At 34.8% G+C, this 121,896-nt stretch overlaps 8 protein-coding genes across 17 annotated transcripts; 4 read left to right on the top strand and 4 right to left on the bottom strand.

The window, feature by feature from the left end:
• The first annotated feature begins 979 nt into the window (after nucleotides 1–979).
• Nucleotides 980–23,374, top strand: LOC120637925 (potassium voltage-gated channel unc-103-like). Its single transcript, XM_039909992.1, has 18 exons — nucleotides 980–1,219; nucleotides 4,958–5,044; nucleotides 6,343–6,490; nucleotides 6,891–7,072; nucleotides 7,892–7,912; nucleotides 12,261–12,415; nucleotides 12,486–12,599; nucleotides 13,291–13,412; nucleotides 13,579–13,697; nucleotides 14,294–14,484; nucleotides 15,681–15,823; nucleotides 16,496–16,689; nucleotides 17,418–17,546; nucleotides 18,481–18,625; nucleotides 20,258–20,335; nucleotides 20,647–21,035; nucleotides 21,927–22,175; nucleotides 23,216–23,374. The coding sequence occupies exons 1-18, from the start codon at nucleotides 980–982 to the stop codon at nucleotides 23,372–23,374; spliced, it is 2,865 nt and encodes a 954-aa protein (XP_039765926.1).
• A 14,067-nt stretch (nucleotides 23,375–37,441) lies between these two features.
• Nucleotides 37,442–42,057, top strand: LOC120623383 (bystin). Its single transcript, XM_039889385.1, has 8 exons — nucleotides 37,442–37,651; nucleotides 38,050–38,173; nucleotides 38,552–38,792; nucleotides 39,292–39,448; nucleotides 39,548–39,739; nucleotides 39,903–40,111; nucleotides 40,815–40,965; nucleotides 41,948–42,057. The coding sequence occupies exons 1-8, from the start codon at nucleotides 37,517–37,519 to the stop codon at nucleotides 42,026–42,028; spliced, it is 1,290 nt and encodes a 429-aa protein (XP_039745319.1). The 5' UTR covers nucleotides 37,442–37,516; the 3' UTR covers nucleotides 42,029–42,057.
• Nucleotides 42,058–45,165: 3,108 nt separating this feature from the next.
• LOC120623517 lies at nucleotides 45,166–53,563 on the bottom strand. The gene is made up of 5 exons (XM_039889568.1): nucleotides 53,478–53,563; nucleotides 52,525–52,660; nucleotides 51,676–51,828; nucleotides 47,212–47,363; nucleotides 45,166–45,824 (listed from the first exon to the last, which is right to left on the bottom strand). Exons 1-5 carry the CDS (start codon nucleotides 53,561–53,563, stop codon nucleotides 45,626–45,628), a joined length of 726 nt encoding a protein of 241 aa, XP_039745502.1. The 3' UTR covers nucleotides 45,166–45,625.
• A 917-nt stretch (nucleotides 53,564–54,480) lies between these two features.
• LOC120623443 (very-long-chain (3R)-3-hydroxyacyl-CoA dehydratase hpo-8) lies at nucleotides 54,481–63,853 on the bottom strand. Its single transcript, XM_039889473.1, has 4 exons — nucleotides 63,641–63,853; nucleotides 58,439–58,556; nucleotides 56,010–56,239; nucleotides 54,481–55,055 (listed from the first exon to the last, which is right to left on the bottom strand). The coding sequence occupies exons 1-4, from the start codon at nucleotides 63,733–63,735 to the stop codon at nucleotides 54,800–54,802; spliced, it is 699 nt and encodes a 232-aa protein (XP_039745407.1). The 5' UTR covers nucleotides 63,736–63,853; the 3' UTR covers nucleotides 54,481–54,799.
• Nucleotides 63,854–66,763: 2,910 nt separating this feature from the next.
• On the top strand, nucleotides 66,764–68,565 carry LOC120623444 (60S ribosomal protein L30). The gene is made up of 4 exons (XM_039889474.1): nucleotides 66,764–66,844; nucleotides 66,931–66,985; nucleotides 67,612–67,757; nucleotides 68,366–68,565. The coding sequence occupies exons 2-4, from the start codon at nucleotides 66,965–66,967 to the stop codon at nucleotides 68,538–68,540; spliced, it is 342 nt and encodes a 113-aa protein (XP_039745408.1). The 5' UTR covers nucleotides 66,764–66,844; nucleotides 66,931–66,964; the 3' UTR covers nucleotides 68,541–68,565.
• A 909-nt stretch (nucleotides 68,566–69,474) lies between these two features.
• LOC120623515 (p53 and DNA damage-regulated protein 1) lies at nucleotides 69,475–69,962 on the bottom strand. The gene is made up of 2 exons (XM_039889566.1): nucleotides 69,599–69,962; nucleotides 69,475–69,530 (listed from the first exon to the last, which is right to left on the bottom strand). Exons 1-2 carry the CDS (start codon nucleotides 69,960–69,962, stop codon nucleotides 69,475–69,477), a joined length of 420 nt encoding a protein of 139 aa, XP_039745500.1.
• Nucleotides 69,963–70,827: 865 nt separating this feature from the next.
• LOC120623442 (collagen alpha-1(III) chain-like) lies at nucleotides 70,828–82,191 on the top strand. 3 transcript variants are annotated; one of them, XR_005658707.1, is made up of 10 exons: nucleotides 70,829–71,094; nucleotides 71,252–71,454; nucleotides 71,650–71,769; nucleotides 72,639–72,843; nucleotides 73,017–73,103; nucleotides 73,457–73,525; nucleotides 74,183–74,305; nucleotides 74,803–74,930; nucleotides 80,399–80,511; nucleotides 82,067–82,191. XR_005658707.1 is itself a non-coding variant. In XM_039889472.1 (9 exons), exons 1-9 carry the CDS (start codon nucleotides 71,015–71,017, stop codon nucleotides 77,263–77,265), a joined length of 1,014 nt encoding a protein of 337 aa, XP_039745406.1. In that variant the 5' UTR covers nucleotides 70,828–71,014; the 3' UTR covers nucleotides 77,266–77,670. The 3 variants fall into 3 exon arrangements, 2 of the variants coding, with proteins under 2 accessions (XP_039745406.1, XP_039745405.1); XM_039889472.1 differs by lacking the exons at nucleotides 80,399–80,511; nucleotides 82,067–82,191 and adding an exon at nucleotides 77,255–77,670 and having other exon boundaries at nucleotides 70,828–71,094; nucleotides 71,252–71,442; XM_039889471.1 differs by lacking the exons at nucleotides 80,399–80,511; nucleotides 82,067–82,191 and adding an exon at nucleotides 77,255–77,670.
• Nucleotides 82,192–84,346: 2,155 nt separating this feature from the next.
• On the bottom strand, nucleotides 84,347–110,389 carry LOC120623370 (serine/threonine-protein kinase mig-15). Of its 8 annotated transcripts, none has more exons than XM_039889353.1 (22): nucleotides 110,102–110,389; nucleotides 109,857–109,922; nucleotides 109,003–109,210; nucleotides 107,484–107,660; nucleotides 105,169–105,400; nucleotides 104,476–104,604; nucleotides 103,629–103,859; nucleotides 102,548–102,621; nucleotides 101,949–102,033; nucleotides 101,533–101,641; nucleotides 100,171–100,191; nucleotides 99,451–99,547; nucleotides 98,193–98,322; nucleotides 96,521–96,653; nucleotides 94,206–95,093; nucleotides 92,000–92,122; nucleotides 87,825–88,236; nucleotides 87,138–87,358; nucleotides 86,245–86,435; nucleotides 85,824–85,950; nucleotides 85,544–85,693; nucleotides 84,347–85,266 (listed from the first exon to the last, which is right to left on the bottom strand). In XM_039889353.1, the coding sequence occupies exons 1-22, from the start codon at nucleotides 110,165–110,167 to the stop codon at nucleotides 85,018–85,020; spliced, it is 4,119 nt and encodes a 1,372-aa protein (XP_039745287.1). In that variant the 5' UTR covers nucleotides 110,168–110,389; the 3' UTR covers nucleotides 84,347–85,017. The 8 variants fall into 8 exon arrangements, with proteins under 8 accessions (XP_039745287.1, XP_039745289.1, XP_039745292.1 ...); XM_039889355.1 differs by having other exon boundaries at nucleotides 85,544–85,678; XM_039889358.1 differs by having other exon boundaries at nucleotides 87,825–88,041.
• Nucleotides 110,390–121,896: the final 11,507 nt, after the last annotated feature.

Here is a 121,896-nt window from a genome sequence, read left to right as displayed (position 1 = left end):
GGTTGCGTGTAATGGATGCTCCAAACAAAAATCATTTATCATAATCATCATCATTCCATTGACATTTTCATGGTGTGATTAGAGGGGTGAAATAATGTAGTTAAACATTTAAGAAAGTAATATGACCAATTTAAATTTAACGGTATTACATTACGTATAAATTGCATCTTGTAATTTGAACGCTGATAACTGTGACAAGGTAGACCATATATTATAAACATTAACATAATAAATTATTGATTTGATAATCTTTTAAAATATAACTTATGCTAAATATATAAACCCGTGCCTTTCTCAATACATAATAACCACTTCCTAAATGTTTTTTTTATATCAATACAAGTTAGCCCTTGACTGCATTCTCACCTGCTAGATGATGCAGTCTAAGATGGTAACGTGCTAACCTGTTTGGGGGTATGGCAGTTATATGTATAACCCTAAAAGGTTTCTAAGATCAGTTATTTTTGAGATTAGCCAGATCGAAAGCTAAGACAACAGTTTATTTATTATTTTATCATTCTGTGCAAAATAGAGTTCTCTCTTTGACAATAAATAAATATTCTATAACTACGAAATATAATCGCACTCACTCGTATGCAATTTTACAAATTGTCTACTGCACGTGCGCAGTTTAATGTTCAGCGCCCACTTTACGAGAGCCATCTATACTCACCACTTTTCTATTTGAACACCTACTTGCAAATAACATTAATTTCTAAAACCATACCATAGTAAACATAATATCGATAATATTTCGTTTATGAAATTTTTTGTGTATTAATTTAAAGTTAAGTTACCTGACGTAACCGTACGTATCGATATCAGAGGAGAGAGTGGAGATAAGCGCGCATCTATGCAAAATACGGCAATCGCTCTGCTGGAGACGGCGTCGGCCTTTGAAAGAGCCGTGCTGGAATGTGAGCACCTGGAGGCATCGGAGCACGGTGGGTTCCGGTGAGAACGTTGGCACGGCAGCGGCATGGAGGAGCGCGGCCCACCTGACGTGCCGCTGATCGTGACGCCACCAGGCGTAGGTGCGGCGATAACCAGCTCTCGGCGTGCTGCCTCCACGCGCGCCTCCCGTGATGACCCGCCGCCATCCACATGGCGTTCCTCGGTGCGTGTACGCGACACCAGTTTCCGTGGCTCCCGAAAAAGCGTCGTACGACTCGAACCACCCTGTAATGGCCTCAACGGGTTGCCCGCCATCGGCAAGGAGGTAATTCACGTGGCTGATTAAACGATTGGAATTAATGTACTGATCAACCATCCGATCATAAGTAATTCTTTTGAAAACAATAACGTCCATTTGTGTACTCACAGAGCTTCAGCCTAAGTTATTGTGTCGATGTACTTACTTTATGTTGCCGCAAATATGTGATCGATTATATTATTATTACTATATACATATATTTGAGTAGAATTGAGGGAGAAATGTAAGCCTAAGTACCAACACTATATTTTTTTATTTCCACACATCCAATTTGAGTAACACAAATTGTATTAACTGAACAAAGAAATTAAACGATGTTTTTATTGTAAAATTAAAAAAAGGGACTGTTAATATATATAAATGATTTTAAAGTTTTTTTTTATTAAATTGTTAATGTAATATATTATATAGGGAGTCAATTATAAAACACCGAGGTAAGTTTCCCGCTAAACTAAAGTAACGTCCGAGCTGTGCTTTAGCGCCTGTATTCTTTATGCGTTCTCATAGCTTTTAAATGTTATTTATAGGAAAGACTCGTAAGCTTATGCTGACCGTACAGTGTACAATGTGTTCATTAAAATATGGTTTTAAACTGTTGTCTGTTGTACCGTGCTAGCTGTACGCGCTATGTATACAATTATATCTTCGGAACCCAGTTGACAATTTTTTTCCGATTCAGTTGCTTATTTTTTCAATAAATAATAACTGTCTACACTGACTGTAATAACTGACTGTAATAACTGTCTACAGTTGCTATAGTAAAATAGTAATTAGAAAAAATAAAGGATATTAATTTCAAATTACTTCATTTCATTGTTTTAAATTATTGCAGTCGAAAATTCAATTGTCATTTGGGTACATTTTTATTCTAGCCTCACGTAAGCAATTTTCATTTCAAAGTTCACTCCAATATCATTCATTTACCGCAATGCATTTTTGGAAGATTTATATTATATTGCCGGTTAGGTACTCGGAACAGTCCAAGTCAATAAGAACAATGTGACATGCGAACTGAAGTATTGCCAGATTCAAGTACAAATTTTTTGCCAATTCGCATGGCCTTCCCACTTCCACTTTAACTCAATTTTTCTTGAGAATCATTAAAAAATACAGACCTCTGACATTTCGGCAGTATAGTGTGAATCAACTTTTTTGTGTCAGCAATTAATATAGATAATAAATTAAAGAAAAATTACTCGCGAGACTTGTAATAATGGTCATAAAAAAGCAACAATTTTATGCCATCAATTTAACTATCCCGACTACGCAAAATGCTAAGGAGGGTAATGATCTACTGGTAAGTCTGTTACAGTATCATTTTTATTCAATTTAATATCGTCTTGACTAAAATTTTTATTGATAAAATAAGATTTTTATCAGCTGTATTCGAATATTTTTAGGTTCACCAATTTTTCGTTTCAGCATCTGACTAATTATTAGATATATTTATCTATTAATTGGTAGTCAGACACAGCGCCAGCGTAAAAAATATATCAATATAAATATTCTTCAATAATCAGGTTAAAAAAGTGTATATCCAACGCAAAAAATGTTTTTATAAACCGACCAGATACTCTTAGTCCCTTATAATATAAGAGTATTTAAACATTCATAATCTTCCAATGACTTCTGCTATGTTAAATGGGAATTACTTAGAATGGGAATTTATTAAGGTATAAACTTTTCTTCTGCATCTTTTTACTATAAAGGTCCTCATTTTTTATTAAACAAAACCACAACATATTACTTCGAATTTGTTAGGTCTACATATTTAGCCTCGTTATAGGCCAATCTTCCTCTAAAGAAGTTCGGCCATCATTCTGACAACCTGAACTTTGGTCTTGACTTTTCAAGGAGATCTGATACTGACCGGATGCTTTTATTAAACCATTGATTAAGATTTATCAGCCAGAACCTTTAATTCTCTTTTGATTCGTATCTTGCCATGGATAATAAATTAAAGAAGTAGTAGGTACTTTGAACCATGAAGACGCAGATACCTACTCTATCTTTCTTTTGTTTACAGTAAAAAAGAACCATCCGTTTTTTTCCAACAAGCCTCAATACTGTTTAATTTCTAACTTTGTCACTACAGCATATCCTGAAAAAAAAATTATAAGCCCACATCTTTTATGTAGGCCAATATAAATGGTATTATTAATCGAGAGCGCTATGCGCATTTCTAGGCCGATGATCGATGGCGTTAGCGTCACCAGAGCTTTCAATATAACTTCTCTCTTTTGCTATGGAAAGCATTTATCCGAACACCTATGTACTAAAACTTTATTAAGGAAATAAAATTGATTTTGATTTTAAATTTCTAACTCTAAAGCGCTTACCACGGGAGTTTATACTTCACAAATAGGTTGGAGATTTCGAAGAGAGTACTAGTTCTCATATTTAAAAGACTCTATTTTAATCATAATGCTAATGAAAACATGGCTGTGCTAACAAATATGAACGTTCTAAGTTATGTGATGAACTGTTATCGTATATCCTGACTTTTGGCCTGCAAATATTTATTTAATTAGTTAGTTGTAGAATATTTTTAGGGGTAGATGGATATTTCATTAGAAGTTGTGTGTTGTTTTTTTATACTTAGTATTTTCTTTTTTCATTAGTTACACAAACGCCTCCTTTCAAAATTACGGTTGTTATTCGAAATATATGTTGAATTTTTTTCCAAATTCTAAGTGCATCTTCCTACGTTTGCGGGACTTTCTTCGCTGTCTCAGCGTCTCATAGAGGATCTAGGCCTATGACTCCATAAGCTACTCACTACTTGTATTGTTCCATTATGCGCCAATCATCTTGTTTTAGGGCTCGTAAGTATTTTTAAACTTCTGAAATCGATCGCTAGGTTCCTTTAGTACAACGTTGAACAGGGCTTTTTCAGTACAATCGAATTTGTGTGACCAGATCAGTCCTCCATATGTGCCATAGTTTTTGTATCTCCAGGTTGTGCGTCAGTAAACACGCAACTATGCAACTTTTCTTTTTTGGAAATAGTAACAATTACAAATACACGATAACTTTGCTCTTATTTGAGTTAGTTAATGTTTAATCTATAAATGATCTTTCAGAAAACCAAACGATGAATAAAATTAACCATCGTTGTCTATACTACTAATGTTTCCTGAGAAGTTACGTGTTTCCTGATATTTATAATTTAGATATCTTCCGAATCAAAAGCTGCATTGTGAGAATATTATGACGCGTTTGTATAATTGCGTATTCTGTCTTTAACAACTTCATTATATCAATGTATGACAATGTATCATAACCTTATGGTTGTGTTTCACGTATATATATTTTGCTCGAAAAAATAATTTTAAAAGTTTGTAAAATAGCGTGGCGTATAAATATTAAATCTTTAGTTTCAATTACGAGTACAATTATTATTTTGACTCTTTTTCTGTAACATGAAGATTATAGCTTGTTATAACTCACTTACATAGTGAAGGTGTGAAAAGAAGAAAATGTAGCTCAATAAAGAATATAAAAAATGCAATTTGTTTTATACTGCATTGAAAAGACGATTCAAAGTGGCGAAGAAGAGACAAACTGAATGTGATACCGAGTATGCTGGACCGCCATGCCTAAGTAGGTATCTACTCGGAAATTATGAAGAAAAGAAAACCATTGAGGTAGATAGCATGGCAACTTCAATCAACTTTAAACCTCTGGTAATTGCGGTGGAATAAGTTTGGAACATTTATGTAGCACGGTCTCCTTTGTCCGCAGGTCCTTTCACTGGGCGCGACGGGCGGGCATAAGGGAACGACGCAACCATCCCACCCCTGCACTATCCTTCACCATTCTCCTTATAAGGTAAGTTTGTAGCGGCGAACTTGTATAACCACTCATTAGATTTACTTACAATCTTACATAATTTTTGTCATTTTTAAGGGAAAAATTAGACGAGTTTGGTCGATCGAGCAAATATTAAATGAAAGGAAAAAAGCCGATTTTTTGTGCAAAACTGGAAAAATGCTCTAAAATATTTTTATAAAACCTAGTCCACTTAACTGGCCTAGATTATAGCCTTTTGACGGATACACGCATTTTTGCATTTAAGAAATAGTTCTTACTGTATATTGAACCTACAAAATAAACGTCCGAGTCGCAACAACGTTCATTCCCAGCAAGACATTGCAGTGGCCAATTACGCTTGTTTCTAAACTGTATGCACGCTAAGCTGTGGTTGTAGCAGTACTTTAGGGAATTCAGTTTATAGTTTGCGCTGGTGAATAAAAAATGTTTGTCGCATCGACCTCGCTCGTTACCAGCACGCAAAAGCGCAACCTACGCTTACACGCTACCTATTATAAATATTTCCAGGCAAATTAGAAATACAGGGCTGAAACTTCGAATCCACAGTTGATTATTACCCTAATAGTTAACATTCTTTATATACCAAAAATATTGTGACTTCATTTTGAACTTTTAAGTGCAATTATAACGAAAAACAGGCCGCAGTTTCCTCTTTGCTGTGCTACTATGTACTGCGACCTGTCTGTCAGCATTTCCGTAATCATATTTAAAAACTTGGTTGAAGTTAATCGGCATCCCTGCAATGACACTAATATAGCCCAAATTTTATTGAATCCAAGCTTTTATATATCTTGTTCACAAACACTACGCGATGACTGGTCATAGGTAATGACACCGGTGTTTTGTAACACAGTAAGCGTTTTAATGTTTGCAATTGCAATAAAACTGAAAACCTATACAATAAAAGCACAATAATAAATACAACTATGTGCGTGAAAGCTTAACTAAATGGAAATAAATAAAAACAAAATTCGAGTTTGTCGATTTCTATTTGTTGTTTTTTTATGTGTTTTTATTAACTGGTATAAAGTTTTCAAATAAGCGGGCACCTGCGTATAGTTAGGATTTTCCATCCAAGTGTTTATGAAATTGTAACAAACTTTCTGACACGATTAAGATATGTTTATTTAATAATTAAGATTAATGTATATTTATTTAGTACCTAAAGAAGTGACATAATCACAAAAAATATATAGACAAGAAAAAACTAGGGTTTGGGATTTGGTTTGATTCCCAGTAAGAGCGTAATACTTTATTGTGTTAATATAGTACAAATATTATGATTTTTGTTTCAGGCCGCTTGGGATTGGTTGATCCTCATACTAGTTATCTACACCGCAATATTCACCCCTTACGTAGCCGCATTTCAACTAAATGAACCAGATTTCGACAAACGCTCGCGCGGGTTCGGCCAGGACCCTATTGTTGTTATTGATATGATAGGTAATATATCGCTGAAAACTAGTGGGAATTTAGTGGAGTTACTTAATAAAAGCGTATGTTATATCATTAAGAAAACTTTGTCATACTATGAACTTACTAACTTTGGTGTATTAACACAATGTAAGCAATGCTTTCGTAGAAGAATCATATGACAAAATTTGAGCTTTTATCAAGTACTTCAAAAAATTTCACTAATCTATAACCATCATCTTTCTTAAGCTTTCTATCTATCCTAAACAGCAATAACTGTAAAAAGATAGGTATTACTATTTTATAGATATAGATTTCTATATTACATAAAACAAAAATACATGCCCATATTGAGTGTGTATTGTAGTTCAAACGTGGGGCATTATTTATTATTAGGACAATATGCTCAAGTATTTTTCATTGTTCGCAGTTGACGTGACCTTCATAATAGATATCCTAATAAATTTCCGGACAACATACGTGAATGCTGCGGATGAGGTTGAATCGGATCCAGCGAAGATAGCACTACATTACCTTCGTGGATGGTTCGTCATCGACCTCGTTGCTGCCATCCCCTTCGACCTTCTTCTCTTCGGCACCGACACCGATGAAGTGAGCCGCCTTTTCCTCGCACGCATTCACCAAACCATATCACATAAACACACGACTAAAAATAGTAATAGTTTCTAAATGAATGCCTAAACTAGAGGGTAATAGTAACCAGATGGTCAATTGTCCGAAATCAGACAATAACAAAACTATACCCCTAACCATACCAATTTCATAACAGTCAACACAATCGGTAGAACGGAAAAGTAATTAAAATTGTTAGGCACGATATTAAATATATACCTACCTCTTATGTAAGATTAAAATCGCGGAACACGATTCGAGAATGATAAAATGGGTCGTTAGAAAAGTAGGTCGAGTTGTATTTTCACGAAGATTACTTAAAGGGGAAGAAAAACAGAATAGTATTTAAATAAACGGAGGCCAGTGTTAGTTTCGGACAAATGAAGCTCTGGATAAAAATATTAGTAAATCACTTACAGTAGTGGAATGCAGTTAACGCAGCTGTCACATGAATATTATGACACTATTCTACTACGATATGCCGATCACAAAGCCCCACATATTTGACAAATTGGCTGGTTATAGATATACGTTTATTTTCTTCCTCCATCATATTATTACAATGTCGCTCTGTATTATTTTTAAACCGATGTTTATTATTTCGAAATTATTTTATTTTGTGTATTTTTGTTATTTAAGATATACCTAATACATATTATGAACAATAATTAAGTATTAGGCGTTTTTTTGGTATGTTTTCAAAATATAATATGATTTGTTTAGTGTTGTTATAAAGTCGGTATGGAGAGAGCCCAAGGTGGGTGCGTACTGAATTTGTAATACCGTTTCTTGTTACAGCAGGGGCTGGAAAGTGATGAGGTATACCATCTTTGTGAACTATTTTTATGTTGCTGCCACTATTTTATTACATTTTAGTTTTTATACTTTGAAATTAATTTCCACTAGCCATTTATATCCACTAAGCGAATGCGTTAATGGAAGATGAGGACGCTTCCCATGAGCAAATTTGTTTTTGAATTTTACACAGCGCCAATTATAAGAAGTGCCCACTCGCCTTATCACGCGCTTCGCCACCTGTTTCCAACAATATAACGAGGCGAGAATATTTTACTATCGAAAAATATGAGTCCTGCATTGATATTTGAATGTAGTCACGGCTTTGCTCTACCTTTATAGTCGTAAAAATGTAATAGGCCCGTTTTGACATTTGTCATCGCGACGTAACTAGTTATGGAACCATAAGACTCTGTACTCGATACTCACGATAAATCAATTCAAGTTTGTATCAGTACTTGATTGATATTATTATGTATTGTAAAGTGTTCGTTCGTTCAAAGTATTCCTTTAACTTCACAACCAATACGCGTGACTGGCTGTTGATTATACGTCCACTTTTCAACATGTTGAAACAGAGTTAGTACTATATAACAACAAACACAAAAATCGAGTCAAATCACTATGTTTAATTTAATGTCCAAAATAGAAGAGCCAAAGTTAACGTAATAGTAAACAATTTATATCAAACTTAAACGAGCGCACAGTCAACTTTACAAGATGAGGAACGAAAAACTGCGCAGTGCGCGCGGGGACGCTTAAGTCATGTGCCGCTTGGTCAGATACATCATCTCAGACTCATTATTTAGAACCCATTTTGAGAACCAAGCTTATTCTTTGCAGTAAAGATAACTACACAATATTTAATTTCGATATTCAGTAAAAAAATGGTTACAGCTCTAGTATAAAAAAAAAAAAGACTGAGAACGTAACTGTTTTCGGAACGTTTCGCAACAATTATAAATTGCATGCTACTATGAAGTAAGCGCAAAAAGAATACTCGCGATATATTCTTTCATATTATTTAACGTCCCAAAAAAATTTACGTATTTTTTAAAACACTGTATGTAATTGATTTTTATTTTTTTGTTTCTTTCAGTTTCGTTCCAAGTTACATTCTATGGTCTTGCACAAATGTCAAAACGGGCCTATTACATTTTTCCGACTATAGTGCATAAATGCAGTATAGACTTTGGAAATTACATCTCAGGTTTTGTTTTTATGCAAGGTAGCTTGATATTATATTAATTACATAGTATTGACAATTCATATATTTTGTTTCCTGCAGAGGCGTAGAACGCAACTAGAGGCAAGGTAATGGCGGCCTTCATCCTTTTAGCATGACGTAAACAGAAATGTGAAAAAGTACTCGATTAATTATCTGAATTGATAAAAAGGTTCTACAAAAATATATTAATGATTTTGGAATTTCGGACAGTAAAATTTTCAGAAAAGTATGTATGTTAATCTAGAATCTTGCGACCCTTATCTTGTGTAGTTTTCCTATGCTAAGCTAAAAGAACCTGTATCCACTCATTAGTGTGCTGAGGATTTGGGTAGTTGACATTTGAATAGCACTCAAAGCCCGATTGGTGAACTGGGCACACTAAATGTCATTGACGCCCGAGATGGAGACATGAAGCTATATTACACAAAGCTCGGTGGAAGCTGTGATGCAAAAAAGTAAAGTATTTCTCTAGACGTGTAAACACGCAGTACCTACGTGACGCCTTATGTTAACTGTTATAAAATGTTACTGTTACTGTGGCGAAATGGTATATTATTGCATTCCATTAGGTTTATAGGTATATATGTTTTAGGTACGAGTATGTGGGTTCCCTTTTTCCTTCGAGAGAGATGATGATGAGATTAAGATGTCATCTATCATTCATAGGCTGAGGTTGATGTACGTGTAAACATTATATCGTATCCTTATAATTATTCTTAAACTACCTTGATAATCGTGTTACAGATTAATACTACTTTCGGGGTAAATTATCTAGAGAGATACTAGGTACCTAGATACAATGTACCTAATAAGAAACTATTACAGAGAAAGCATAAGAAGCATTAAAACTTCTATGCCGAACCGATCAATACGATATTTAATAAAAAATATTTCCAATCACTACTAATAGAAATCCATTAAATCAGTTTAATATAAAATTCTCCTAAAGGGCTTAATATAGCCTGTGTCTGTATATAAGTGGTAGGTTATCACACTACATCATTGTATGTATACTTACCATTTTAGGGTAAAGAAATAGAATTTTTGTTAAGTGCGTACGTACGTACGTAAAGAGCCACTGCCGTTTTGCATTATATATGCGTTTGGTTTGCTAATCTAATACAGAAATAAACAAGGAAGGTCGTAACTAAAAAGCTTCTATATTGCATTAGGTAAAATAATCATTGCATTATGTATAATTATTACCATCATTTTTATTTCAATTAGGCAAAACATAATATTTAAAATATATGTTTTATCATAAGCTTAGTTCATAGAAGTGCAAGGCACGAGGTGCACAGAGCTTGGTAGTAAATACGCTCACACTTCCCAGACGAATATTTCTGTAAAAAATTGCATTATCACAACATAACAAAGCACTAAACTACTATATGTATCGAAAACATATTGCATTCTTGTGGCACCCACCTTACATAAAACCATAAAACTGATATATAATTAAGAAATGTGAATATTTCTTAGTTAACAATTATCATTATTTCAACCCTTTGAGATTTCTTGTTTTGTTTGTGTGTGTTTTTTTTGTTTTACTTATCTTAATAAGAAGTAAATTATTAAGTTATTATGTTAATTTTTCAAATTACCATTCTAGTCATTTGATTGACCTATTTTGTCACGAAATTCATTAAATAGAGAAATCTTCGATAAAATCGTTGAATTATTATTTAATGCATTGTATAAAGTAAATCAAATATACTAACTTAACTAGAATATTTTAAGGAAATTAGAAGTTGTTGGTAATTTATAGACGTTACCTCAACTTATAGGTATCTACCTACAAGTACTAGTAGGTAGTTGAGCCTTCATGCGCTTAAACTACATTCGTCATATTGCACCTGTAACAAAACACTCTCATAATATTGTAATATTTGTATGCATAGTCATAATAGTAAAAGATCTCGCTTAACATCGACCTTCCTACATCTGCATTGGTAATAGGAAGTATCTTTTAAAGGAAATAATCTGAAGTTAAACAAGATTTCCATGGGTCGCCTAGTCATATTAAAATCATTAAATATTGTGTAAAACTGAAAAACTATTCCTCTGTATTAAAGATATGATTATTTAACTGTCATGAATCATAAAATCAATATTCTTAACTGGTATTTATAAATAACTATGTACCTAAATACACGTGCAAGAAAAACTTAATACAACTATGTTAGAATTGTTTATTTGAATGTCCCTTGGAATATAATCGCTTATTATCGCTGAATTCCGCATTGGCATTTTCAGAACTTAAAAGTTGATAATAGAGACACAATATACATTCAATATGTACATACACGGAAAAAGATATGCAACTTAAATTTTTCTTTTTTAAAATACATCGTGTACCGTTGATTGAGATTTATTTTTCTTTAAATACAAATAAGTTTTTTAAAAACATATTAACAGAACAAGCTACTAATAATATGATACATCTAAGATATTCTTATATTAGATAACTTTATAAATTAAATAATAATATGTTAATTTCAAATAAAAACTAGGATATAAAACTAGATATTAATTTAAAAGATTCTGGACCGCATTTGCTTAGGAAACATAATATGTGGAACTTGTTTAATTTAAATATTATTGTCTTAAAAACTACCTCGAATTACTTTAAAAATGCGGGAAGGTCAATGTAAGACGAGATCTTAGACCAAAAGAAAACTATATGAACGCAGTCATGAGTGATAAGGCTACGTAATTTAGGTAGGTAGCTCTAGTAAAATGTCCTCAATTCAAACTAGGTTAGCTTTAAGTCGATAAGAGTTCTTAGCGTTTTGCCTTGATAATTTTTAGTTTAGTCAATACAAAAGCAATATCGACAATATACTTATGTTGAATGTAATAAATAGAATTATACAATTTTATGCACCTATTAAGAAGCCAGCTAATTTAATAGTTTTAAACAACGCTTGTAATTGCAAAACCTGTATGGCTGAAGTCGGAAGACGCATCGTATATCCATAGACAAACTTCTGCTTGGTTGAAGTGAACATCGCTGCGAAGCCTCATTAATGCTACTTAGTAATACGCGAACGTTCATGAAATGCTTGGGTTCGGTATGCGGCTAAAGAGATTGCTTTTTGTGTTTGTTGTTCAGCTTTTTCAGTGTGCTTTCTGTGTTTGCAGACGACTACTCTCATCGGTCTGTTGAAAACAGCGCGGCTGTTACGCCTGGTCCGTGTGGCGCGTAAAATTGACCGATACTCCGAATATGGCACCGCTGTCCTCCTACTTCTTATGGCTACCTTTGTTCTTATTGCGCACTGGCTAGCTTGTATATGGTAAGCACAAACCTGTTTTAGCACACTATTTTGAATTTGAATCGGATGAAAAATTATGTTACTGTTTAAGGTATGCGATTGGGAGCTGGGAGAGACCTCAACTGCCTGCCCCTATTGGTTGGCTTGACGCTCTCGCTAACGATGTACAGGCTACTTACGATAACTCAACCGGACCGTCTCTGAGGTACCTACTAACTGATTATTCATCAAGCTAACAAATAGGTAAAAAATAATTACCGACACGTATTTTGAATGCGAAAGTTTGGATGGATATTTGGTACCCGATCACGTCAGAACCGATGAAAAGGTCTGAATGAAATTTAGCGCAGAGGTACGTTACAGTCTGGTTAAGCACATAGGCTACTTTTTACCCCGAAAAATTTAAGGTTCCCGTGGGATAGATTTTTTATTTTCCATAGTGGTAGTTCAGGTATCAGAGAAAAACAGCTATACAAATCCAAACTTCCACACGCACGAAGTCGCAACAATTATTATATCAGTTACTTGATATAACTTAAAATTTATCCATAACTAAGTACTTGTCAGTAATCCCAGCACATTAATTTTAGCACTAAACAACTAAATAAAAATCAGCCAGCCACCAGAGCAGGCAACTTAAACTAACACTTATGTTGAACCTAGATCAACCCAAAACATGCTTACTGGTAACAGTCTAACCTACACTAGCAGTTGTATAAATTTATAAAATTTTAAAAGTAGTGTTGGATTTTGTTAGAGGTGTGTATATACTCGCTCACACACCGTCGTATTAAACCGTTAAAACTTGATTAACTATAAACAAGGGGCAGATTTTGGACTAATCAAAACCAAATTACGATTAAATTGTTTTAATGAAAATTTTATCTTTAATTTAGATCTCGGTACATCACAGCTTTATACTTCACCTGCACTTCGTTGACGAGCGTCGGCTTCGGGAATGTAGCACCTAATACTGATTTGGAAAAGGGATTTACGATATTTGTCATGCTTGTAGGATGTACGTATACTCTATACATATTATATTTTAGATGTAACTAAACACATTTTAACGTATAGGTTACTAATAAGGATCTAACCTAAATTAGAGGCTTAGTGCACTTTTTGCTAAATATTTTTCTCTAATGAACTTTACATTTGAATTAATAAATTAATTAATATTGCAGCACTAATGTACGCTAGCATATTTGGTAACGTATCCGCAATAATTCAAAGACTGTATTCGGGGACCGCACGGTACCATACGCAAATATTGAGAGTCCGAGAATTCATCAGATTCCATCAGGTAAATAATAAAAATATTATATTTGTGAGCATATAAAGGTCATATGTGAAATATAATAGATGTTTGTGAATATATAAAACTAGTGTGTCCAAAGTTTATCACAAAATATTCTTTTCACGCATTCAGATAATTTTAAACTGAATGAAACAACAGACCTAATTGCACTAATAGAATGAGATCAAACAAAAAATAATAATATAAATAAAAATAAATAGATTTTTTTATAATATATATATATATATATATATATATATATATATATATATATATATATATATGTGTATATGTGTAGTCCTCGATTAGAATCGTGGTTCTGGCAAGTAATTGTTAGGTATGGAGTTTTAAGTACCAGACCGGAGTAAGGAAAGTGGGGCTATCTATCCCCATGCCTTTGAGAGCACGGTACGTCATCAGTCCTGGTTATTATATAATAATCGTTAAAACCTACCAACAGAGTTCGGTATGTAGTCTTATGTCTTCTCTCCTATTAGGAATACGCCTGTGCCCATCACTGTGACACGTACAGGATGTGGATGATGATAATAAACTAAAAGTTTAACTTTAATAAATAACATTATTAATTTCCCTTCTTTCAGATTACAAATCCCTTACGGCAAAGACTAGAAGAATATTTTCAACATGCGTGGAGCTATACGAATGGAATTGACACGTCCAGCGTTTTAAAGGGATTTCCTGAATGTCTTCAAGCCGATATTTGCCTTCATTTAAATCGTAATTTGCTTGCAAGCTGTGCCGCCTTTGATGGTGCTAGTCCTGGTTGTTTAAGGTAAATTAGTGGTAGGCCATTAGTAGAAGTAGAGCTTTTTGTGTCCGGGTACGTACAACCGTCTTGCTGATTTGTGACGTCATTGCTGTGTTCTAGTTTGAAGTGCGTGCCGGTGTTATTACAGTCACATAAGGCTTAACAACTACACCTCAGGCTGATGGACAGAGGGCAACACTTTTTTAGGACGCGTTTCTTGCATGCTCTTTGAAGTATTGCTCTGTTGCTCTGTTAGAAGGCAATAGTTTTCCACTTACCACCAAGTGAGACATGTAAACAACACTATTTTGCAATGTTCTTCTGGTCCTACATTTTTAAACATATTCAAGGTTAGCTGGAAGCTAGGACACCGCCTTTTGTTTTATCTGTAATTTAATAACTTCCTATTTAACTTAATTTATGGAAATTATTGTTTAGTTATATTATATAGTGACTAGAAATCAATTTCACAAGTGTGAGTGCGTATAAACGTTTGATTATTGTTTTGGTAATATCTAGAAAAACATCATTTCTGTTGCCTTATTAATCAGTGACCCTATTTGACCCGATATGAGAACACATACACATCTGATATAGTCCGCGGTATTACAATTTTTTGGAGTGTCTTTATGTTTCTATCTATTTGTATGCTCACTGTTTTGGTAAATTATAAAGAAGACATATAGTAGTTCAACGTATTTGATCTTATCGTAAATGCCGACAACCTCTAGACTGCGTCGCGAAAGTATGTGGTGGCTATGTAAGCTTTGTATTACTGAGGTCAGCAAAGGTCATGCCTAAACAACCCGCACATAATGCATGATTAATATGTCTGGACTGCTTCGTCGGATCACTGTGCGATTTTTACTCTTTACGATTAAACAGGGAACAAACAATAATAAATATATTATAGTTTAAAAAAAAAATGTAAAATAGACTTAAACTAAGTAAAAAAATAGCTAATAATCCTCGAGAGGCTATACAGATCCATTAAATAAAATCGCTAAGAACCTTGGTGATTAAATTCTATTTAAAACCACAAAACTATACGTTCTCTCGGGAAATAGATTGAACACAAATTTTAACAGCCCCTTGATAAATAAAGTTTTTAATGTTATGTTTTGTATTACTTACCCTCACTATTACAAGATAAGTTTTCTATGTATAACACTTATTATTTAATATGAGTACCAAAATTAAGGATAAACTTTGCATTTCAGAGCACTCTCCCTAAGATTTAAAACAACGCACGCGCCTCCCGGAGAAACTTTGGTTCATCGGGGCGATGTACTTACGTCTTTATTCTTCATATCTAGAGGTTCCATAGAAATTCTGAAGGACGATATTGTTATGGCTATTTTAGGTAACTTTTTTATTCGCCACTCTGTAAGATTAATTCAAATGACTTGTATAATTCATCTGGGCCTTTCTTTACTAGCAATTATCTTGGCTAAATAATAAGTATGACCATTAAAAAGAGGCATTGATGTCATCATTTTGGGGACTATCCCCGTTGCGATGGTGTCGCAAACGTTTTAGCTTTAATTAAGTTTTATTTTATTGCACATAGTTTATTTTTATTGTAGTATAGAAACATTTGTTCATAAAAAGTCTTTTTAAATTATTTATTTCTATTTATAAAGTTAAACGACGTGTTTTCCGCAGCACTAATTAAAATGTAGGTTATTTACATTATTTACGCATTGTTCATTCATGAGCAGTAAGAATTAGTTTTTGTTTAGTTTAATATGAGTAGTAATCATGAGCAACATAATTTAAGTTGTAGCGGAACTACTCTGTGCGACAAATATGTTTTTTAAAGACTAAAGGCCAAAGGGCTAATTCAGTGAGCCTTAGTATATTTTCTTCCAGTGAAATTCCGGATTATAATAGTAGTAATCAATAATATATAATGATAATAATAAAATATAATGTTTATTTTCAATGTTTTGTTTTCCATATCTAAAGTTATTTTACGGCTAAAATAGCTTGGAAGTATCTAATATAATATAAACATTCTATTCTATTATTTAAGGCAAAGATGACATCTTCGGTGAAAACCCCTGTATACACGGGACAGTGGGTCGTAGCAATTGCCGAGTACGTGCTCTCACATATTGCGACCTTCATCGTGTGCACCGAGACGATCTCCTTGATGTCCTCGACTTCTATCCCGAATTCCGCGCATCCTTCGTCAACAGTCTGGAAATCACCTATAATATGCGAGACGTTAGTATGAATTCAAACGGTTCACAGATTCTTTGAATGATTGAAAGAAAATCACCCGGGCTTACCATCATCTACTGCCTCGTAGCTCGGCACAGGTCTTTTCTCTTAACGAGAGATGTTTATGAAGCTCAAATTGACAAGGAAATAAAAAAGAAACCGAATTTCGCCGGACAGTCTTACAGCTTTCAGCAATTAACCCCTAAAATTTATGAAAGTCAAACATGATAACCGTAAAATATTATTTACTTAAGGTAATAAAAAAAGCTACTGTTTGTTTGTTTCAGCAAGAATACCTTGTCGAAATCGCTTTTAAGCGACGAAACCTATTGCAATTTATATTTTTAATTGTTGTGTTGTCTTTGTTGTTTAATTAAGTGTTTTTAATTACTTTGTCGCAACAGTTTTTCTCAGTAGTTTGCGCTTAACGCCAGTGGGGAAGTCTAGGGTGGGAGGTGCATGCCTAGGATTTGCCTATTCATTCTTCCCTTCAACTCTTCCCTTGATACTAAAGTTAAAAAAGTACGAGACAGGAAACAGAAAAGGCGTTACGGCATGCGCGAATCGTATTGGAAACTTGAAGTGTGCGAGTTAATTGGATATCAACAAGATATTTTTGCCACCGCTCACGGCATCTCGCTGTGTGTGAATGGCAACGTAGGAATAATACTGCTAAGAGCACATTTACACGTACGTGTATGTGAATAATGACTTATATATATTGACCTTAGGATGAACTGGGCGGCATCGAACCTCGGCGGAGGATGCGCTACGAAAACCCATGCGACGCAAGACTACTGCGTGAGGCATATGCGCGTACAACGAGACGGCCTCACACCGAGACCTTTGCTGACAAGGTGGTGCGTGCTTCAAGCTTTTATGTGCACCATATATGTTAAAAAAATTGAAACACATTGCTGATATTTTGATATGTATTTTTAGCTAGCGTTTGTCCGGATCTTAGGCAGCGGAACTGATTATTGTCCCGTTCTGAAAAGTCTGTCTCCAGGTTGCGATCTATCTCTACGCAAAATTTGGTCAACATCGGTTGTACTGAGCCGTACCTATAGATACCTGTGCACCAAATTATATTTTTGAATTGCCTTAGCCCCCAGGCTAATAATAATAAATCTTTATAGTGTACATAAATTCAGTTTTATAGTATTTATAATTTATGTATATCTACCTTTGCTCTTAAATCCAGTGTTATATACAAATAATAACAATGAAACCTAAATACATTAGTAACTGAGATGGTTAAAAGAACTCTTCCCAGGATCCAAGCTTTAACTTTACCAAAAATAAAGATCGGTGCAGTGGTTTGGAATACAAATCAAAATACAACAATGTAAACTATTGTTAAATGCACCACTATTTTGACATGTATGAGAACTATGTTCACAAAATTTTACTTCACATTGAAAATGACTGTTGATTGTCCTTTCAGTAAAACATAATGGGTAATTATTGTTTAATGGGATACTAATAAATAATATCTATGTTGCACATGTAGAGACTTCAACAAACGAGAGAAAAATTTAATTGTGATTGGCTACTATAATTATTATTTATTATGGGTATATAAATGCAAAGACAACAAATGCAAACTTAAAAACGAGATATATCACATCGGTGTACCAACTTTTTTTCTTATAATAAAAAAAAAAACGGCAAAACTCGATATCAAAACCTTAAAAAAATTAAGTTTGTTGAAGTCAAATTAAACGCACTGAAGATCAACTAAAAGGCGATGAGGCCATCTTTTAATTTTATTTTGGAAACATTATTTTTCAGGATTCTCAGTGTAGCGATGAAGATACAGAATCACCACCTAGTCGAGGTATCCTAGAATTTTCTGCTGACAAAGCGGGTCAGGATGTCACACCTCTTAATTTTAATTTTAGTAAACAACGCTCCACAACGCTTAATTCAATTACAGGTAATTACTCTAAATTAATATTGGAATGTAGTGTTAAGTATGATATTTCATTATTATAGGTATATTAAGCGAGACATAACATGAAGAAGTACATATTGGATAAATGGTGTGCAATTAGTAAAGGAAGATAAAAACGTTTCACTTAAGTAATTATTAACGTTTCACTTAAGTATTAATATACCAAAAGTACAAGAAAATAACAACACATACCTACAGGTATAACATATTTGGATGCAAAAATTTTGAGCTAGAGTTAAAATTTACGACGCATGCGACAACCTTACAAGAATAGTTTTTTTGCATATGTTTTACTCACTTAAAACAAGTACGCAAACTTGCTCATTATTATATGTGCCTGCCTGCTCTCATTGCACACCATGGAGATTCGCTAATTGTTATGTCCCGCTCCTTGTAAATTTATAAAATATTATAGAGTAGATGCACACACATAGAAAATATGGAACGATGTGCAAGCCCCTTTTTTAACTAAAGCCCTTTGCGAACCTAAGTACATTAATAACTTTTTTTTATTTAAAATCATCCTTTTAATGACATGGCGTAGCGCCATAGACCAGGGACGCATACATGCTAGGGTGTGCCGAAAAAGTTTACTTCAGTAACCGACTGAAGTTCCAATTTAGGGTTCAGGCACTTTAGGTAATAGCTGTATTCGACCCAGCTTACTATTAATTTACTTCGATTTACATATTTTTTTAATCTTTAGTATAGACAAACGTACAATAATCTAGGCACGTTACAGTTTCAGTAACAATCGTGAAAAATGTTTATAAGAAACAACAATAGCGGAAAACGTGAATATAAACATTGTTTCTTTTCTGAATATTAACGTGTGCCATGCATTCATTGATTAAGCTTTCATTGTTTGTTTACTACGGAAACGTCTCAGCGCCATTCAAAACAAGACTACAAGAAAGTCTTTTCTCTAGAGCCTTTGATACGTATATTATTTGCAATATTCAAGAAAATAATGTGATTTGCTTTTTTAAACGGCCTTTATACCCAGTGTGTCCTGTGTCCCTGATTTTGTTTACTGTCTAACTTCAAAGGTAAACCTGGTACCAGGTACCCTATGGAATCTTTCATAGGAATTATGCTACACTACTCTCATTCTGAAATTTTTGCAACTATTTAATGTTCATATTATTGATAACTTTCAGTTACGTCATGTCGCTAAAAGTATAGTAGGTACTCGTTAATTACAAAAAATCTTTTTTCTTCTTAGGTAGACTGATACTTACTTACCTTTCAATAGACTTTATACATTTCAATTGAGGAACAAAAGAAATGTTGAGGTTTATCAGCATCTCTAACTCCTCCTATATTATTATCATATAAATCATTATTTCTTTATTTTCTAATTAAAATATAATGTGGAATAAATAATGAAAAATAACAATTTGATTTTATTTGAGGCAGCATGAAGTGATACGCTTTTTGATCCCACATTTCTCCTACCGGATCGATAGGGTGGTGTGTGGAACGTGGAACAAGTGATTGGTCAAGTTAGACATTGAAATAGCGAAAATAATTTGAGTTTTATGACTTGTTTTACATTTTGCCTAATGTCCACGTTCCTCCGCCACCCGCTCTGAGCGCGGCCCTTGTGTGCAGGCATGCTAGCGCAACTAAAACGGAGCTTCCCAGACCTCTACCACCATAAAACTCACCAGCCGCTGCACAACAAATACTGTAAGTATGCATTATGAAGTCTTTAGTTGCATGTTTCCGTAAAAACAACCTACCTACCCTCTATGACCAAACCCGTCTTCTTTGGTTCTTATCAAAACATAGGTACACATTTTGAAAGGTAGCTATATCTGAACTACCTTATTAGGCATCGTGAATCGTCGATCATTCAATAGGTATTATTTATTCAACTTGAACGTCATAATCAAAATTTTGGGTTATTTATTCTATTGACATAAATAAATGTTTGTGTTTCTAGCGGATATAGTGTTTATATTCTGATTGCACAATACACATGATTTTATGAATTCCAGCTCAATCAACGCCGCAAACGTACAGAGGAAGGTCAGGCGTCCGCCGGCAATCTTCCGTGGGTCCTCTGAACGACACTTCTCCGTTAACGGGCGGTCCGGCTGCGGGGGAAGCAGCCGTGAGCACGCCCGCACACAGCGCCACGCTGCCCGTCTCTAGCCTCAGCACCAACCCCAGCTCGTATTACACCAATGCTTCCCCCAGTCCGCCCGTGCCTGCTCAAGCTCCCGCGCCGGTACACGTCTCCTGCGACGACATCCTCGCTCCACACGCGCCGTACTCCGCCGGCCGCGCCTCACGCTCCGCTCCGCACTCAGCCGTCAATTTACATCAAACAGGGCGACCGACTGCTCTCGCTTTCACCTCTGAAAGAATGCAAAACGCCACACAGGTAATAAATATATCATCACCATCAACCTCAACATTGCAGGGCACAGGCTTCCTCTGCTTCAATGGCAGTTGGAGCGCCGAACATGTAACCTACTTACTACCGGACCGATAACTTATGGTGCTTTTGGGGCACAGAGGTAGTCAAGGCCAATTTCCTAGGTATAAGCTACTTTAACAGAAAAATTACCAATATATTTCTGGCTAACACATGAATAAAACCCAGATCCATAATTCGTTATCCAGAGTCGATTATACTAAATACTTTTCATTAAATACATGAGCTAAACGATAACACAAGCTATACGATGTCATTTTTCATAAAAATTATCACCAAAGTTATATATATATATATATATATATATATATATATAATATCATGAAGGAAAAATTCAAACTACAGCCAACACTCTAAAATAAGTTCCACGTGGAATGGTTAATCTATAATTTTGTAAAATATTCACGGTACATATTTAGACCAAGCTCGATGATTTGTGATTTTTTATATGAGAATATTTGGCATTAATATTCGAAGGAAAATCCCAATATGGGCAACGCTACAATTGATTTTTGTCGGGTTTATAAACGACTGTCCAAAATGGATTGTAATATTTCCTGGACTGATTTATTTGCTAAAAGTTTCTTTATAAAATATTTAAATTTAAAAAAAAAATTGGGGTGTGTAGCGCACTTTTGGAATGAGAAAATGTGTCCAGTTTTCGGCAGTTGTGTTTTTAATTACTTATGTCACTACTGTTGTTTGTGTAGGTACTGTTTGTATGAAACAATGACTAATTATTTTTTCGCATTCCTCAATCATAAAAAACGAATGAAATTCCTAGATTTTAATTCTACATTCCAAGGTTCACCTATTCGTACCCTTCAATTGTTTCAGGATGTTTTGTCACCGCAATACCAGAACGTAGGTGCGGCAGCGACGGCGGCGTCGGTAGCCACGATATTGTCACGGTTAGAAGAGCTGAGCAGACGGGTTGCCGTGCTGGAGACCGGGCTGACTGCAGACGTACGACGCATCCTGCAGCTGCTGCAAGCTCGCGAGGCGCCGCTGCATAACGCACAACCAGCGCACACTCCCTCTCAACCCTTGTCGAAGCCTTCGTTATCCGTTCCTCACACTAACGAGGTAAAGTCATCATCATATAGGTATACAGGAATGAATACACTTTTATTGCACACGAAACAATACTACAGAAAAATATATTACGTCCGTTTATGTACATAGACATAAAAATTTTATTATAGTAATATTGTACCTAATTTACGGCCAACCCTTTGAAGGTAGTTTAATTTTCAGGATCATTGGCTATTATTTGCCGAGTGTCCATTAATTGAGTTAAAGTTTAAGCTCAGTTTGTTAAGTTTAACATTGAATCGAAGACCATCGGTGGATTGAGACCATCTCGTGCGACGCACTACACCACCGGTAACGGGAGCATTCGCGGGAGCCCGTAGCCCCTGTTGCTCCAAGCTAGCCGATGTTGAATGGTCGTCGTCCTTTTTATATTGATGTCGTCGCGTGGTGCCGCCCCTGCATGTCCTTCGTACTGGAGGAGGCGTCACATCCCCCGCAGATGTTGGTGGGGTTTTAAATTCATCCAACGACGACGACGACGACGACGACGATGACTCATGTTTGGATCTCGGTTGTGCGCATCTCGTTCTGCCACCACCGCGTCTCATTTTTTACCTAATTTTATTATTATGTACATTAAAAATTTAAAATAGCCCCTTAGAATACTTTCATAATAGCGTACATTGTTCTACTAACCAAGCCCTCAAAGGCTTGGTTAGTAGGTAGGTTGATCGATCACAAATTTTTCTCAACTCCCTCAACACATTGAGGGAACATATTGAAAATAACAGACAAGTAATTTACTATCTTATCACCGTTCTTAAGAAAATCGTATTTATTTGGCATCTGAAAATGTTAAAAGTACTAAGGGGTTCATAGATTATATTCTATAAAGGAAGAAAGTGCTAGTTAACGAAGTTGAAAGTATACTAATTTTTAGTAAAGGCAAGACAAAAACATGGCGTCAAACCAGCACGCGTTAAAATTTTTGTCCTATGTCTATCCAATTGCAAGGGTCGTGATTGAAAGAACGGCCTTCGCATAACTTATATCACGAATAATTCACATGATTTATGGTTCTCCTTCAACAGAATCAATGGGAGTGGAACTGGAATGGTGAACGTGGCGGTCGCAGCGGACGCGAGCGCACGGAGCGCACGCCAGGCGTCCAGCGGTCGGCGTCGGAGCCGCACGCGCCAGTGCCGCCGGCCCTCCCGCCCCCGCCGCACTCCCACTCGTTCTACAGGTAGTGTGAGGCAGGCGAGACGAGCGCTCCCTGCTCTCGGCCATCGACGCGCTCGCTCGCAGAGTCCGCCTCGTGTGGCTCGCTGGCGGGCGGCTCGCCGGCCGCGTCCGAGCCGCCCGCGTCCACGCTCGCGCCCGCAGTCACGCGTCCGCCCGCGCGCGCGCGTTTTCACTTCTGCCGTCGAATTACGCGCACCCGTTGCGACGACGCAAGAACCTTTCTCTGACGCGCACGACCTCACGCGTGGACCAATTTTGTACTTTCGTCGGTACACGACACCGACATGTCCTCTCGAACTATCGGGCGGACCGCCGAAGATGTCCGCTCACAGCGAGTCCATTTGTATTTAAATTGCACAGATTGTTGCCGTAGTAAGTAACTGAATACTGAAGTGTCCAAGTTTGGGTCGAATAAAAATTGGCCTCGATTTTGAAAAATTTATTCGCAATATTAAATAACAAGTTGCAACGTTTGTATCGTAAGTACGAGTAAGTATGTGAGTGTTTCGGCACACAACATTGAATGGACGCATCGGGTGCTTTAATATTTTATTTCATCGACAAACGTTATACATTATAACAGTAAGAATTAATTATTTATAATAATGATATCAAAAATAATTGATCTCGTCTTTAGTTGTTATATCAAAATAAGCGTTCACATAACCCGGGTGAACGGTTTCGTTGATCTAAGTGAGAACCTCAGTTTAGATCTCAGCCGCACAGTATAAAGTTATAAGACTGAGACACGATGTAACACCGTGAACTGTTTTTTCCAAAAGAGAGTAAACGATAAACGCTTTCTACCCGTCCTTGCTCCTTGCCTTTACATTGTAGCTAGGTAATATCTAACACTACTTTGATCAAACATTTTGGAATGCTCCTTGTAGAAGTGCGTTTATGAAAGTTTGCTTGTCATTATAATTATTATAGATGTACGTAAATACCACGTTAACTGCAGTGTTGCATACCCATATTAATATTTAAACCAAACTATTGTTAATTTATTTACCCAAACTTCGACTGACTAACGTCTAATTTTAAATAAAACAATTTTCTGGTTAATAAATATAATTAATGTACAAGTACCTACTAAGGCACAGTTATTCAACTTTATTTATTATATATTTACGTAATAATTTTATATAATTGACTTGCGTTCAATTTATTATATATTGCCCTTTGCATTATGTATAGGTACTAAATTGTTAAAGTTTATACTACTTGATTTCTAAATATAATCGAATGTATATAAACGTACATAATGCAAAAGTTTAATATTGTTTTAGAGGACCGATAAAGTTGTTGACTTTAAGCGCTACCTTTGTGAAATTTATTTTATATCTAAGAATTATTATCGCTAAATTATGGCTCAATGATTAAAATATGATTATCTTTATATTGTGTCAGTAGATAATAGTTACGGGTAAGACATCTCGCCAATATATCATATAAGCAATAATAAAAATACACTAATATAAGAGCAAACAGACTTCATGACTTCATATATTTGATGCTTAACGTGTAAAGCAGCAGTTGCAGTTGCATCAAATATACCTACACTAATTCTTAATATATATACTTATGATACGATAGTGTTAATTATTTTTATGCTTAGGTACTGGAAAATTTTATAATTTGTTATTAAAATAATAATAATCATGCAATATTCAGATCTCTATTCTCTATAAATTATAGATATTACTTAACTTATATATCTTTATTGTATGATAAAACCTACGATATAATACAAGTTGGCGAATTTTAGCGCAAAGTGTTAGTAGGCTATCTGCAACAGTTACAAATGGCGCCAAAAATTAATTGTAATCAATGCACCCATGTATCGTTAGACATTTTTAATTATTTTTTTAGTATTATGCTTGATAGGTACTAAGGAATTCCTAGGCACGTTTGATCACCAGCGTCACAGTTCAGAAATACTTAGAATGTCTAGAAAAAGGCAGTATCTACAACAAAAAATACCGAGATGGTACATATTACAAAATTAAAGTCACTGTTTTTCAAAAGCGATTCCTATCAACGTTAGTCAGCTTATTTTAATTCATTGCTAACATTTTGCGAAAAAATCGCATCAACGAAGAAATATTTTGTACAGGATCAACGAGGTAGCATTATGCATGGAGACTGGAGTAACATATAGGTTGCTTTACACAACTCTTCAATAATCCATAAAGCTGATACGCTTAATAAATACCGAATGCAAAGGTATCTTACAGAAGGTGGCTGCCTCCAAACACCTGTTCTACTTTTAACCGCTATCATAATCGTCGATCGAAACCCTAAAACTAAATATTCAACATTTTAAACAAATCGCGTATTTTATATGAACGAACAGTTGAAGCCAGAGAAGTGGGCTATGGTTGTGAACTATCCGCAAGTGGTGTAGGTATGGGAGTAAGAAACACATTACACAGCTAAATATCAACGCTAGCGTGCGTGTAGCACGTAGCAAGAATATGCTGTCATCTTCCTCGCACTGCTACCTCTACTAAATCGTATTGTCATGGTACATTTTAAACACACATTCCGTATAAGTATACGTCGTTTTGCAATCTATCGCATATAAGTAAGTCGCATAAAGGTACCTAAATCGACGGCAATTTTGGAGATTGCATGCAATCTAGTCTGCTAGTACACTCTCGCAAGGCTACCCACATGGTCAATATTATTGAAAATACTTTTTACCAATACTTAAATGCTTCAATATGCCCCGCCCTGTACGCATGAAATACTACTGATAATAATAGGGAATTGAACTACTTTTCAGTTTGTGTTTTAAACTAATAATAGTGCTTAAATATGATTATAAAAAACAGCTTTTTAAAATCTTCTAAATAATGGAAGTGGATAAAAAATCATATCGATGATGTAGTACAAATACTTCTCTTACTCGAAATAAAATATTATTTAAAGATTCTTAAAATAAGAAAAAAATGGGTGTACTTGGCAAAACGAAATAGCAAATCTGCAAATTCTCCGATTTACTTTTGTGAGGATAATTTTGTTTTTAAAACTACCTTACGTTTCAATTCTTTTCTAATTTTATTTATATAAAATAAAGTAATTATGGAAAGAATGCTGCGTCAGTAATTTACACACAGATGAGATACTTACACGCAGATGACGTCACGCGCCCGTAATCGTGTTCCGTTGGGAGTGAGCCAACGAAAAACAAAGTGGCTTAAAAATGCGATGATTTTACTTGTGGTTTTTAAATTATAAATAATTATCATTTCGAAAAATATTAAGTACACAGTCATTTCATGCTTTTTTTAAATTACTGTCCGATCGCCTATTATGCAGAATATTTTCAATAATATTGACGTGTGTGCGGAGAGCCTAAGTCATGCAAACTTCGCTAAACTGCCGACGCCAAATACTGGTCCAAGTTAGTAGCACGAGCTACTGGTGCAAACTAAAAGAACATTCTACTTGTACGAGTTAATATTGCAAGCGATATACACATGCTTTTTGCAGTTACTGGCATTCAACTGGCACTTTTCTGTGATGCCACGTCCTGTAGAGAACTTGCCATAGCGATGGATCGCAGCGACCGATTGCAAGTGTGAGGAAGGTAGTTTTGAAGCGACGGATCATTGTGATAAGCATAAAAAGAATCACTGTGAAGTATCGTCCGTGTGTATGCTTTTTACACACACCAATTAACTCTATTCCACTACCTACACCAGATCTGTAACTATCCTCAATCCTAGCTCAGCTAAATCGCATGTCACCAGTTTGTTGGTAGGCTCCTGAATAGAACGTTTTGTTCCATAGCCTGTCAACCCACATAGAATAACCGAAGTAACTCTAATATTTGTTATAGCTCTTTTATAAGAGTGCGGAGGTCTGTTCCCAATAGTGAGACATTAAATAGGCTGATGATGGTGATAGTATTTCGATTCACTGTTACTGCTTTATATATACACGAGGTATTTTATCAAATGTTATTGTTAAGTTTTGTGTAGCTCACCATAGTAACTTTTAAATATAATGAGTAGCCATTCCAAACTAACAAAAAACAGTGATAATGGCCATGCAGTAAACACACTAAACTAAATTGAAATGTCACAATATAGTAGAATCGTTCATCACACGAAATACGGATTAAAATACAGTACTACTTTTTTAACTTGTAAATTTAGTGGAATTCAAACATTTTGTACGAGAGTACGAATTAGCACCACTAATTTGGTCGCAAGAAGGTCGAAGGTATTATTTTTCACAAGGAACGTTATATAAATGAAAGCATAAGCGCTAATTTCAGGAATTTCAGGTATAATAATTTTGTTACGTTTAGAGATTCATGGATTACCGAATTAATAAAATTGGCAATGAATTTTTGTGAACCTACAAAATATTAACCTTAATTTAACTCATGCTACTAAATAAGGAAATTACAAAGTTTTCAATCTATTTGAGCTGTTCCTCTCAAGACACCATCAAATCAAATAGCAAGTCTAAATTGAAGGTTGTAAGTTTTATTTATTTTTATTTGATCGGCATATTGAATAATAAACGAATAAATAAAAGAGGTCTGAAACTGAATTTTTACTTTAAATTAAAGATGTTCCTTGGGAAGAAGGATAAATCAATTTCTGGATCTGCTGTGCACACCACCAAAACTTTTTCAACACACACTTTAGAATGGTTGTGACGTTTTAATTTATGGGCTAGATTTAATGTGCAATACGAAAAAAATATCTTCATTCACTTTTGTGTACGAAGAAAGAAATGCCATAAGAGAATTGTAGGAAAGTTCAAAAACCCAAAATAAAACAAATTTTAATATCACTTATTGTCTTCATTGTTTTGAAATTGTGAATTACAGAAAGTCGCATTAAATGCTCAATATACAGTGGCGTGCACAGGGTGTTAGGAACTTTCTTGATTTCGTTAGGTACCAAAAATCTTTATGGTAGGCAGTGCTTTTGTGTAGATCGGAAGTGCATGTCACTGTTTATATCCAACCAAGCTAAATCCACATATTTTATTTGAAACAAAATTGCTAAAATTTATTTGCATCTACAGAGACCAAATATATTTGTAAGAACGTACCTATTCAGAAAATAACAGTCTTAGTTATTCATAACGTGGTTTATTCAAACAATAAAAAATCCCTTATAATAAAATTTAGAATAGGCATACTTAAGTCGGTCAATTGCGAAATGTACTTAGATAGTATGAGAATTCAAAATTACCTACTAAAAAAAATATGTTTGTTGCTTTCTCTTGTTGGTGTCGAACGCCTTTATGAGGCTTGCTTTCGTAGTTGTAGTTCTTCATAAATACATAATATTTAGATCTATTGTTACTGTAGTGCACAATTATTGCAACTCATAATATTACCTAATCATTATTATTATTTTTTTAATTTAGAACATTTTCCTGTTATTAAAACTATGAGTATCATGCTACTTCAAAATGCTTAGTGCTCCGCATATAGTATACTTACTTATGTATCACAATCACAAGATTTTGATTTGATGGAAAAACCATTTAGCTTTGATGTTACTTACTTTCTTCAAAGCATTAAAATAAAAATTAATAGGTATATGAATAGGCGGCCTCAAATAAAAATATGTTTTAATTTAATATCACAATGTAAAGCTAATAATGATAACTCACCCTATATTTTGAACACGGAATGGGTATCGCCCAGTAAATGTGTATAATCTTAAAATGTATAATTCTTCTGTACGTGTATTTGTCATCTAACGGCTGGACCGATTTAGATGAAACTTTATAATGTCGTTTTTTTCAATGGGTTCCTGGACGATAGGTGGCGCTATTTCATCTGACAGAGCGACAGTAATAATTGCTTTTTAATAATAAAGTAACTAGCACATTGACAAAATTACGAAAGACTCAAAAATTTATAAGTTATAAAATAACAATAAATTATAATAATAACCGATAACTACCTGTGAAATAATTTATAGGTACTCGTACAAATAGTACACCTTCTTGTACCTTTAAAATTAGTTATTATAATTTATTGTTCAAAAAGAACACTATTATCCTTATTTTTTTTAAAATACAAGATGGACACGTCACACGTCCCCATTGAGTTAATCAGTACAGTATTAATGATCATAAAAATCAATTAAAGGATCAATTTATCAATAACAGTTTATATTCAAAAGTTATTATACCATGGAATCGCGGATTAAAATTGCAACAGAAAACACAAAAGCAAAAAGTAAATGTGAAGTCAAGTTATTACAATTATTACCAGCTAGGGTTGACAATTTCTTTATGTTACTTTTTAAATTGCGATATAATTGAAATGTATTCGAAATAAGTGTTACCTTTTATACTTACATGTTGTCCTAGTACCTATCCCTATTGAATTTGTATGACCAGGAAGAAGTTGAAGGTGTACTTGAAATTATAGATCCAAGGTGCATTAGGTACGACTATAAACTTTGAAACTTAAATGAATTCTATATTGGAAATGTATCTGCCTCTCGAGCTCATGTCAGTATTATTTTAAAGATAACGACAGTATGCATACTTACGTAATATAATAATAATTACAATGAGTTTCTACGTTAAACTAGAAGAAAAAAACAATTTTTAGTGACTACGTGCAGTCCTAGTTTAGTTGATGTCATAGTAGTAGGTTCATAATATTATATATCTAGAATCACTTGGTCACAATTTGAAATATACTTTTTATTAGATGTAGGTACATTCAGCTTACTATTTAGGGAGCAGAAATTTGTTAACTCTAGCTCGTATAGCAGACTTCTAAACATGAACGCCTTTACTAATTAACGCAGTTCAATAATCACCCCATGTTTTGACTTCCTCTTTCGAATTGCAAATTAGAGATAAAAGAAAGAGATAAATAATGGTATTACGAAACAATTAATCAGCCTAAGAATAAATTAATCTTGGTACTCAACGTTTATTAGTAAGCCCCAAAAGAGTTTATTAAAAAAATACAGTGACTCTTTACCTGGCCACCTAGCCTGTTCATAAGCTTAACGTTTTACAATATTGCCTAATACAACTCAAACGTCGTACATTTCTGTTAGCAATTTAGAGAAATATAAAAAAGATTGATAAAGCTAACTTAATTCTTACAATGTCTGTTCCTTAAGCATTTTTTGTCCAGCACCAACTATCTGTGACGAAGTATTGTGATGAAAAGAGCATGAAGAGTTTAGTTTAGCGGTATAATAATATTGTGCGACGATTTCGGCATTCTTTTGTCGCATATTAAATGAAAATTCGACAAAAGAATAAACTCGGATGTGTTTTTTTACTTAGGACCTCTGAGTACGGCAATCAAGATTTTAACCTTGCTTGCCGCGTAAACACCGCATCTGTCATGTTCTTCTTTTTCTGTCATGTTGTTTTTCCGCTTAACCACAGATGGTTACGCGGAAAAATCACACTGCACAACTTTAAATACCCGATCCACTTCCAAGTAAAAGGGATTAACGCTGCTGAATCAGCTGAATATTGCGTTCATTACGTTAAGCACTTAAGGCACGTAATTTCATAAGGCTGATCTTCCAGCAGTGATGTGAGATAATGCTTAGCGAACGATGTGCATCAAAAATACCACGTCGCTTCATTTTCATACTTAACTTATTTTACACTACAGCTAAGCTAAGGTAAACTACGAATATAAAACGATCCTATTGAAAGTTTGATACATCCCTTGCTACGCCCTACCCACATTCCTGATGGAATAGCAGTAATAATCTGTAGGTACATGATATTCGAATTACTCGGTTTCCCTCAGATAGAATTGACCATAGACATAGGTACGTATAAAATATGTGATAACAAAGTCACTGTAAATTATTCATAAAATCATAACAGTTCTTTAATTAAGATCTTTAATCGTAAGCATAAGTGGACTTATAAAAAATTACTCGCTTTATCATTTAAAAAAAATGTTGCCTTGAAATAATTTTAGACACAATAAACTGGTTGTTTCAACTTTAATAGTCACGCAATAGGGTATTACACACTTATATTAATATCCTAGTAGACGATAAATTATGACGAACAATGTAATTGAAACTCTGTAATCCGATGTTATAATTTACCTACCTTATGATTTTTATAGACAGCGTTATTGCTAGGCTGTAAATGTAACGCGTGGCTATTGCTTAACACCATAATAGCCACCGCCCACCACCTCACTTAATTGTTTACAGTAGGTTTCTATTTTTAGATTATTCTCACTTAATAGTTTATAGTAGATATCTATTATTAGAAAGCCCCCCTCCAAAATGTACCATTCTCACTTCTCGTAACTTTTTTTTAGATACCTAAACTTTTAAATCAACATAAAAATAACCAATATTTTGATTAGAGCGTAATACCCTATTGTATATCTAGAAGCTGCTATTATAGAGTATTATAATGATAAGTTTAGTGTTTTATATTTTAAAAACGTTAGGTAAACGCGCAAATTGTTAAGGCGTTGATAATATTAATTAGAATTTTGTCTGTGATCAAAAATTTATATTGTTAAGCTGAAAATTAAGCGCACGTAATAATATTAATATGTAATAAGTTTGTAGGTTTATTTTTTGTGCATTCCTTATTCGTGTTAATGTAAGCTGTGGATTACCATTTGTGTGAATTGCGTATTTGTAATTATGTAAATGAAGCTGGCATTATAGGAGCATTCAACCTACCTGTATAATATTGTGTCACAAATGTTATTTGAACCTCAGTATCGTAATATTTTGAAAAAGGTTACTTAATTTATTCCTGTTTTGTTTACGCCATCGTCTTATAAGTTATCACTATCCTATCCATCCTTTACTCTAAGCGCAATTCGAACTACGCAATAGCGTAAAGCATATATTTTAAAGCACAACAAAATCTTAGCTAAAGGAATGTAGCACCTACGACAGCAACGAAACGCGGAAAAGATTACACTGCTATCTTTACATATGAGGTTTCGCAGTATAATTCGAACCTACCTAATTTATATAGGCTATAAAACCGACTTCTTTCATCACCAATGGACTGGTTGATCTTGTCCCCATTTGAAGCGCATTTCTGACATACGGATTACTCTGGAAGTAATATTACAGTTTATTTAATAATTTCAATTTTAGTTTCTTGAACACTTATATTACAGCTTCACAACTTGCAGCGCCAAAATGGCGGCAATCGATTGAAGAAAAAAAAATTAAGTGACAAGAGGACAGGTGTCACAATTAACAACTCGACTTGATTTGAAAATCGATGATAGATACAATTTTATGAATATGTTTGTGTGCATGAATTGTTAACCTATCGAACCGACTTCGATATCTTTCACGAACCTGCTTATTGCTGTGTTTTATTTATTTTTAAAATTATAAAATTAAAATTAGGTATTCATAATTAGTATCACGGACATTTACCGTAAGTTCAAAACTATAATTTATAGGGTCAATTCAAGTTACTATGTTCAAGCCATTTTATGAAAAAAAACCTTTCTAAGGTTTTCAATAAATAGCTAGTGAAATCCATTCCTACACTCGGGAAATTTAATGTACAGTAGGTACGAATATGAAAACGACGAGGAATTTAGGAGGTATTTTTTATAGCTATATATATATACAAGGCTAGTTGGAGAGGGGTTACTATGACGAGGTGTTTTAGGTATTTCAAAACTTTTTCCTCGAATGAATACTTAGATAAATTGCCTACATAATTAGCTACTGGAAATGTTATACTTGTTAAATTCAAAGTTTTCGTAGAAAATTACGCAATGACAACCATAGTATCAGCGGTGTTTACATCTAAGGACAAATTCTATTGTCTTATGCTACAAAAAATCATAACATCCTAGCTAATTATAAAACAATAATGCTCACAAGTTTTTAAACGTCGCGTTTTTACTTTCAAAATGAAAAGAAAAAGATACTTGAAATAAAAAAATATGACTTGAAATAAATATTCTTAATTGAGTATTAGTGATATATCTTATAGGCGGCGCACCCTTTTGAAATAACCTTGTATATTATAATTGGCAATAATTAATTATATGTGAATATTATGTGTATTGTATTAATGCCAGCAGAAAAATCTGTTCTCATTGTTATCGCCAGGTTGTTACGAAATAAGATTTGTATATTGTTCAAGAGTGAGAGAGATGTTCTTAGAAATTAGAAATATTTATTCTGGTATCCTTCCTTTAAGATGCGAATTGACCCTACTTTGTTTTATTATTTGGAATCCACTGCAATATCGCAATATTAAGTAAACAATAAACAAAGTATGCAAAATTTCGTTAAGTGGAATGATCACATTATATTATCGGTACAAACTATTTTGCGACCAATTTATGGTACGGAACGTTCTGCGCGCGAGTCGCACTCGCACTTGGCTGGTTTTTTCATCTTGGAACTATTCCGTCCATTTACCTATTATTTTCCCTATGACAAATTGGTTTAGAAACATGAGAATCGCATTCGATCGATTTGGTAATCTATTAAATCGACACACATTTGTATAATTTACGTTCCGATTCTAAATCTTTTTTTCCTTTGCAATGTATTTTACACATGGTAATGCGTCTGCTATCAAAATTATAGTTAAGTTTGAGGGCCACGCACACATCGAATTTCGATATACCTACGGTAAAATCTAGCACGTTACTATACTGTATGTTGTGTGTACACATCACGATACAATTTCATACGTACTTCAAGGGTAATTTGAAGAAATAGATATATTTTCATGATTCCCATGATACACTAAACCGGTAGATCTGAAAGTCAAAAATAGAACCTTCTAATAATGGAGACACAGGGGGCCTCTTTTGTCATCAAAACAAAATATAGCATCTCAAAATTACCAGATAAATTACGGTTATAATTTTTTAACCTGTGGCAATTACTAATAGTTCGATTTATAAAAGATGACGCTAAATTTAAGGTCTGAATAAATTTTCTGTTTACAAGCTTGTGCCCACGCTTCGCCTGCATGACTGGTACTGGGACTAGCTCTCTGTATATTAGTTTCAAGTAAGCCCATTCGATAAAATTTAGTGCGGTTGGTATGTAAGTCCGACTAAATTGGTTCAATAAAACTTGCGCGATGCACGTACAAACATTTACAGTTTTATAATAGTAATTAATTGAATGTTATAATCAAAACCGAAGTTCCTAGATTTGACTAACCAATCTTACAAGATAAAGTTTATAATTTAAATGTTAAAATTTTAGTCTCTCAAAAAAATTCCCCAAACGTTTTGTTCTAAGTTTCTATCGAAGATTGAAGTGACAAGTCGATTTGCAGGAACTCGAAACCGTGCTGTGTTTGTATACGAGGCAATCGGATTAATTATCTATGACAAAATAGTACGAAAAAGCGACTTCTAGCTAAAATATTTCGGTTTAAATGAGGATTATTCTTGTTGTTTTTAGCTTGAAGAGCTTGAAGTTCTTTAATTACGACACTTTAACCTCCATATCTAATTAATGACTGATTTACGTTAGTCTTCGGAACGTACACTAGGGGATGCGAGGGTTAAATAGTCAAACCTTGGTTCGGCGGAGCTTTTGAATATAACATTATGACGTAGATAATAAATTAATAAATAATAATTACTCTAAACCGTAAATCACACGCTCCCTGAAAAACCACTTATGTCTTCAGTAATATCATGTACATTTATTTTAATTATGCAACTATAACTGTTAAGTTGACCCTAAGGTAGGCACGGACATAAGTTTGTAACAATAACTTGTGAATTCCGTTTTGCGGTGTATGCCTACACGGGTCAATACTAGTTTAGTTTTCTATGATAATAAATTAAGGAAAAATACACTTTTGTTTGTATTAAAATTATATCTACTTTTGCTTGCTTTCAAATAAACTATTTACTCAGACCTTTCTCTAACGGGAATGGATACTGAAGCTTGCTCAAAGCAGGTTTAATATACTACAATAAATAATAAACCATGGTAGAAGTTGTTTAACATTTCACTATAATTCATTAACATCTTCTTTTTCCATGGCGTAGAATTTTTCAAGTAGAAACATCACGTCGGCTTTAGGCGAAAATTTTTATGGTCCATTAAACTTTTGGACAATATGATAATAATACACATTAAACTGTATCAACTTCCCGCGCATTGTTGATGGATTTTTTAGCATCTCAGAGGTACATGTCTTTTAATTCTGAAGACAAAGTCCTTCGCGGAATTCACCTCTCATCGAACAGTGCCTTAATTTGGCAACTTCATTACTTTAAGTTTTGGGACATAAATCATTCCTGTTTATACAAGTAGGCACTTACTTTTACGTCACAAACTATTAATAACCGTGTTTGCCTCGTAATAATTAATTAACGTCGTGCGAACTAGTACAAAAGGCCTATCAGGCATAAAAGATGAACTGTCTGAATCACATAGTTTACAATCTCATAGTTACATTCCCGTCGGAGATAAGCCTGTGTAACGAATTATAGATTCCTAGCATAAACGTATCTACAACGAGTAGAAGATGCAAACTGTGATTTCAAGATTTCAATAGCTTATTAAATTAATTTATAAAAAAATTGTTTTTCTATAATTTCATAATAATATCCTACTCAATTCTAATTTTAGGTACCTAGCTTATGTTCAGTACCATGAAAAATAATTTGTACAATGCTGTATTAAGTATACTAAAGTCATTGTAACTAAACTGAGCACATTAGCTATATAACAGTCGAATATATTTTGAACAGCGCCAAAATAATATGATCGCTGTGTACTTAAATAAGTTCAGAAAAATAAAAGTATCACGCACAGGCGATAGAGGGTTGTTTTATTTATTTTTACCCATACAACTGGTGAACAACGGTGGTAGCTGGTAATCGGCCTTTTACCTGACAACTTCAAGCAAGAAAGAAATATGTACAATATATGTTTTGCGTGTTTGCGTTTAAATTTTCGAGACCATCGCGTTTGCATAAAACCATGTAGGTACTGAGTATAACATTATCATCATCATCGTATCAACTATCAGCCGAGGGTTTTTCATTGCTGGGCACCGTTAATTCCAATGGCTCCCTGCGACTCGTTCGATAACGTCTGTCCACCTAGTGCGGGGATGCTCTGCGTTTACCGGTGTTGGGTCGCTTTTCCAGCAGCTTGGGTCCCCAACGTCCATCGGCTCATACTTAAGCTTCCCGAACGCTGCCATCTAAATTGGATTCGCTGATTTACCTCACCTGGTTAAACTCTTCTACCACGTACCAGTTAACATGCAAGGAAAGATAGTACAGCGGTTGTCTGGCCGAACTGGCAAAAGGTGTGCAAACAATGAGATCCTAGGGGAGGTGAAATTTTTGCGGCAGTTAGTAGTTTTTAACGTATTAAATTAACTCACCAATAATAATCAGCAGCAGCCATCTTCGCATGTTGCAGAGATGATAAAACAACTTCAAGAGGCTACGAAAAAACTAGCGACTATTACAGCGGAAAATAGGAAAGGCTGCGTAGGTATGCAGAGATAGCGGATAGCTTTGTTAGGACACGACGGAGATTAATGGCACAAGTACAAACCACTTTTTATAAATTTCATAATAGTTGTAGTTTATGATGTATGCTGTGAAAATTGCAGAGCTTAAAATAGATACCTATCAGATAGGTGGTTCAACGCACTTTATTTGCATAGCATTGATAGGGATACACTTCATAGCTCCAAAGATGATCCTTAAAGTTTGAGTTTGCATGCTATCCAATTTGCTAAGAGCAAAAGTACTACAGGGCTCTAGAATTAAAGTAGCGTAATCTATTAAGCTACAAATAAAAGTATTATATATTTCTAAAAAAAAGACGTAAGGAAAAAGAATTTGCATCCCACAAGATTGTACCGGTGAGATGTCTTATCATATAGATCATATTTAAGTATTTCTCATATTTAGCTACAGTATAATTATATTAAGGACCCCAGGTTAAGTCTTAAGGTGAACGGAAAATTTCTACAATAAAAAGAAATCTACATTTTGTATAAAGAAACTCATTAATCTGTGCTGTGGGTGCTCTCACATCTCTGGTTTTCGTGGTTAGCATTAATCTGTGGAACTTTATTCTGTCATCTGTGAAATGTGTGCATTTTCAATTATAACCTAAAATTTACAGATTCTGTTTATATTTTTATAAAAAATGGGCAAGGCTAAAAAATTTAAGCCCTCACAAGTGGCAAAAAATATATCACTCGCAGATCAAATAGAAACATCGAATGTTATAAAAATTAAAAATAGAAAAGACAAAACCAGACAAGATGAAGGCGATGAAGAAGTATGTATATTTATTTATTTATATTTATCATAATTTTTTTGTAGACTAATTCTCATATGGTTGGACATAGTTAACCAAAAATGATCATTTAAAAATAAACAGACGCCTTTACTATCTTTGACAGGTTACTCCAAAGATAGTAAAAGCGGAGTAACATGTTTAAATTTAATAGACACTTTCATATAAATTTTTCCGAAACATCTAAAACTATATATTCCATTCCAATAAAACCCAACATTATTTTAATCTATGCAGTAAACTTTGAATCTTAACATTTTAGTTACCAATCTGGATGGAATAATTTTTGGATTAACAACATTTAGCCAGCTTAAAGTGGCAACTTGATACTTATTAAGCAAGAATTTATTTATTGTATTTTTGTTGTTTATATTTTCCAGTTTGTTACTGCTGATCTGTCAAAAAAAATATTAAAAGCTGCAAGGCGACAACAGGCCGAAATTAGTAATGGAATTCCTTCCACCACATCAGCTACAGCACCTTCAGCTTCAATATCATTTCTTGGTAAGCTTGGATCTATTATTATAGTAATTAAAAGATGGTTTCAGAGCTTAGACATCTCTGCGGCAAAACCTTTATATGCTCTGTTTGAAATCAATGACTCAAATAACAGCATTAAATATGGTTTTTATAATGTACTTTGTACATCTAAGATGAAGCCATTATCATTACCAAGATATTATTAGTAGTATCTCACTAAAGTTAAGGTTACCTGGCAGAGATCACTTTTAGTGATAAGGTTGCCTTTTGCTTTTAATTTTTTTTAAGTATATTTGTAATTTCTCCTTTACTACGCAATAAAGATGTTTAAATAAATAAATAAAGCTTATCATGTTGTTTGCCAGTGTTTTTAACCTGCATAATAATAAATTTATTATTTAGATCAATCATCTGATCATGAAGAGAGCTCGGACCATGATGATTTGGAACCAGATACATTTTATGATAACATTGAGATCAATGAAGAAGACGAGGAAGCACTTAAAATGTTTATGTCCTCAAAACCTGAGAAAACACGAACGCTAGCAGATATCATAAAGGATAAAATAACAGATAAACATACTGAACTGCAAACTCAATTCTCAGATGTAGAAACCTTGAAACTGCAAAATATTGACCCTAGGCAAGTCTAATTATTCTTTCATTATATTCATATCAAATTAAAATAGCTATGTAAAGGCACTTGGCTTGATAATTTTAAGAATTTAACTTATAACTTTAACTATGAGGGTTCCAACTCTGATCTGAGAAGAAGCCAACATAAAACTTAGTAGGGTTTATGATTTTAGAGGATTAACTTTTTCCTGTCATTATCTTTACCACTTGTAAAATACAATTATTGTGAGTTGTAACTGCTTTGTTGGTGGACTATATTTTGCAGCATGTGCTAATGCATATAAAATACAATGCAAAAACTGTATTAGAGCTGTATAGAGGGACTCTCCCTTGAGAAGGGGCACCTGTGCCTATCAGTATACTATCATATTAAACTTGCCAGGGTGCAGGCGAAATATCTACTTATCAATGTTATTTTTTTACAAAGCTTAATTGTCTAGGTATATCATGTTTTTACCTTAGATCTTATTTAAAAGACAAGATGATAAGATGTAAGTTATTTCCAGAATTAAGACCATGTATGAAGGTGTGAGGGATGTCTTGCAAAAATACCGATCAGGAAAATTGCCCAAGGCATTTAAAATGATACCACATTTACAAAATTGGGAACAAATACTATACATTACAGAACCTACTACTTGGTCAGCAGCAGCCATGTATCAAGTAATTTATTTGTACTATTATTTATAGGAAATTTAAATCAGTCTTTTTTTATGTTATAATTTAATTCAGTTTCCTCTCTAAATAATAACATTATTTCAGGCAACAAGAATTTTTGCCTCAAACTTAAAAGAGAAAATGGCACAGAGGTTTTATAACTTAGTTGTCCTACCTAGAGTAAGAGATGATTTGGCGGAATACAAAAGATTAAATTTCCATTTATACCAAGCCTTACGGAAATCTCTATTTAAGCCGGGAGCTTTCATGAAAGGCATTTTATTGCCACTTTTAGAGGTAAGTGAAAGGAATTCCTGGCATTCTTTATATTTTAATTTTAATACCTACCTTGACTCTTGTGGGAGATTGAAAAAGTAAACCATCACCGAAAAAGGTGCATTTTTAAAAACAATAACTTCAAAACTTTTTTTAAATCCAAAATTTAAATGTGTTGTTTTAGGCTGGGGACTGCACATTGCGCGAAGCTGTTATAGTTGGTTCTGTTTTGGCACGGAATTCAGTGCCAGTGCTTCATTCTAGTGCAGCTTTGTTAAAAATAGCAGAAATGGACTATACTGGTGCCAATTCAATATTTTTGAGAATACTGTTTGATAAAAAATATGCTCTGCCATATCGGGTTGTGGACTCAGTTGTATTCCACTTTATCAGGTATGCTAAGCATTTAATATACTACTAGATTGATATAATAATAATAAGTTTTATTGATAACAATTCTCGCAGCAACATACAAATAATTATAAAAAGAACAACGAAAAGACTACTTAAATAATTACAATGTAAGTTACATCCTTGTGAACAATGGATCACCTGTTAAACTTGGTGTTGCAACACTGTGGCAGTAGGTACCTGCCAAAGAATACTGGAATGCTGATTATTAGTAGGGAACCAATATGTGGTATGTCCTGCATTAACTATGGGCAAACTTTACTTGCTAAGGTTTCCTCAGCTCAGGTAGCTACAACAAAATTTCACATAGTAAAATACTTATAAGCCGAAAGTTCGTGGTAGATTTATTTTGAGATATTCTTGACACAGATAGGAGTCAAAAACACACCCAAACATATGGCCAATTTTTCTTTTTAACTAGCAATTTTACGTGTATATAAATTTATTTGTAAAATCTCAGCTGTAAGTGGGTTTAATGTATAACTAATTTCTGTGTACTTACAGTAAATAAATAAATATTATTGTTCTTTAAATTTTTGATTTTCATAAAATTCATTCACAGAGTTTTCTCATGATTGAGTTTATTGTAAGATATCATTTTTAACTCAGTCTGAAGTTAAAGAAAACTCATCTATGACATTTATTAATTTTTTTTTTTAATTTTTCCTTTATTTACTATATCCAGATTCCAGAGTGAATCCAGAGTTTTGCCAGTGCTGTGGCATCAAGCATTGCTGACCTTTGTTCAACGATACAAAGCTGATATATCAACCGAGCAACGAGATGCTCTTCTAGAACTCTTAAGAAAACAATCACACCCTACAATCACTTCAGAAGTAAGACTGCATTTGTTACTACGAGTAGTAGAAAATATCAGGAATTTGAAACTAAATCCCCCTTTAAGCTCCTTCCCAATTTACATTATCTCTGGTTAATTTTTACACCTTTTATTATTATTTATCTTATATTGCTATAAATTTTATGTGCTAGTAACATTATAATGCCCAGCAGGGCGAGCAAGGGCAAGAGATAAAAATTATATCCCCGGATTATATCACCTGGCAAGGGATATAACGTAAATAATACGATAAACGTGTACACCTGCTAAAGCTAGGGAATATGGAGTAAGACAAGTTAACCCCTGTTTATACACATTTATTATTTGGATAGTATTTTAACTAACAGGAGAAGATAAATTTCTATACTTTTCCCGGTGAGATAATTGTCTCCTGCCCATTCTAGCCGTGCAGATGGAAAACTGCTTGATGGATGCTTTGACCTCAGTTTTGCGATTCATAATTTATTACTTTAGCACTTTGGGTAGGAGCTCAACCTTGCTTTTGGGGGAGCAGAGTTTGAATCCCAGCATGCATCTCTAACTTATCTAAGTTATGTGCGTTTTGAGTAATTCAAAGATCACTTGCTACAACAGTGAAGGGAAACCTGCATGCCTGAGTCACAATATTATAATGTTCTCAAAGGTGTGTGGTGGACTAGTGCCTTAACCCTTTCTCATTGTTGGACCCGTGCTCTGTAGTGGGCTGGTAATGGGATGATAGTTCAACGGGTACGAGTTGCATGGATTGTGTTTCTTGCAACTCGGTCGAAATATCGACAAATCCCAAAATATTATTGTGGTATGTACCCATTGAACTATATTTAAGAAATAATTAAAGATTTTCACTAATCAAACATGAATGATAAAATTTCACACATCAAACATGATAAAATTATAGTGTATTTTAAATTTTTAAAATTCTTACTGGTTAAAACACTATATATATTTTTATAATATTCCATAATTTTTTTTTTTTTTAGATACGACGAGAATTGCAAGCAGCTAAATGCAGGGACATAGAAGTTAATGATCAAATCCAAAACTGTATGGTTGTTGAATAAAATATTGCGATTTATATGTACTGTACTTTTATTATATTGTTTTTGCTGCCTTATTTTGGTTTAAGTTCTCATGTCAACCTGTTATTGCCTATCAAGCTCACAAACAATTGGAGGTACATCAAAATTCGAGATCACCATACAAACTTTCTTTATAATTACTCAAAGGGCAGTAAATTTATCTCCTGCTACAAATCTAAAATGAGTACTTAAATCAAGTGTATAGTAGGCATATAGTCTACTGACTTAGTAGACTGTTTACGCCATTCAGTAACAAAATGGTACAGTAATGGTGAGTTAAACTCCCATTTTCTAACAAGGTTAAGCCACAACTTAGTTATGGCAAAAATTCAATACTATACATGGTATGTGGTAGTATTGGGCAGTTCATTCTAAGAGATGGTGCAGAATTCTTTGTTGCAAAGATCAGTAATAATTTGTTTATATTGATAAAAGTAGCCTGCAGGCCGATTCTGTACACCAAATTTAGCTAGCCACTGTGGAAAAATTGCCACCAAATAACCTGTTAAATCTGAAACAAACAACTAATGTATACCAATAGTTGGTCTTCATTTGATAGCAACTTTCCACTGTGGCTAGCTAAATTGGGTGTCAACTGAGATCCAGAATAGCCCTGCGGGCATGTTTCAGCAGAAGGCCCAAAACTGACAAGTTTGGACTACTGTCCACAAATAATAAAAGGAATGGAAAGACATCTATCATAACATTTTTCAATTGATGGATAATCAAAGAGCATTTCAAACAATTTAAAGCCCCAATTTCCAGATTATATTTTATTAATTAACATAAAGCAATTGTTAAAAGCAACAAGAAAATAAAATTATTATTTTAAGAATTTTATTTATTAAAAAAAAACATACTGTATATACTTAAAAATTTGTTAATTTTGGCTCTGTGCAAGGACACTCGCATGAACCTACAAAAAACAGTGTCACATTTTAAAGAAAACATTATCTGGCCTGGTAGCCAAAATGGAATACACTATTCTATACTACTATTCTGTTTATATTTCACATGCCAGTGCAGTGGACACCACGCCAGATTAGTTTGTAAAACATTGCAAAATCTGGACACAGGCTGATTGTTACCACTGGGTAGGTGGGCATCTATGAATACATAAAAATGAGGTTAGTTGATGTTATTTATCAAAATGCATACTTTTAATCAAATTATGTTAATCTGTATTTGATTGTGAATGAATGAAAAACAAAAATACAGCGAAAATCATTTTAAAAAAATACAACCTAGAGAACCTCCTCCTTTTTTGTATGTTTGTTAAAACCAAATTAACAATAAAGATATTTGGGTTTTTAAGAAATCTATTTGAGTGATTCTTTTTATTTAAGCATTGATGTCTGCTGTTTTCCAGACATGTAAGCTTAACCCCCTACCCCTAAATGTAATTAATGGACTCATACTGCAAAGTTTCTACATATGATTTTGCAGATTCATAAAAACTTACTATTTCAAATTAGGTATTAATATAGGGATATCAACTTGACTCAAAACAAAATGAACTGGTGGTAAAACTGTTATACCACACTCACATTTCCTCCCAGACACAAAATCAAATGTCCCTACTTTGCATCCACAATTTTCACAGTGTAGTTTTCCTTTTGTCCATTGTTCTTCTTCAATTTTAACTTTAATCCATGCAGGTAAATGGTCTTCAAGGAGGTAAATAAAATTATTCCGATTATAACTACTACACGTGTCTTTGCAACGCGATTTGTTGTATGTAGCACTTAAATCTGAAAGCAATACTTGTCGACATTTGTGACATTTAACATTACCTACATTTGGTTGACTATTCATTTTGTTTATTATATCAATTATGGATGATTTGCAAAGGAATTTGTTATCATTAAATTGTTCCTCTTCCTATCAGTCTTAATATATGATTAGGTTCACTGCTCTGCAATTTGCTATACAAATAGCTGAATTTGTAGTAGCGAATAGCGACGAGTGTAACATTTTAGGGAACATAATTAAATATGAAATAAATAGGTTATCAGTTACAGTGACAGTGGCAACAGGGACAACACACCGCAAGTAGGACCGCATCTTAGTGTTGTCTCTTAGGTTTTCTCGAAAAAATTATCGCTGTATCTACAGCGATAATTTTTCTAATCGTCAATACCATCGACAGTCAATCGTCAATAAAACAAATCAAAGCTCATTCCAATACACTAATTTCTCATATTTTAATGATCATACGTTTTTTTTATCAATCAGTTTAAATAAAAAGGTAAAGTAGATAGCCTATCCTTTGTATAATTTTGGTTAATAGTTTTAAAACCTCACAGTAGGTATTGAATATTATTTAATCGATAATGAACCTATTCGATTCCCAGTTAATCGTTTATGGAACTGGTAGTTAATAGTTGTTTAGCAATACTATCTGGCCAATTTATAATACAGAAAAAACTAAATTTATTTTCTCTTTAGATTAAATCATTCCCATCTATGATTTGTACATGCAATAAGACTGGTAATAATAATGTGTAGGTACCTAATGATTTCTAATTTTGAATTTAAAATAATTTGTTATGTATTTAAAAGTTTTTTTCAATGAATATTGGCGTTGCGCATATACTATCTACAGTTTAATTTTTACAAAAAATAATAACATTGTTCGATAGTAGTGTTGAATAATTTAATGATTTATTTTATTTCATAACCGATTTCCGATTTTGTAGTTGTTCGTTATGCATGGCATTCTATAACGAGGCGGTACCCATCAATGAAGTACGACATTTTAGCTACCAAAATTACTTCTAAATTAATACTTCTAAATTAGACAAAGCATTGATTTAGTTAGGATTTACTATGCTACTAAGACAAAGCATTAAATAACAATAAGCAGCCAGCAGTGACGCTACAAGTAATAACAGTACGTGTCTAAGAGGAAACAACACAATATTACCTTGTTGTATGTACATAGTTATTGTAACTTTTGTACCACTTAATTAAGAAAATACAGAAACCGTGAACACGACTAATATTGAAGCATACAAAACCACTCCATTTTAGTAGTGTTTCTCGAACAGGCGGTTAGTCACTTAATTCAATTTAGCAGTTATTATTTCTAAACATAAAATGAGAAAAGTTTGTGATTTAGCAACATTCCACGGGTGTGTCTTCAGACGGACGTTTTCACTCTTTTTGGACCCAATGTACGTGAAAAGCACTGCATGCATTAATGGCCGAATAAGGGGTCTGTATGTTCTTAATTCTGTGTTTTGTTACTATCGTTTGGTAACCACAAAGCTATAGGATTGGATGTAGGAGAGTAGTAATGACGCTAAACCTTAGTACTAGACCGCTACCCGTTTCAGTTACATTCTCATAAATTGCCAACTGGTCCTGTAACTAAACAAGGTCCTTTATCTGAGAATTATAAATAGATTTTGACAGTTGATAGTTGTATTCTCACCTAGGTATTCTCATTGCATATTTTGTATGGAGATGGGTCATTTAAAGTTAGCAAGTGTCAGAAAAGTTACTGCGACGGAGGGCTGGACATCTAACTAAATTAGATATATTGTTTGTACAATATTTATAGTAAACAGGTAATTTTCAGTTGTGTGATTCGATGACATCAATGATATCACGTATACTCGAGTTGATAGAACCAATAGCTGTCTGTGCTGCATTTCGAATGTTGAGTTCCACGACTTTCATTATGATGGTATTAAAGACTCTCGTAAACACTCCAATGACCGGGTTTACGAGCCAGTCAGTCAGAATATTGCCGGTTAAACGTACCCGAAGACGCCTATGAACAGTCATAAAATTTCAATTAGCAAGTAGTTACTAAAAAGACATAAATTATTAATTACTACACACTATAGTATACATTTTTAATTTCTAGGTATAGTAAAAGATGATGATTATATTAAAATAACCTGCAACAATGTAATAAAATATATATATAAACCTACTGGTTTCTTTTAACAAAATGCCTAACTGCTCTGAAATATGAAGTAGAGGTATGTTTGGAATTATTTTTTTATGCTCCAAAAGTACTTAAATAGTGTTTCGACCCGTGAGATGAACTAATTTAAGGTCTCTAAATTTTCGCATATTTTTTTTCCAAGTACAAATATGACACAATTTCAAAAATACTGTGTTTTGCAAACCCTCTTTTTAGCACATTTGAACTAAGATGAAGTCTTAACATTAACGGCCAACTGCTGGGCACAGGCACTCTCTGTCAGGAAACAGAGTTAAAGAACGTAGGTATACCACGCTGCTCCAATGTGGGTTGATGGGGTGAACGGTTATTATGAAATATTAGACATAACAACCGGGACCGATGGCTGAACGTGCTTTCGGAGGCACAGGGGTGGACACCGCAAAATTTCATTTCCGGGCTGGTCGTTATCATCATGACCATCAACTCACTACGGTCTCCTCTCAATGTAACAAGGGTTTAGGCCCTACTCCACCTCACGAAGTTTTCCTTCACCGTTAAAACAAGTGATATTTAATTGCCTAAATTAGAAACGCACTTAACTCCGAAAAGTTAGTTCCGGGCATTTTCAACAAGAAACCCCAAAGTTCATCTTACAAATTTTGGCCCAACCCGCGATCTGAACCCAAAAGCACCAAGAATAACGAGGTCTCCGTGATTATTAGTTGAAGAAGCGCTGATAGCCCAGTGGGTAGGACTACACTTTCGCGGTACCGAATTCGAATCCCAGCACGCACCTCTAACTTTTCGAAGTTATGTGCGTTTTAAGCAATAAAAATATCACTTGCTTTGCCTTTGCTTGACCTAAACCACTTCTCATTGTGGGAGGTCTCCTCCGTGCCCTGCAGTGGGCCGGTGGGTTAATACGATGATGACGATGATTTTGAACCTTAGAATAATAAGGGAGTTCCTAGAGCAACGGTGCAAATTATCTACCTATATTAAAAAGCGACTTGTCAAATTTATTTAGACGCTATAGGTATGTTACACGCATTTATTTTCCAGGGATAAAAAATAGCCTTTGTTACTCTCCGTACATTTCAACAAACTCTTTGTAAAAAATCAAGTAGATTGGTCGCTTAGTCAGGACGATAAGCAAGGACAAACAAACAAACAGACTTTCGCATTTAAATTAATAGTAAATATTTATGTGAAAATATATCTAAATAGACATGCTAATCGTACCTACCCAATGTTAGTGATTGAAAACTGTTGCAAATGAATTTCATCGTTGTTGAAATCGATCAAGACATCGGCAATTATGATGAACCGATCCAGCGAACCGATGATGCCGCCCGTAGGTCCTATGTTCATAACCTTTACCAGATATTTGTAGTCGAACTGTAAGAAAGGCAACAATTTAACGTTTCTTCAGTCCCGTCCGGCTTTAATTTTACTTAGTCTAGGTACCTGTATAATTAAACTTTTCAATACGGCTAGCATGGGCAGGAGATAATTATATCCCCGGGGAAACGATAAAAATTTATTATCTCCCACAGCTTTATCAACTCTCAGAGCAGTGGCGCACCAGTGGAAATAATATCCAAATAATATATGTGTTATAACCACCGGGGGTAAACTTCCATGTTCCCGTGCTTTAGCAGGTGGACAAGTTAATTATATCCCTTGTCAGGGGATATAATTTTTGTCTCCTGTCTGTGCTAGCCTTGCTGATGGTCGACGGGGAGCGGTGTGCTCAAACAATTAGCAGGCCGTTCACCGCCGGCTGACGTAAAAGCTTATTTCCGCGAAGCAACTGCTGCCTACGTAATTTTTATTTTTAATCATGCAACATGGCAAACTTTACTTAAACTAAAGATATTAAATTAAGCTAATAAACAAGACCTACGATGATTTGTGTCGACCATTTATTATTGTATCATCGCAATATACATCAAAAACAAAGATTAATAAATCATACCTAAATAACAATACGCAAATACAAATACATCAACTATAGAATAATAGATCTAACATAACTGTAGCGGTCTCCACATTACAGAACTAGATAGCTAGATACCATAGGTACCATAGCTCCCGTACATAACCAAGGAATGCTCAGTGGATCAATGTAAATAATTATATGTAACGGGTTTAGTTAAGGGACTTGCTAACAAAAACGGAAACCAGATATTCAGTAGGTACCTACATGATTCAGAGTCACCCAGCGCGGCGTTGGAATATTTTATCGAATTTTTTTTATGAATTTTATCACATTTTTAATGTTTTATAATTGTAATTACATCTAAGTAATCCGTCTTAACTGGTAAGAAAATAAAAATAAAAATACCATAATTACTATAACAAGCAATGTAAAGATTAACTTAAAAGCGCGCGCAGTCATCAGTTTCTCAGACAAGTTTAAGTACCTAAAGGTCATGATTCGGACAAAGTCCAACAAACCAACCCGATGACGCGTCGAGCGCTGCCACGTTCTGCGTAGATATTGCTATCAAGAGGCATAAACCACTACCCAAATACGCGAATTGCATTGGGTTGTGCAAATAATTAACGCACAGACAGGCAAACTGTCACTTACGAGGAAGTACGTACGTTCGTTTAAACTATAGTCGTAAAAATATAATAGGCCCGTTTTGACATTTGTCATCGCGACGTAACTAGTTATGGAACCATAAGACTCTGTACTCGATACTCACGATAAATCAATTCAAGTTTGTATCAGTACTGGATTGATATTATTATGTATTGTAAAGTGTTCGTTCGTTCAAAGTATTCCTTTAACTTCACAACCAATACGCGTAACTGGCTGTTGATTATACGTCCACTTTTCAACATGTTGAAACAGAGTTAGTACTATATAAAAACAAACACAAAAATTGAGTCAAATCACTATGTTTAAATTAATGTCCAAAATAGAAGAGCCATAGTCAACGTAAAAGTAAACAATATATATCAATATTGTTTACTTAAACGAGCGCACAGTCAACTTTACAAGATGAGGAACGAAAAACTGCGCAGTGCGCGCGGGGACGCTTCAGTCATGTGCCGCTTGGTCAGATACATCAACTCAGACTCATTATTTAGAACCCATTTTGAGAACCAAGCTCATTCGTTGCAGTAAAATAACTACACAATATATCATTTCGATATTCAGTAAAAAAAATGGTTACAGCTCTAGTATACAAAAAAAAAAGACTGAGAACGTAACTGTTTTCGGAACGTTTCGCAACAATTTTAAATTGCATGCTACTATGAAGTAAGCGCAAAAAGAATACTCGCGATATATTCTTTCGTATTATTTAACTTCCCAAAAAAATTTACGTATTTTTTAAAACACTGTATGTAATTGATTTTTATTTTTTTGTTTCTTTCAGTTTCGTTCCAAGTTACATTCTATGGTCTTGCACAAATGTCAAAACGGGCCTATTACATTTTTACGACTATAACACGTTTGGACGACACATAAAGTGGTAATGTAGATTAGTAGATAGGTATTGGGTAGGTAGGTCAGTATCAATGAGTACATAATACGCGGATGTAGGTAATCGGATTGTTGTTAAATAAATTGCTTGCTAAAAAATTACAAAATCGGTAGCCCATTATTGCCGAGGTAAATGGTATTTGCTTTAGGAATTAAGTAACTCCTTCACATAGTTTTAGTTAACTTCTCCCTTCCGTGATATTTCCTTCTAAACGCGAATAACAAATAAAGAGCAATTTGCGCAATAAACAAAGACCTATTGTGCAAATACAATAATAATTAATATTCTATTTACAAATTATCATATTATGTGCATTAATCTAAAGGTTAATTATTATATGTCAAGACATCCGAGACATTAGGTCGTATCGTGCGTGTACCTATAGTTGAGGGCATCACCCGCCCTCGTCCCGTATACCGTCAGAATGGCCAAGCTTACGGCCACCTATTGGTAATCTAATTAATAGCGGTTAATGACTTCACACAATGCTATGCGATGTTTAGTATAGATTGTATATTGTGTATTTATATATATTTATCAGTCAGGATGATTTTTAGGTCAACTTGATCCGTCTCTTTCACTATCTGGATGCCTGGTATTCTACTATACCAAATACCTGATCATGCCAGCAGCGTTGGATAAACAAAAATCTATGGTTGCATCCCTGTGGTTACCAGGGTAAAAAACAAATTATAGGTCTTAACAATGAATTTGTTAGGTAACTGATGTGTTTCGCAGGAGAAATTTATGTCAGGTACATTGTTTCTATAATAAGTTCGTTGAATGTCAAGCTAGAAATATGCGGGACCCACTTTTTATCTAAAATGCATTCATATTACCTATCTATGTCCATGCAACGCATTGTTAGGAAGCCTTTTTTCTCTGGATACAGTTACCGTCTTCACGACAACTGATGTCAAGTTTTCGTGACATTAATCCTACATTAATAAGTTATTAACTTAGAACCAGAAAATTGAGATATCAAAGAAAACTAAGAAAAAAAGAAAAACTTGAATACAAGCAAGACATGAAATTCCTAAAACAGACAAATAATTTTTCAACCTTAATTTATGATTTTTATTTTTTAATATTACACTATTTTTAGACTCTCTGGTGGACTGACTACTCCCTCATAAGAGTGGGAATTAGAGCAATGCTCCAACACGCTGCTACAATACGGGTTGGCGGAAGCGCAAATGCAACACACCACCGCCCGTTTTCTAACTCCGAGCTGGTCCTGAAAATTCTTTAGCAGAAAATACACACCTATCTAACAACTTTTGACCCAACCTAGTACCTCGAGATCCGTAGTTGAACACGCTTACCGCTAGACAAACGAGGCAGTTATGTATCATCCGTGCGTCAAGCATTACTCATAAGTTAATTAATTGTTTACATACAATTACCATAAACCTAACGCTATGGCGATAATCTAGTGGAATCAGAAAAGATAATCGGATACCCAGAGCTCACAAGATAACCGCCATAAGGTCTTAACGGTAATGGTACCGGTATTCGTTTCGGTCAATGGTCTTGTATCAAAAACGCTTGTAACAAAACCTAAAGAAGCTAATTTATCAAAATTAGTAATAATAGAATATAACTTATTGGGAAGTGGGGAAAACAAGTAAATGTTAAAAAATAAACAACAATCAACCATATACTTTAACTAAGGGTTTGTATCCTCTTCGAGTTCTCATTAAATTAAACGGACTACCAGTATATTATGCCCTATTTCATAATCACCAGGTTAGATAGGTACCTATTTAAAGATAAAAAAACTCTAAGCTATTTATCATTTTAATACTCGATCACTATTGCCCAATTAATCGATAAAGCGTTATCACGTAAGATGTTTTTTTTTCTAATTAGTAAGTAGGCATTGTTATGTAGTAGTTTGTAGACATAGGTAGTAAACGCAGTTTCACCCATAACGACATTGTCTTGACAAAATTATTTAAACAACAAGCTTACCTAACTTGGTTATGCAGACTGATTTGGTGACCACTAGCGACGGTAGCCTGTACCGCAACCATATGCCATTATACAAGAGCAATTACCAGGGCCACGTGAAAAATAGAAAGTAAACGGCCAAAGTTCTCACTAAAACCGCTCGCGAGCCCAACGGAAAACGGCGGGCATCGCGGGCCGGCGTTTTATTTGCGATTCAACTCTCCTTTAGTATGTAGCTTTAGAAGAAAACGACTTACTTCTAAGTTAGTGAACTGCAGTTGAACGCGTACACGCAACATTTTCGCGTAGTATTTCACATGCTGGTCACTATGTCGGTCCACGTTTACCAGCCCTCTCATCTGACCATCATGCAACCGCAGCCAAGCGCTGTACGTGATAATAACAGGCCTCTAAAAGAAATATACTTTATTAACTTAATTATAAAATAGGAGCTTTGAAGTTACTAGTCAATAACTTTTTTACGTATGGAAACTGCGAACAAACGTTTGAAACATCACACTAACACAGATGCACGCACCAATTCGGACCCAAAGCTTACCCCGGGGGCAAGGACTGAAATCCTGCGATAATAGCTTTCGGGCCTCGTCGGTGCGTGCTTCTGTTGAGTGTGCCGCGGCTATTTAGATCGTATATTCGTAGTAAATTGCTTGGCGGCATGGCTTTATTTTTACGGTGATAAGTAGGTACTAACTTCTTTCGAAGCCTCACACCAGACCAGACACCTATTGCTCCTGCCGGGGATCGAACCTAAAAACCATAAAACCTCAGCGCTGACAACCTTGAGGTCAGCTGAGATATCGAGGGACAGAGTTTGTAATGGGTGCAAGCCCCACAAAACCACTCCGTTGGTAGAAACGGAACATTTAGGTTTTTCACTCTTTTCTGTATGAAAAGGGTGGACTTTTTCGTATATCAGAAGAAATGGTACCTTTTAACTTTCTTTTTCAATGAAAAATGAGTCTATTTCCCTCGTAGCAATAACTTCAATATTGATTATCTTTCATCTTGGGTCTCTGTGTGTTTAGATTTAAAAGAAGAAGCAAATTCTTTCTCTAATATATAATAAGGTTTAAATCCCCACTTACGACTTCGAATCCCTCGATGATTTCAGGCAGTTCCATAGGATCAAGGCCATTTTCTTGAAGGAAAGGTACTATCATCTTTATAGTTTTATCTACATAGTCATTTAATGTGGCCGATAACCCGTGGTCCCATTTTAAACTGTAAATTTACGAGTGGGAACATATGTTCAATAATATACTAACTTACGAGCATTCGTCTAAAACTTAGCTACTACAAGAGATATAGATAGATAAGTCGTAGAATAGAATAGAATAGAAAAACTTCATTCCAACAAAACACAACGAAACAATAATAATTTCTAAAACGAATATCGTACTTTATGTATGTATATTATACTATCTGTTGCTCGCGACTTCGTCCTCGTTTACTTTAAGGGTGTTTAATTTTTTCACAGGAACTTTTTTCCAGAGATAAAATGTAACCTATTGCCGGATCCAGGATGCATACTATTTATTTGCAACTTTAAACAATTTAACCACGAAAGGCTAAGCGGTCAAGCCTGCATGCATTAGCGAGTAACTTGTAACAAAAGATTTTCCGAGGATCCAAATATGGCTATGTAAATAATATGGCTCCATGCGTGCCAGATTTCATCAGGATCGATTTATTAGTTGAGACTGACATAGGCAACAAACAATATATTAGTATTTATAATATTTATAATATTAGTATGGATTAGCTACAATCTAAATAATAAGAAAAAAATACTTAATAGCAAGGTACAGTGTTATTTTATAAATTAATCTGCGTCTGGAGTGATTCAACTGTGGTACTGCATTATTGCATTCAGCATGCAACCAATCACAGGTCTCGCGGAACTGAGCCTGTGATTTGTCGATCGTAGAAACAAAGTTGTTAGCATCGCGGACGCAGGACCAATGTTTCTTTGGCCCAAGTTAAGAAAGGCAGGTATACGGTACTATATGAAATCAATGGCTAGGTATATGGTACATACTTAGTTATGCTTTGAATGGAATTCGCCTCTGCTGCCGTCAACATAAAGAACATAGATAGCACAATACTAAAACTTTTTCTATCCATATTGATGGCCCCTTAAATTGCAACTAATGTTAGGAACAAGTGTTGCTGTTATGAATTAAGAGTCAATTAGATTATAATATATATATGTTTATCTCAGTACTGTTATCTCGGTGATAAAACAGTTGTTTTATCACCATTACAAATTAAATGATAGTAATCTTAATTATAAAAAAATAAATTCGGGTCCAATTTATATGTAACGATATTTAGGCAAACTTAGTAATATGACGTTTATTTCATTTAAAGCTAAAGCTAATTCCATAAGGCTTGTTTTTCATATCTACAAACAAACTTACGTGAAAAAAAAATCAGTATTACAATTAATAACTGAGTAGTTAATAATAAAAAAAAATCTGGAGACTAATTAATTATGATATATTAAAATTAATCGCAAGTCTGGTCCGACAGAGACTTGCCGCTATAGTATTGTGTTCCGGTGCAGTCGTGTAGAAACCGATTAGGGGGCATGAATACCATAATCCCTATCAGGTAGGCCCTTAAAATCTTGGACTGCATCATCACTTACCACCAGGTGAGAGGGCTAATCTATATTAGAATAAAAACAAAAAAATGTAATTCAACAAAAAATACACAAAAATTTAAAAAACTGTGTATGTAAAAACACAAAATTTTAAAACTGTTTTCCGACACTTGATGGAAATATCAATTTTATATTTTTTATAAATGCATAAGAAAATTACGGAACCGAGAGGCTTTGAACCTGCGACACACTGGCAATTTTTTATATGCATTTTTATTTTATTTACAAAATTATATCACAAGAAATTGTATAAATCCGACCTTCTAAACTGTTTACAAACCACTGATTCGTTAGGATTTAATGCTTTCTGCACATGGTGCTGTAGGTATTCATGTTTTTTTTTCTCAGGGCTCGGAGTTTAAATAAAACATACATGTAACGAAACTAAAGTTTATTGAATACATAACATAAACACAGTCATTACAGCAATCATTACGAAGGCCGATGAGGCCGCTATTTGTCCTTAATGGCAATTTTTGTAACAAATAAGAATATTGTATGATATATTATAAAGCACTTAAAGAGGTATGGGTGATTGTGATTTTAGCCTATCAATATGACAGGTCAGTCTAACGCTTACGCACTAATAAAAAGTTCATATAATAATATTAATTGAGCGATCTAAACCAAATTGGAGCATGTAAAGAAATGCGCATAAATAAATTAATATAAATAACAATTCTACTAAAAACAGATTATGCCAATTTCTTCGAAATATCTCCGAGTATTTTCTTTCGCTGCTTTAACATGTGTCCAAAGAGGTAAGGGAAGAATGGTATGTAGAGTAACATGTAAAATACTAGGAAATAGTAATAATTGAAGATAACGTTCCATTTATTTGGCATTGACACAGTGAACAGTTGTTTCTCGGCAATTTCTTCTAGTGAATGGTACATACAAAGCAATTCTCCAGTTATGCCCAGAGGATATAGAACGAGGAAAGTTGAGTACCTGAAAAAAATTTAGAATAAATGCATTACATAAAGTTAATTCTTAAAGCTATACCTGGGAAACAAAAAAAAATGTTATTGTACTTTTTTTAGGCAAAATTATTGTTTCTCAATTCTCTGTTAAGGTTGCACCTTTATGCGTCTCCGAGGCAATTGTAGGGGTGCTGCATGGGAGACTTCTAATAATGCCATTGTTGTATAAGAGTTTTTTTTTTAAAAGCTTTTTTTTTTAAAAATTGTGTTAAAAAAGTAAGCGTGGCTAGCCTTGTAGTTATGGCTTCGGCCTCCCTTTCGGGGGGACTGGCACGAACCTCTTACTTTTCAGAGCAATTTATACGATAACCTAAATATTACTTGCATTAACAGTGAAGGAAACAATCGTGAGTAAACCTGCACTACCTACACTACCCTACAGTTCACCATAATGTTCGCAAAGGCGTGTAAAGTCCACCAATCCGCACTCGGCCAGCGTGGTGCACTACGACCTGCACCTTCCTCATTCTGGCAGCAGACCTGTGTACTATAGAGTGGACCGGTAACCGGTTGGTAATGATAATGTTGAGGATGACGATAATAATTGTACAATGCATGCATAAAGACCGGGGATTGTAGCCGAGATGGCTGGATCCAGCATACCTCTCCCATGGTGTTTCGTTTTTCTCCCGTTTGCCTTGGCTATGAAGTCTTAGTGCCAAACATTTTTACGAGAACGAGCTTGTTTAATGCCTTAAATGGTGATTGAAGGGTTTGATCATTGTTTGCGCAAATGATCAGTCCGGATGTTCAGCGCGGCAATTCAGCCAGAATTTTTGGCAGCATTGCACGACTAAGTATATCTACTCAGTAAGTTTTCCAAAACATTTTCGCTTATCGTTTCTAACTTGGAGTTCGTTTCTAAGTTCTTCATCCCATATTATTTCTGTAAAAAAGACTCTTAAGTGACTATGGTTCTTACCTGAAAAAAGTAAGTAGCGGTGGTACTGCATTAACCAAATTGAGTGCGTAATATGCGTATCTGATTATTTCTGTTACAGACCACGCGAGGACGCAAAGGGGGAGGCCTGGACTGATTGTGGCAGCTTCAGTAGCGAGCAAGACGCCGGCAACCAGGAACACTCTGGAGTAGACTTGCATCAGTACTACGAAAACGCTGGAAGGGACCAATCTGATTGCTGCATGCAGAACCTAGATAGAATAAACGGATTTGTGAAAAATTTTGACAACTTCCATCTCAAAATACAGTACAGATGTACGGTATACGCATATGTTCAAATGTCACCCCAGGATGGAAGGCCGGGAGCGGGAGGATGTTTCGGATATAAAGCGTTCCCGTGGCTCCGTCGTCAAACAGTGAGTACGGCAACAGCGGTGGTTAAATCAGTAAGAGTCTGACAAAACCTCTGCGCCGTCCCGTGATGCGGTGGTATCCATAAGGATTTCAATTGATTGAAAAAAAGCCTTTCAGACTGATCAATACAGTCAATACTAACGTGGTGTTAGTCGAAATTGACTCGTTAAAGAACTTCATAGATTTTAATACTTAAAAAAAACATCATAATAGTAAAATGTTAATGAATAAAGATGAAATTTATAAAAGGCGGCCCATGCTAGCGGCTGTTTCGTACAATATATTATGGGCGTGCGAATGAGATAGAACGACATCGGCCTCTTTTTAATGTTTATAAATCTATTCTTTTACGTCGCGGGTTAAACCTATTTACAATTAGATTATGCATAATATTAATTATTATGCATAAAATAAGCATAAGTCAACTAAAATAAAAAATTAAAAATACAATCGAACCTACAGCTGAACGCACATCATATTATATGTAATGAGTATGAAGTCAATACAATTCCCAACGTTGCTTTCGCAAACTTTCAACCAAAATCGTTTAAGCCGTTCCAAGGATTAGCCCAGACGTACAGACAGAAACCTTTTTTAAATCGTGTGATTGGGTTTCGCTTTCGTTCGAATAATAATATGGCAGTTATTTCTAAATTACAGACAGAAACTTCGATTATATTTATTGGTATGGATGTTGGATGCCTGCAAAGTTTGAGATTCCATAACTTGTACTTAGATTAAGTTATTACGTCAAAGCCAAAGGTCAATTTAAGAAGTAGTTAAATATAGGTAACAAAGACTGCTACAAAAAACTCAGCAAACAAACAAGGATTTTTTTCCTCTACTGTTTTGAAGTCACCAGATTAATATTTTAACCCGGCATTATTTTAAGGATTATTAAGTAATCATACGTTATGTAGCAAATAGATAGATATTAAATCTAAAAATCAGTTATTAAATCTACGAAACTCTTTACAGAAGAAAAAAATAAACAAAGGTAGGTATTAAGTACTCTTAAGCATATATCTCACTAAATAAGTGGCTAAACCTGTTAAGTCTAACGCATTCTCTAGTAAGGTTTACTTAATGATTTGCCTATTAAAAACTTTGGTATTGAATAAATAACAAAAATATTATATGTAAGAATTACTGATTATCTCGGCTATGTTTAATTTTATTTAGTCAACTAACAATTCCAAAAACGGAAAGAACTCGGAAAAATAGACAGAACGGCCACATAGCATTTTAGGCCGCATTGTAGTTTGCTACGTTCTGCAATGTATATAATCATATCATAGCCAGTTTTACAGAGTTACATGTCCTTCATTTGTTAAAAGTAACTAATAATTTTCCTCGTATGTAGGTACATTCTTGAAAATGAGTAGTTTACAAGTAAGTTCCTACCTACAATTATTTAATTAAATCAACTCGGTATTTTAAATTAACCTACCTTCTATCGTATGTATTAATTTAAATAAATTTATACCTATATATAATTTGAATACAATGGTAGGTATTCTTAAAGCGTCTGAATTAAGTAGGTACTACAATGTGAAATGTTACACGACGAATATGGAAATGAGAAACGCGTTTAATTTTTTGAAATAAGAATCTAAGAGCAAATTGCTTTCAGCGTTTTAAAACCTTATACTGATTAACAATTAATCCTTAATTTTTACTGATAACGTTACAATTTAAATATACAAACACATACACAATTTAAACAAATCTTTGTATTGTTTCGGTAACGAACTCTTAGAAGAAAAGTTAAAGAATTCGCATGGCAACAGAACTTATTTATTTCTTTTTAAAATTAATTTTATGTTTTTATAACGATGAAAATAATTTGCTCTAAACAACTTATTCTTTTGGCGGTAGGTATTTATGAAAATAAAATTCCACATAACCCGTTCCTTAAGAGGCCAGGTATCTTTTAAGTTTCTTATCCGTGTTCCATAATATAATGGATGGAGGTGATTTAAAGGAATGTAGGATACAAAAAAATTAAGTTTAAGTGAAACAATCTTCCCGCTTACCTCCAGCAGTGCCGTGTTTTGGAATATTATAACCGTCCATTTTATTTCTTGCCAAAAATTTTCTAGTGTACCACGATTTAGAAAATACGTTAAGGACTGCAGCAGTAAATATGCCCACCTGTAACAAATGATGAAATTAAATATAATTAGGTAAAAAATATTTGTTTTATGAAAAATAGTTGTTGCCCGCGTTCCTCGCCCACTATACTTAATACGCTTCACTAATGGCGTGACAAAATATTATTAACCCCCCCCCCCCCCCCCCCCCCCCTTAATTGGTCGATATTATAATATATGGGTCACGTTTTATACGTCAACATCGCATGATCGAAAACAAACGGATCTAATGGCATACAAATTTGCATAAGTTACGAATGTAAAAAAGGAATACGGTACAGTAAACATGATTTATGGCTGAGCTCTATAGGGCGTGCTAACAGTAAAACGTTACAAAGCTAGCTGTCAGACAAAAATCTGTCCCGTTTTAAAGGGGTCCATTCAGTGGGCACTATCAAGCGCAAGCGATATCTCAAAGGAAAGATTGCACGTGTATGTCCAAATATTTACATCGCAGGTGATCTAGAGCGTCTCCACCTGCAAGTAAGTATGTAGGTACCGTAGCTAAATCTTGGAAGAGTTTCTTGATATAGCGTTTACATATTGTCCGTTAATATACTGATGGTGCAATGAAATTGGTTTTGTTCAAGCCACGGGTTTGAACAACACCAATTTCAGAATGCCTGCCCTACTGAATTTTTTTAACAGAAATCCAAACAACAGTTAACTGCTATAGGTGTTACCTATCGCGCCCTGGAACTTTTGATCCACGAGTGAACTTGTTCAGTTTACCCTCTAAAGCTTACTTATTCCACTACAAGTTACCCCTTGACAGCAATCTGGTATGGTAATGGCCCATACCACTGATCACTTTTTACGCGACATCGTAATAGTCGGCAATTATTGCCAAATCTAGGTGTTTAAAGCTCGGTAGCGTGCATATTAACAATCAGGCACTAAACGCGATGCACCGGTTTGAGCAAGTAGGACGCAGATTTACACGACACTGCAGACGTGGTTACTCGGAAGGACACCTTCGTTTGTTCCTTGCTTAGCGAACTTATACAGATTACACATACGAGTATTAAGCCGCTTATGTCGATCGGTATGTGTGATAATAAAAGCGAATCTATTATAAAAAAAACTTGCTTAGTGTTGTTTAAATTAATATTCGCGGGCACGTTTTACGTCAATACAATATAATACGTAAAAGAAAAAGTACACGTCAAAATATATAAAAAAAATATCAATATTTAATTAATAAAGCTAAAGAAAAAAAAGATTTTTTTTATTATTTTACTTCTTTTTCTCTCACAACTCACTAAGCTCAAACGAGTCAGGTTTGATAATTATTTTTTGTTTTTGATGCAGATTATACGCTACCTACTTAACATACGACTACGACGACGTCTCAGCAGCCCCCCCCCCCCCCCCCCCCACCCTTAATTGGTCGATATTATAATATATGGGTCACGTTTTATACGTCAACATCGCATGATCGAAAACAAACGGATCTAATGGCATACAAATTTGCATAAGTTACGAATGTAAAAAAGGAATACGGTACAGTAAACATGATTTATGGCTGAGCTCTATAGGGCGTGCTAACAGTAAAACGTTACAAAGCTAGCTGTCAGACAAAAATCTGTCCCGTTTTAAAGGGGTCCATTCAGTGGGCACTATCAAGCGCAAGCGATATCTCAAAGGAAAGATTGCACGTGTATGTCCAAATATTTACATCGCAGGTGATCTAGAGCGTCTCCACCTGCAAGTAAGTATGTAGGTACCGTAGCTAAATCTTGGAAGAGTTTCTTGATATAGCGTTTACATATTGTCCGTTAATATACTGATGGTGCAATGAAATTGGTTTTGTTCAAGCCACGGGTTTGAACAACACCAATTTCAGAATGCCTGCCCTACTGAATTTTTTTAACAGAAATCCAAACAACAGTTAACTGCTATAGGTGTTACCTATCGCGCCCTGGAACTTTTGATCCACGAGTGAACTTGTTCAGTTTACCCTCTAAAGCTTACTTATTCCACTACAAGTTACCCCTTGACAGCAATCTGGTATGGTAATGGCCCATACCACTGATCACTTTTTACGCGACATCGTAATAGTCGGCAATTATTGCCAAATCTAGGTGTTTAAAGCTCGGTAGCGTGCATATTAACAATCAGGCACTAAACGCGATGCACCGGTTTGAGCAAGTAGGACGCAGATTTACACGACACTGCAGACGTGGTTACTCGGAAGGACACCTTCGTTTGTTCCTTGCTTAGCGAACTTATACAGATTACACATACGAGTATTAAGCCGCTTATGTCGATCGGTATGTGTGATAATAAAAGCGAATCTATTATAAAAAAAACTTGCTTAGTGTTGTTTAAATTAATATTCGCGGGCACGTTTTACGTCAATACAATATAATACGTAAAAGAAAAAGTACACGTCAAAATATATAAAAAAAATATCAATATTTAATTAATAAAGCTAAAGAAAAAAAAGATTTTTTTTATTATTTTACTTCTTTTTCTCTCACAACTCACTAAGCTCAAACGAGTCAGGTTTGATAATTATTTTTTGTTTTTGATGCAGATTATACGCTACCTACTTAACATACGACTACGACGACGTCTCAGCAGCCGATCAAATATAAATAAGTTGGATAAAACGCTAAGCCAGTACGAAGCAATAACGCAGGCGGAATATCCGTGGTCGTGGATCACCATTCTGTAGAAAAGAGGATGACAAAAAAAACTTATTAGATGCTGTTACGCGAACGAAGACGAAGTTACAAAAAAAACTTTTTATTATCTAAGGAAACTCATGCATGATATTAAGCTTAGTATGTTATTTGGTCGCATAATTTAACAGATATTAAACAATTAAAAGTATGGGATGGGTCAACGTCTATCAGTAAGATATCCATGTGGCCAAAACATAACATTATGTTTCAATCTTTAGGAAACGGGGTACAATCGCGGGGAACACCTAACCTAACCGATTATGAAGTTCCATGATGTGCCCACAGACGGTCATCGTGCGAGTTAAAATATTCGTGAAGAATGTAGATAGTCACAGTTTTAATGACTGTTTTCACTAGGCGTGGTCAACTTTCAATGTTTAACTCAACCATGTTACCCACCGAAGTGACGGCAGCTAAACCAACTTTCACTTTGAGTTAATTTTAGTAGGCATCTGTACAAATTGCATCCATGTTGATAAATATGTTATCAACCATATTATAACTGCATTGTGTGCATAGTTTGTTATTGTTTCTCAAAAATATCTTACTGTTTATATTTGTATGTTTTGTAGGTAGGTACTTTAAATATCAACTAAACAATTAATCGCATTTCAAACGTGTATCTATTTACTTCATACAGTTTGTTCAATCCGTTTATAAAGGATACAGGAATAAATATTACAGGAAAAATAAAGCCACTTCAGAGTTTTTTTTTTTTTTTTGCAAATAAAGGTCAAAATGTCAGAATCTAAATAATAAAACCGATGTTGGTAGTCCACAGTACTACAGTATCATAAGGGACTCTATTTGCAAAGTCTAAACCATTTATTTTTTAATTCACATTGGGCATCTTTTTTTAATCAACGTGTTGTGTTATGAAGATAAGCTTTGCCGTTTATAGTATCTTGTTTTGACGCATAGTTTAGGAGATCAAAATTGAAATAATGCGCGATCGCGACTTTCCTTAAGAGCAGTTTACGTATATGAGTATTTCCGCACGCTTAAGGGCCATTTTCTGCTCATGCGGATTTCTATCCGCCTGCCGACCAGGTGCGTGCAACCCGCGCCCGTAACCTATCATTTCATATACGCTTTCCTATCACACGGTTTGCACTCGTAGGGGGGACGCAGATTACTACAGGCGCACCATTACACGTAAGCGGAACAGATCCGCACGCAGAAAACCGTAGACAGAAAAGAACCTAAATGTGGAAAAGTTTTCCACATTTTTTACAGACCCAGATTTGCTTTATTACATAAGCTTCAGAGCAAATAAAAGAGCCTATTAAGAATGTGCTGTAGGCTTTTTTTTCGACAATTCAAAAAACGCGAAACGTGGATTTATGTCAGTTTGCTAAAATCTAACATGTAGCCCACTAAATGGGGTTGCATTTGAATAAACTGCCATTAAACTGGATAAACAGACTAGAGCAGTGGGCGTAGTTACCCCTGTGGATCATGTAGAAACATATTTAGAGAGTGGTAAATTGTTGTTATATTTAAATAATGAAAAAAATTATAAAAGAAATAGGTACAACTCCCATATATCAGACATAAAACTCAAATTTTAGAATGAGTAGGCATTGATTAGAAAGAACAGCAATGAATTTTTAAAACAAAAAATCTTTTTTTTACCTACAAAAGCCCTGGCACATACCACTCCATTGAGTGAAATAGAGTAATTTTGTAGGTTTTGAAACCACTAAAACTCTGTGTATCCCTTGCTTAAATTTTTATAAAATCAGGGTTATGCTAAGAACAATCAAAACAGATAAAGATCAATGGGGTTTATCTTTTACAAAGGAGACAAATCAAATAAAATCATTTGACACTCAACTTCATAATTAATTTTGTAAAATAGAATATTAGTCTATTTACATCATCCTACATCTTTCTTATTGAAATACAAGAAACCATAAAAAAGAAACAAGCCAGAAAAAATATTGTAGAATAATGTTGTAAAAGAGCATCTGCTGAGTTTCTTGCCAGCTTCATGCAAGAATCTCTGTTCCGGGCTGGTGATAGAGTTACTACAGATATACTTGGAAGTTCTAGCAGTGCTTATATTATTCCTGATTTAATTCAAAATTTGATTTCTTTCTTCCACAAATTGAGACTTGCACAACATGGAGCCTGGTTATTTATCCAAGCCCACTGAACAACCTAGAGAAAAGAAAATTTGGCTTGTTCTAATTCCTAGGATGCCTGCTAAAAGCTTATAATTATTATTTTAATTAAAAAAAAAAAAAAAAAAGGAAATTGATAAAGTACATAGATAGGTAACCTATGATGTATTTGTAATTTATAAATATATTATAATTATTAATTATTAAAGTGAATTATTAAAACTACGTAATACTATTAATTGATTATGATCATAAATAAAGATACTCACCCCAATGTTTGAACACCGTTATATGCGATGAGGTAGGACTTTCCTAAGAACGACAGTTCTGTATGTTTCGCTTTCTTTGTAGAACTAGATGACATTTTAAATCTACTAATGAAAACAACTAAAAACAGTAAACTAAACTACATAAACCGCAATTAAGTAATAAACTACTAAGAAATTTTTGAATTTTCAACCAGCTTAACTTGTTTACGTCACAACCAAACTAAAAATTAACATGTGTCATGTGTCAAGCAACTGACAAGTAGAATGGCCTTATTTTACGTCAAAGAGGTATAGCCTGACAAAAAATAGTAGAAACTAATGCTAAGAAAGAAGGTCGAACGTATAACTTTGATACTTCACTAATTTAGGGTTCTAATTATGAATAAGGTGTTCGGTAAAAATAACATTCATCAATGCTGAAAATTTGCTAATTAGTATAAGACGCTACTGCGAACTGCAACCATCGCGATTTTTAAAATTCGTTAACTCGTAGCTTGAAGCGAGTAAGATATAATAATTAGCACTAATTTCATCAGTAGATGAAAAAAACGAGTGACCCAAAAGAAGCGGAATAACACATATCAGACCAAAGTTTCTTTAAAATAATCTTGAAGATCGGGAACAAGGTTGAAGTGGCATCATTCATTTTGTCTGTCTTGTCTAGTTACCATCATGACAATAAGACGTCAAGCGATTTTGCGTTGCGGTACGATACTGTGTAGATACCGATAAGAGGCATGGTTTTAATATAACTTCTAGAACATTAACTGGTTAGTCTACTATGCATCTGTGCATCAACACTTACCACCAGGCGAGATTTTAGTTCAGTGCTAAAATTATAAAAAAAAAGGTATTCTATCATCAAACTTAATTAAACTAAATATTTCACTCGTTGGTGAGCCGTGAGACCACAGAGTAACAAACAGACAACAAATTTATTACTAAACCCCCATTCAGTTTGCCACTTAGTTTTGGAGCTGCAAACAGAATTAATAAAGAGTGAATTTAACTAGAAGGTCCCGGGTTCGATTCCTGGCAGGGGCAATTTGGAAATTTATAATTTATGACTTTTCTCTGTTCTGGTCTGGTGGAAAGCTTTGGCCGTGGCTAGTTAGGTACCACTCTACCGACAAAAGACGCATAGAAACCTATTGGGGATATGAATGCCATACTCCCTAACAGGTACACTCGCTACCATCTTAGACTGCACCATCACTTACCACTGTCCACCAGGCGAGATTGCAGTCAAGGGCTAATTTGTAGAGGAATAAAAAAAAAAGAACCGGTAAATAGGTGAACCTGCAACATATAACAAATAGCGGTCACTCGCGACAACGTTCGCGTATATTTCAACCTTAAAAGATAGACATAGTATGCAGACTTCTTTTTAGAACTTTTAAAGGGGAACAACCAGGGAACAACTTTGTAATTGAGATCCTCGCGTTCAAGTAAACAAACAAACTCTTTAACTTTATATATTATGTGTCCGCCTGTTTTAATATTTTCTGTATCTGTAACTTTTTAAATTCGTTATATCTTTCGAATGAAATGTACGATTTGAAAAATTCTAAAATTATTATTCTATCAACTTTTAAAATGTAAAATGTGGTTATTGGGACATGAATGTTGTCATCTGGCAAATATGAATTTATAGTTATTAAAGTTTAATTATTTACCCACTTTATAAATTTACTGTAACATATGTTCAAATCATTTTGAGACGAGTTCATTTAGTTTTACTTAAAGAATGACGCAATTGATGACAATTACAGTGCCGTAGTTTAAACATGTAAGTGTCAGGTTAAAATATAGTCACTATATTTTCATCAATGTAATGTTCTTAATAGGCAATTTGAAAGTTATTGTAAGAAATAGGAACATAATTAAGAAAAACAATAGACGATGTATTACCTATATGTTACTAATTAATGAATAGTTTATATGGTTTGTAGTATTTATTTAATGAATAAAACTTTCTTTATTCTTCACTAGGGGATGCCCGTGACTGTGTTGTGATTGTGATTTCTTGTGAAAAAGTTTTTTATATCGTCCTACGGCATACACTGCCCTATCACCCTTCGCGCCGCTGTTCCCAGCACTATTTAGCGTAATATGATCGTCGATAACTTTTAATTTAAACTGCATGCCCTAATAACTTCGCGTAAAAGACAAAGTTTTTGTGTACTTCAAATTTGGTATGTTAATTTATTTGTATTGACTCACTACAAACAGGCAGAAAGAAAAAACATATTAGACCGCGATTTAAAAATAAACTATTTTGTTTTAACGTAGACTACTAGGTAAACATCGAAGTGACACGCGATGTATCTTAGTGAGATATCCTCCGAAATATACGTGGTTGTCTGTTTGCATACTTTGTGGAGTGGAGTGGAGGTGACATCGAGGTAGCGAGATGAATCGCGGTGAGGCATCTTCGGCATGCTTTTACCCTAAGGCAAAAAGTTATACATTTTACCTATGGAGGGTAGAGGTAAGGAGAGTCATCTTATATGGGAGAAAAGTTGAAAAAGTGTCCAGTTGTATGCGCTAAATAACAGTTCAAAAATCCTCCACAATGGCGCTGGTGGATGCACAGGGTATGGTATGAATGTAGCAATCGTAGATGAATTGAAGTATGCAGAGTTAAAAAATTTAATGTCATTATCGACTAAAGTAGTTAATTATTGAGAATTTCAACAACTTACGTTGTACAAAATATTGTGGTAAATATAACCTTACTTCCTTGTTTATTTTTCAAGCCTACTCTAACAATATTTGGTTTGGCGCTTCTTTTAAGAGTTACCTGGATGCTAATGTGGTGCCATCCTAATTTAATACATTTTGACGACACTTTTTCATATACACAGATGATTTGACAGAGTAAGAATGTTTTTTGATTAGGTTATATTATTAGTTTATATGCACCTATTAGAATGTTTTTGGAATTGATTCTCTATTATAGGAGCTGAAGATGAGGATCAATTATTCTTTAAGAAAAATAAACACTAAAATATAAAAATATTAAATATAATAATATATTGTGGTCAAAGAGTATATAAACTATAAAACACCAAAATAAGTTGCTACTTGTAAATACCAAAGATAATAAAACAGCGTTTTATTCTCTTTGGTATTTACATGTAGCAAGGCACAGCCACACAGCCACTTTCTTTCTTTCAATCCGATTTGCTTGCGTCTGCGGAGGTTAGTCACACAAAACTTAAAAATTATATTATTTTACTAAGACAAGACTTAAATTTTAACAAAATATGGTCTCTTTATGGTTTCAGTAATTCAGGGTAATCTCTGTTTCCAATTGTCACAATGGTTGCCGCAAAGAAACAGGTAAGCAAGCACGTGTTTTTTTGTTGAGTGTTTTATGGACGTTTGGCATGATTATTTATTAAATATCCATTTAAATGATCTCCTTATTTTAAAAGTCCTACATTATGTGTTACTCGATAGGCTCGCTTTTTCTTGAATTTGCGGGGTTGAGGATGTAACATACATTTGAGGTTATTAATTGAGAACAGTGGTGAATGTTTGAAGCTAGTCTCTGGTAGAGTCTTTTAAGTCTAAGATAACTGTTATCGAAGACTTGACCAGTACTAATACCAGTTGCTGATGATTGACTGTATTTTGTATTTATTAACCTTCAGCATAAACTATGATAGTCATTATTGGTGATCTAGAACTAAACATATTGTGTTACACAAATTTGCAGTTAATGAACCATCAGCAAACATTTTTATGATTCACTGATACACACTACAAGGCACTACTTAAATCAAAAGATATATTGGCCAGTCAAAAGTATCACATTTCATTAGCTAGTATTGTAAGTGTTGCGATTATTATTTAACGTTCATGGATTTCATAATATTGTACAAAACAATATTATGAAATCCATGAACTAAAGGTATGCTTGTTTAATCTAGACATATTGCTCACTCTGCATCTTAATTTTACAGAAAAAGACTATCGAGTCTATAAACTCCAGATTGGCTCTGGTTATGAAATCTGGGAAATACTGTCTTGGTTACAAGCAGACGCTGAAAACTCTACGTCAGGGCAAGGCGAAGTTGGTCATTATTGCCAAAAATGCACCTCCACTAAGGTGAGACTACTAAGAAGTAGAGTTCCCGGTATTATTTGTCAATGGGAAGCATATGGAGTCTTCGGACTAAGAAGTATGGATTCCCATAATTTAATTCAGTAAAATTATAGACTTTGAAACATTACTGTAAAATATATTATTTATTTTCATTTTCATGCCAGTCTAGCTAAATAAAGATTTTACTGAATTTCTATATTTTTTGGGAACCCTATGGAGTAGTCTGAATCCATTTGCTTTTGTTTGGCAGGTGAGATTTATCACTTATTTAAATTTGTTTTATTGTAATTATTGATTGTTAAAAAATAAAAAACAATTATTGTTGACCTTAAATGAAACAATTGATTTAAAAACTAGAAATATTCCTAGTACCTAAAGATTTTTTCATAAATTTACTGTTCATTATTTACTATTTAGGTAAAATAAGTAATGAATTTTGTATGTGGACTTTTTGTCTTGAGCACATAAGGCCCAGTGAATGAGACAAGAAAAATGTCTTATGGACCCATTATTGTATTGATATAAAATAAACAGTATGGATCAATATAAGGATATTGTGGTCAAGTTTAAGCTAGATGTATTTGTGATTTAATTTGATTATTTTGTTCCAGGAAATCCGAAATTGAGTACTATGCTCTATTGGCCAAGACTGGTGTTCACCATTACAGTGGAAACAACATTGAATTAGGTACTGCCTGCGGAAAGTACTACAGAGTGTGCACATTAGCCATTACTGACCCTGGAGACTCTGACATTATAACAACATTGCCGGAGGCAACTGCTTAGATATAATAAAAACTAGTTCATACTATAAAGTCTTTAATTTCCCTCTCAAACTCTGCCCTTGAAGTTATTGCTCAACCCAAGCCCATCATACATATCTTAAAATCATAATTTTAAAAAGAGTACTACCTACCTTGACTTAAAGAAACCTTAATTGTGCAGACCCAATGATATTTTCTTCAAACTAAGGTTGACTTTGAGAAGCAATCCTCAATTGAGTGTCCTACAATACTAGTGAATGGGGCACTAATCCCCCAGTGATCAGTTTTGATGACCGAGGGCAGTGTGTAGGTCCTGGGGACTAGGTTCAATCCCTGTGTGGTTGCTACTTTTAGAGGGGTATAGGGTTTGTAAAACATCGGTGTACTAGTGCCATGGGGTAATATTATAACTTACACTTAGGGGCTAGTAGTACCATTTTATTGGACTGCATCATCACTTACCACCAGATGTGATTACAGTCAGGGGCAATTTTGTAGAGAAAACTTAACACAGGCAGGAACTGAATGTGTACTTGTGACCAATACAATAAAACAAGCATATTTTTTATTTATTTATTATAAAGACATGCAGGTTTTAATAGCTGAGCTATGCAAACAAATGTTATTTTGGTGCTCTTGATGGTGCCCTCCTGAGACACGATAACCAATGAGACTACTTAATTAGCTAATGCAGCAGTGACATATGGCATTTTTTTTTGTCTAGGTACCTGCTTTAGTCTACCACCCTTGGGAATATAATAGATGATACTAATGTAATATAAAAAACACTTCATAAAATCAGTTATTGTTAGAGAAAATAGTTAAGCTAGGAATATATATATAATAAATAAGGATAGTAGTAATTATAAAATATCCACTAGTATAAGCAACACAAAGAGAATGTTCCTCTTCAAGTTGCTGATACTGCTGTTATTAATCAAACACTGTTTATCATATCACATGTAGTGGTGATAATGTCTTTGTTCTACTACAGGTTTAGCAGACATAAATACTGTTAAAAGAAGCTAAAGTTCATTTTAGTTTATGTTTAGGATGCAAAAAGGCCAGCGCTAGACATACCTTCAGATTCTTTATTAGTTAAAGGGACTAGCAGTGAACCAGACACTGGGGGTAACATTTCTAAATCTCTTAAATCATTAACTTTTACTTTCAAATTACTCCGTAGCTTATTTATGTCAATGTTTAGTTGTTTTTGATCAGCTTCTAGTAGTGATATTGTATCTGTCAATTTATGTTTTAGAAGAACAGATCCAACTGTCACCCAACAATTTGTTTGGCAGGCTTTACTAATATCTCTGAGTGCTTCACGATTCTGATTTCTTCTCTTGTCTAGAAGTATTATATCACGTTTATCATTTATAATTTCTTCGGCCAGTTTTTCTACTGAAATGAGATACTGTAAAACTTTGGCTTGGTTATCCATAATAATTATCACCAGTTAAGATTCTTGGTGATGAATATTCACGTAATTCCACTTGGTTTGTTTCACGATAGAAATTGTATTTGAGTTCAATTCAGTTTTTTTTTTCCTCTCAGATTAGATCACATTTAAAAATTTGTAAATCAAAACAGCAAAAAAAAATTTAATTGCTAAAATAAAGTGTGCTTACAAATTAGTAACATATTAATATATCTCAGATGAAAGAGGTACTGTAGTATCCCGTAGCAGTAGCCAATATGAGATGTAATAAATAATACTTATACGTTTATAGATAGTTTATAGGTAGTAATTGATTAGGTTATGAAAAATTAAATGACGTTACCTACGAAGTGTTGCGCTATCCAAAATTTCCACTAAAATAATTATAACATAACCACAGAAAATAATTAAACTATAACCACAGAAAATCATTTATATCATAACAGCATGGTAGCATTTTCAATAATGTGTTAGGTACGCTGTTCTTTTTCTTTTTCGGATGGACACTTGCCGATAACCACTTGGGTTGCTACGGCGTCTACGGGGGAGTGGGGCGAGCCTGAGAGCTCGCCATGAGAATAGATCCTGGGGCTCGAGGACATCGGGGGGATAGGTGGGAGATGTCGACCCGAGGGTGCCTCCTGCGAGGACTCGGACCTCGGCTCGGTTCGACGTTAATCTGACTGTTGGTGGGCTTTTGGACTAATCATTGTAAGCGTACTTTGGTAACAGGTACAGGTACGCTGTTAAAAAAATATATTGTGTTATATTATATGTTTTGTGTTATAACGCCCACCTATATAATAGGTGTATATAGTATATACTCTTTGGTGACGCCGATGAGAAAGCGAGTGACGCCTGCCACAGATTAATGATTAGTACTGCCGGCTCCCGCCTTCATGCCACCATTTTGTTTGGCGAATTTTGAGCGTTAGGCAGATAACCTCCAAAGATATAATTTTAAATGTAAAGCAGTTACAGTAACATAAAATTAACTAAATGATAAATTAATTTCATTTATGGTACACTATTACAGTACATAAAACATTTTCATTATGGATGGCCCAAATCGTGGATTCCGAGGAGGAGGACGCGGCGGCCCTCGCGGCCGAGGAGGATTTGAGATGCGTGGCAGGTGAATCTAGATTAGATATAGATAATAGTTATCTAGGACCTATCAATATGATTTTTGGTCCCAGAGCTCATGAAAATTTTTAATTAGCCAATTTATAGGTTAATTCAATCAGCACCATTGACTTTATACTAACATGTTTTTTTTATTTTGGTAACAGAGGTGGTGGGCCTGGTATGCGAGGCCGCGGCGGCGGAGGCCTGCCTCCCAGGGGGGGCGGGCCACCCCGCGGGGGCCCACGTGGCTTTCGGGGAGGACCGATGCGCGGCGGCGGGGCCGATAGAGGCGGGAGATTTCCCCCGGGCCCTCAAGGGCCGGGCCCTCATCCTGTACCTACAATTGAGTCTCGAGGTCCTCCACAAAGTAATTACTTACAAATTTATTTATTTATAAATTATTTCCATATTGATAATGTATATCACTGGCCTTTTCAGTCAATTTAGAATATTCCAATATTACATTTACATTTTCTGGTAATTACATACAATAATTATTGCAACATAATATTAAGAATATTATGTTGCAATAATTATTGTATTTAAGTCTATTTATGTTTAGGAGGAGGATTCAACAATAACAGAGGTGGTCCTGGTGGCATGAGAGGAAGAGGTGGCCGAGGTAGAGGAGATTTTGGGCCCCGAAATGATAGGGGAGGCCGCGGTGGCATGCCAATGAGAGGTAATAGTATTGGGCATATATATGTTGTGTTCAATTTCACATTTCTGATTCCCGAAGGCTATATCACTTAAAGCTGCCTAATTCAATAATTTTTCAAATTGCCACTTTCAATTCCTCGTTATGTTTAATATTTACATATTTATGGATAGAATAATTATCACAATATTATACTACCTAATGCTCAAACAAAATTTGTATGAATAACTGGTCACCACTGGTTAGCAACTGTCTTTAAAAGTTAGATAGCCGGCTCCACTCAAATCTATTGAGCGATGTAAATTTATGTTCATTCTGCTATTGATAAAACACTTATACCCATTGTAACTGAACCTAGGCATTGCCTAAATCTAATTATTTATTTTAGTTAGTTTCCCAGCATATTATTATGGTTATGGCTGCTGATATTGATTTTATTTTTGTACTACAGAGGAGGGCTGTTAATGCAATATATAAAATGAGCCAAAGAGAGTCTTAAGAGATGAATTTAAAATTATAATGGTGCATAATCAACACATTTCAAAATTTAATTAATGAACATAAAAATACTAATACTAGAAGTAAAAATAAAATTGTAGTGAAATTTACTAGCCTGCATTAAATTAGTAGTTCATTTAAGGGTAATTGTATATCATTTTTTAACCAATTACCTCATGAACTCAGTGCATTGCCTTGTTTGTGTTTTTAGTGAAAACGGCCATTACTGCATTTCATATCTATCACATTTGGCTGAGATCTATAATAGTTATTATTTATTTTATATTATAATTATCCTTAACACAGATAAAATCTAGCTAGGATAGCCAGTACCTCAATTCATGATATGTGCAATTTTGATGAAAGACATAAACTATATTATTACTACTTGTCAGGACGAGGTGGCAGAGGCGGAGGACCACAGACGGGTGGCCCACCTGGACCTCTCGGGCCCCCAGCTCCCATCATTGGGCCAAATGCGCCCCCACGGCCAGCGCCTGCACCACATCAAGCGGGACCGCCGCCAGGCCCGCAAGGGGCGCCATTTAAGAGAGGTGGTGGTCCACATAGTGGCCCTGGAGGGCCACCCAAACGTGGAAGGTACAGCTTATTGACTAATTTTAGTCATCATCAGCCAGCTCTATTTATTACCACTGCATGAATTTCTTTTTAGTTTGTACTTAAAGGACATTGTAATATCTTCAAAAGAATTTTCATAGATGTTAATTTGAGTTGAGGGTTTTTAAGTCTAATATACAATTGCCTTTCACTAGATTCGAGGGACCAAGGGGCGGACGGCCAGCAAGCTATCAACCACCTGTGCACAATGCTCCGCCAGCCAATGGTTATGGGCCACCTTCGTAAGTATACATGTGTATACACCATAAAACATGATTTTACTCAATATGTTCAGTCCAATTCAAACTTATGACTTCTCTTTGCGTTTCGACGCACAGAATTCAATATTTTGTATCAGCCTACCAGCCAAAGTGTAGAGTTGATTACCAAAATTACACTCAAATCTAACGAAGACTTAATATTTGAATCGGACTGTACTTCAATATATAATTATTAATATGATGATCCAAGTTCTTGATAGGAATGTGCCGTCTGATACAAATATGACGCTATAAACTCCACTGATGCTATTTGGGATAGACAAAAAATAATAGTATTTTCCAGATCTTTTCTTTATTCCCATGTGTAATTCCAGACATACGGGGTATCAGCCGTATGAACAACCGCCGGCAGATCCTTATGCGTCACAAGCATACACATCAAGGTAAATACTATAATTATTATTCTTAAAATTCAGTATACAGTTTGAGTATTGCTAGAAAATCTTAGGGCTTGCTTGAAATTCAATAGTTCAAGCCTTCTCTGTGGCTGTGGGTGAGGCTCACAGTACACCATATTAAAATATTTTTTTACACCATACTAAATTAAAAATATTAAATAATAAAAGAGTACTAATTCATTTCTAAGATCCAAACTAAACATGATACTCACTTATGTGTTAAACTGTGTTCAGCTCATTTTAGTCCTCTTTTGCCCACAATACCTAGGTGGGGACTTCCTGACTACTGAATTTGTTTAAAGTGGTATATTAATATTGTTGCATATTGATGCATTGAGTTTAAAATCCATATTTTTGGTTCATCAAGATGTCAGATAACAGTGTAATTTCAATATAAATGTCAAACTGCTTTATGTAATGGTAGTTAGCCTTCTTAACTAAGTAAGACAAAATTTTGCACTATAAAATCAATAAAATAACTGAATCAATATAATAAAATCCATGATGAAAACACAAATGCGATAGGAATTGCCGTCTGATACTTAGATGCAGATAATATACAAACTGATGATTTTATTAAGCATACATGAATTTACTATGAAGCATGATATGAGCCGATTTTTAAGTGCTTTGTTATTTTAGTTCATATCAAGGTAACTACTCGCAAGCACCAGCACCAACTACAAACTACAACACTAGCAGCGGCTATGCTGCCAATTACGGGTACTCCAGTGGGGGCCAAGGTTATGAAAATGAAAGCTATGGGTAAATATAATTTCGTTACTTACAACTTACTAATAACTCATTACTTAGGACATAAACAGCTTTATTTATAGCTTTAAGCTTCAATATTTCCCAAAAGTTTTAACAAGGTCTTCTGTTAGATTTTCAAAAAAAAATTACCACTCAGTTGTGCACGTAAGAGTTAAGAGTAATATGCTAGAGTTTGATAATGGTAATAATAGTTAATAAACCAGGAATTTGCAGAATTTTAATTTTTTATATGTCTTTTCATCTTATTTTTTTATGTCTTGCTCTTATTAACACTTATGCAGTACGATAGTAACTTGCATAATCGATATTTCGCAAGTTGATTGCACATTACTAAATTATACATTACTAATTAATATTACTGTTGTTTAAAATAAGGCAACTTGGATTATAGTGACAGTAGCACATGGTTGTTGAACACAACCTATGCCATGAGTATAAGAGTCTTCAAGAGTTTTTAGTTTGGTTTAGTTAATCGTGTATGTTTGCAGCAATGGCGCCGGTGACGCAGGCTATGGCGCCGGAGAGCCGGCGTACGGCGCCGCACCAGCCTATGATACGTACTCACAACCCGCTTACAACTCCTACCAACAGCCTCAGGCGCAGTACAACAACTATGGTAAGAACCACTATACTCCAAACCACATCTCTTCTTTTGAAATTACCTATCAATAAACACACATTGACCAACATCACACTGGTCAAGCACAGCTCCACCTGTCATTACAATTTCAGCTATAAACTCTTTTTATCTACATATTACAAGCGGATTGCATTTTACGAATTTCCTTTGCTTATTATACTTTAACATGATCTGTGTGCATGACACAAGGAAAGACACAGATTGAGTATTAGTTTTACGGTCTCAAAATGAAATTCACAAGTCAACATTATATTTGACTGGGTTCTACATGTCTGATTTTTTTCCACATCAAAAACATATTAAGGAAAATTTTAGAAATCATGATTTTTATTATTTCAAAAATATTTACACTAGGATATAATTTATAAATTTGAAACGTGACATAATAGAATATTATGGGACTATGTGTACATTATTAACTTGAAATTATAAATCATGATTTTTTGTTTTCAAAAATATATATTCTTGTGGACTGTGATTGCCTTTACAGAAAACATTACCATCTTTATAGGTGATTGATCAGCAGTGATTGGAATAGGAATATTTATATTAAGATAATGTACAAAATCACTAGGATATAATTTATAAATTTGAAACATGAAAGAATCTAATAAGATTGTTTACATTATTAACTTGAAATTATAAAGGAATTTTGTTGATGGAACAAAAGATGCTACCGTTAAATGCAAGAGAAAGTGTATAATATTTTGAGGCACACAAGCCTTATCCATATAATGTTTGAGATCATTCACCCTCAAATGGCATTGCGCATTGCTATCACTGACAAGTGATAAGCTTATAATATGGCTACCATACAGAAACAATAGACATATTCTCTGCAGGAATGTGTTGCATTTAGCTATATTACAACTTCCCTTATAGCTAACCATTGCAATCAGCTGCTGACAATGGTAAAACCAACTGTACAATGTTAGTAATTCTGAAGAGGCTATGATAATAACTGTTAGTATAATAATTATTAATGTAGGTTATAGGTTGCCAAAATTGTTAGTGATACAGAAAGCCCAAATAGCCATGAAATTGCATCGAGTCACTATCAATTAAGAGAAACTTTTGTCAAAAACTCAAACAAGTTTTAAGATCAAATAATTTGAAGGTGAAAAATATGAAATTTTAATGATTACATTTTTACATATAAATAAAAAAACATACACACTTCTGTGAAAATGAGCATCTTGTATACCTGCAAAAAAAAATTTAGGAAACTAAAAGGACACTTAAACAATGAGGTTTCATAAGGTTAAATAATTCAATAGTATAATGTTCATATAGAAATGAAAAATACATTATCAATACTTATAAGGTTTTATAATATAAGAATGGGAAAACAAATATGAGAAATAAAATTGTAGTTAAAGAACTTTTCGGGACACACGGATTAAGGAATTTTTACAATAGCATTATTCATAAACATTTCATATGGCTTACTTTTGAAGATGCTGGCGTATATAAAATATAAGCCGGATGTACATTTAACGTTACATTGTATATCAGTCAAGTGGAGTTCCAATCTAGAGTATAAAAAGAAATAATATTGTTTCGCTTTTTTCAATAGTGCAGTCTTTGATATGCTTCAATATGGTACTTATATGTATTACTTATGTGTATAGTATATCTAATTAAACAATGCGAGGTTAATTAAACAATAGAACTGCGTAGTTAGATTATCTGCAGTTATAACTTTTATACCTTATACGTATTAGGGTGTGACAATTATTATTATAGTGATTGATGAGAATTCATAGGGGTGGAGTAAAAATACCAATATAAGTCGTTTTTTACACACTGGAAAGCGTGTAGTATCATTTGATCCTTGAGAAATGAAAAAAACAGGACAGAGAGTGTTCACAATATATATTGTTCACAATATAACAGTATATATTGAAAATTTCAATATTTAAAAAATTATATTTGAAAAAATTTCCGCTTACAACAGTATTATTTATGTGTATGATATATATAGCTTATATAAAACAAGTCTATTATTTAAAAATAAAGAAGTGGAACTTCTTTAGGTAGTGTTCTCTCATTGTAGCTTAGCGTTACTGAAGCCGTATTTTTGGCGTTTGCTTCAGTATCTGAAGTTGTCAACTTGTCCTATGTTATATGCGTTATATGATGCATGCTTAAGACTTTTACCTACCAAACCTAAAGAAGTTTCACTGTAGTGGGTTCTCCTAGTATACTGCCGAACCGAAGCCTTTTGATTATTCTTTAAGTATACATCTTTCATAAAAATAAGCATAGCATCAATATTTTTGTTATTGTTTGTATTACAGGCAGTTGGTGATCTCTTTGAGTCGAAAAACTAGGAACATCTGTACTCAACTTTAATAATAAATAGCTGGATCAATTGATATGAAGCATTAATGGATGCATAATGGTTTCACTTATTATATCATAATAGGGAATATATTATTATATAACATGATCAGTGTAACGTTTTGTTTGAATGGTTATGAATTTGACTCTAGAAAATTAATGACGACGTGACTAAAATATGATGAAATAACATAAGAAAGGAGCGATTTGTTTTACTTTATCGATGAACCATGTTTCATATAAGTCACAATGGAATGAATGAGATTTCCCGATACATTTTGTATTAACACCGATTAGTTGTATTTAATGGTACGTAAAAAAGGTACCATGTTTAGAAATAAGAAACTTAATTTAATAAAATTTAATGCCACAATTTTCGCACTTTTTATTATTTTAAATATAACCATAAAGCGAAAAAAGCTATTGAAGTTCTGTATAAATTAGTACCTATCATGTTAAGAAAGATATCATAGTAATGACACTGAAGGAAATTTACCAATGATTGAAGTGGGCAAAAAAGGGTATTTAAAATTGGAAATATGTTAAATTTACTCACAATTTATCAAATACCCGAAAGCTACAAAAACTAGGTACAAAGGTTCCAAAACTTTGATAAAAGGTATAGGTAGTGGTAAATATGTTCTGGTTTATGAGAATTAGACAGGATATTTCCCAAAGTTGGGTTAAAGGACAGTCTTGCGATCATGTTAAAAGCCTAGATGCTTGGAGTGGCTTAAGAGGCGTTTTATGCGCGCGACGACTCGCGCGTTCCCGAGCATATACTCCGTCCAGATGATGACGTGCGTTTCCTCACTCGCGCGTTCTATGCGCGAGTATAGATACTCAGGCGCCATTACTGCGTCCAGTACTACGCGCAGTACTACGCGCGAATTGGTAGCGAGTAGACGTATTACAAAATAGAGCGTGATAACTTCGACACCGAACTTTTTATAGACGAAATTGAAAAAAAAGTAGCCATATAGGATATGGAATCTTCAGACTATGTATTCCAATAGAGTATTCAGGAAGGAACTGGGAAGAAATATTAGATTTTTTTTGTGAATAGTAAGAACTGTTCTCTGAACTTTGGGTATAATGTTCTGGATATACTGTCAAGTAGCGTTGGATGCACGTTAAATCGTCGACTTCCTCTTTCTTCGATTACGACGTTTTCATCGATGGTATGCAAGCCACAATACAACCGCTGTATCCGAGTCCATGTTCATAACTGAATCTCCCACGCAATATAAATTTAAACGCGCGAGTAGACTTGCGCGTAAAACGCCTCATCTGGACAGGCTTTAATGTTTTTGTGAGTTAGTTGTTTTTGGTGATTGTTTTTGTAGTTTAATTTCTTTAATATGTACCTATAGTCTGTTAGACTAGGACAACGAAGACATAAAGTCGCTTGGCGTTTTAGTTTTGTATGTTAATGGGTTATATGCCTACCTTGTTCTTAACAAGTTCAATGCGTAGTCGTACCTAGTAAATTTTGGTATTAATAGTTAAATAGGTTTATTGATGGATACTTTGATTGAAAATGACTACTCTGTGAGAAATAGTTAAACAAGAACATAGCTGGCTTACAAAACGTAAGTCCTCTGGTTTCGTTCCGGATTAGGTCAGATTTGACACAAGGTAACAATTTTATATTTATACTAATTTTTTTGTTCATTCAATTAAACATTATTTTATTTTGCAGGATTTATATTGCATTTCTTATAAATGTTTGAACATTAATGAGACAGACTTGTAGTACCTATTTAAAGTATAACTATTTTATAGCGTATTAAGTAATGATGATCAATTTAATTATAACGTTGAGGTTTTAAACTCAATAGAACTGATCACGCTGTAGGTATAAAATCTGAACTAATCAATAGTTCTAAGCAGAATAATAGTTACTTTTAGTATCATCGTCGTCATCTACGTCCGCCTATTAATGACCCACGTCTGGCTCTAGGCCTCTTATCTCTTAGAAAAGATTTTATTGACATAGCCAATCCACGCTGCTTCAATGCGCGTAGGCGGACTTATGAATAATTAGTGTACTAAGATGCAATTCTAGCGCAAGCTTCGTGAGCAGCACATCTAACGAGAGTAGTCATTACTACTTTGAAGATATAGTATAAATATGAAATTCAGGTAACCGTTGCTTCCTATTTTATTAATTAGATGTATTTTAGATAGATACCGATTTTTATAGCATTTTAAATCTTAGTTTTAAGTTTTTCTTTACAAATTGACCAATAAAAGAACAATACAAGAATAATACCATGGCATAATTATCCAAGTAGTGCCAGCTAAGCGGATTTTATTTTAATATGTCGACCAAGCCGTTGAACATATTTTAAATTGTGGTCTTCCGAGATCCGTAGAATATATTTACACAATTCAACAGTAAATAAAATGCGTGCATCAAAATATAAGTCTGTGCGATACCTCCATAAGATATAAGAGAAGATAAGATATTAAGACTCAAACTAAAGTATATCCAGTTTAGTGACCAAGTTAGGTATGCCACTTGTAGGTGACATTGGCGAAAAGTTCTGACTAATAATTAAAAGAACAATAAGAACTAGGTTACAATAAGATCTGAGGTAACATGTCACACGTTACATATACATTGATAACGTAGATATTTATGTAAACATTGATAGGGCAATAACGTGCAAAAGATGCCAAGCAATTTAGTGTATGGAATATAATAATAAGAAACAAATAAATAAAAATATGAACAATGAAACCGAAATAATGTATTTTTCAAAGCATAATAAGGTTACGGCAATTAGAACATATTTAAATAATTAAGTCTGTCGTTAAGAGATCTATATTTTTTTGAAAGGTTCTTAACAAATTAAGAATGTACTAGCTTAATACAAATGGCAAGGTTAAACATGAACAATCCATAGGTTATATCTACCAGATGAATAATTCAAAGACATGACTACACAAAAATGGAAAGATTTTGTTTTCTTTAATAGGGATATTTCGTACCATTAACTTTCACTTACATCGGGTAACATTACTGACTAGAAAGATGTAACTAATCTTACCTAACCTAATTTACTTATGATGTTTAATGTTGTTTAAACTTTCAGAATATGGATGAAACTAACATGTACATGAAAATATATTGAAGATTAAGTACATGTTGTGCAATCGAATAAGTTGGCAACGCCAAATGAAGTCATGGTGGCGAAATAAAATGAAGGTAATTTTAAATAGTTTTTAACGTTTTTGACAAATTTTCATAAAATAACTTTAAATTTTTACGTCACAAATTGTTTCATTATTAGAATGTAATGTTATCTATTTGTACACCACAAAAAGAAAAAAAAAAATGAGACACCAAGATAATATAATAGAGAATATAATATAATAGAAGGAATGTAAGAGAGAGTCAGAATCTAGTCAGCTGAGCAATAGGTATGTAAAAGGCGCCGCTGCGCTACCAAAGGACGGGCGGCATACAAGCGCAGGAGAATTTTGCATTTTATATCGAAGCCCGTAGGGTAATGTTCTTGACGTGCTTGGCGTAGTACCAACAGATGTTGCTGCTAGGTACAAAACCCCATACTTCGCGTGATGAAAAATAGTGACTAATTAACTTTCGTTTTCTACTAAATTTTTCATTAACTTTTCTTTATTATTTAAGTTCGTATTTATCATAATACCATAAGAATAAAATAGAAAAACAATTTATTCAACCTACAAGTACTAACAAAAAGAGCTAAATTCACAAAACAATATAAAAGCATAAATGTAAAATGCTAAATTCTCCTGCCGGTTAACCGACTCTTTGACAATGAACAGACACCAAGGAAGTTGCTCGACATAAGATCGTGAAGTGCGAAAATTCTTACGTAAGATGTTCAGCAAGTCAATGCGATCGAATAAGTAAACGTGAGGAGACGTGAGTAGAAATTATCACACTGCACTCAACAGTGATAGCCCAGTGGTTAGGACTTCGGCTTCACTTTCGAGGGGCCGACTTTGAAATCACCTCTAACATTTCTAAATTACGTGCTTTATAAAATTAAAATGTCACTTGCTTCAAATGTGAAGGAAAACATCGTGAGGAAACCTGCATGCCTCCATAATATTCGCAAAGGCGTCCAGCGTGGTAGATTACAGCTGACTGATGATGATGACTCGGGCGGTAGGAGAAAACTGTACACAAATAATAAAGTAAACATACCCAGTCCTGATATGTCGTACATAGAAATTGATGGTGCTGCTACACTGCAGTTAAAAAATGTTATAATATTTTAGTAAACATTTGATTGTTAGCAATTTTTTTTCATTGTAACATAAGTAGTGTGAAAATTCAATGATTTTTTTTAACTTTTTGGGTAGCAGCAGGTGGTCTCTTGATTTGGATTATCAATTACCATCAAAAACGTTTCAGAGGTAATTTTAGTTTTGAGTATACTGAAGACAAAGATACACTAGGGCAGTGTGAGATTATCTAGCTATTCCGTATTGTTAAATTTAACTACGATTATTTGAAATAAAAAGGGCCACCTAGTGACTGTTTCCCAGTCAATAATTCTTGGTAACGTGACAGTAGTAAAGATTTTATCTCCCACGTATATTAACTACATCATAACGCATTCGATCGACTGTTTGGCGGTGTTTATACATGATAAGACCAATTATTATAGACACCGAAATGTCAGTCGAATTTGAACCATTTTTTAGAAACCTACCTAAAGTTTGTCAATTATATTTTGTAACTTGTCTAACATCATTTTTTTTGTACCTAGGTCGAAGCACACCGTGCCACGGCGTACCAGTGTGACACGAAGCAAGTTCCTCGGATAGTCTTACTAGTACAACGCTTAGTTACATTTTAAATTTATAAATTAAAATCAGCTTATTTGTAATTTGACTTTTTGTTTCACCTTTACCCCTTCAGTCTAGTAACAAGTTCAAAAAACGTGTTAATTCATCAATCATCAAGCTCCTTGAAATGGCTCATTCATTTGGTAATGTCATCAAAATAAGAATGTTGTAAATTGGGGTTTTTATTTTTTTAAATAATACACTGTCTAAATTTTTGGAACATAATTATAAGTTTTTTTAATTTAGATTCTAAATTGAAATCACTATAGATAAGTTCCAAAAATTTTACGAATACTTTACTTTTTAAGACGTACGTACCACTTCAAAGAAGTACAGTAACTATAACATTACTTTTTTGTGCCTTGGACATATAATACTTATATCTTAGCAGCTCATATTCCTGTTTACATTTTATTAATTCTTTTGAGAGCTTATTTTTTTTAATTAATATATGTTATACGTTTTATGTTTACTTTTAATGGCTGCTCAAACTGAGTTGCAAATAAAAATAAATGCTGTAATATAATATGGTCTAATATTTGGAATAAAAATAAGTAAATAAAGTATCCAAACACACAAATTGTAATAAACAGAACTAATAATCAGTTAGGATCAAGGAAATTATATCGATACGACACCAGTTGTTGAGTATTCCCGATTCCTAAACGAAGACTAGTCTTGGTAGGAGGAATGACAATGTCAGTGGAGAGAATAAGGAGGGAAAATAAGGGGAATTAACCGACGAGGATAGTGATCTAAAAAGTACAGTTGGTAGAAGGTTAAAAGGGGATTCGGTATCCTTACTAATTATAGGAAGAAGTAATTTTCTATAAAAGAAAGTAAACCAGTTTTATTGACGGGAGTCGTTGATACGCACTTTCTAAAAACCACAATTTGCAAACGAGATTACAGATGAGTATTAACACATTTACATTAAACTTACTTGCTAGAAGCTGTTATAAGCACCATTGTGACCAAAAATAATAACTGTTAAAGTTAAGGCATGATACTTAATTTAAACTTTATAAAACTATTCAAACCTATTAAGTCGGCAGGTATGTACTATGATAAATTATAAGTAGGTCCTGCTTTAAATAAATCGAAAGTAAAGTATTAGTATGAAAAATTTTTACCTAGTAGATAACTAAAATAAATCTCAAGTTACAAAGTAAATAAATAACTTCTAAATATGTGCACTGTATTTTATTTATGTGAGCCTAACCCAATATTTCCAACAGCTGATAAGTACTATTCCAAATAAAAAGGGTTTTTGGGGTGTTTGAGGTCTGTGGTGATTGGTGTTCATCTGTATTATTTGTCGTTCCGTAATAAATGTTTTGTCTGTGGTCTTACAGCTCACCAATTCGTTTAAATTGAATAATAGAATACATTTTTTTTATTTTAGCGCTGGACTAAAATTTCACCTGTTTGTAAGTGCTGATGGTATGGTCTAAGATTGTAGAAGATACCTGTTAATGGCATAGCAGTATTGTAGAAACCATGCCGCTAAACAGTTTTAGCGGCATCATACCGCAACGCGAAATCGCTTAGCGGCTCACTTTGTTGGTAACTAGCCAAGGCCGAAACCTCCCACCAGACAAAATTTATGATGTTACTTCAACCTTCCCGATCATTTCAGAAACTTTAAGAACAAATAGTAGGTACATTTTCTGTTAAAAAGTAATTCGATATCATTAATAGCGGAAGAATCTTATATCGTCATCGATTCTTAAAACCGGTATCACTAGCGCTAGTTACGAGAACCTTTAATTAACATTGTTATCAGCTCCAAAGTTGTCAAAATCAAATGGTTTCAATACCAGTGTTTATTACCAGTCCAGCGTATTATAATAGAGGTCAGTGTTTACTACCCATGCAGCTGTTTCTTTATTAAGTTCGCCAAAGAGGTTTTATTAGCAGTTGTAAATTTTGAAGAAGTGTCATTTTAATTGAAATTGATTGCGTTCCGTTTGCGTAAGAGGGTAGGTACTAGGGCTCCATGTTTTAAAAAGAAAGGAAGCATTAATTCGACCCATTGTTCAATTGCGTAAATAATATTATGTATGGTCCTTTGAAATAATACTTTATTTATATCATGTACTCACCTTGTGTTTAATAGAAAATTGTGGTCAAAAAATACTCGAGACAATATTTTGTTTTTTTATTGGGCTAAGGAATTCCAAATAAAAAGTCATCAAATATATAATTTTCAATATGCACAGTTACATCTTTATACATGTAAATAATATAGTACATAACAAATAAATAATAAATAGTACCAAATTTTTAGGATTTATCCATTAATCAAATTATTGCAGTTTGGTGTGATTGTTATCATACACAGTGACTTGACTAAGTGCCAATTTCTTAAGTTAACCTTAAAGAATTGTGGGTAATTTACAGCATTTAAATCGAATTGAGTTAATTTGTTGATATTAATACAAATATGTCCAACATGGCATCGATCTTTGTGTAAATTAAACTAACAAACGTAATTACGTATCGAGTTTTAAGTAATCACCCACCTAGCTTATCATTATAAACAATATATGGCATAATATGAATCGATAGTCTGATTTGAATTACATTTTCTTACAGAAATTAACACCTGCAACATAAAACCTAAGCGGTATTTAACTTACGAATAATTGTCAATATCAAAACATTTATCCTATAGGTTATTGCTTAATAATATATATTTCTCAGTAGCTCGTATTGAAATTACAGTATTCAGTACAAAACGCCACATTCGTTAAAAGATAAAAGATCGTAGAATACGAAATTGTAATATTTGTGGATTGTCTTTTGAGCACATATCAATCTGTCATTATCACAAGTCTTTGAATTCCGAAGGGCCGGAGTCGTGCCGCGGCTACCAGTTGGCCATGCCCGGCTTGTTGAGCGTCATGAAGTAGATCTGGCACGACGACCCACCCTTCGCAGACGAGAAGAACACTTTGTCGTTGCGCTCGCACAGGAACTTCAGTCGTTGGGCTTTTTTGTGCATGAACACGCCGTCCAAGTGTCCGCTCTCAACAGAGCGAATTTCGATCGCCTTGTTGCCCCAGCCCATTATCTGACCGGTGCCGATGTAGGCCACCGAGGTGGGCATCTCCCCCCACTAAAACAAAGTTTTATTAAAGAACGCGTTGAAATTCACTAATGTGATCGCATTGGGAGGCAAACGGACGCAGCATCAAGCTTTCTAAAAGTGACAGGATATCTTAGTGAGGAAAGCGTTCTGACACGGCTTCGAGCTTTCCAATAATGACTGTAGATTGGAATATTCAACCACGGTATCGAGCTTCAGAAAAGCAACAAATACAAAGCAACCAGATCGCTGATATTAAAAGTATCATGTATGCCATAACAGTAACACATAGTGTTTATTTACTCACCTGTAAGAGAATATTTTTGCTAACTCTACCGTAAGTATTGACGTAGACACCTTCGTTATCGTAGCACAGTAATAGCTGCACCCCATTGGAATTAGGCAGTGGTACGATGCAATGAGGCACTATTGCGCCTTGCGTCTGTAAAGAAGTGTTCTGTAAGTAAGTATTGAGAGTTTTTTAAATCTTCAGAAATGAGTAGCGTAAGGTCTTAAAATGTAAAAGCAGCTTGCATTTTTTTGTTGAATATATACGTAAGTGCTATTACAATATTTTAGAAACTTACATGTTTTGGAATATAAATGTCATATACACTGGCCGTGTCAAGGTCGACAGCGTGGAAGCCATCTGCCGATCCATAAATTACTTTCAGTCTTGTACCTTCTTCAATAGTTAAATCGACTAATAGAGGCCTGAAAAACATTAATAGGTGAATAAAGTAAAGATTATGAGTTTGTTTGTTGTAGCAATGGGCGGGGCACATAGCTCGTAGAACCAATGGACGTTGGGGTCCTTAGGTCCTGGAATGGAGACCCCGCAACGTTAAAACGCAGCGTCGGTTGCCCCTCGGAGGTGGACGGACTACATGATACGAGTCGCTGGGACCCGCTGGAAACAATCGTGTGTTGTACCGTGGATTTTGGAATCCGTGCAGTGCAGTATTCTTTGTCTGAACTGAGCCTTATACGATGTCATTCGCTACATACCTATGTTGCAAATCACCAAAACTTTTGAAGGCCATAAATTTGTGATATGGTTTTGGAGCCCACGCGTAAATTTCTATTGAATCCTTGAGGGCAATAACAAGGAACTTGATCCGCTCATATTTGACTATGCGGAAGTGAACCGCGCCCTGTAGTTCTCCTACGTTTATCCAACCATTCCTTCTTTCGACTTGCTGTAACAACGGAGAGCATTTGCATGAATATAAAGAATTTTAGTGGCAGCGTAATTGAGGAAAAGATCTTTTATGGAAAAAGTGTGAGTGGGCTGAGGCCAAATAGTCAAGGCACTCTAGTACTATTACTCGATAGCCTAGTGTTTGAAAGACATGGGTTCCGCAATTTCAAGCAAATTCCATCTCTGAAGGAATGCCTACTTACACTGCATGTATATACATTCTGTATTGGTTTTATATAAATATTTGTATTGTTGTATAATTACATATTTACAATATTTTTTATAAAATTTTGCGATTGATTTAATTTTAATACAATATTACTTAAATTTCATACTACGCTGTTACAAGCTTACCGACAAACTTTAGGAACGCATTCTTTCAGCGGCCGGATTATAATAGCACAGTATAAACAGACACAATAGTACATCGTCTTTGTTCTGGTAGATGCCGACATCATCGCGACTGTGTATGGTTATATATGTACCTCACTACTGAGGCCTGTAAGGGTCCTTTCCTCGCAGTTTGTCTAGACGGATTCGTTTTATCTTGTCATAGATAGAACGTGCTAAGGAAACTAGACGAAGTTTGAATCAGAAAGCTCTACAAAAAGCTCAGTTTTAAAAACTTCTAATATGCCGCTTATCTCATGAGTTTAACAACTAATTATATTTCGTATTTATATAGAAATAAAATACTAACATCATTCGCACCGTCCGTTCGCAAGATCTTTGATTTCAACCAGCTCAGGTAGTAAACGCGTACACGATTTTTCTTCCCTGAAACCGTTACGAGGATATTTTGTCCTTCTAACACTTCCATTTGTTGGAAGCGGCGTCTAGAGATCAACTGATACACTTTCCCTTGACCGGAACGATCAAGTAACATCAATCCGTTTTCCGTACCTATCAACAGGTTCACTCCTGCAACATCGTATAAACACATTATTTACATAATATCACTGAAGTAAAAATACATATTTGCAAAATTCGCGATTACAATGTTTTTCCCCATATTATAATGGGTTATGCAGATTGAAATAAAGGTTGAAACTTGTAAGTACACTTTGATAAAATTGTTTTGCTTCTAATCGCTGCATACTGTTGTTAACATAAAGGGTATATTCTGCTAAGAGTTGTTGTTACGATTATTATGATCGTAAACATTTTGTTTTCAAATTTAAGCAATCAAAATAACACTTGCTTTAACGGTGAATGAAAACATCGTGAGGAAACCTGCACGAGAGTCTACCAATCCGAACGTGGCCCGCGTGGTAGAATACGGCCTAGGCCAATCTCATTCTGAGACGAGACCCGTGTCCAATATTGGGCCGGTGTTAAAACTCATAAGCTCGTCACAAAAATATTAGTAGCAAGTGAAGCGACTGACCCCACAACGCCGCGCAGAGTATTTCCGAGTTGAACCTTTTCTTGTACTTGCGTATCTCGGGCGTGTCTGAGGAGAGGTCGTGCCCGGTGGGCGTGACGTTGACGTTAACGTGGCTCTCGCGGCGCGAAGCGTTGCCCGAGCCGCCGGTTCCGCCCGTGCCCGAGCCGCCGGTGCCCGCACCCGCGCCGAAGCCGAACGTGAGGAACGAGCGCTGCTTCTGTTGCAAGGGGAGGAACTGTTGCGAGCCCACCGACGAGTTGGACGGCGAGTGTTGCAGAGCGTGCGGGGACGCCGCGCCCGCCACGAACGACTTGGACGGGGTCGACTGGGCGGAGGACGGGAGCGGGTGGTGGTGGTGGAGGGGGGCAGGCGTGCCACCCGTGATCGCGCCTCCCGCAATCGCTTGCCTATACTGCAACCGAGAACGAATAGAAACAATTAATTTTTAGTTCGACACACGATAACTGTCTCACACACCTCTTCATCACAGTTTACGTAACCCACCCAGAATGTTGGTAATGCGCAGCTAGTTCATTATAGTCTTAATTAAACTTATTAGCTGTTGGTAAGTTAGGAATTGCGTTGCTGGTGGTGTATCTATGGAAGCATGCGGGAAGTATGTGCCCGACACCTTCACCTCCGACCTTTACCACATGCGTTCCTGCTAACAGTTAAGAAATAATGTCAAAGCCGGAGCCGTCCTTGTATTGTCATTAATCCCGTTGAAGTTCAGACTTATGAGGAAGAGGCGTTAAGACCGATACGGAACGATTTGGTGGCCCCGTATTATAGGGAATTAATTTGTAATTGAGTTAAGTTGAGTATAAACGAGACAAAACTCATTTTATGGCTTATATCAGTTAAAATAGTACCTAATAACCCACAGTGAAACACAACTGCGACAAAACTAATTTAGTTTAATCGAAACTTTTTTTTTTTTCACATAAATACAGTTCTATGAGTTATAGCAATAATTTTCGATATAAGCAGTAACGAGGAAGACGTTTAAAACATTAACATTATTTTTAAATATATATGAAATTAAGAAAATAATCGCATCTTCAAGGTTTCCTACTACACTAGCGCCAACGCTACACTGTAGCTTAGACTTTTAATATAAAAATTAATTCATTGACTTTGACTTTGTAAATATAATATGTTATTGTCCAGTCTACACTTAATATACAATGGTGGCACCATTTTGTAATCTCTAAACTAAATTGACTAGTCTAAAAATAATACTATCCTGTTACAGAACGCAGTGAAATGGATAGTAGTACTTGAAATCTGTCAATTTTGTTTAGTTTAGTAATTGGTATTTTCCCTGAATTGGATTATTATGAATAACTTTATAATATTGATATCTACGTTAATAATATAGTAAACCTAATCATCAATTTAAATTTTAGTAAGCCCAAATATTTTATTTTAATTGTCAAAAAATTGTATGCACGTTCCAGTTTCCTCTCTTTTGTTTCATCGCATGCACGGTTACATAAATTGTTAGTCATAATATATTGAATCCATCTCCCTTTTATTAGTTCTCATCTCAATTATGATCGGAAAGTTATTTGCTGCGATGCTATTAGCTACAATTTAATTTGACAAACTTCAATGAATAGAAGGTGGCAGGCAATGATTTAAATACTGTACAATTTTTTAGTCCATGTTTACTTACCTGTCTTATAATGAAAGGAATGTTTACGTTACTTTGGAGTGTAAGGTGTTTTAAAATATTAAAAAGGATAAAAAACATAAACTTAAAGATTTTTTTTTTTTTATTTATTTTAACATACCATACTTTACTTTACACTAAAAAGAAGTCAAAAGATTAATTAAATTACAAGTCAGGTAAAATTTACTAAATGGATAAATGGACTGTTTAAAAGAAGGCGCGGGTTGCTATGACACATTCACTGTACAAATATTTAGTATGGCAAACTTTAATGAACGAGGTGGCAGGTAATGATTTAAATAACTTTAAACTTTTAGCTTCTACTCAATGCCCGTTTAAAAATGAAGACAGTGTTAAGACGTATTTAGTTTTTTAAAGATTTATTTATTTCAAAATGGAAAGATTTTTTTATTTGTGTCTGTTTCCTATAGCTGATATTTTCATAGTTTTTTTTTCTAACTACAAGTAAAAATAAATAAAACTTGATAATCAGGCATTTAAGTGCTTATTTTTTGGGTTCAATATTAGTGTTGTACTAATTTATTTACATAAACGTCTGTACAATGCTGGACTCAGCACAAAAGATATAAGTTTACACGTTTAGAGACCGTTGTACATTAATAACATGTGTCAATTTACATATTTTCATCAAACTACTATTACTCCCTATGAATTTTTATGGCTCAGCGGATGAATACACATTGAAGCTGGGTAATGCATACATAAGAAGAAGTGATTTACTATTACACCATTCTATGATGTCGTATTAAGCATTTTTTTTTTGCGATACGATTCGTACTTACGTCGTGATAACAGCAGTCTGCAAACCGGTCGCACGGAGGCTCCAGGGTGTTTGCATGATTGACAACCATTATCACATTAATACTATAACTAGAAGCTTGGCACCATATGTTGCAATATTAAGGGCTCCTAACACAGAGTTAACCTTTAACTATCCAGATATATCAGGGCTAGGGCTTTCCAGATTAAACCAAATATCTACCAGGGACGAACTGTCAGTATTCTGCGTTTACGTATATATCTTGCAGTTGGAATAAATCAAATAGCACTGTGTTCCTGTAACGGAGTCGTGGCCCGTATATATCTAGATAGAGTTGTAACGGTAATCTTTTATGAGATTAAATGGTATATCGAATCCCCAATAAAAGCGAATGCAAACATGTTGTTATAAGGCTTTTATGTAATGATTTAAGTTTTGAAGGTTTTAAGGGCTAAGGGTTACAAGACTTCGGCTTAAATTAGTCTTTTGTTTTAAGTCTTATGACTTTTTATTATAAGTAAAGATGAGTTGAGGGTTAAAAGACTGTTCTAGTCGTGAGACGACTAAGATACGAAAATAAGTATAGTCTTTTTAAAATAACTTGAACGACTGAGGCTCTTTCATGTAGATGGCTGGTCTACTTTATGCTAAGAGAGAAAAAGAGAGAATATATTCCTAGCCACGAATGCTGAACTAATTGTTCATCCGTCATAATTTATTTACCACTAGTTGATCATAATTATGGTTTGTTGTTGTTTGTTAACGTTTCAATTGGTAACATAATATACTACATTAGTGTTATGTGAGCGAGTGTTTGTTTGTAAATTAAATAAATAATAAATAATACAAACGTTATTATAATAGCAAAATGTGGTAGGAGCCCAGTTGCAATAAATATGTAAACACGCGGAATACACTAGAAATTTCTCGACATAGGGTATACTGTTGAATGAAGCACAAAACTAATATGACAGCGTGGAAACTATAGACGATTATTTCCTAATTGTAAGTTTTATTAAAGAAAACTGGTGTTCAGACTAAGTCGCCAGGTGAACGAAATTAGAAAAAGAAAGTTCTTAACAAATGTTCATTCGCTCGAAATTGCAATTTTATTTAATACGTTGAATAATTCATCATCAAAATAAATGTATTGAATGTTACAAAGATATTTTTGTTATTTGTTTAAAATCGCTTATTTGAATTTATATCCTCATTTTACAAAAATACATCGGAAAAATAAGAGCGAATTAATTGGTTGTATTATGATTCTTAAAAATAAAATATTAAACCATTTTTCCCCACATTTCTTGGAAAAGTTTTATGTTATGTTTTTCAGCATATTACCTAGTCTAACCGTAACAAAAAAATTAATAAAAAAATTAAGAAATAATCGTCTGCCAATGTTCGGTTTGACCCGGTTTATTAAAGAATAACCGGCATCGAGACATACTAATAAGAGTACCACCAATATAGGTGTAAATGGATAGTGATCGTGAGGGGCAAAACTTGATTACATTATATGTAACAAATAAACTTCATAAAATCAAACTTTAACTTAATCCAGCAATTAGTTCTGCTCGTGGTTCGTGCCTATGTAATAGGCGAAAATCTTAACGCAATAAACTTTATTATAAGCCTATGTGTAAATGACAGGCTAAACATATTCCAGTACGCAGTAGATAGGTCGACTACATCAAGGGTAGGAAGGGGTGAATTTACCTCTTCACTGGTCGACTTGTCGTGGCGCGGCGGAGTTGTGGGCTGCCCAGCCTGGCTAAGCAAGTCCGGTAGCACAGAGCTCGTTCGGGAACCGCTGCCTTCGTTATTACCACTCGACCGACCCTGCGTACATTTCGTTGAAAATCACAAACATTCAAATATTAAACAAATTAGTATTAAAATAAATTGAATTACACAGTTGTTGTACAGATTAATACAAGGAGTGCATAAGATCGGATTGCAGATTCCGCTTGACTTTAAGATACGTGTATACGATAGTTTATAGTTGTTACACAGTTTCTATTTACTTATTTGCACGTATTTGTAAAAGCATTAATGGTTCCTGATTAATCTCCATTCAATAATGTTTTTATTTATTTAATAACCAATAACATCCATTTTACAGAGTACGGGCTCAATATAGATTTATAGACTTATTATTCGAAAAGATAGTTAAGCTATATTAAAACTCAGGCGAATACCGCGCGGAATGCGATTCGGAAGTCGCTCGCGTCAATTGTTCAACCAGGTTGTACGGACGTATAAATTGTGCCGCGAATAATCGCTCGATTGACGCGAAGCTAAAACGGGACGTCGCATTTCACGCCGTTTGGATTTTATTTTAATCTCGCGGATTAATTTACCTTTTGAATATAAGCGTATTCTACCTACCTTAAATCTCATTTTGCTACTGCTGGCGACAGAAAAAAACACCGTCTTTAGTGTCGTTTCTTCAGTTGAGGGACCAAGAACAACACACCGGAAGTCGCGTCATTTTTAATTGTTAAGCGAGCAAGCGAATCGCTACCATGTCCCGTTGCGAGATTTCTATCAGTCGAGCTTCTTATCAAACTCGAGAATTTCGTGCGTATTTTTCTTGGTTTTTCAATGTAGTACTGTAGAAGTAGTAACTGGTCTCCTAATTTTGAAGACGTTGTTAGCAATGATAAAATAATAATCACAAGATATCAGTTGTATACATCCGTTATTAAAAAGTATAATTGTTTTTTTGTTTTTAGTATTCGGGACGGGATTGTAAACGCCATCCGTAAATTTAAACACATCCATACATACGAGTTACTGGACACAATCAGCGCGAGCGGGTATCATGTTGTGTGTTTATTACTTAGATGTTACCTGATAATGTTAAGTAAATGCCAGCTGAGCATGATATTTCAAGCTCAAACAACAAACCGTTATCAGTTCGATATTGAAAGATGCAAAGGAGATGTTCCATAAGGCCTTAATTATATTAAAATCTAGATTTCAACTTAACAAACTTAACATACTTACTATACCTTGCCGCGACAGTAGCTGATAATGTAACAAGAAACTCTAATAACGTTAATCACGTTTTTTAAACGCAATTACTTAACTAAAATGTTACATGTTAATATTTTTGTCTAGTGTCACGGCGTTGGTCAAAATCAGCTAGTTATTGGTTTAACGTTGCAACAGCATAGCGTGACAAACACAAACACGGTAGCATAAAACATGCACTGTAAAACACATTCACATAACAGATGATGAATGTTCTCGGCAGCATCGGTGAGAAGTCGTTAGGCGGTCATTCCTGATGTTAAATGTTTAACTGTTTGTGGCACAATGTATTCACCGCAGAGGGCACTTTGAAATTTGTGGCAGGAAGTCGGTACTCGCGCAGATATGAAAGTTATGTTTTGTTAGTATATATGTTATTTCGTTCGGTTAAAAGAAACTAGCTACAGGTCTACTATAGAGTTAGTTTATCTACATAATAAAGTAATGCATATTATTTTACTACGCTCAATGTACCCCTACATTGTCCCATAGTCATCAAAAACTACCATTATATAATTTATAAAATAAATAAGAGAAAATAGTCACGCCAAAATGTAAGACGCGTGAGCAAATATACTTTCATAACAAAATAATTGTAAAATTGTACTCCAAAACTATTTTAAGATGCACGAAGTAACTTTTAGACAACATTATTACAAATAAATGCTCAAAGCTCAACCATTCCCACACAGCTCACCCCGCTGCACCAAACTCCACACCGAATGGCTACAAAACCACGTACGGGACGTTCAATGTATACGTACAATACAGCATGGCCAATGTTAGTCATATACAACTATATAGGTTAAGAAATTAGATTAGAACCCTCATACCAAACGTAAGTAAAAATATATTAATCAAACTATCCCGAGCAGTGAGCAATTACCTGATCCTGTGCGATTACCGCTTCCTGCCCACTCGTTATAAGCTCTGTGTGCCGATTAAACAGTGAATTTCTTCGGAATACAATATCGGACTCGGTCTTTTCCCTGCGCGGCCTTGCAACGGCTTCGGTCGCGTCAGCAGTGAGGTCGGGCGAGATGGCTTCGAAGCAGATACTACTGGCCGGCGAGTCCCCGCTCGCGCTATTGCGACTTGGACTACTGTCCTGCCTCAACAGAACCGCAACGTGCTTCAGAGCATCGATGGGATTGTTAGCTACGACCTTCTTTTCCGGAGATTTCTTATCGACCTTCTTTGTTTCGTTTCTCTGAGCAATTTTAAGGCTATCATTCATTTTAATGAAATCTGTCAAAATAGGCTCGCCCGACGTTTGCGGTTTATTAGATTGCTTGCGTGAATGATTAAAGATTCCGCTAGATCTCAGCGGCTTGGCACCCGCATGATTCTCGTGTTTTGGAAAGTAAATTGCGGAATGTCGAGTACTTGATAGTGGAAATAAATCAGAGTTCTCGCGCCTGAATCCTCTAAAAAATCTGTTAGGCGACTGTACTTCGGAGTCTTGGTCTTTTTTGTACTTCAGAATATCGGTCAACTTCTCTTGTGTAGTCTTTCCGCTAGGTTTATTAAGGAGTTGCTTGTGCCTCGCCGGTGGCGTTGCATTGGCTTTGTATTTAACCCACGCATCCTCCATTTCAATTCGGGACTGACGTTGGAGTTGCGTACGTTTGTGCTCGGATTCTTTAGTTTGATCTTGTTTTTCTTCTTTGGCATCAGTATTTCTCAAGGGGAAAAATCTGGCAAAGTCCCAATCCTTCAGCAGAACGGCTTCATCAACATCAGATTGTCTTTTATCATTTTGATTCTCCCTCTGCTGTTTATCAAACATGTTCAGTGCAAAAAGTACATAATATGAATAAGCAACACCAAAATTATATCGTATTTAAAGTAAAAAATCATTATAGTGCTCACTAATCTTACTTTGGCGTGAAAAAATAATGTATCATGAACCCACCACATTCATTATAACGGTTCTCTTATTGATGAAATAATACATGAAGTGAAATAGACCCAGCAATAAACATATAGATAAAATTATCGTGATCGATAATCATCTGTGTGAATACAACATGTAAATTAATAATTAAAATATACATAAGGAAACAAGGTAAATGCTGAAAATTATAAAAACTTATTGACAGGTCCACATGATCGAAGAGAAAATGTTTTATTTTACGTGAGTTAATCACAATTTTATTGGAAGATTTTCATATTGGCAATAATAGCTTTATTAGAAATTACATATACGTAATTTAAGATTAACACCTTCGCTTTCGATCATTATATTCTAGTGACCAAACTGTTAGCACAAAACAGAATGTAGAATAAGTTATATACTTTCAACAATACGTTGGGATGAGGCGAAGTAATTTTTGTTTCTAGAATTATCTTGACATTAACAGTAACAGAAAATTAACGATATAAAAATTATAATATTAATAAAAGTATTAATTGGTAATCGTAATATTTACGTGTAATACGTAGCAAATCAAGATGGTGTAATATTGCATACATAAATCAAGTGTTTATAGCTTTTATTTTAAAATAATGATGGTTTTCATATGTTCTCATTGTACGAAAATTTGTAAGAAAAACTTGTAGTAGTTATATATTAAGTTCGCTGCATTCCATCGTATCTCGATTGTATATTTTTGACTAAATAAAACTCATACGTTAGATTTTTCTGTTAAATTATATATGAAATTTTATAGCAAAATTAATGCTAACACTGATAAATAAATGCGTTTTGTTTAGGCAAAATGTCAAAATGGAGACACACTGCGCAAGTTACAGCTTATACACATTAGGCGCTTTGAAGCGCGCGTTTAGATAACGCGTAATGCGATTTGCAAGACAATAGCTTAAAGCGTACATACTATGATCGCTCTTTAAGTGCTACTCTTTAAGTGAATACATTTTATATCGTATGCCTGCTTAATGTCCCACGTAGTCGCATTACATAAGAGCCCCCAGCGTTGATGGTGCCCCGGCGACTGACCAATGAAAATTTCTTTGAGTCAAGTAAGTATTAGTTGTCTTGAAATTTCTGTTGACACACAAGTTGATGCTTGATGAGTTTGGCTTGATGTGGCTTTCAGATACTAATCGACGCACGAACCTGTAGTCAATATTTAGGCACGATCAACTCCGGGATGAGCGTGTGTTGTGAACGGAAAAAACGCGCGCCAAACGCCCAGTGTGTATATTGTGCAAGGCTCTAGAGGTATGTACCCCACTCACCCGTTTAACGAGCGTGCGGTCGGCATGTGGGTCGTCGTCGTCGGGCGTGGGTGGAAGCGGGCGGGTGGGTGCGCAGCCCCCACAGCCATCTTCCGACACCGCGCTCAAGCCCGGCCTATAGCAGAACTCGGGACTAACAAGCCGAACCAAACAAAACAACCAAAAAAAAAAACAAAAAAAAAACGGGGAAATTTAACAGAACGTAAAGCATGCAGCAAATAAAAAGAACACAAGAAAAAAAGAAGAGTAATTAGTGGTTTTTCTTATAAGAACATGAGTTAAAGTGTGTTCAAAGTTATCCAGATTATTCAGATCAGGTCAACCTATTTCCTTTCCATCATAAAGAAAACTTAAGGCTAGGTTCTCACAGCGTTATACTGCACGTTTTTTTTACGAGGTAAACTTTATCAAATACATAGTTCCGCGTACATTAACACATACTTTAATACTACTTTAGCAATGTACTTTTGTTTGCCTTACCCCGCATTAAGTTTTGTCAAGATCAGTACAGCGGGTTAGAAATGTTACAATTGTTATAATATTCGTGTAATATCTCACAGAAAAAATGATATACCATTGGATTCGACATACTGTTCTGCGACACAGTTTTGTTACGTTACGATAGGGACTCGACAATTCATCATCATCCGCAGTCTGCTACCGCCACACTGCTGGGCACAGACCTTGGCTCTCATAGGACAGACGGTTTTAGAGCATAAAGCCACCACGCTGCAAATGCGTTTTAGCATTATCATCATATCTTACCATTACCGGCCCAATAGGACATGGATCTCCTCCCACAATGAAAATGGGTTAATGTCGTAGTTCACCACGCTGGCCCTGTGTGGATTGGACTCCACACCCCTTCGAAAACATAATAGAGAACTCTTAGATATACAGGTCTACTCACGATGTTTTACACCACAGTAGAAGCAAGTGTCTGGAAGAGATCGCTTTAGTGATAAGACCGCCTTTGCACGCTCTATTTTATTTTCTATGTTTCTTCTGTATTTGTGTTTAATTTGTATAAAATGTGTGTGTACGATAAAGACTTCAAACAAACGAACAAGTGATATTATAATTGCGTATACTTAACATATATAAGCGTATACATACTTTCGCATATAACTTAGAAAAGTTAAAGGTGCGTGCTGGGATTCGAACTCGGCCCCACGACAGTTAAGAGAAGTCCTACCCACTGGGCTACTACTCAACAATCAGGAGCCTGCAAATCTTGTACTAAGCGTACTTATACTGATGTAGTTATAGAAGGCAAAGCCTCGATTCTGTTAGCTTTGTTTAAAGATGAATATAGATGAGTCATAGAAATCAGAAGTCATTTTTTAAGACACTCGCGCACTCGTTACGGGCAAAGCGTCTTTAGATCAAGACCTGTCCTCATGTTTTAATTTATCTATGTACTCCACCAATCCGCATTTGGCCAGCGTGGATTGGCATACAGTTTAAACCTTTCTCATTCTGAGACTACTCCGTAAACACGTGCCCTCTAGTGGTTAGGTAATAGGGTCGATAATAGAACGATAATTATGATGTTCTACACTAGACTGCAACCGCCACCGCTTCAGGATAAAACTGCATACGTCTCATTCCTATAAGACAAATGTAGTTAAACGTCTTATAGGAAGAGCATGTTAGTTATTGTTGCACTCACAGCGGCTTCGGAGGGTCGCTGGCCAATAGCGTGCCGTCGTTGCGTACGCGGCCGCCGCTCTCTTCCGCTTCCGAGTCACTGTCAGATTCCTCGAAGGGCGGTTCCGGCGCGCTTCGCTCCACGGGCGGCCCTGCAACCACCACAACATACAATGAGGAGTACACGATTTTTAATGAGAAACATCGATAGGCGTTGGTATTGAAATCAACCCGTATGTCTTCACGGACAACGCATTAACGCTCTTTTATGTATACCACAAAACTAAAAGACAAGGCTGCTTGGAAGTTGGCCACTCCACTATCATTTCTAACAAAACAGAAACATTCTAACTGTTAAACTATAAAATGATGTTGGAAAAGAGCAATCTGCTGAGTTTCTTGCCGGCTCTTCTCAGTGGAATCTGCCCTCCGAACCGGTGGTAGAGTCACTACAAACAGACTGACTTGACGTTTCAAATGTGCTTATAAATTAGGCCTACTTGAAATAAATGAATTTAGAATTATTATTTTTCGAACGAAAAACCTATACTATTTTATTTTAATGTAGAAAAATTTAATTATGAATGTTAACTTTTATGTTTTATATCGGTCAGGCGTTGAGGCTGTGAATCGCGTAATATCAGCTGCATTTAGTTTCATATAAAAGTCCAAAACTGCTTAAGGCAGTTTAAAATTTTTTCAAAATAGTTTAATGAGTAAACACCCAGTACGAATTCTGGATACTAACTGAATACGTGGGGCTAGCGAAATTTAATTTTTTGAGTCGCATTTCACGGTCTGTGAAATTCTGCCGGCTTTTCAGCAGAATTTCACTTAGATGTATAGAATTTACACGACTTTCAATTCACAAACTACGCTCATCTAGCCAAACGTTAAGTGCTTAACTATAGACTGAACGAAATAGTATAGCGCTGTCTTATTTAATTTGGATGAACTGTACTTTGGCACGTTAAGTTCACAAATATAAAGAAAACCTACGAGCCCACTGCGAAATGACGTTCGAATTTATAAAAAAATATAACTTTATATGCAAATTCTGTATCTGTGTTTAACTTTTGATAAAGGCTTTGTTGTTCACAACCTGACTGGTAAATTAACATATTAAAGAGCAAAAACTTCTTTTCATGTTTCATAAATAATTAAAAAAAAAAAACAGTTATATCCTATTCTGTTTTATCTATACAACACGTTTATGCATAAAATGCATGTTTTTTCCCGCTTACACTTAGCATTAAAAGTGAAAACACTATTTAAATTACCTTGCCCATTGGTAGGAGCCCGAGGCGGTCGATTAGGTGGCTCATTTCCAGACACGACAGCAAACTCGTTGAGCTGCGCCGCCAGTTTGTCCAAGTCCTATAAAATATTTCATCGAATTATATTAATATTTAAAAAATACGGTATATAAATATTTTTCACCGAATAATTGCTGTTAAGGCGAATCATCACACTAATTTAATATTTAAAAATTAACTGCGTTAACTTAGAATAACTTTACTGCATGTGACTGAATGAATACACTTTTCATATACACCACAGAAATATCACAAAACCTGCATGCTCCGAAGTCAAACGTAATTTCTGTTGCAGTTCCAACCTTAGCATTATCACTCAATCTATTTATTGCATGCATTACAAATAAATAAAAGGATTAAATTAAAAAAAAAATACCTTTTGACGCCTAACAGATGTGAAACATCGAAACCATTAAGTATGAAAGTATGCAGGAAAGGATGGTATATACCGGATAATCAGATTTCTTATGAAGATAGAAAACAATCCTATGAAAAGGAAGCACGATTTTACGACTTCTACGCGCCGTTATGCAAACAATCACTCTGGCTAGCCGCATTAGAGGTTTCAAGTGATAAATTATGCAGCTAAAAGTTATGCGTGTATTTAGTTCGTTTAACATCAAATATATGTATATATATTAAGGGATGATTCACCTTAAATAAATTAGAAAAAAGCAAACCTACCTCCGGCCTTCGCGGCGGAAGCTGCACTCATTAATCGGATGTGCAAAGAAAAACAGCGTGACATGAAAACAAAAAAACAAGCTAATAAAAAAAAATCACATACACATTGCAAAGAGTAGAATACGTGCGAGAGAAAGTAATTCAAAATTATATATCTGAGCTAACATTAGTAGCTGTAATGAATGGGTACTTTTGAATGTACCACACCATTTATATTGCATACCCACTGAATTCTCAGATCGATTAACTTTTTACTGGCTTCGATTAATAATGTACTAGATACGCAGTCCCATACAAAATTCAACAGAAAGTGTCTTATAAGGTTTCTGAAGGTATTGAATATAACTTATAATACGTATGTCCTTGCTTTTTCGGAGTTTAACAACAGTTTACGAACATTTAACAAGCTAACTATCGAAAATAGGTGTGCAATTCGTGAGTGAAAACTGTGTCGACTTTAAACTGCCGTCCGATAGCACATCTAGAATATTATTGATCGAAGATTATTACAATAAGAAAAATACAACCGAATTGAGAATCTCCTCCTTTTTTTATTAAGTCAATTAAAAATGAGGTAGAAGACCAATTACTAGTATGTTAGTAGACCTATGACGTAATTTGTATTATTGACAATAAAATTATACTTAAATTATAGTTGATCAGTTCCTGGCTTAACAAAACAAGGGATACATCACCGTGTCCTTGTTACGGTGCCCTTTTGGATTCAGTTCTTGGCATTAGTCATCAGACGACTTTTATCGATTTTAAATCTGCCTGTTCTTTTTACAAGTGTCCGCGTCTAATTGGCTCATTTTGCCTTCAGAGTAAATTTTTAGTATGTAATTTAAGCTGATTAACATCCATTGTTGGACATACTGCTATTGTATGGACATCTATAATATATTTGTACCCAAAATCAATCACAGTATTATGCATAACATATTTTCTTCAGAATATAACATTTATTCAAATGTATGCATCTGGGTTTTTTTTACCCTTATGCTTTGCTTAAAGCAGTATTAGCATAGATACTACAGTATATTGAACATACCTTAACATCCTAAAAATAAGGATTATAATTCTAAAACAGAGCATCAACAATATTAAGATAATACTGCTTGAAGCAATGGTAGTAAGCCCGCAGATCTAAAAATGATGCTGTTCATGCTGACGCCAACTACACTGTTTTCTAGATGTTCTGTCCAACAAAGGGACTAACTATCATCATTGCAGTTTCAAGTACGGAATCAGCAGATGCACATTCCAGCACAATATAAGTGGGTACTATGTGGCAATCCCACATAATACCAATTTTCTGTTGTAATGTTTAGATTACTATAAGCAAAAATGTATATTGCGTACCATTGGCTTGAATATGTGGTGAGAGCCACGTTGCGGCGGTTGCGGGGTACCATTATTGGAGCCCGAGCTGTTTGAAGAGCCCGACGACTTCGGCGTGGGCGGCAGAGGTCTACGATAATACAAACAAAATGATAATGCTGCTATAAATTTCTGATTTCGTGCATTAGACTGAACAACTTTAATGGACTAATCTAGAACTATTTTTGTATATATATTACTGCACACAGGAAATCTCTCTCATAAAGGACAGCTGATCTATGACACTGTTTCAATGCAGCTTTGTAGGTCCAAACTAAAAAGTAATCACTAAAAACAATTATTTTGACTTTTATCATCTTCATCATCAACAAATGAACGTCCACTGATAGCAGTCCTATCATGAATATGGTTCTTTAATATAACAGATGGGAATTTACCTATATCTATTTGGCTGTTGCGCTTGTGGGTCTGGCACTACGATCAGTCTTTGTGGAATGGACGGCCTAGCCGGTGGGCCAGGCTCTGAAACAATAACATAAATCATGTTTATAAAGGTATTTCCACTCTGTTTGATTTGAATAATAGTATTATTTTATGGCATATTTACTATGGTTTACTTTTTTAAAGAATCAAATACAAGGTAAACAGTGTAATTTTCAATGAATGATTGAATAAGTGAATACTACGAAAAACTGTCATTAAGATTTACTGGTTTTCCCACCACCTTTGAGGTAGAGTAAAAAAGTTACACGAGGAGATGTAAGAAAACTGTCACTGTTTGGGTAAGTGTTGTTCTCGACTTCAAAATCCCATGAATAGGAAGCTGGATAGCCCACTGTGTTGTGATACTACAGATATAAATCTTAGACCAACATTTTTTTAAAAATAAAACTTAGGATCATTACCATACCACTCAGCAGTCTCTATTGATATGATCTGCACATTTACGGTGTTTGGTACGGTATAGACATTTTTATGACTCTTTTTCAGGTGTACAAAAATTTGATATAATAAATTGTATAAAAAAATATATTACCGGGTATCTCCTCACGCTCTTCACGTTTGCTGTTTCGCTTAGGCGGCGGTTGTGGTTGCTGTGCTTCGGCAGCTCTGGAAGATGTTTAATTACTCATTATATCATCTTCTAAACTTATTTAACTGTTGCATTGCCTCAAAGGAGACGTCTAAGACTTCCTTGTCAATACAATTGATCTATAATCAAATCAATCAGGCCTTTGCGCCGCGGGAATCCCGAGCACAGTAATTGCAGTCGTACGGCAGGTTGCCTGGTAAAGATGGCTTTTAAACTATCTGTTGTAATTTCACTTTTTTCAGTTGTGTTTGTTGCTACTATACTAATGTTGTATATGAAGCGGTTGGGTTGGCTACAAAGAAAGGAATTGGTGTATTTTTACTTTGTGTGTGTTAGATTCCAAATCCGCACTGAGCCAGCGTGGTGGACTACGGCCTTAACCCCTTCTCATTGTGGGAGGTGACCTGTGCTCTGTAGAAAGGGTAGATGTGATGATATGTGTTATTATTGTAGCTTAGGGAGACTATTTGGGAATCTGCTATTTTTCTCTGGGTATGTAATTAAAAATATGGGCCTCATAAGAAGGCTCAGATTCACTCAGCGAGCGATGGAGAGAGCTATGCTAGGAGTAGAAATGAGGAGTTCCGTAGAAGAACTAGAGTTACCGACATAGCTCAGCGAGTCGCGAAGCTGAAGTGGCAATGGGCAGGGCACATAGCTCGGAAAACCGATGGACGTTGGGGTCTTAAGGTGCTGGAATTGCGACCCCGCACCGGTAAACGCCGGTAAACCGGTAAATCGAGTCGCTGGGAGCCGCTGGAGGCAAGCGGCCCAGGACCGTGTATTGTGGAACTCCCTACAAAAGAGCTATGTCCAGCAGTGGACGTCGATCGGTTGATTTGATGATGATGATGATGATGATGATGATGATGATGATGATGATGATGATGATGATGATGATGATGATGGTGTACAATAAAGTGTATTTTTATTAAATTTTCTCCCATTCAAAGTTATCCTTTCACTTCTTACTTTATCAGACCAGGTATAACCACTTATAACTTGGTCAGTGTGAGCCACAAACCTGCCCTCCTGTATTTGCTGGAAGTTCCTTCGCAGCGTGTCTCCACCCTGGTGCGCCGCGGCGTTGTGCACGATGGATGAGGGCTCTCCAGCGACCGCGTTGTCTTCCTCCTCGCCCTCCGAGCCGGAGTACTTGTAGTCCTCCCGCACAGAGTTATCCTGCTTTCTCTTCTTACACCTGTCTATGTGATCTTTAAGCTGTATTCTGACTTGTCTTTCTGTTGGCTGATCCCTGGAAAAGAATTCGACTGGTTTTGCTATTTTGAACTGCCAAAAGTGAACAATGTACCTCTCAGCTTAATATGACCAAATTCCTTTGATACAATAGAATAAACACAGATGATAAAAGACTACAGCACAACGCAGCACAAAGTTTTATGAAATCAGGCAAGGAAATCTTTACTAATATTATTAATGGGGAATGTTTTTGTTTGTTTGTTTATTGGCTTTACACTCTAACTAAGCAAAAAAAACTGGATTTGTTAAAAACCGTTACAACAAAGAATGTATGCAAAAGCTAGTAAGTTAATATTAATAATTTTAGTTTTTACATACAGATCAGTTCTTAGAATTCAATTTTATCACAAAGATAACTGAGATACAGTTTATATAATGTATAATGTGAAATGACACTTGTCAAATATGTTCCTTTTACCATTCGCACTTGGCTTATCTATATAAAAGGTGGCAAATAATAACTTCACTTCATAGAAAAATAAAATTTCCTATTAGAATTTAATAAAACAAAGATTAATTTATACAATAGTCTACTTTTTATTTATTAATGTGGGAAAAATAAGATGTGAAATGTTGCCTTTCATTGATACCAAGAATATAATATTTCTCACCTGATGAATGGATGCTTCAAAAGTTGCTCAGTGTATGGACGCTGATGGTAGTCTTTTACAAGCACAGTCTCAATAAAGCCATGAAATTTTTTGGCCCATTTCTTAGATTTTAAACGTGGGGGAGGATTTCTGTAATAAAAAAATATTTATGAATTAAAGGGTAAATGTTTACTCAGAACATTCAGTTCCTAGTAATATAATTAAACATTAAGATGGTATACAGGCAAAAAAAAATCTTGATACATATTGCATAGAATCGTCATTAGGTGCAATTCCATGACATACTATGTACTTTGTATAATCAATAAAAAAAACCTTGATTATTGAAAATAATATACATTTGTATTTTGTATTTAGTTAATTCTTCGACTTAGGCCTAATTAAGCGCATACGAATGTCAGACTTGTACAGAATACATAAAGATATATAATTAATCTACAAAAATATAGTCACATATATTTGTAGATGGACTAAAATCACCGAAAATCCATACTTCATTTTGAGAAATTATTACAATTTCAAGTTAATGATATTTCAATTTTCATGTAAGTTGTCCAAACAAAATTTAATTTTCTACAATTATAATGATTTGATTATGCACCCCCTATCCCAATATATAAATTGCACTGTACAGTTTGTCTTGTTGTCAAGACATTACAGCAATTTTAGCTTAGTGATTGTATTTCTGGTTACCTTGGAATGAGAAAAAGTGCTCTCATGGGATGCAGATCGCACAAAGGTGGTTGACTCTCTGCCATTTCGAGTGCAGTGATACCGAGAGACCAGAGGTCAGAGCGATTATCGTAAGTGGCCTCTGGATTCTCGTCGCACGCGATCACCTCTGGCGCCATCCAATAAGGAGTGCCAATGAACGTATTTCGCCTGCCGATCGTTCGGTCCAGCTGTGCTGATACTCCAAAGTCAACTGCAGAAATAGGTGATACATCAATTAACATTAAATCACCCACATTAACATTGCAATCTTATCTTAAAGAGGCGTATGTATCATGTTAGAATTACTCTACCTAGACTATTATGACTTTGTAAACACTATCTTACTTTTTAGCGACTTTCTTCAGGTTGGCCAACTGCTCCGATTGCGCGTAATTTCTTTACGTGTATAAAACAATGTCACTCCCGCTGTTTGTACGCTTAGCATATAATTATCTTTAAAAATATGTAACGGATTTTAATGCAATAGATAGAGTGATTCGAGAGGAAAGTTTATATGCAATATAAATTCATAATATAGGAGAGAAAATCCAAGAATATTACAGTGCGCTTTCATTGTAAACGCTGGGTTAACCTTACGAGATAGATCAAATTAATGTTCTACGGAATCCACTAAACTATCCTAAAAATATCAATAAAAAAGCGATGATATATGTTTACCTCCTAAGGATTACCCAGTGTACTCACTCTTATCTTTTACATTTTACGTAAATATATGGATTAATAACAAAGCAATTTTAAACAATCAGTATTATTCCTATTAAATACATTACAGTGTGCATTTCATTTAATCAAAATCAAAATTGCGATTTGCAGCATATAATTAATATGAATATCTTAGAGGATATCAGAGATTTAAGAGCAGGGTTAGAGCGGCTGGCGGGTCGTAAAACCAACCCGTAGCTGTGGCCACGTAGGCCACGTCTCGCCTGTATTGTGTATGACTTTAAATGAATTCAGCGTCTATCGGTGTTCTCCAGTCAGTTGAAATAAAATAGTAGTATCCGTGCGAAGCCGGGGCGGCTCACTAGTATTTAATATATTAGTAATAGATGGCAGGTACTGATTGACCTGAGGAAAGGTTGACTTTACGAGCCTTATTTGCGGAGGAAGGACCATAATATCTGTTATATGTTCATTTGTTTGTATTTCTAATTTAAAAAAAAATCGGAGAGACATTACGTTATTTTCATTGAATTTTGTGATTAAATAAACATTATACCTTTGAATATACATTTAGTACATTTAAATCTAAATTTATTCTCAAGTAGGTAATTGAATGTTGTTGAAAGAATGAAGTTTCCCACAGTAGTTTAGCATTATGCATACAATTAGATATTGAAATTTAACTACGACTTTCTAATCAACAAGTATGTGCACATTGAGAACTAAGTGTGAATTTTAAGCCAGAGCTTCAGGCGAGTGTTTAAAAAGCACCGTTAGTTAGATATACTGGCGATTATTAATTCATTATTGTATTGATAAACTGCTCCTGTGAATATTTGACGAAGGATGCTATTTTACTCACAACAGTTTACTCTCTGAAGTTATTAATAGATTTCTGTAACATGATTCATGTTATTCAATATGAGAATAAATTCTCCTTTAAGGTTAGGATACGGTGATAAATTTTATTGCAGTACTAGTAGTCTGCCCACAAAGACTTTGCCATAATATTTTGTGTTCATCGCAAAGTTTCAATTTTACTGTGTACAAACAAAAATGCAACCAATTGCATAACACCATCTAATTAGTACTATTGTTCATGTAATTATATAAGTAAGTAGAGCATTCATATCAGACTACAGTTCATACCTAACTAAACTTTATAAAATATAGCATAAATGAATAGGTATAATTCTGTATATTTATGTTTAATTATATTATCTATCTGCTATCAGTTTTTTCAGACATAAACAAATTAATTGTATGTAAATATATATTTTTTTATTGAGATGTTTAGAGGTGATATTTATATGCATTAAATGAGAGCAACAATCACAAGAAAAAACAAGTCAGGTTGGTTGTGGACCCATAGTTATGGAAGAACACTAATGTGAAAGGGGTATGGCAGTGGATTAAATCTGTACCCCATATCAGTGTATTTGTGACATCATACAGCAAAGATGCAGGACCAGAGGCAAGCTTTACCTTAATTAGGAACTATTTTTTAGTAATAGACCACCCACATTTATGATCCCAGAATAATCTGCCTTTTAGTACTAACTCACACAGATATAGTAAAAGAATAAATATTATTAATATTGAGTACTTACCGAGTTTTACTTCAGCATTATCAGTCAGGAGAACATTTTGTCCTTTGATATCACGATGTATAACTTTATTGGAGTGCAAATAACTGAGTCCTCTTAGGATTTCTCTACATATATATGAAATCCATTCTTCTTTTAGCGATTGTCCCTTGGTAGATTTGACCAAGTCAGTCACAGACCCTAAAAAATAAAATATATTAATATTTTATCTATACTAAGATCATCATCATAAATGCCCCTCTAAAAGAAGCAATACACCCTTCATGCCGACCCAAAGCAGGTTAGCGTACTATAAATATTGTTGATAATATATATTTGAGGTTGACAGACCAAGCAGTGCTCCATGCAACTGATGGTAAGTGGAAACCTAAACCTGCTCTTTGTTGCTCTGTTTATGTGTTACGTACAAATTGCCAATCTATGCCCATCAACCTGAGGCATTTGCATGTAATTACACAATTAAAGAGCAATACTGCATGGCAGCAGAAATAAGCGTGGTGGCAATACTCCCCCCAGCAGAGCTCTATCACAAAAAGCTCTACTAGAATATATATCTAGGGCTTAACATAGCTGGACTGAGTTTCTGTGAATGTGAATTCTTAACAGCAAAAAGACCTCACAGTTTTTAGCCCAACCTAGGAATCAAATCTAGGACCATGGTCTATATGCTAACTAGGCAAACAAAGTAGTTAAAACCAAAATATGCTGTGCCTTTGTTAGGGTTTTTACACTGTCACTAAATGTTTTCAATAGTTTTATAAAGCAACTGTTCTGTTCTTGGAATTCATGTTATCTATTGATACATATAGGTCATACTAAATAAAAGTCATTGTTTTTATTATTCAGTCACTAATTGGGTAAAAGGATTATTTTTTATTTTTATTCAATGATAAGGTAACTTACTAACGCAATATCCCCCTTAATGTTATGAACCTTTATAATCTGCCAAAATACTCAGTAAGGGACTGACTGACTGAGGAAGGAAGAACTATGCTTTGTAATCTTTACCCAGTTTGTACCTCACAATCAACAACAGCTTATAAGCTTGGCGACCCTTAAGTGTAACTAAATTCTTAATAATGACATTGCTATGTCTAATTGTTCTAAATGCCAACTATATAAGCACCCATTACCAGTGATCGGACCAAAAGTAAGCCTTTCCAAAAGCCATTATGTATATCTAATTCTTTCTCCCACTACATAATCATATCTCCTTTCAATGATTACAATAATGAGTTTACCTTGTCGCCAGTGAGGTATGATCTGGCTCCAGGTTCAGCCTATCTCCAAATAATTCTTAAAATGAGCTTTATTTAAAAACTGTACCTTGCAGTTGTATTGCAGTTTTAGAAATTGCCTTGTCTTGAGGTTATTCTTTGCAATAGTGTCACTTACTAAATATTATCAAAATGGACAAGAATGGACAGTCAAACAAAATATATATAAAAATAGAATTCTTCACTGACACTATTAACCATACTTTGATCTTAGGATAAAAGAAAAAGAAGTTCAAAATACACACCAGCACCACAATATTCCATGACCAACCACAGTTGATCATCTTTACCAGGTGGACTCTTTTTAATGAAAGCACCATAGTAGGTAGCTATGTTTCGGTGAGTGGAATAGTTCTTTAGGACATTGATCTCTAGTTTTATCTCTTCCTCTTCATCCTGTGTGACATCCATAACTTTGATGGCAGCAAGTTGGCCTGTTTTAGTGTGGCGACCCTATAATAAATATTAACTTATCAGTAAATTTTTATACTGATTGCATATCAAATCATAAACTTTTTTTAGGTAACTTATAACTTCTCATAGAAAATTCATACATAATTTTAGGGGATTTCATAATTTCCTAAAAAATGGAATAACTATAAATTCCTGAGAATTATAACTTTCACATATTAGATTTGTAGTTTTTTTTACATTTGTACAAACAGAACTTATATGCTGAGTTAGGGTGTTACCTAATATCATCTAAATTATATAAGATAAAAATAAAAAATTAAGATATAATTCTATTCTTGTGTACAAGATTGCATGATTACATATTATGTCAGTAATATGTTAACAATGGAACTCTTGATATCAAAATTTACTTCTGTGTAGTTGCAATGCATAATGAGAGTTCAGTGTATGCACATAATGTGGGTTACAGAATAATAGGCCACTGCTTATTGGAGGTTGGCAGATGGAAATTAACTCTGTTCATTGACACTAATAGCCCCTCTTAAATTGTAAAGTTCACAGCAACAATTTTTGTCATTAAGGGTCATTTTAAATTACATTTAAGTATGAATCAAATCACAAGTTTAGATTACTTGATAGAATACAAAATACATAATTGAGCTGAAATTATTTGCAATGTACATACCTTGTATACCTGTCCATAGGTGCCATTGCCCACAACTTCTATAAGTTCGAATATGCCAGCCGGGTCCTGAAATCACGTATGCACAAGAAATGTATAGATAAAAGCTAATTATAATCCCTTGTGAACCTTAACTATGATTCACGCCCTGTGAGATCATTGCTCCCTGGGACTTTTTTTAATGAAGGGCCGTTGTTCCTATTGATATTTAGGGGCGTAGAAAATCATGTTAAAGTTCTTAAGTTTACCTTTAATGCACTGAGGTCAATGTCGTCCAATGAAGTATTTACAGACGGTGCCAGTTGATGCGCCATTTTGAGTATATTGTCACACACGAAGACAAAGCACGAGCACCTCACATCAATACAAAAAGTAAATAAATGCCCATATATTACAACATCGGCTTAACTTTTAATATGATTTTATTTTTACACGTACGATTAGGCATGATTTATAAAATACATTGTTTACAATTAAAATTACAGTAAATTACAGATACACAATTTATAATAAAGCCGCACACACCACCCGGCAGGGATGCCAGATAACGAATAGAAATCCTACCATTTGTCACCACAGTTACTACAAAATTTCTACTTTCTACCACCTACAGATTAAAAATAGTTTGTTTATAATACTAGAAATTCCAAATTGTATTGAAAATGTGTTTGTGTTTTTGATACCTTATTATTAGTTTTTTTAATATTCAGAATCGCTAAAATGTGACGTTACCATTGTAAATATCGGTATTGATTTTGGTAGGTACAGGCAGTTAAATGACAAAGAATGTATGATGACTAGGTATTTGTGCACCAACTCTAGATCTTATAGGCATATTGTAGTTGCGGGAGAGTTTGTTTGATTTTCCTCCTCCTGTGAAAAAAATGGCAATTTTTGTCGTTCGAGGTCAGAGGCAACACTTCTGTGATTAACTTACTTTTCCTACCGTCTCTACAATTTTTATTTTTTTTAATATTCTGATACAGCTAACTGTGAATATACATACCTAGGTAGATTTGCAATGAATCATGATTCCTATTAGTATCCTATTTGCCTCGTCGCATGCATCACCAAACGTTGGGGTAGTTTATCCCAGAATAGATTAATCCTAAGCTATCCTCTTTACTGCTGAAGTTCTGAACTTCAGCAGTAAAGAGGGTCATCACCCTCATGCATACTAGGAGGTCTCCACAACATGTATAGTTTACTATGTAAGACACGAAATAAACGATTTTTATTTTTTTATCATCGATTACTTAAAGCAACCGGTTAGAAGGAAACCATTCGTAGATTCAATTGAAGTAACCATAGGCATCGAAGTGCAGAACTTAGGTAAATGAAGTATATAGCAACGGATGGATTAATAATATAATGACAACATAAACCTTTTTATGATTTTTCCTCGTTGGTCTACTTAATGGTAGAACTGACTCGTATAGTAGTTCGGCTACGGTTCATAAGGTTCCGGGATTTTGAAATTGACGCTTTCCACCCCCAAGTCTTTTGAAATTGACGCTTTTCACCCCCAATTTGTAGAGCCATGACGTCAAGCGCGTGTTGGTCTACACGCGCTTGACGTCATGGCTCTACAAATTGTATGAACTTACATGTGGTAATAGTTGTTAAAGCCTATCAGTCCGCAATAGGGCAATGTGGTATGTCGAAGCTATAATTCCCTGTCTCTCATGGGTTATCTTTTTTACTTAAAACCTTGCGAAAATATAGCTCTACTAGTTCTTTTCATAATTTTTATAGGAACACTTGTAAGTTCCAAACGAAATAGCATCAGTCAGTACCTATGATCATAGTTCGAAACTGTGTATTTCGAAGAAAAACTTCTTTTTAGGGTGTTATTCATATTTTCTTCATATTTTTGGTATCCGACCCTGGCTTGTAGCCGTAGAAGAACTTTTGTAAACAACTTAGTTACGCACTCAGACGTTTTCTAAGTTCTCAGCTAAAGCTAATATTTTGAAATATCTAGGTATATAAGTATTTTTCCTAGTTAAGTAGGTGTACATTGGACATGGAGGTTTATTCGTGATAATATTGCGCGAGCATGGATGTAGACGATATAACTTGGTCTGCAAAAGATGTGCGTCATTATTAATGTATTAAGTTGCGCTAATGAGTCATTAGGACAACTTAACAATATAAGCTTGTGCGTGGAGCGTAGGAAACAGAAAGTACATAAACAGCGTGCGTGGTGTGTATCTCTGAAGCCTTTTTGACTTTTGAATATCGAAATTATTAAGGGACCTAGTTTTCAGAGTTGGAAGTCGTAGGTACATTCTGACAGTATTGATTTTTATTTTTGAAAAATTTCCACAAACGTTTCGCTGTAAGCCTCATGGGTTAGATACAAATTCATTTTATTTTACGTTACAGTGATTCAATCAAAACCACTTTACCCGATTCTGTCGCTGACGCGTATCTGTTCCCATAGCAGTCCGATATCCCAACCAACTAGTGGTCGAGGCGTCCACTTATTCTCACGACCCCAACGTTGATCTCATTCGGAGACGGCCCAAACACGTCCTTGACGCAATGGCGAGCACTGGGATTCTTACCAGTGTATGCATAGAGCAAGAAAATTGCATAAAATGGCAAACATCCTCCTCCTAGACGAGCTATATTCCAATTTTAGGGTAAGCAGTGCTTTTGGGCAAGTATGAAGTGCACGCCACTGCCTTGACGACTCTGACAATGTTTCCCAATTAGGTAATATATACGCATGGCCTTCACCAGCCAAGACGAGGTCGGACGTGGGTCCTTACCATGGTCACAGGGCCCAAAAGTTCAACAAAAATCCGAAAATCCAAAACGTCGAGCCGAGCTGAAATATGAAGTCACAGAGGCACCCTTGAGTCGACGTCCCCCAAACCCCTCGGTGACGCTGTTACATCCCGACGTGGTTATCAGCTACTGTCCTTCGGAAAAAATTATTTTAATTTATCATGCTCGCATAGTATGTGGATGGCTTGTGATTCGCAGTAGGTGATACGCTGTCTCGTTACGATGTTCTGATACGGCGATTTGAATCAAATCCACTTTTGACCAATAATCTAATTTAAGACTGTCAGTAAAGAACTGGACCATTTATTTTCGCGATCATGATTTGATCCGGAGATAGGTACGAAGCCTGATACGGTACGAAGTAAACGTTGATTGGCTATCAGGAAAATTATACATTTCGGGACCCTTACTTTTTATGAGAGTAAATTCACATTTAGAAGCTTTATCGACAATGTGTACGATCGCTTATATACGAGTAGGTACCAACCTAAGTACCTACTTGCCAACTTTCTTTTTAAGCTCCGCTCCGCTTCAAATTTATCAATAAAGTAGGTAGCGTTACAGAACATTTTCACGAATGATGTGCGAATGATTTATTACTTTATTTGACTGGAAATTATATTCATTAGGTATAATGGCTTTCTGATTTGCTATGCATAATAACATTTACTGACACGGAAAGTGGAATGACGAGAATCGTATTTTATTAATAGACTTACTGTATAAAAAAATACAGATAGTTTGCCTAGCATAATTCCTCGACTTTCTCGCAACCTATAAGTAGCAGGTACATTACACCTACATACATCATTAATTACAGGCCATTACATAAACATATTTTAAATAAAACAAACCGTACAAAAAAAAAATTAGAGCTTAGTGATTTATTTACTAAGAGAAAACTAATCAAAGGCTGACTTAAATTCTACTTCAATTGAATTCAACATGAACTTCAGTTGCCGATGTATTATAATTTTTCTCAATCCATAATGTAGAGACAAAGTTTTTATTGTTCTAATTTAAGAATGTTAATTTTCAATTTCTTATGCTATACACAGGCCTCATCCCTCATAGAGTATTGAGTTACAACGCTGTTTCAATGCAGGTTAGCGGGTTTTAACAATTATTATCAGGTTCTTGTGATAGAGCTCTCGAGGCACAGGGGTAGACAAAACCAACTTCAAAACTCCGGGCTGTCCTGTTTTTTTTATGCTGACCTGTAAATCTAACTCAGGACCTTGTGAGTCCAATACGCTAACCATTAGACCACCGAGGTAGTAACATCATTAATATATTTTAGATACATTAAATACGTACAAAATTAATGCTCACCTTATGTTTTTGAAAGGACTTTAACATGTCTTGTAAAAACATTAATTATAGACTATTTTTTTTATCTCCATATTGTCGGTAGTTTATATAACGAGTAGGTTATATAAAAGCAACATTCAAAATTCAAAAAAATTCAAAATTCAACATTCATTTATTTCAAGTAGGCGTAATATAAGCACTTTTGAAACGTCAAGTGTGTCTGTTTGTAGTGATTCTACCACCGGTTCGGAAGGCAGATTCTACCGAGAAGAAGCCGGCAAGAAACTCAGCAGTTGCTCTTTTCCAACATCAAAAATTTACATTTTGCATTTTAACATTCATTTTTCTATCTTGTGAGAGCTGAAAGCGGAGCCGGATGCTTCCAAGCAACCTTGTCATTAAAAAATTCATCAATTGTATAGTAACCTCGCTGTAATAAATGTGTTTTAACAAATTCTTTAAACTTGTGCATTGGCAGGTCCAAAATCACCTTAGGAATCATATTATAAAAGCGTATACTCAATCCCACAAATGACACTAATTTACCCCCCCCTGTACCTTACGCAGACGATATGCAGATGACACTAATTTATGACCATTTCTTGTAAGTCGACTGTTTCGTGTCGATTCGATCAAAATGTGGACAGTAATAACAAAAGAAATATTCGGTATGTAGAGCATTTAAAAGAGCGCTCGAGTTTAACCATTCTCAGAAAAATACGTGCAGCCTTATCCGGATCTGTGGTCAAAAGATTAATCTGATCATAAATCATCATAAGTTTGCTCAATTATATTCTTTAAATAACCGTACTATTATTAGTATGGTTACTTAAAGAATAAAGCAAAAGTGTGTTTTTGTATTCCTATGTTCGGCTCAACCTCTGCCCCGATTTTTATAAACATTTGGCTCGCATACAGCTTGGTTTTGGAAAAGCGCCGGGATATGTTCACGCGCCATATCAAGATATTGCATTTGCAACCTTTGAACGGCATCACAGTTAAACTAATATTGACGAAAGTATGTACGGAAATAGTTTTTATTTAAGACGGGACATGCAATACTTTTTATCCTCGGAAAACCGAATGGTCCATTTCACCTTCAATGTAAGAATTAGATTTGAATGCATTGAAGTACAAATTGGGTAACAAATAACTATGGCAATATCAAAAAGGTTATTGTCGTTGATAATATTCACAGATTATGTGAAAACAATAATTCACACACACGTTTGTTTATACGCACATACATACACTTTGTTAATGCGATTACTAGTCAATATTGAATGACTATTTATTTTAGGTTATTTTTTATGATATTGAAATATATGTTATTTGTTATAAGCAACACTTGGCAGGGCATACTAGGAACACGTGCTCCCAAGTGCCGGCTTGTGGCCAACAATCTGAAGCTTAGGTGTTAAGCCTCATCTGCCTGTAATTAAACCGGCAAGAACACCTTTCAGACCAGAACACAGTATCGTAATAGTGCTGCTTTGCGGCAGAAATGGTACAACCATTGCTTATTTCTGCTGTACTTTCCCGAGCTCTATCAAAAACCTCTACAACTACTTAATATTACAATATAATAGTAAGTTTTAACATAAGCGGTCTACATATTTTTACTACTAGGTACTAAAAACGTTAACTTACATTTAAAATGTTAAGATTTTTTTTTATTACCAACATGAGGCTTAAGGGCAAAATACTGAAATATAAAATTAAAAGAGATTAAATTCTCATATTAACGTGAATTATTAGTAATGTAGAGTTCTTACAAAACTGTATTTTTGTATACTTAGTCGAAATCAATTGATTAAATCGTCGGTAAAAATAAGCTTGGCGTCAGTCTGTCCCCGAACACCCAAAGCCACAGTGCATATTTTTCGAAAATATAGGATACATCTAAACGTGAAATAACGTCTATGAAACGTGTTTTGTCTCACCTAAACTGACATCACCTTTCGATGTCAGTTTAGGTGAGTGACAAACTATTCCAACGATTTGCCACGTTTATTAATAGGACCCATTTGGTATAATCATAATCGAAATTACGGAAAGTTTTGATTTTTATTGTACGTACATACGTAAGTAAATCGGTCGTTCACTTTCCCTCCGTATCTCCGCGGCCCGAATGATTATTTTCACTAACATCGGAGATAGGACGATATCGTAATACCAATATCCCATCTTAAATATAAATAAGAAAATGGGAGCAAAGTTCAATCGTCAAAATACGTGTGTTGGACGCTTGTCGACTTCGCCAACAAAATAATTGAGATCATAATGTGTTTAGAAAATCTTCCTGAATTTTGAATTGCTTTTGCGAAAAACTAAACGAGTCAAACCAGTAAATTGAAATATTATTTAAAAATTTAAAAAACCCCGACTTTCTGCCAGTCAAACCATTTAATTCGATACCCATGCTGCGGGAGTTGTGAAAAAAATATATTCCGGCATTATGAGGTGCCATCTTGGACCGATTTTTATCAAACAATCAAAAACATTCCTGACTAATTCATCTTTCAAACTAAAAATAGAAAATCATAGTTGGTTCATCTTTCGGAAAATACTTACAATGCCATTACACACAAACACGTCAAACTTATAACGCTTTTGCGTTGAGGTCAAAAATGAGTGCCAAATTAAGTTCTGTTTGTAATCCTGAAGTTTATAAATAAGAACCAGTATATATAAATAGTTTGACCAGTTGAATTATTTATACCAATTGCACGTTTCTTGTAATTATGTGCTTTGTGTAGTTTTAAATGGATGAAGATCGCCCGAATGGGACCCTTAGCATTCAATCTACAGCTTGGGAAAGTCCTAAATAATTAGACAACCTCTTTGCCGCAGCGGTGAGCGCTGTAGTTTTAAGTGGCATGTCCCGGGTTCGATCCTGGGCAGCGGCAATTTGGGAATTTATAAATTCAGATTTTTTTCTATTCTGGTCTGGTTCGAGACTTTGACCGAGGCTAGTTATCACTTCTACCGGCACAGACGTGGTAAGCGTTTTAGCGTTCCGCCACTCTGGCCCAATGTGGCTATTAAATAATACAGCTTTTACTAATAAAAATATCCAAAGTTAATACGAGCCACAGCCTTTAAAGTTATACTTATCATTTATAGCCTTCGCAACTTGTCAGTATAAATGTTTTTAAAGAGTAAAAACATATTATTACCAAATATGTGAAAATAAACAATTCATACGATATTTTATAAACTGCCACGTACCCTAGCATATGTGTTGATTTTCCGCATTCTTCATTAAACATAATATACATTATAACGAAAATAATAAAGCAAGTACAACGTAGGCAGCAGTTATCACATGCAGGTACTATGTCGATCCTTAGTTATGTTATAAATGCGAAAGTGTGTGTTTATTTGTTAGTTTATCCTTTCTATACATCCTAATAAACTTTATTTTTGACAAAGAGGTAATTAATAGGACTGAAAGTAACATAGGCTACTTTTATCCCAGGAAAACAAACGGTTCTTACGGGATCTGTTAAAAACCGAGAAGCGATCCTCAATAAACGTAGACGAATAACGCGGGCAACAGCTTAGTACCTACGAAAAATACAGGCGTAGAAGAACTTGATCCATTAAACTCTACATATAGTACTAGCAGTTGCTCGCGACTTCGTCCGTGATGGAGTTTGGTTTGCCCCGAAATTAAAAGAAATCCGCGGTAAGTAATGCCAACGCCTATTCTCAGCACCTCAAGTCTATTCCATGATTTATTTGTTATCAGGTCACAGTTAGAAAAAAAAAATACTCTCCATAACTCTCTATATTATAATATAAAATATTTATTAGCGAATTTAAAAAAAATCTTAGCATATAAAAAAATAATATTAGAAGTGCAGGGTGATTTAAGCGGATCCCCGAGACTTCATCTATGTAGAATTCCTCATTTCCCTAGAGCCTGACATTTTATGTTTTAAAAAATGGTTCCGGTTGGATAAATCTATAGTTTTTGTTCAAATTGCTAACTTATCTATGAATTGCAAATCTGGATCTACAGGATAACCTTAGTTGTCAATAAACTAGTGGTAAAAAAATGTAGCTGTTCATCAGAATGTTATATCAAGTATCATGACCTTATTGAAATATCTGCGTACGTGATCTAATTTTGGTAGGTGAAGGTTGTTGGACTAAAGGTTACATTAAACAATGCCCGAGGAATTTAGTGCGAGCCACAGAATAATGCTGAAAAGTTGTAGTGAAGTACGCGTAGTTATATCTAAGTCTAGACCGGTTCTGGCCTAGTTGTACACCGCGCAGCAAGACGTGTGCTGTTGCACAAACATCATACTGAAATTATTGACTAGATATTATAGAAGTAAAATAAAGCCTCGATGCTACGTGCGGCTGCCCGGCCGTGCATACCGAATCATAAGATCAAAGCACGCATAGGTAGGTAGGTACTTTACCAACTCCGACACCTACACGACTTCGGGTCGCGAGTGTACTTGTGGTAGTGTAATAGAACACACAAGCGCAGACGGCAACACTAATAAAAGTATAATAAAAGTTACCAAGACAGAAGTGCGGCGTACGGTACTATTTGTTTGGAGGGAGGTTGGAGGCACTCATACAAGCGAGGGAGAGGCTGTGTTGGCGCGGCCTGCCAGTTTACCGTTGCAAGGCGCGTTGTGCGGCCGGACGCTCGACCGTCACCCGTGCGCCGCCGGCACCCTGTAGCCCGGCCTCCGCAACTACCACATCACCATCCTCGCCTTCCTGGACTGTATCCAGGACTTTGTGTACTCCGAGCGGTGTTTATAGACTAATCACTACATATCTTGTTCTCTAACTCAGAGGCGAAGTGCTACAACTCGTGCTTATTTCACTGAAGTGCTAATCCCAATTCTGGTTCTTTATTGGATCGCCTTTGTATCTACGACGGTAAGTTTCACATTTAAACAACAACTTGATATGGTTTTCATTGGAATTTCTACATAAATTTGCCTTTTAAACGTAACTAAAGTTAGTCGTGACTAATCTATATATTAATGTAGCTGTATGATAATTAAGTAGATATGTAAATAGAAAATATTTTATTAATAACTTATAATATGAAAAATATGTTCCTATTTCTATTAAACAATATTAGTGAAGTTAACGTACCTACGTACGACTACATACGTAGCGGATTAAAAGATTTACAATCATAATTTTTACTCATCATATTGTATAAAGGTACAGTCATAACTAAATTTATTATTTCATACTAACAATTGAACAACTCTCTATCTTCTACAGTTAAGAATTCATTGGTCCAGATGATTAACTTCCAAAGGTTTTAGTTAAATTTACCTATTAGAGAATGCAGTAAGTACGATTTCAATTGAAACTGGATGGAAAATTTTGTTGATCTAGATTTTGAGTAACTACATATTGTTCGCTTTTATCAGTCAATTCTAAAGATATCAGGTTTTTCGTAATTATTTGCTATATATATGTGTGTTTTGATGTAAGATGTTATTCGCTTGGTTTTGACTAGCTTTTGCAAGATGAAATTCTGGCCAAGCAATATGTTTGCGGACTGATTTTGATCAAAGTTAGAGCTATATATAAGTACCTCTAGGTACCTATGCTTCCAAACCTCAGTAGTTGTATCTTATTCGATCCATTGGTCTTTTATATATACTATACATATATTTAAAATTAAACTTAATATTAATAGGTTTCTAAACACGTACCATTATTATTTTTTGAGGTAGATGTAGGTATCTACGTGATGACGTAGATACACAAAAGTTTATGCTTGAGTTTCTTGGCAAGGTGACTGCAGTTAATGTACATCTTAAACCAATAAAGACAGAAACACAAAATCTACCCCTTAAGGTGATGAAAGTGTGTAAGTGTTCCTGTTATATTTAGTGATTAGAAATATTTTAGTCATTCGAATATTCAAAAAACAAAGCAATCAGTCACGGGCAAAAACTAGCCATGTATATAATTTGTGAAATCACGTTTGAACAAAAACGAAACTAGTTTATACGTACCATGTGGCTAGCTGTTATCTCCACACATTGGAATTTTATGCAGCTATTTAAATAAGTTGCAACGCAACGCACGTTTGGCAATGGTAGTTCTTTCCGCGGTTTTGGCAATGATTTTGACATTCTAACGCATACCTATAAATATACAAACTTATATGTAATATTTTGTCTAAATATTAGAACTTAAATGTATGGAAGTAATATTAGATCAATTTTCACGTTTTTTGCTTGCTATTATATAAATATACTTTCTTTGTACGTCATAAATGGTAAAATATGTCCTCGTCGTTATAGCCCCTGGTAAATGAGAAAAAAATAACTGTTTAAAGAAAATTAATAATCCTTTTTTTAACAATTAAAAACATATTTTTTTAATTTAATAAATTACCGATATGCGTATGGCGACATCTATCGACTGACGTCGCAACTTGGGGGAAAAACTAAACGCCGCTGTCACGTTTGTTATCTACTGTTCCTTTCCTTATTCCTTGTAAAATGAAAATTCATTTAGATATATTGTATACTCGCTGTTGCCCATTTGTTTCTGATTTTTAAAACTCTAGATTTATAGGATGCAAGCTAGTCCTATGTCCAATTTTGTCAAAAGTGTTATTATGTGAAACAAAGTTACATAGCTATGCCACATTTTTAGTCAATCCGAAGTCAGCTAGTTAAGTGGTCCCGGAAGTGGTCTGGTCTGGTGGGAGGCTTTGGCCGTGGCTACCAATCTCATCACTCACCTCTAACTTTTCAAAGTTATGTGCGTTTCGGGCAAATTAAATATAACTTGATTCAACGGTGAAGTTAATCATCGTGAGGTAACCTGATTAGAGTTCTCCAAGTGAAAAAGTCTGAAAGGTATAGGTGGGGTTTGAACGTATTGCTTCTAATAATGATATTAAAAGAATGTTATGTAAATAATAAATATGTAAATTTGAAATGCGACTTCAGTTGTATAGAGCTGAGAGCAACTGTCAATGAGTAACCATTGGAAAAAAGTTAAAACAAAGTTCCAGTTCATAGATGTAGTGTTAAATTGTCAAGACTTACATTGCGCATTAATTGTAACAAAAAAAAACGCAATAATACGTTTGTATTTCATTGCCAATCAAACTCTCCATAATTTCATGATGCATAAGATCGTCAGAAGCGATCTAGGATTTTTTATGTTCTGTACAAAACCTTTGGAACTATTTACACAAGCAGACTTGGCAGACGTCGTCCTGTATACGACCGGTCTAATTGTGTTTTATACCAACCAGGAACCCGTTGAACTTTTCATCAATATCGCGCCAAATTATATTTAGCTAGGAGCTAGGTGAAAAAACACACTTATCGAAGAGCACCTTAAACCTTGCCCAGACTTTCACAAATATTTCAAAACCTAAATTAGTCAAATCACTCGCCGTTCTCGAGTTTTAGTAGGACTAACGGACAGCAATTAATTTATATATATAATATATATATATATATATATATATATATATATAGTCTTTAAGTAATATGATGATGGAATTTGAGAGTATATAATGTTAGGGCCTGTGTCAGACTATGTTATATTAATTTTACAAATATACCTTGACTTAAATGGGCGCTGGTCCAAATGGCTCTGAATCGTTCGTGTACAAAATGTTTGGTATTCGTGCAGGCTCTCTATCCTGAAAATTACTGCACGCTTTAGTAACCTCGGTCGGGGCATTATGAAAATGAATTAAGGAATGTGTCCACACCAAATCTCCTTTATTTGGGTCGTCTCTATTGTCACTATCGACTGTAATTAATATAATATACCTTCCTACTACAAGTACATTAAATTCTAGAAATGACAAAAAAAAACTTTAATTTCATGATTATGACAAACGTACTTACCTGATTATGATACCTACTTGCAGCGAAAGAACTAAAGGAAATTATTCATGGCTCCT

This window comes from Pararge aegeria, chromosome 4 (genome assembly GCF_905163445.1).
Source record: "Pararge aegeria chromosome 4, ilParAegt1.1, whole genome shotgun sequence".
NCBI classification, from domain to species: Eukaryota; Metazoa; Arthropoda; class Insecta; order Lepidoptera; family Nymphalidae; genus Pararge; species Pararge aegeria.
This window is presented reverse-complemented; position numbering and strand designations above follow the sequence as displayed.

Bases quoted from the DNA above. Each gene is read 5' to 3' on its own strand.
- LOC120637925 (XM_039909992.1), top strand. From the start codon at position 980: ATGGAGGAGCGCGGCCCACCTGACGTGCCGCTGATCGTGACGCCACCA. The intron at 12,416-12,485 runs GTAAGCACAAAC...TTACTGTTTAAG, and splicing joins CACTGGCTAGCTTGTATATG to GTATGCGATTGGGAGCTGGG. The intron at 13,698-14,293 runs GTAAATAATAAA...CCCTTCTTTCAG, and splicing joins AATTCATCAGATTCCATCAG to ATTACAAATCCCTTACGGCA.
- LOC120623383 (XM_039889385.1), top strand. From the start codon at position 37,517: ATGGGCAAGGCTAAAAAATTTAAGCCCTCACAAGTGGCAAAAAATATA. The intron at 38,793-39,291 runs GCAAGTCTAATT...AGTTATTTCCAG, and splicing joins CTGCAAAATATTGACCCTAG to AATTAAGACCATGTATGAAG. The intron at 40,112-40,814 runs GTATGCTAAGCA...TACTATATCCAG, and splicing joins GTTGTATTCCACTTTATCAG to ATTCCAGAGTGAATCCAGAG.
- LOC120623517 (XM_039889568.1), bottom strand. From the start codon at position 53,563: ATGGATAGAAAAAGTTTTAGTATTGTGCTATCTATGTTCTTTATGTTG. The intron at 52,661-53,477 runs GTATGTACCATA...GTAAATTTACAG, and splicing joins TCCATTCAAAGCATAACTAA to TTTAAAATGGGACCACGGGT. The intron at 51,829-52,524 runs GTAAGTGGGGAT...TATTTCTTTTAG, and splicing joins TCATCGAGGGATTCGAAGTC to AGGCCTGTTATTATCACGTA.
- LOC120623443 (XM_039889473.1), bottom strand. From the start codon at position 63,735: ATGTCATCTAGTTCTACAAAGAAAGCGAAACATACAGAACTGTCGTTC. The intron at 58,557-63,640 runs GTGAGTATCTTT...CATTTGTTACAG, and splicing joins AACGGTGTTCAAACATTGGG to GTGGGCATATTTACTGCTGC. The intron at 55,056-56,009 runs GTAAGAACCATA...AATTTTTTTCAG, and splicing joins CCGCTACTTACTTTTTTCAG to GTACTCAACTTTCCTCGTTC.
- LOC120623444 (XM_039889474.1), top strand. From the start codon at position 66,965: ATGGTTGCCGCAAAGAAACAG. The intron at 66,986-67,611 runs GTAAGCAAGCAC...TTAATTTTACAG, and splicing joins TGGTTGCCGCAAAGAAACAG to AAAAAGACTATCGAGTCTAT. The intron at 67,758-68,365 runs GTGAGACTACTA...ATTTTGTTCCAG, and splicing joins AAAAATGCACCTCCACTAAG to GAAATCCGAAATTGAGTACT.
- LOC120623515 (XM_039889566.1), bottom strand. From the start codon at position 69,962: ATGGATAACCAAGCCAAAGTTTTACAGTATCTCATTTCAGTAGAAAAA. The intron at 69,531-69,598 runs GTATGTCTAGCG...TTCTTTTAACAG, and splicing joins AACTAATAAAGAATCTGAAG to TATTTATGTCTGCTAAACCT.
- LOC120623442 (XM_039889471.1), top strand. From the start codon at position 71,015: ATGGATGGCCCAAATCGTGGATTCCGAGGAGGAGGACGCGGCGGCCCT. The intron at 71,095-71,251 runs GTGAATCTAGAT...TTTTGGTAACAG, and splicing joins GGATTTGAGATGCGTGGCAG to AGGTGGTGGGCCTGGTATGC. The intron at 73,104-73,456 runs GTAAGTATACAT...GTGTAATTCCAG, and splicing joins AATGGTTATGGGCCACCTTC to ACATACGGGGTATCAGCCGT.
- LOC120623370 (XM_039889353.1), bottom strand. From the start codon at position 110,167: ATGGCGCATCAACTGGCACCGTCTGTAAATACTTCATTGGACGACATT. The intron at 109,923-110,101 runs GTAAACTTAAGA...ACGTGATTTCAG, and splicing joins TTGACCTCAGTGCATTAAAG to GACCCGGCTGGCATATTCGA. The intron at 85,267-85,543 runs GTGAGTAAATAA...ACTTTGTTTTAG, and splicing joins GCAAAAATATTCTCTTACAG to TGGGGGGAGATGCCCACCTC.